This window comes from Phocoena phocoena, chromosome 4 (genome assembly GCF_963924675.1).
Source record: "Phocoena phocoena chromosome 4, mPhoPho1.1, whole genome shotgun sequence".
Classification (NCBI taxonomy): Eukaryota; Metazoa; Chordata; class Mammalia; order Artiodactyla; family Phocoenidae; genus Phocoena; species Phocoena phocoena.
The window spans coordinates 144900229-145008263 of NC_089222.1; the positions used below are offsets into that span (position 1 = coordinate 144900229).

Here is a 108035-nt window from a genome sequence, read left to right on the forward strand (position 1 = left end):
CCCCCGGGTGGCCTTGTGACCTCACCTGGGTAGAGGGGGCTCTGGTGGTGATGGTCTCTGGCTGACCTCGGCCTTGGCCTACTCGCTGAGAACTTGGGGCTGGGTCTTCCTGGAAGTGGCCTGGCCTCAGGCCTGGCCTTATATCCTGGTTCTTTGCTGCTCTGTGTAAGGCCCTCACCCCACCCCGCCCCGGGGTTCCCTGAGCTTCAGTTTCCCCACCTGTTACGTGCAGGTGTCACCCTCTGCCCTGCCCACCTCCTGGGCTGCAATGAGTGAGGCTGAGGGAGGTGTGGGCTCTTCTGGCTGTCTCCCTTCACTGCACCGCCCCCACCTCCTCCAGGCAGCCCTCTGCTCCTGGCTCCCCTGCCCCTCTGTACCCGGGTCTTGCAGGAGCTGCTCCGACCCTATCTTTCTCTCTAAGTCTCTCCGGGTGCTGTGGGGCAAACATCTGAGGCTGGTGGATCAGAGTGAATCCCACAAACATTTGCTGAGGAAATAAATAAACAAAAAGTACTTTCAAATCCCCAAAGAGCTTTGCCTTTGCAACAGTTAAGTGAGGCTAATTCGTCCATCACCAGCTGATGGAGGAAATCTTCCCACAGTCTGGGGAGGGGGAGGGGGAGGAGGAATCCTCCAGTCCCCCAGTCTCTACCCCCAGGAGGGGCAGCGGGGTCCTGGTTCACCCACCTCAGTCCACCCGTCGCCCACATGAGCCCCGCGGCGTGGACCCCGGGGAGGGCTCGCGGCTCACGGCCGCGTCTGGGGCGGTGTCTGCGGGCTGGCGGCTGAGCCCTGCCGTGTCTCTGACCCAGACTCGGAGCCGAGGGTCCCGACTCAACATCATCATCATCGCCGAGGGCGCCATCGACCGCAACGGGAAGCCCATCTCATCCCGCTACGTGAAGGACGTGAGTGGGGGCCCCTGGGTCACGTGGGGTGGGCGGGGCTTTGGGGAGGGGGCTCCCCTTTATCTCCAGTCCCCAAATGCTCTTGCTGGGGCCCCACCCCCAGCTCCTGGAGGGAGCTTTCTTGTCCCTAACGATTGCCAGATGTGGGGTGGGTGCAGCCGGGACCCCTGAGAAGCCCTGGCCCCTCTGAGGCTGAGGTGTGGCTCCCGCCTGCTGGGAACCCCCAACCCTCTGGTTTCCAGTCTTCATTCAGATCATCCCCCATCCTAGGAGCCCTGTCCAGCCCCCCAACAGTGTCCCAGTGACAGGGTCCAGCCCCTGCCAGCCCCCCGTTGACAGGGGAGCCCACTGCCCATCCAGCGCCAGATTCATAACAGAACAACTTTGGGGGGAATCCTTCGTCCCTGTGAGCGGCACCCATCTGCCGGGTTCTGCCCAGGGCCCTGGGCCCCCGTCCCCCAGTGGGGCACAGCCCCTGGGAGCCTCCATGCTCCTCACTTTGGCCGCCCACCCTGTCCTTGAGTTCCCAACCAGGTTCTGCCCGGAGCCAGCCCCTCCGCCGACCCCGTGCGCCCTGCTTCCTGCCACAGTTCCTGGCAAGGCCTGACTCACAGGGGCTGGAGACCATGATGAGCTCCTGCAGCCAGCACGTGTGGGAGCACACGCCCACACACTCACATGGAAACACACACCCACACACACAGGAGCACACGTGCACACGCTCAGGCTATAGGCGTGAACCCTGGGCTGGCTCTGTGGGGCCCCTGGGGAGCTGACACCCTGAAATCCCTGAGGCAGGGTGGGAGGGGGAGGGGAGAGGGCTGGGGGCCACAGGGCGGTGGGACAGTGGGGTAGAGTGGCAAACTCAGGAACCCCCTCTCTGTCCCCACGAGCAGCTAGTGGTCCAGAGGCTGGGCTTCGACACACGTGTGACCGTGCTGGGCCACGTGCAGAGGGGAGGGACCCCCTCGGCGTTCGACCGCATCCTGGTAGGTGGGGCGTCACCCTGGTGCTGGGTGTGCATGCGTGGGTGTGTGTGAGCATTTTTTCACTGCTGCTGGTGCTTGTGGGTGAGACCACGGCCTGGCAGCCTGGGCCACACCCTCTTGGCGATGGCTTTGGCAGGACCTTGGGAAAGGAGGGCGGGGTGAGCGGCAGGTCGACGTCTGGTTGTTCTCAGTCTGGCCCAGGGCCTGGGTGCCCAGCTCCGGGGCCTGGGTGCCGAATCCTGATTACCGCTGGTCCCACCCCACCCTCTACAGGGTGGGAGTCATGCTGCAGCCCCACAGGGCCAGGGCCCAGGGCCAGGGAGGCCCCGAGGTGGTGAAGCGCCCACCTGCGAGGCGCTGGTCACCGGGGCTGGGGGCTGGAGACTGCAGGGCTGGCCGGAGCTGTGCCTGGGCCACCGTGCTGGGTGAGGCCAGGTGGCCAGCGTGGGCCTGGGGGAGCCGCTGGACTGAACCTCTCCCAGGAGGCCTCAGTGCGTCCCCATCCCACACAGAGCAGTGGGGACACTGGCCTCAGAGGGGGTCTGGCCCCAGGGGTGCACTCGGGACGGGGGGTCAAGCACTGGCCCTCCACCAGGCCTGGCGCACAGCAGGGGCTGTCGAGTGCCAGCGTGGGCCCGGGGTCTCACCTGGTGGCAGGAGAATGGGCTCACCTGCTGCTTTTGCAGATGGTGGAGACACCGGAGGCCTGGGTCGGCGGCAGAGGGGCTCCAGAGGCACAGCTTACTGCTGGTCCCCGAGCCCAGGCCCTGCAGGGCGACACCTGCACACAGTGGGTTACGGGAGAGCGGCCGTCACATGGTTCCCGAGGGACACAGGAGCGTTCTCCCGGGCTGCTCCCGACACCCACCTGACCAGTGTGGGAGGCCAGGGGCGCGGTCTGGGGGCACGGCGGAGGCGGGGGACGCCAGAGTCTCACCGAGCTGAGCCGCGGGCCTTGGTCTCTGGCGCGCCTGTCTGTTCCTGTTGGCTGTGGCAGGACCCCTGTTTGTGATTTGTCTCCATGGCGGGCGGTCCTTACCTGACCAGTTTTAGCTGGTCCGGCCCGCCAGCCCATGCCCAAGTTTGCACACACACCAGGACAGCCGTGACAAAGGAGCCCCAAGAGAGAAACCTCGTCATAGTGGAGAGAACTCCGGAAACCCCAGTCCAGCCCCGGCCCTGCCACTGCAACTCCGGGGTGCAGGGGCCACGCCCTCCTAGCAGGGCCGGCTGAGACCCGGTGAAATGGTGCTGGGGGGCTGCTGTGAAACGTGGTCATGCTAAGTCATCATTTCTAGAATAAACAGCGTCGCTTACTCCAGAAGCTTCTAGTGTGTGCGTGTGCGTGTGGCTCTGAGAGCCGAGGGTGTGCGTGGCGTGGGGCCGGCTCCGTGCCGGCTGCGCCTGCCTGAGCCCTGCCTGCCCCTCTCTCCGCTCAGAGCAGCAAGATGGGCATGGAGGCGGTGATGGCCCTGCTGGAGGCCACGCCCGACACGCCGGCCTGCGTGGTCAGCCTCTCCGGGAACCAGTCCGTGCGGCTGCCCCTCATGGAGTGCGTGCAGATGGTGAGCACCCGCCTGCCTGGGCGCCGGCACGGGGGCTTCCCAGGGAGGTGCTTGGGGCTCTCCTGCCCCCTCCCCACCACAGCCCCGGCGCTGCCTGTCCTTCCAGGCCCCTCAGGGCCCAGCCAGCAGGCCGGCTGCAAGCCCCCCGCCCCTGTCCCCCTGGGCGCCCGGCTGCTGCTCCGCGCGTATTACATGGAGCCAGCGGCAGGTGCATCGCGCCTTCTGTTGTGGCCCCCCTTCCGAGTGTGTTGCTGCGCCCCCCAGCGGGCCTCAGGGTATCCGAGGCCTGCAGTCCTCCAGGTGGGGGAGGGAGGTGTGAGCACATCCCCAAGGTGCCCCCAAGGTAAGACAAGCCCGAGACAGGTGTGGGAGCTGCAGGGAGCTGGGGAGCCCATGGGGGGCCTGTGGGGGTAGCTGGGGGGAGCCCAGGACACTTAGCTTCCCAGAGCCAGTGGGACAGACTGGCTTTGCAAACTGGGCAGGGTGGGGCCCTGGGGCTAGGATGGGAGGGGGAGGGGGAGTGGGTGGCCAGAGCCCCCGGGACGTCTCACGTGGTGGGAGCAGGGACCACGGGAGCGGGGAGTGGGGAGCAGAGAGAGGCTGGCTGTCGGGACACTGGGGTACGGGGCTCGGTAGGTTTGGGGGGCCCTGCAGCTGGGGGCAGAGCGAGGCCTGCCCAGGGGAGGTGGGCTGGCGCGGGAGGGGGGCCTCCCTGGCGCTCCTCCTGGAAGATCCTTCTGCGGCGACCTCCCCTGGGCCCCGCTTTCGGGCAGGCTGGTCGCCAGTGGGTGGTGGGTCTGGGGGCCAGAGCAGCCTCACCCTTCGTTCCTAGGCCCCAGCTGCCCCCCACCCCCTTCCCAGGGCTGAGGGGGAGCGAGGCCCGTGTGCCCCTTCCAGGGAGGCAAAGACCTGGCAGACCAGGTGGGGTCCCCTCGCCCCTCAGCCCTCTCGATTCCGGCAGTGACAGCTGCCCGGCGGGTCTGGGACAGGCCCCCCGCGTTGGGCTCAGACGCATGTGCCAGGCCTCCACCTCCAGCCTGTGCATCTTGTTTTCTTTAAGACCAAGGAGGTGCAGAAGGCCATGGATGAGAAGAGGTTTGAAGAGGCCATCCAGCTCCGAGGCAGGTGAGGGCCTGGAGGGCCTGGTGTTGGGCAGCTGTCTGCTCAGTGGGGCCACAGCAGACTCCGAGTGGCTCGCACACGGCCACCCCCCGACACGGGGCGTGCCCACCTGCAGAGGTGGCGCTCTGAGACCCTCCTCCTAGGGCATGCATCATGTGGGAGGGACAGGGCCCGACAGTGTCGGAGAAGTAGGCAGGCTGTGTGGATGTGCCCTCCGGGGCTGGCGGGGCCTGCAGGGCGCTGGGGGGATGGGGGGGACACAGCACAGGGAGGGCACCTGGGAAGGGGGAGGGGGGAACTACAGAAAGCAGCAGCGAGGCAGGCCCGGGGGGGCCGGGTCAACTGGCCCTGCAGGTCTGCTTCCTGTGGTTCCCGTGGCCACGCTTCCTGCCCCGCTGCGGAGCTGCCGAGACCACGCAGGCTGAAAGCAGGCGCTCGCTTTGCAGAGAGGGGCCTTGGGATCGCCTGTCCATGGGGGCCTCTGCCGCCCGGCGATGGCACCCAGCCAGGGTCCGTGGCGACAAGAGTGGGGAGGTGGGCCGCACCCGTGTCCAGCTCCTTTGAGGCTGTGCTGCTGACGCCGTGCTGTGCTGAGCTATTTGGCTGTGAGCTGTGCCACGCATGACCCGCTTTCTTTCCAGGAGCTTTGAGAACAACTGGAACATTTACAAGCTGCTTGCGCACCAGAAGATCTCCAAGGAGAAGGTGAGGGGCGAGCCGCAGAGCCCACACCTGGCTGTGCCCTCGGCCTCCTCCCGCCTGCCCTGCCACCCCGCCCAGGGAGCGGGGAGCTGGCCCCACTGAGCCAGGACCCGCCCTCCTGTCTGGGGTCTGAGCTGTGAGCTGAGAGGACCAGACCTGGCCTCTGCTTGACCAGCAGCTCCCAGACAGGCCTGGGGATTACGCTGGCCTGTTGCTTAGAGGACTTTAAGTCAGGAGAGGAGGTTTAACTCAGGAGACGAGGGATATACAGTGTTATGACACATTCCAAAATAGGTAAAACCCTCAGGAAATGGACTCTCTTCAAAATAAAGATGACAGCAGGCTTCGTTTCTGAAACCACAAGGGCAAGGAAAGGGTCCCACCGAGACAGTCTTGGACGGTGGGGTCCTGGCCCCCCGTTCATCCTGGGAGCTGGTCAGGGCTGGCAAGGCAGGGTGGTCCCCACATCCCCTTCCAGAACCGCCTGGGGCATGACCACCTCGGGCGCGTCAGGCTCGTATTACCGGGACCCACTAGAGCCAGGCTGCCCAGCAGAGCCGGTGGCCACGCGCGGCTGCGGAGTGCTGGCAACATGGCTGTCCTAGTGAGGTGTCCCTGCATGCCACGCGGGCGCAGGTTCTGCGGAGCAGCGAGGGAAACGGCTGTGGAAGTGCCCGATAGCAAAATGTCTTACATTGATTCCGGGTTGAGGTGATGACGTGTTGGTTCTATCAGGTTCCAGCAACCCTAGGATTGAAAGAGCATCGTCTGCTTCTTTGCACCTTCTTACCGCGGCTGCGGTGGCCCCCTTCCCGCCACGCACCCGTGCTGCTCGCCAGGGACTTTCTGGGGTGCTTCTGCCCTGAGCCCTGAGCGTAGAGTGGTTGCCCAGGGCCTCCAGGCAGGCGCTGACTCTGGCCTGAGCCACTGCTGCCCCATGAGCCGCGCTTGGCCGACAGCGGCCCGAGTCCCGCTCCTACCTTCGGCTGAGGACTTTGCGGTAGCGAGCGGGGCCTGCACCGTAGCTCATGTGGTCTCGGGCAGAGCCTTGCGGTGTCAGGAGGACAGGCCTTTGTCATGCCCGGGGGAGTCCCATCTCTGGACCGTGTCCAGGCTGCCACGAGGACTGGGGCCTCTTCTCCGGAAGCGGCTCTCTGCTGACTTCTGTCCGGGTCGGTGGTCCCCCGCCCCGACCCGGGGCTCATGCTCTTGTCTCCCCACCTTCTCTGAAGACCAGCTTCTCCCTGGCCGTCCTGAACGTGGGGGCCCCAGCGGCTGGCATGAACGCGGCCGTGCGCTCGGCGGTGCGTACCGGCATCTCCCAGGGCCACACGGTGTACGTCGTGCACGACGGCTTTGAAGGCCTGGCCAAGGGGCAGGTAGGTGTAGCCGTGCCTGAGGCCGGGCGGGGGACGGGGCCTGCGGTGGTGGGCCTGTGTGTCTTTGGTCAGTTTAGGACGTGTCCCCGGCTTGCTTATGAGCAAACAAGGACCAGCGGGCTCGCCATGTGGGTATAAGGGCCAGGCCAGGTCCTCTCCTTGGGGTGGAGCACCTGGGTCCACTTTAGCCCGGCCCAGGCCCCGAGACCCCGCTCTGACCTGTGGTAGGACGGTCAGTGCCAGGCACGGCCTCTGTCCCCCCTCCCCCGAGGACGTGCGCTCCCCGAGGACAGGTCCATCACCTGAGGAGGGCCTGCCCCCCCTGAAGCCATGCCTCCCCCCTGCAGGTGCAAGAAGTGGGCTGGCATGATGTGGCTGGCTGGCTGGGGCGCGGTGGCTCCATGCTGGGGACCAAGAGGTGAGCACCTGGCTACCGAGGGCAGCAGGGGGGTGGGATGCAAGGGAAACCAGCCCTGTGGCCCCGGGCTAGGTCTCCTCTGGCTGGTGGCCTGTCCAGAGCGGGACACAGACCCTCCTGCCTGGGGCTTCCTGGCCGAGAGCTCACTTGAAGTCACCTGTGTAGAGGAAGGCTGCTCGGGCCGCTCCACACCTACAGAAGGGATTCCCTCAGGCGGGAAGTGAGGCTCACAGCCAGGTTGTCGGGAGGGCAGTGGCCAGTGCCCAGCAAGGGCATTGAATGGGTGCCCCGCCGCCCCCAGGTGCCTCACCTTTGCTCCCACCTCTAATCGGGAATCCCACCGCCACGCCCCAGGCCTGCCTTCTCCCGAGCTCAGCCACGGTGTGGACGTGGGTCCTCCCAGCCCAGCGTTCTGTACAGATGCAGCACGTCCATCTGATTTATCTCCCACTGCAGGACGCTGCCCAAGGGCTACATGGAGAAAATTGTGGAAAACGTCCGCATTCACAACATCCACGCCCTGCTGGTCATCGGAGGCTTCGAGGTGAGGGGGCAGCTGCCGGGGAGCAAGCGGGGGTGGAGGAGACCCCAGGGTGTGGGCCGCCGAGGTGGCCCTTCCGGAAGCCCCATGTGCAGGTTACCTTGAGCCAGCTGGACTGATGGGGCCACCAGGGTGAGTGTGGCGGGGCTGGGGAGGAGGGGGAGGGGGGCGGGAGGGGGGAGGGGGGAGGAGAAGGAGGGGGAGGGGCAGGGACAGCTCTGACGGCAGAGGAGGGACAGTGGGGGTGGGACGGCCCAGGCAGGAGGGTCGAGTGGCCTCAACCTCCCGCTGCTGAGGCGGTGGTCCAGAGCGTCTCTCGGCGGAGTTCTGGGTGGTGGGGGGCACGTCGGTGTGATGCTGGGGCTTGGTCAGCCCCCGTAAATGACAGATACCCACTCTTGCCCTTTCCTGAAGGAGCCCAAGCCCCCGCAGACTGCATGGAGTGGGCTGGGGTCAAGGCAGGGTGGGCGGGCCTCCTTCCTGTCCTCCTTGGAGTCCAGTTTTCCCAGTGAAGGCGGCTCCAGGATGGGGCCCGCCTGGTCTTGGTCCTGGGGTGTGGCAGGTGGGCCCAGAGGCCCATTGCCAGGCACACAGCCGGGAGCAGGACCCAGGGGCCCCTCCTCCTGCCTCGTCCGGCAGCCCGGCCTCTCCGGGGCCGGCCTTGAGCCCCCGCCCCCGATTCCTGCAGGCCTACGAGGGGGTGCTGCAGCTGGTGGAGGCCCGCGAGCGCTACGAGGAGCTATGCATTGTCATGTGTGTCATCCCCGCCACCATCAGCAACAACGTGCCGGGCACCGACTTCAGCCTGGGCTCGGACACCGCCGTCAACGCCGCCATGGAGGTGGGGCCTGGGGCCGCTGCCCCCACTTAGGCCGGCAGCGGGCGGACGGGGCGCCTGGGAGGGGAGAGCGCCCAGAGGCGCTGCCGAGGGGTGGAGTGGGATGGGGTGCGGGGCCCCCACCGAGGCTGGCGGCCTGCATGGGGAGTGGGCAGGACCTGGCTGCCCCCGAGGTCTCAAGGATGGCAGGGAGGTTGTGAGTCTGGGGTCACCAGGGTGTGATGGTGACGGTGGTCAAGGCTGCCGCTGACCTAACTGAGCTACTGTACTGGTGTGGACGTCGGGCCACGGTTCTGTCCGGTGAAGCAGCCACACGTGGCTCTGGGGGAAACCCAGCTGGGACATGGGAGGGTGGGAGGTGGGAGCCCGGTTTCTGGAGGGGTCCCAGCAGGCTGGCGCCACCAGGGGCTCTCTGGGGGCATCCCCACCGCTGTCCCCACTCTCTAGACCTTTCCCACCTTTGACCGTGACCCCACATGAGCCCAGCTTCCCCAGGGGTTCATTATCTCCGTTTTGGGGGGATCTGAAGCTGGAAGGGGGCGTGTTGCTCAATCAAGTGCTGCGTGTTTTTAGATGGAGGAGAAAATACAAGTGAAACAAGAGGCTAAAGGAGATCCCACCCCACCCCCATCTCCTGACCCAGAGTCCCATGATCCTCAGGGGTTTTCTTTGAATTTATCTCCTATCTGAACTGGCTGTGGGTCGCCCACGGCCCCTCTGAATCTTCTGGTGCCCCTGCCCCTTATCAGATGAGGGAGGACAGGGTTCGGTTTTCATTTGCAGCTCTGATTTCTGGTTGAATATTTTCCTATATGTTTATTGCCCATTTGTCAGGGTTTTTTTTTGAAATTTTCTTTTTCCATCATTTGCCTATTTTTCTCTGGGCATGTTTTCTTTTTTATTTGTAAACGTTCTTTACATATGTAGGCTATCGACCCTTTGCCAAACGTTGCAGCCGTTTCCTCCACTTTGCTCTTCATCTGTTATCTGGGGTCTATCCTCATAGTTCAGACGCGAGTAACCTACATATCTGTTTGATCTCTCTCTCCTCAGTTCTTTATTTAATGCTTGGACTTCGTTGAACTGTTCAGTTAGGATCGTCGTCACTTGTCGTGTTATCACTAGCGTCTGCAGAGCACTTACTTCACGTGTCCTCAGGGCCCCTGTTTACGAAGACCCTGCCGTGGCAGAGTGTCTTCCCCCGTTGGCAGATGAGCAGATTAAGGCCCAGTGTGTCCCTGGTCCAAGGTCAGGGAGAGCCTCCTAGAGCGTCCCTGGCCCCTACCCACTAGACGCTAGTGACGCCCACCTTGTCCTGGGGGCACCAACGCCCGGGCTGAGGACCCAGTTCCGTGTGGCTGCGTGGAGGGCGTGTGCTGAGGGCTGCCAGTGCCCTGGGCATGTGGGGCAAGGGCTGTCCCAGCCGCATTGGGAGAGAGACCCGGGTCCCTGCAACGTCGTGGGTCCCCGTGGTCCGAGGGGAGGGCTCTGACCCGCACCCTGGCCCTCAGAGCTGTGACCGCATCAAGCAGTCGGCCTCGGGGACCAAGCGCCGTGTGTTCATCGTGGAGACCATGGGGGGCTACTGTGGCTACCTGGCCACCGTGACCGGCATCGCTGTGGGGGCCGATGCCGCCTACGTCTTCGAGGACCCCTTCAACATCCAGGACTTAAAGGTGAGCCGAGCCCCTACCTTTCTCCCGGCCAGGCTGAAGGGGCCCCTCCTGAGACACAGCGGAGCAGGCCTGCAGAGGAGACGGGGCCCCTGCCAAGCAGCCACAGCCCAGCAGGCTGGGGGCTCGCTGCCTTCGAGGGGACACAGCCCGTGACCCTCTGCACCCCGTCCCCGATCCCGGGCAGTGCCCCTGCCGCCCTGTGGCCTCCGTGGCCGCCCCCGGCCCTCCCCCCACAGCTTCACAGTCCAGCCACAGGCCCACACCTGCACCACCCACACAGCCCTCCAGCAACTGCAACCTGGTGCCCGCCCCGCGCCGGCCCCCAGGCTGATCTGGGTCTTCTCAGCCGCACCTGTTGGCTAGTCCAGAATAGGCCCTCCCAGACAGCCTCAGGCTGTGGGAAGGGGTGTGCGGTGCAGGCTGCTGCCCCCGCTCCACTCAACCCAGGTCTTCACCCCACAGGCCAACGTGGAGCACATGACCGAGAAGATGAAGACGGACATCCAGAGGGGCCTGGTGCTCCGGTGAGGCTGCCGGCGAGCCCGCAGGGTCCAGCTGGGTGGAGCAAGGCTGGGGGGCTTAGGAAGGAGTAGGTGGGGTCGGGCTTTCCTGAGAGCCTGTGGCCCGGCCCGGAGGGGCTCAGCATCCAGGCGAGGCTCAGGCCTCCCCTGCCGCCCCCACCCCTTCTTCTTCCCAGAAACGAGAAGTGCCACGAATACTACACCACGGAGTTTCTGTACAACCTGTACTCCTCCGAGGGGAAGGGCATTTTCGACTGCAGGACTAACGTCCTGGGCCACCTGCAGCAGGTACGGGGTGGGGGAGCACAGATTCCATGGAAGGCTGCTCCCTGGCCCCCGGCCCCCAACTGTGCCCGGGCCGACAGGTCCCAGGAAGCCGTGGCAGGATGAGGACCCCTCTCTGTGCCCCTCCTCATGGGGCATCTGGCTGTAGGTGCCCCTTCGTCCTCACACCCCTGAGGAAGGGGCGGGGCCGGGAGCCACCTCCACCCTGACAAGCCCCTCCCCTTCTGGCCCCCTGGAGGCCCTGCAGGAAGCCCTGCGCCGTGGGTTCCAAGCAGACTGAGGGCCGTGTGCACCCCTAGGGCTCCCTTCTCCCCGGGGTCTTTGCTCACTGGTGGTGGGAGCTGCCTGCCGGATGCAGGGGCCCACGGAGGCCCCCCAGTCAATGAGTAGGCAGCCCACTGCCCGGCCTCTGGAGGTGGCTTTTAGGGGGTTTTAGAGGTGGGATGGAGAAAGGGGCCGGATGCTGCAGGTCGAGGGGACGGGGTGTCAGCCCGGGAGGGCTCACCTGAGGTCACGGCAGGGCCTGGTTGCTGGGCTCGGGCCAGGGCTCGGCTGCCTGAGGCCCAGCTCCTCCCTGAGGGCCAGCACCTGGCCTCACCCACTGTGTTTCCAGGGCGGGGCTCCCACCCCCTTCGACCGGAACTACGGCACCAAGCTGGGGGTGAAGGCTATACTCTGGATGTCGGAGAAGCTGCGGGCAGTCTACCGCAAGGGTGCGTGAGGGAGGTGGTGGCTAGTAAGACCTGTCCCCGCCGAGGGCCCTGGGTGTGGGGCTGCCGGCACGTGCCTGTGTCCACAGGGCGGGTCTTCGCCAACGCCCCCGACTCGGCTTGCGTGATCGGCCTGCAGAAGAAGGCGGTGGCCTTCAGCCCCGTCACCGAGCTCAAGAAGGACACCGACTTTGAGTGAGTCCCTCCGAAGAGAGGGTTGGACCGCCGGGCCCCGACCTGCCTGGACCCCTGGTCCCACAGGGCCGCCCGGTCCCCACGCCCAGGGCTGACCCCGGGTCCCTGTTCCTCCCGACGGGGCAGAGTTGAGGGTGGGGTCAGCCACGGTCGGGTCTGCGGGCGCTCGCGGTCTGCCGACCCGTCCTGGGGGCGGGCCCCGGCACCTCTGAAGCGCAGGGGCCGGAGCTAGCCTCCACATGTCCCGGGTCCCGAGGTCCAGGTGTCCCGAGGGGGCGTGCGGGGCCCAGGTTGGGGCGGCGGCCCGGGAGCTGCCCCGCCCCGCCGCTGGCAGCGCCTGCCCCGCCCCCTGGCCCTGGCCCCGCCCCGCCTCAGGCCCCGCCCCCGCCCCTGACCCTGTCCGGCCCCGCCGCAGGCACCGCATGCCCCTGGAGCAGTGGTGGCTGAACCTGCGACTCATGCTGAAGATGCTGGCGCACTACCGCATCAGCATGGCCGACTACGTGTCCGGGGAGCTGGAGCACGTCACCCGCCGCACCCTCAGCATCGAAACAGGCTTCTGAAGCCGCGTCCCTGCCCCGCCCCCGCCTGCGCCCGCCTCCCGCCGCACCCCCCCCCGCCCCCACTTTGGAGCCTGGGCTGCTGCCGCCTGGAGCCTGCGGGCAGGCGGGCGGGGGGTGCACCCTGGCTCCGGGACTCTCACGGCCCCAGTTTCAGCCTGCTGTCCGCTCGGCTCTTCCCCAGGACAGAGCACCCTGGGCACCCACCTTCCAGCGCAAGGGTATGTGGGGGCGTCCGCGCTTGGACACCGCCGCCCCTCTGCCTCGGTACCCATGTGGCCCGGAGCCTCTGCTCGAGCCGGCCCTGCACCCTCACCAGCCCTGGGGGCGCAGCAGCCTGGGTCTCCGTGCCGGCGGGTGGAGACGTGACCCGGCGCGCCTCACTGTGCCCCTCTCCCTGTGTGCACTGGCCGCCGGGCTGAGTAGCGCTTGTCACCTTTTTTAGAAATAAAATCACCCCGACTGTGGGGTGCTGTCAGTCTCGGGAAAGCAGGGCCTCTGGAACCTTCTAGGGAGGGTGGGCGGGCTGGTGGTTGGTAGCCCCCCACCTGCACACATGGGTCTGGGGGCCTCCTCTGGGCTCTGGGCTGAGCCCGGTCTCAGGGACACGGGCCCTCTGGGGCCGCACCCTCATCCCAGGACCAGCAGCCCCTGTCCATGTGATGAGCTGAGCCCCTCCGTCCTGTGGGGTGACCTGGGCCCCCCAACCGCATCCTAAGGGGTGACAGGCCTGGCTTCCCCCCCTCTTGGGAGGACTTCTGAGCCTGGTTCTTGGGCCCCAAGTCTGACCTGGAACGTTCCCCCCGACTCAGCCTGGGGTCTCAGAAGCACAGCCAAGGATCCCGGGGCAGGTGGCTGAGGGCAGGCGGCCCTCGCTCCGCAGTGGCGCTGGCACCAGGGTCCTCGGGAGGATGAGCTGGATGTCGACCTCGTGGTCTGTGCTTTGCAGGTCCCCGTCACCCCTGCACAGGTTGCCCATCCACGTGTGTTCCCACTGCAGTCACCGGGGCCCTTCATCCAGGGCCGCTCTGCCTGCACCCTGCCTGTGGCACGCCTAGAGGTCAGGACGGGGTTCTGGGCCCCAGGAGGTTTTGTGGGGAGGCCCACAGGCCAAGGTGGGGGTCCCCGGGTGGGCGGGGGTCTCCCCGTCGGGCCCAGGCTGGGGCCCAGCGTCTCAGGCTGCCTTCGTGTGCCCACAGACCCCGGCAGGGAGCCTTGGTGACTCCTGGGCACCGCAGGCCTGGCTGGGCTGACCTGTGCTGGGGGCCCACGCCAGCCTCACTGTGTTGCCGAGAGCCTGGGGGCTCCTGGGTGCCCATTTCTGGAGCTGGGGCCCCTCCGGTCTGCTTTGCCAGCCCTGGGGCAGGCCAAGGCGGGGACGGTCCCCCAGCGGTCTGAGCCTCTGTCTCAAAAGACCAGGGGCAAGTTTCCAGGGCCCAGAAACCTGAGTGTGTGTGTGTGCGCACGTGTGTGTGTGCATATGTGAGCGTGTCTGTGTGTGTGCACACCTATGTGCCTACATGTATGTGCACACGCGCCTAGACACATGAGCGGGAGGCTGGAGCTCAGGGGTGGCGTCTCCCTTGGGGGTGACCCTGGCTGGTGGCAGCCGTGTCCCCTCTGTCCTCACCACACGCCAGCCCTAGCTGGGATGCCACGCTGACCCAGGCACTGCCCGGTGCCAGCCTCGCCCTCGCCTGGCTCCGCTTGACCCCTGTGGTGCTGGGTGCCCAATGCCCAGCCTGGGGAAGGCGGGAGGAGCGCTGGAAGGCTACTTTTCCAGGGTTTTCGGGTTGGTTTGGCTTAAATGTGCATTGTTTGTGGATGCTGGTATAACGAGCACTTGGCGGGACCTGGCCCCGTGCTGGCCTCCGACGCGCCCTCCAGGCCTGCCGCCTGCCTTCCTGGCACTCAGCCCTCCCCAGGGCGTCCCGCGCGGGGCACACAGGAGGCTGCCTGCCAGGCTGGAAGGACGTCCGCGGCGCCACCGGCCGCCTGTCCAGCAGCTGGGAGGCCCAGGCAGAGGCTGCGGCAGCTGCAGAAGGGCCGCGGTGTCCGGGCCCAGTCCCTGCCCTGCTCCTCCCTCCCTGTCGCCCCCCTTCCTCCTCTCAGCCAGCGCCTGGGATCCCCAAGCAAGAGGGGGCTTCCCGTTCGGCCAGGTTTGGTCTCAGCTGGACCTCGGCCCTTCTGAGTTGCCTGTTGGTGGAATCCCAGTGGCAGCAGGAGGGTGTCCACTGCCCCTAGTCTCTGAGCTCAGGGAGGGAAGGCCCACGACCTCCTTATCCCTGATCCAGGGATGCCTGGAGGGGGGTGAGGTGGGGCGCCGAGGTCACCGGATTAGGGCAGGCCCACCAGGACACTCCCTTCTATTAACTCAGAGTCACCTGATTAGGGGCCTTAACTACAGCTGTGCAGCCCCTTCACCTTGGCCATATACGGCCATATATCCATCACGTTCACGGACTGGCCCCCCATTTGGGGGTGAGGATCTGGTAGGGTGTACACGCCAGGGGTCTGGGACCTGGGGCCACCTCAGAATCCTGCCTCCCGCCACAGACAAGAAGAGTGGGCCTCAGCTGCAGGAAAGCATGCGCGTAGCAGTTTCTCAGAACAGGATGGGGGTGGGGTGTGAGGCCAAGGGCGCATTTCAGGGGACATGGCTGGGGAAGGAAGGTGCTGCGGGCCCAGGAACAGGGTGAGCCGGGGACCGGGCATCACTCTCGGGCTCCCTGAGGCCAGGACAGGGCTCTGGGAGGGGCCGGGTGGGGTCTGCTGTGCACTGGGGTGCTGGGCAGGCGTCCACGTGGTCTGGAGAGCAGGGGTGATGACCCACCTGCCTTGGGAAGCAGCCGGATCCCCACGATTCCTGCAACCCCCCCTCAGCCCCACTGGTCTAGGGCCACCCGACTGAGCAGGGTGGGGAGGGCTTGAAACCTGAGCCCCTGTCAACCCTAGCAGCACCCCCGAGGCCCAGGACGGTCCTGGAGGGCAGCTCCCCCGAAGCCATGGCCCCATCCCTGAGCCTGGTGCCCACCGGGGAGGATGCCAGGCAGGCTCTGGGACGCAGGTGACCACAAACGCATAGTTTTTCTGTCTCAGCGTTCTTGCATTCTGTCTCACTAGGCGGAGACTATAATTTTAGGCCCTGGCAAACACTGCAATTCCTGCGAGCTTTCCGGGGAACACAGCCCATGAGTCAGTCTTGCGGAGGTGATGGAACTTTGAGAGCGTCCACCAAAGTAGACGCTTGTGCGGCAGGTTCAGCTAGCGCCCTTCTCCGTAATTCTGCCGGTGGCAGGGCTCGGCAGGTGCTGGAGAGCATCGAAGACCACCCCAGAGGCTCCTGCACAGGTGCACTCACGACAGGACTGTGGGAGGGGCCTCCCCTGAGGGCCTAAATGCAGGGGGGTGGGGGAGGCCCTCGGACACCGTCCCAGACCCTGGACAGCCCGGCCAGGGGACGTCAAGGCAACATGCAGTGTGTTTGTCTCAGTCTGATGGTTGAGTCGGGCCACTCACCTGTCAGTCAGGGTGCTCACCTGTGAGCAGTCCCGCCCATTGGGCACGTGGGGACGGTACAGTGATGCTGTACTGGCTTGCCTGCTTGTCATGGTCCTGAGGAAGGGTTTACGCAGATGCTCCACCCCTGGTCTGGCTAAGGTTCATAGGTTTGTCTCTTCCAACCCTGCCCTGCCCACCAGTCCCTGCAGAGGGGGCAGGGCATGTGTCGGGCTCCTCAGGCGAGCTGTGGCCACCCACCTCCCTCATGTGAGGCTGTGACGGGCAGCTTTGCCCTTTACGTAGAAATAGCAAAAAGTGACAGCCCTGCAAGAGGAGAAAGACGCCGACTTCCCAGGGACCAGGCCCCGCATTGAACAGGGATGAAGACACTCAGGTCGGCGACAGCAGGACACAGACCCAGCTCGGGCTCCTGCGTGCCCACGCCGTCCTGGCTGGCTGAGCGGCCGCAGGAGTGCAGGGCAGGCACAGCTCATACTGGCGGCGCTGCTGGCCTCACTCAGCCAGGCCACCGTCCGCATCCACTCCTAGCCGGGCTAGCGCTCTTCCTCGGCCCGAGAAGATCCGGGGCTCGCCACGGTGGCATCCCGCTCGGCGTCCCCAGGTGCTCCCACACCCTGGCGGGGCCTCTCAGGACAGCAGGCTCCCCGGGAAGACACCGGAGCCCATGTCCATTCACAGCGCCCTGGAGAACCACTGTCCTTGGGATGCTGGCAGCCAGGACCCCTTGTTTCTTGTCTAATTTCCCAACTGGTTTGACGGGGGCCCCGTGAGCATCCCACAAGGGATCCCACAAGCATCCCAGAGGGCCCACGAACGCTTCCCGGAGGATATGACCAACAGAGGGAAGCCCCAGCGTCCTCCTGCAAACAGGGCAGCCCTGGGCTCAGGGACAGGGCGGGTAAGTGGCCCCTGCAAGGCTCCTTTCCACTCCCGCTCCTCCTGAAACTTGCCCCCAGTCGGCACGATCAGAGGGCGCCCCCTCCTGACCCACTGCGGGGTGGGGGGAGCGGGCTGAGGGGGGAGGGTCTGCAGCTCAGCAAACTGGGGGGCGCTCGGGGTCCCCACCCACCCGGTGGCCGGGAGACGGGATGTCGCCTCCACGTGGGAGGCTCTGGCGGCACTGCAGCCTGGCCCAGCGCCCCACGTCAGGTCAGGACCCAGATCTCGGCCTGTCCTGGACGCTGCATGCAGCACAGGGGCTGCTGGCGCAGGTGACCCAGTGGTGGGTCCGAGATGCAGAGTGACCGCCCTCGTTCCTGGGCAGCAGCTCCGTGGGGAGCACACAGTGCGTCTGGCCCACCTCTGGCTGCACTGACCAGCGTTTCAGACGAGCGATGTGTCCTCTTGGGTCTCAGCCCTTTCCTCCTTAAAGGGGGGCCAACAGGACAAACACACAGGCCGTAACGCCAGCACCTGCTTTGCTCCGAAACCCCACCTTCACGGTTACCTGGGGCGAAGTTCAGAGCTGGGACTGTGACGTGCCCATAAAGACCGGCGGCCTGAGATCCAGGCCAGGGGTGGATGCGCTTCGTCCTCGGTCCAGCTTGAGGGCTTCAGACGGGCACCGAGGGAGCAGGTGGCCGGGAGTGGGAGCCGGTGAGCTGACAGGAGGCTCTGACTAGGGGGTGGCGAAGGTGGGATGCGGGGGGAGCTGAAGAGTCAAGGGGCTGAGGCGGGCAGCTCACCCCGACCGGGGTCTGAGTCGAGGGTCCCTGACTTAGGCGAACCAGATCGTGGGGCAGGGGAAGTGGGTGTGAGCCGTGCCTCGTGGGTGGGGAGAGGGAGGGTGTTAATGCAACAGAAGCACACACGGCTTGTTCTAACCAGGACGGGGCTTTATTGAAGACATCCACCGTCCCGTAACACGAGAGAAGGCACACGCACAGGCCACGGCCACCTGTCCTAGACGGCCCCGCGTGGCGAGTCCTCGCTTCCTGCGGCCAGACCTCACCCCCTGCCCTGAGAAGTACAGGGGGGCCCCAAGGTGAACCCCCGCCTTTCCCGGGGCCCCCCATGAGGCCAGTGTGAGACGGTTGCACCATGAGTGCGCCTTCATCTTCCCGGAGCCGGTGATCTTTCGGGCTGGTGTCTTGCACACGCTGTGGTCAGTCCCCCTTGGGTCTGTGCAGCCCTCATGCAACCTGACACACCCTCGGCTCCCACAGGGACGTGGATGTTCCTGCCCCAACAGGACACCAGTCCCTGTCATTTCAAGCCCAGCAAGAAGGGACCTCCCCTAACGGCTCGGAGGGCACCCTCCTCCCCTTGCACTGGGGGCACCAGGAAGGACCCCAGGGCTGTGGAGTCACCGCCCGCATCCCGGCCACCGCAGCAAGGCCTGCGACTCTTCCCAAAGAAAGAGAACATAAGACGCCTTTTCCAGAAGGCTGTCCCTTCCCACGCGGCTGCTTCAGGTCCCCGGACAGAAGCGGCAGGCCTGTTGTCCAGGTCTTCTCACTCGGGCGGCACAGACCCTGTGTCGTGCAGGGCTCTCGAGAAGGGACACAGTGCACTGCAGACAAAACGTCCCTGGAGGCGGCAGGCAGCCCACCCCTAAGGCTGCCACCGTTCTGGAAGTCTCCTGTGGTCAACAGAAATCCATCCCACGACAGCGTCAGACAACTGGCTGAGAAAACATGCGCGAGCGACTGCCCTTACCTTTAACAAGAATGTCAAGGCCGAGCCTGTCATTCAGGAAACATCTGCTTCCAGATCAGACTTTGGAAAAACGTTTATTAGGGAGGACAGCTGCAAAGCCCACCTTCAGGAAGAGGCAAGTCGAGGTGGCCCTGCCATACAGGAGGGCATCTGGCTATGGCCCCTCACAGCAGAGGGCACAGGGGGAGGCCTGCCCAGCCAGCCCCTCCTGCCCTGGCGTGGTGCCCATCCACAGCGAAAGCTCGGCTTTCCTGGGTGGGCGAGGCTTCCTAAGGACGCAGCCCTGTGCGCCGAGGCTCAGCCTGGGGTCGAGCAGAGGCCGCAGCTGTGACCCCCACCCTCCCAGGTGTTCGGGAGTACGCCGGACTTCAGCTCGGGGTCCCCGCTGATGGTCACTCCATGGCCTCCTGCAGCTCCTGCTTCTGCAGGGCCTGGAGCCGGCTGACCACGCGCTGGTGGACGGCCTCCAGCCCCTCGCTGTCTAGTTCCCGCAGCAGCAGGAGGACGGCGGTCAGGACGTTGTTCTGGGGGCACAGAGAGTCACTGGGTGAGCAGCACGCCTGCGAGGCTGGGCGGCCGCCCACACCACGACACACGCGCACATCGCGGGAGCAGAGCCTGCAGGAGGGCGGCCTTGCAGGGAACAGGTGGAGACTCTGGCAGACGGAAGCCACAGTCGTGGCACGGGTGTGGCACTCACCGCCGGCAGGGACTTCCTACGAACTGACTTACCTGTTCACAGCCCTGAGGCCCAGAGAGGCTGGGCGGCAATGGAGCAGAGGCCTGCAGCAGGCTCTCGGCAACACGCACTCAAATGCACACGTGCTTAGTGTGTGACGCACCCGTGTCCACATAGCTACACCGGGTTTCCATCTGCATTTGAGCAGGGAAACAATGCCATTTCTACCAGGAAAATTCTGGAAGGATTTTGCGCAGGCGGCTACTTGAGCCGATCCCTCTTGTTGGATGAGCTGAGGCATAGCCGCAAGCCAGAGCGTGCAGCCCATGTGGACACATGAGGACGTGGCTCAGGGGCTCACGCTTGGGGTGCCAATCCCTGGCTCTGCAACGCCCCCAGACTCCTGCTGCCCTCAAATCTCACCAGCCCTCCCCCGTGTCCCCAGGTCTTCCTGGCCACCGGCACCTCGCACTCAGAGGCTTGCGGGGGGCTTGATGCCCACAGGGACACCCAGCCTGGCCGGGACCCTTGGTGGCAGAGCCAGGGCCCTTCTGTCCTCTGCTTTCAGAGCAGGTGTCCTGTTTGAGCAGTTTGATGGTCTTTCGTTTGCATTTATGGCAGGTGCGGAGTTGAACCAGTGTCTTCAATCTCTGGTCCACCCTGCACTGCAGAGGCCCTGGAGTGGGAGTGAGGGTGCGGGGAGCTTCAGGCCTTAGCCCCGCTGCTGGGCAGACCTGCCACTGGGGACGGTACATGCCTCGGGCTCCTCCCAAAACACGTGGGAAGTGTGTGCAGGGACCCTGAGCTGCCCCACGCGGCCACCTCACTGAGGAGAGCGTTGCCACGAGGGGACAGTGACCTGCCGGGGTGGGGCAGGGCGGGAGAGACTAGCCACAGGCCAAGCGACTGCTGCCTAGATCGGCCTTCAGCCCGCGGTCACATCTGTCCACAGCCCTGGGGGCTGGCACTTCCAAGGATGGGGCCTCAGTCCATCCACTTCTGTACTTCCCGTGAGCTTCGCACGCATTTCAAGTGGTCACCGCATGAATGAGAGAGGCCCAGCCCGTGGCTTCGGGCAGCCCCGCTCAGACTGTGGTGCCCCCCTTCATGATGCCACAGGGAGGTCACAGCACCTGACAGCTCTGGTCAGGCCGAGCCAGGGGCTGGAGCAGGTGCTGGGGGGTCACGGGCCTCCCCACAGACCCTGGTTCAGACAGCTCCCCTTCCCACGTAAGCCGGTGGCGAGGTCCCCTCTGGGCTGAGCTGACTGGTGACCCATTCCCCTGCCAATGACCGGCTCAGGGAACTGACATGGAGCCTGCTGGGGGGCAGGGGGCACGTGGGGAAGACGTTGCACTGGTAAGAGGACACACGGCAAGAAACGGCCCCACCCTTCTGCCGGCCACAAGCCTGGAGCAGGGCATCCCTGTGAGCGCAGGACGAGCCCAGGCACAAGCCGGAGTGACACGAGAGGACTTGGAGGGACCCGGGTCCTCGCTGATGTCACTCAACTGCCCACACGACCTACTTATCGTTCAGCCAACAAGCCGTGGTCCTTACAGGGATGCCTATGGAGCCGTGGGGCCTGCCGCCTGGTCACCGCACGGGGACACCGCCACCGCCCTGGCCAGGAGGGGCCCTGCTTCTAACCGCAGGTGGGAGGCCTCTCCCCAGGCAGCAACCTTCCCGCCCCGAGACCGCCCTCGGCACAGCCCCAGGCGCGGTGGGGGCCCCCACTGCGCACTCAGGCACCCCTCCCCCGTCTGCCGTGCCCCACCAGCTTAGATGTAGACACAGACATTGGACCCAGACGGTCGGCTTCCCACCCTCTAGGGCCTGGCTTCGCGCGTCCCTGTGGTGTCTCCAGCCCCGCCCCCCGCCCCCAGCCCCCAGTCTCCACATTCCGGGGCCTCTTCCGGCCAGAGCAGCCTCCAGTCACACTCACCCTGTTCTTGCGACTGCTTGTGGCCGCCCTCTGCGAGAAGGAAGGAAACTGGTCCCGGGAAGGGCGCTTCAGGCCGAGCTGCCCCTGGATGCTGCTGGCGGGGGCGGGCGGGGGGAGGACAGCGGTACGTGAGGCCCGAGGGGCGCGGAGCCCCGCCCGCACTGTTCACACAACATTTGTGGGTCCGGCGCCTCGGGGAACAGCGAGGAAGAGGCTCCTAAAAGTGGACCCCACCCTGTCCGCAGGGAGGGCCCCACTGCAGGACTCTGCTTCTGGGGGGACAGGAGCAGTGGACGGAGGGGCCGGGGCAGCTCTACTTCTCTGACCCCTGGGGTCACCTCCCTGCTCCTGGCGCTCCCCCCGGGGCCGGGGGTGGGGCACTAGCACAAATGCTGCACGAGCCCCGGCCACGTGCCCTCCCCGTCCCGCCGCGGGATAGCAAGACGCGTGGGCCGCATCTGTAAGCGGACGCCCAGCCTGGGCCCCGCTGTGAACAGTGGTCTCCACCACGTTCCTCAAGTCCAGTTTCTGCCCACAAACGTCTGTGACAATCATTCAATTGAGGTGCCCTGTGGGTCAGGGGGGGAGGGGGGAGGGAGGGGGGGAGGGAGGGAGGCGGGGAGGGCCCTCCCTCAGCCCACACGCCCCGCCGTCCCCGGGGCTCCTGAGGCCACACAGAGGCTCAGCCGGCCACGGCCATGGCCACGAGGCTTCCCTCCTGCCAGGGGGCCCTGCACGCCCACCAGCCCACCGCCCTGAGTCCACCACTCCCTGCGGAGGGCTGGTCCCACACTCGCATGAGCTCCCTGCCCTGGGTCTTCTCCTGGCCACGTGGCTGACCCCAGGCTGGGGGCCCCTGAGAGCCAGCCCAGAAACAAACACCCACACCCCCCATCCAGCCCCAGAGGCGCAGCCGCGCGCGGGAGGACAGGGCAGGCCCGCGGGCCACACCTGGTCTCCTCGCCGAGGCTCAGCGGGTCCCGTGGCATCTCGGCAGCGGCATCCTCGGCGCTCAGGGTGTAGGACAGCTCGGGCGGGCCATTCCCTGAGTGCTGTCTGCTGGGGGCCGTGACCTCCTCTCCCTCCACCAGCGCTCGGGACACCTCCTCCTCCGTCACAGCTTGGGAGGGGGAGGGGGAGGGGGCAAAAGCATCAGTGGCCTCACCGCAAGCGAGCCCCGCGAGCCGTGGCCCCACCGTCCCCTCGGCGCTCAGCACGGTCTGCTTCGGGGATGAGGCGGCTGTCTGTCCACCCCGACGGCGAGCACCCGGGAGCAGGGCTGGGCCCCCCACCATTGCATCCCGCCCTGGAGGTGCTGGAGAAACGACAGATGGCCAATGACTGCTTGTGAATCTGAATTCCAGCATTTGCCAAAAGCAGATAGATACTCATAAAAAACCCTAAACTAAGACCCTAAAACTAAACCCTGAACTAAACCCTAAACTAAGGTTTTTAAAAGGAATAGACCACACCGTATTTCTTCTATTTCACTCACACGTGACAGTTTATCTGAAGCTTATTTATATCAAAGTCATTCACCTAGGAGAAAATCATCGTGCACATAAGGGTCAGGAACCAGCACAGAGAACGCCAGGGGCTTCACAGGAAAAAGGCCTGGCCCTGGACACGAGCTGGAACCCCAGAGGCGGGAGCAGGGAAGGCCCACACACGTCGCCTCGTGCGTGATGGAGGAGAGGCGGCTTGGAACGGCAGGAAGGCGCCCCCCAAACCCCCACCCCACCCCTCCAACAGCAAGGCAACCCGGGGTGGGAGGGGTCAAGGACCGATGGAGCACCCTCACCTGCTGGCATCACCACCTTGGGACCCTGTCGACCAGCAGTGATGCTGCCCGGCCACCCAGACCGTCACGAGCTCCCAGGGCAGGTGGGTGAGCATTTGGAGCAGAGGGTACTTAGCAGGATAAAAAGGAGAAGCAGCAGCTCAGTGCTTCGACGGCGGGACCGAGAAACAACGGTGCGGGTTCAGCCGAGATCCTACACTCCGCGAGGGGCCGTGCCGGGCGGCAGACGGCACAACCTGGGGCACCCCGAGGAGGCCGGCCTCCCCGGCACCTGCGAGAGGGGAGGGGTGGAGCCTGCCCGCGGGCACCTACCCCGGTTGTCCAGCTTCTGCAGGCGAGGCAGGTTGCGCAGGACGGTCATGCGGTAGAGGTGAGGGCAGGCGCCACAGCAGGGGTTCTCCGCCAGCCACAGCACACGCAGGCACGGGAGGCCCTTCAGGTAGAAGAGCTCCGCCAGACTGGAGATGCAGTTCTTGCGCAGGTAGAGCTCGCTCAGCTGCCGGCAGCGGCTCACGGGCTCCAGGGTGGAGATGCTGTTGACGCTGCAGGGAGATGGCCGTCAGTGCCTGCCGGGGCACCCCCGCCCCGCGGAGACGAGAGCACTGCGGGGCCGGTGCCCACCTGCCCCCGCCTTAGAAGTAGGTCAGACCCGGCCGTGGCTAGTCAAGTGCGAGGGAGGGCCCGGGCCCAGGAGAAAGCCCTGGGGGCGGGGGAAGCTCCTCCAACTGAAGGTGGGAGCGGCAGCCCCGGCTCTGTTGAGGCCGCGAGGAGTCAACCTTAGGGGTAGGAGGTCTCAGCCCCCTTACAGGACAAGAGACTGCGGCCTCCCCGGGACACACCAAGCCCAGAGCTGGCAGCGGCCAGGAACACCCATGTGGCCAAGAACCGAGCACTGAACTTCCAAACCCAGGTTCACCGAAGAAACAGCCACGGGTTTAAATGATGAGTGACCCAGAGACGGGACAGCAGCCAGGCGCCCGGCAGAGAGCTACAGGCTTGAGCTGACGGGACGGGATCACCCCCCGCACACCCAGTCGGACCAGCCGGCTGAGCTCGAGGGGGCAGCCGAGCATCCTCACGCCCTGAGCCCCAGGCCGCAGGGGACCCTGCCCGACGTGCCGGACCGGTCTAGACCACCCTGTGCTGGACGCTGCGCTTGTGCTGGGCAGGCTGTCCCAACTCCTGCCTTAGGGCCGCTGCTGCCCCACCCGACACTCACTTGTCAACGTGGTTGCTGGTGTGCTCGGCACCACCTCGCCCGGCAGCCGGGATGAGGCTGACGCCACCTCACCACGAGCAAACCCAGGCTCTGGAATCCTCACCACCAGGGAAGCTGCGCAGGCCATGGGGTGAAGCGAGAAGTTCAACCTGCGGCGGCCTGGAGTCCCCTCCTCGCCCACTAAGGCTGCCGCTGCTACGTACCGAACGCAACCTCAGATCCAGATGCTGGGATCCTGACCCCCAGGGCAGTGGTGTTAGGGGGTGGGGCCCCCATGAGCGGGGTCAGTGCCCTTATAAGAGGGACCCCACAGAGCTCTCCGCCCTTCTGCCGGGTGAGGACACAGGGCGAAGATGCCGTCTGTGAGCCAAGAGGCAGCCCCTCACTAGACCCTGATCTCGGGCTTGTGGCCTCAGAACTGTGAGGAATCAATGTCTGTAAAATCCCACTAGAGCAGCCAGAATGGACTAAGCCTTCCTGCCCATGGGCACCAAGACCAAAGCCAAACTAACTCATCTCACAGGACGGCCAACCCGCATCCAAGCAGCAGTCCCCACACTGCGGGGGTCCCACCAGTTCAAGCGGCCAGATAGCCCGGCGACAGCCCTGGGCACTGTCCTCCCCCCGCTGCGGCGGTGAGAACCCCTGCTGCACGACGAGCGGGCCTTCGGCTCGGAGGCCCGGCAACTTGCCCCAGATTCCTCAGACAGCGCTCAGCAGCGATGGGGTTAAGTCCGCAGCCCGCTGCAAGTTTCCTGCTACTTTTGGGTAACCAAAGTGTAAACACTTGTTTGTCAGGTAAGGCCTTCTGGGGCGTGGGCTCAAATCCCAGCTTCACTGATAATCGTACCAGGTGAGTGACGGTGGACGGCTGGTGCCCCACCTGCCCCACTGCCGTGCTCCTCCTGCCTCCACCCCACCCCACCCTGGGGCCGCTGCTGCCTTCACCCCCGTCCCACAGGCCTTGCAGCCAGGGAAGCCAAGGTACACAGGGCCGAGCTGGGCCCTGGGCAGGAGACCGGTCCTGGGCCCACTCCTTCATTCATTCCTTCGTCCCGCAAGAAGGTGCTGGCCTGAGCCTGTCGGGTCGGGACTGGGGGTGCGTGAGCACAAGGTGGGCGGCACGGCACCCACCAGGTGACCTCGGAAGGCGCAAAGGAGGCCGAGCAGAGGGCTAGGGAGGGACAAACAGGATGGCCGGCTGTGTGACGGGGAAGGTGAGTGACGGGATCTGCACGGGACCAAGGGCCTAGGACCCACATGCAGGGCGAGTCCTGCAACCTTCTGAGCTGCCAAACAGGGAGTCTGCCTTCCTTACAGGGCTTAAATCTCCCTGAGGTTTTAGGTGTGGGGACCCGCAGAAAGCACCCACCCCGGCATCTGGCAGGGTCAGCTCCCTCCCGGGCCCAGAGCAGACAGGACAGGGCTCAGGGCTGGAGGGCGTTCCTCCCTCCGCCTGACCCTGCAAACTCCCCAGGCGCCTGAAGCCCCAAAGACAGTATTTGGTTCTTTCAAGGTTTCCTTTGTTAAACCGCTAATGATTCTGGAAGAGGTCAACTATTACCAAGGACAGATTGTGTGATGCAGGGAAGCTGGCAGAGCTCCAGGCAGTGATGGAACCAGGAGGGCAGGAAAGGCTGGCGCGCTGGGGCAGACGTGGTCACCCTGGGGCGGCTGCTCACCATTAGGAGGGCGGCACCCACGGACCCCCAGGATGGGCAGGGCGAGCTCGGGGGAAGCCCGGGTGCCCTCCAGGCAGGGGCGGAGCTGCAGAGCGGCCAGGGCCTCGTGCTGCCTGGGCCTGGCCTGTAGCAGCGGCCCTCCCACACCTTGGTTGGGAATTTTCAGGTTATCTGAGGGCCTGCGGGAGGGATCTGAACATTCTCCTCCTCTTCCAGCCCCAGTGACTTAAGAGTGGAGCGGGCCGGCATTTACTACCTGAGGGTGATCACTTCCAGGCTGGGCATTTCCCGGCATATGGAGATCTAGGAAGGAAAAGAATGTGATTTTGCAAAAGTTGCTGGGCACTGGCCCTGTGACGTCACGCCCCTCCAGCAGCCAAGAGAACCAAGTTGGAGCTGCAGTCCGCCCCACGCCAAGGGCCTAAGCAGAGGAGCCGCCCTCGCCCCAGGAGCACGCAGGGCTCTGCATCCCGCTCCCCTCTGCAGCCCAGACGTCCCCTCTACCCGATGGAGAAACGGGCACCCTCTCCACGACTTTAAACAGCATCTTTACTACCAAATGCTACCAGTCCTCGAGACGGAGCATTCCTCATTTTAGATGCCCTCAGAGGACATCCGTAAGGGGAGCTGAATGGACAGAGGACCTTTCTTCTTGCTGCCCCTGACATCCAGGGAAAGGACAGAAGCCGCTTCTGGCCAACAGAGCTGTGCCAATAGGGAGACAGGCTTGAAACTGGATCTCAGACCATCTTAACACTGAGTCAGTGGAAGAGCGCAGCGGGGCTCAGGATGGACCACGCGGGCTCCCTGACCTGTGAGGCTGATGAACGGCGAAGCCCCAAATATCTGTGTGCCTGCCAGACCCCACGCACGGGGCCAGATGGGGTCCCCGCCATCAACAAGCGCACAGTCTGGCCAGAATGCTTCACACCTGCGGTGGGTCTGTTCTCCGTGACAGTGGTGTCTTGCTTTGTTTGTTTTTGCTGCTGGGCAGACAGCACTTCAGCTACAGAATGAGGCAGAACTGGCTCTTCTGGGCAGCCCTGACAGCATCTCCAACTTTGTTTCTCAGAAAAAGTACGGTTCAAGGTACGAAACAGAAGTCAGTAAGAACCCGCTGACTAGCACCCACACTCTGTGCGAGCTGGAGACGTTCATTCCAGAAACGGGCGGGCGGGGGCAGAAATCTATTCACGGACATACAGCTCAGCCCAGCGGCCCAGCTCCGTGCTCTGCCCCCACCCAGGCCCCATCTCGTCCTGCCCTGGGAGTCAGGGTGAAGCTGGATCTGACCAAGGGGAGGAGCTGAAGTGAAGAAACTCCTCGGGGACGTGAAGTCCAGGAACCTATACAAGGAACCCTCCGGCTGAGTGCACTGCTTTTAAAGCCAACCAACCAAGCCACTGGGGCTCTTCCCCGGGTGGGAGCAGGTCTGTGCCTTGGACCTGCCCGCTCCTCCGTGAGGCCTGCCTTTCACCTGCAGGAGGATGTGTGCGGGAACGTCACAGCGCACTTGGGTCCTGTAGAACTTTTTCTTCATGAGTGGTTCTGCCTTACAAAAACCGCTCAAGGAGCAAAGTACTGGTCGGCCGCCTGGATCGCGTGGGAGCGGCCTGTCAATTTAACCAGCCTCCCGGGGACCAGGGATTGTCTGGAGACGATCAGCACGATACTTACATCAGTGAGGTGGCTGCCCCTGGAGACGGAAAAAGACACACGCACTTTTATTTTGTTGAAGTTGAATTTAAAACATTAAAACCAAAAATTAATGACAAACATCTACAGACTTGAAGAGTCTGTGATTTTAACGACAAAGTAAAAGAAAGCTTTCCCAGATAACGGACAAAGGTGCCAAAAATCGTCTCCTGGTTGATTTTGGACGAAACTATTTGATACTGGCGGCCTCCTTCGCAGACTCAGGCACAGCAGACGACGCCCCATTTGAAGGACACCAAGATTTCCTCATTCTCAAGGCTGCTGCACTGAGGGATAATTCCCTCACTAATGTGCATAACAAGGGAGTCTTTGTAAGGGCCAAGTTCATGAGACTTATGAAACACACTTCAGAAAGCCTGGAATAGGGCCGTTGTGCCTCCCTGCTTAGGGGAAGAATGACCGCCCCATGCAGAACAAAGGCACGCATTATTGAAAACGATGACAGGGATGCCGTGGCCAAGATACCAGATGTGCAGAGCAAAGAGAGAGGCTTTTAATGAACAGCCAGAGCTCACTGCAGCCAGTCTGCCCGACACCAGTGGGAGGACGCTCCACTTCTGGCTGAGCGCCACCTGAACTGTCCAGTGTACAGGGCGCGTGGAGCCGTGCTCTGAACCCCCCGTGAACGTGTGCGGACCTTTCCGGAGTTTCAGAAGTACTTCTGATCCTTCCTCGGCTCAGCTAGGCCTGGCCGCCCTGCCTTTGAGCCTGCACCTGTATCTCTTCCTGTCACCTCCCGGACAGTAAGTCCCCTGGGGACAACCCCTCTCCGTACCCGCCCCCCCAGAGCTCAATTACAAAAATGTTTACCGAAGCATCACTTTAGAGTCTCAGTTTCCTTTCTTTCCCCAAGCAAGGGTGTCAATCACCTTGATCTCCCACCTTATCAGCAGGCCTGGCTCCCAGGGACTGCTGGCAATGTCAGAAATGAGACCTGTCCACAGAGGGAAACGTCTGCCCACTAAAACTACCGAGAAGTCCAAGAACAGTCTTCAAGGTAATTCCAACCGTTTCCAGCAAGGAGGGCTGCTTTGGAGCTGTGTGTGAAATACCACTGCTCAGGGGTGAAAATTCTGAAACGACCTTTCCCCAAAGGCCCCCTGAGCTTATGGCATCACCTCCCAGAGGCTGTGAGCCCCTGGCACCGGGCACACCAGCCTGGACAGGGGCCAGGAAGGTGAGGCCAGAGGTGCCCCCCCCTCCATCCTGAACCCCTCTGCATCCTCCGCAGGCCCTTCTCGGTCCCGCCCCAGAGCAGAGGGGGCGGGCTGGGGTCCCCGCTCCAGGGCCGAGGTGCTGGGCAGGGGTCTCCATTCCTAGACGGCTCTTCCCAGCCCTGTCCCAGGGAGGGGGTCCCGGGAAGGGGGTGCGGGCAGCGGGCAGGACACGCGGGGACGGCCCCCGGCCTCTGGGCCTCACCAGCAGTTGAGCTTCCGCACGCTGTGCAGCTCCGAGGCCTTGGCCCGGGACAGGACCATCTTCCGCGTCAGCTTCATGACGGCGGGCAGCCCGAAGGCCTCAACCCGACCCAGCTCTCAAACCGCCAGCTACCACTGAGGCCGTCCGCCAGGCCGCGGCGCTTCTCCAAGGGGCGGGGCCCGCGTCGTCAGGGGCGGGCTCTGAGAGCCCATTGGCCGGCAGCGAGGGGGCGGGCCGGCGCGAGCGCAGTGGGGCCGCCAGGGCTTCTGCTCCGCGCATTGGTTCCGCCGCGCATTGGTTCCCCCGCACATTGGCTCCGCCTCGCCGGCTCCGCTCTGCCCCTGGCGCCGCGCGCCCGGTTCTGCGCATGCACATTGTGGGGGACACCTCTAACCCCCCCCAACCCCGGCTCTGACGCGATTCTGGCGCGACTCTGGCGCGATTCTGAGACGACAAGGTTGGAGACTGCAGCCAGATGCGGGTCGGGTCCCGAATCCCAACCCCCGACCCCCAGCCCCCTCCCCGATTCCCGAACCATGGACACTAACCCCGGGCCCCAGTCCCCGCCCCGAGTCCCAAATCCCGAACCTCAACCCCGGCCCCAGTCCCCGCCCCGAGTCCCAAATCCCAAACCCCATCCCCTGGCCACAGCCCCCGCCCCCGCCCAGAACCCCAACCCCGGGCCCCAGTCCCCGCCCCGAGCCCCGTGCATTAGAAGTGATGGTCTCGTAACTGCCCTGAATTAGAAAGATTTAAAATGTTGAGAGAACTCCAGGACAGTCCCAGGGCTGCGTTGATCCTCTCCCTCTCAGCATTTAAGGAAAGGCGGCAGGTGCCAAAGGTACGGGCCAGCCCTAACAGAGACCTCGCAAGTACTTACACATTTTAGAAATCAAAGGTTACTTGGGCTGCAAAGTACATTAAGACAGGTACCGGGGATCTCAGACCCGTTAGAATTGACAAGACCAAGCTCAGCCTCCTCTGGGACCTCTTTCCCATTAGGCCCTGGTCCAGTCTTTGGCCTGTCCAGCCCAATCTCAGCAAAGATCCTGCTAGGTGACCCCCACCCTTGATCTCTGATCGCCCTCATTATCTGCTTAAGCGCCTCATCCCTCCCTCACAACTGGTAGCTAATCTTCTTGGCCTGTAGTTTGCAAGATCCCCTGCCCTTGAAGTCTCTTGGTAACTTTCCATCCGCTGGCCCCTCACTGCTCCTTGGCTGCAAATCCCCCTTTTCCTTGTTGAACTTGGAGTTGAGCACAATCTCTCTCCTCTAATTGCAATATTCTTGAATAAAGTCTTCCTTACTCTTTTAACAAGTGTCAGAATGATTTTTTCTTTCACAGGGGTCAGAGCTTGCTTTCCCAGGGTGTCACAGCCACATCCCAAGCCCAGGGCCCTGGAGAGTGGTGAAGGACCTGCATGTACGAGGGACCCCCGGCAGGACCAGGGGTTGCAATTCAGTGGGGGAGAGTGGAATTTTGCTATAGGATCTCCCATCCCATCCAAGCCCACCATTTTTATTGTAAAGACAATACAGAGAATTCTAAAAAAAGAAAAGCATCTCCACAGTAGTTTAACAACTGGTGCGTTTTCTGTATTTCATCCTGTGTGCTGTGTTTTGCTGGAACACACCGTGTTGTGAGGGGTCTACCAGTCAGTTCTTGCCCTGAGCCCCCTCATCCATGCCTGGGTCCTACCGTATGGTGGATGGGCCCAGAAACAATCTTGAGTGAGTGGAACCGGGTGCGAGGGGCGTGGGGCCGAGGGCACAGCTAGCTGGAGCACAGGTGGCCCAGACCCCCAGGCCACCTCCACCGTTGTCCCAGTGCCTGTGGCCCCACAGGGGCTCCTCTGATCAGCCGGTGAGGGATGGCCAGCTCAGTGTGGGGCTGGAAACTGCAGGGAGCTGCAGGATGTCACCCTCGGGTGGCCCTGAAAGACTGGTGAAGGCTGATGCCTGCAACAGGCAGAGTTTCGAGCAGGGTGTCAGCCTGGGCTTTGGTTTGATCCCACTTGCAGGCTGGTAAGTCAGCCTCTTACTCCTTCGCGGGTGCCGGCAGGAGACTGCGGCTCCTGAGTCAGAGACAAAGGACGGTTTATTCCTCGTGGCGCTGGCATGTTTGCGTCAGCGACACGACCCGAGTTCCACGGGAGCGACGTGAGGGGCTCAGTGGATGCTCACTGCCCACGCTGTGGGTTCATGCGGTAGGTACCAGGAGGGATCAGGGAGCTCTGGATCCACCGCTTTTCCAGCCACCAGTGAGCAAGCCTCATCTTGGTCCAGGGGCGACATCCCTCACGTCTCACGGTTACCAGCTGTAGGAACAACCCAAGGAAACGGCCTTGCAGCCTTAGCACACCAGCGAGACCTGTAGGTGAGCACGAGGTCCCGGGAGTGCAGGCCCACCACGTGGAGCGCCTGTTCCTCCACTCTGGGGTGGGAAGGACACTGACTTTGGGTTACGCGTGGACTCACAGGTGGGCAGGAATGGCCTGACCCTCTGGGTGGTGGTGGGACTGAAAGGAGAGAGACGGGAGAATCGGGGACCGGGAGGTCTGGCAGAGACACTGGGGGTGGGCCGCGGTGCAGAGATCCTCATACCCAGCAGTGAGGCCACCGGGCACCGCCCACGGACGAGGCGCTGGACGGCCAGAGAGGGCAATGCCTCGGCCAGTTGATGGCCATCAGCCTCTGTCCTCAGCCAGCCCGGTGCTGGCTGGTGAGTCAGACAGGGCAAGGCCATGGTGGCCCAGACGGAGGCCACACACGGTACCATCCCTCGGAGAGACGGGACGGTGACGCACTTGGGCAGGATGGACACGTTCTGGGGCTGGCCTCGGCTTTCCCACCCGCAGGGCCTCAGGCAGCAAGCACCGTGGTCTGAAGGCTCGCTGTGGTTTGATCCACCAGCACAGGGTCCCACAACATCCCGTCAGATCAGGGGACCCACATCAGGGGCACGAAAACCCTGCGTGATCTGGCCCCGGGCCCCTCCCCTCATCACGGCCACTATGGCCTTCCTGGTGGTCCTCAAACACACGACTTGAGTTCACCTCGGGGCCTTTGCACCTACTCTTCCCTGGGTCCAAATGGCTTTCATCGGATTGTTCTGGTTCGATCCATCACACTTCCTTAGAAAGTGGATCACTTCCTCAATGCACCCTGCTGAGAAAGGCCGTCCCAGCTTGCCTGACACCCTGTGACCTCCAGCTCCTGCCGCGCTGAACTCCTCGATGTTTTCCACGCCCTGAGGTGGTTTATGTCATCTTCGCCGGGACTGCGGGTCTGGGCTCCTCTTTTCCCCGGAGCCCCAGCCCCTAGACAGGGTCTGCCCATGGTGAGGCTGGCTGACCAACGTGCATGCGGGGTCTGCAGGGGCCTTCGAATGCCAGCTCTGGCAGGTCCCCGAGTCACCGCTCCCTCCCCACCCACTGGGGGTGAGAAGGTTTCCTTCCACACTGCGTTGTGAGGACTGCCAACGGACGTGGGAGCTTAGCGTGGTGCTTGGCAAGCGGACGGGAGCTGGGGGGTGGGGGTACCGGCCGAGCGATCAAGCCTCTCTGCCCTCATCCACTGACGGTGATGCCGGCCGCTGCAGAGAGCAGTCCGGACGGACAGACTCGGCTGCAGACCACAGAATGGACTTGTGGAAGAGAAGTGAGGCCTGTGTTTATTCATTTTATTCTGTGTCCTGACTGTCCGGGGCATTTCCATCTCCGTTCTCATCCTTGTCGCTGCAGAATGAATGGGCCACCTGGTAGAGCTTTCTGGGCGGGCACACGGCCACGAGGGTGCCCACGGTCTCTACCCTCCTGGGCAGCACCACTGTGCCCACTTACTTCCATGGGCAGTCCCTTTGGATTAGACGTTTCTGGAATGCAGTTCATCCTTTGACCTCAGAAATGAAGTGATGTAGGAAGACAAGGTTGTCCCCCAGCATGAAGCCCACTCCTCTTGGTCCGCTCTCTAGACGAGGGTCAGCAACCCCCAGCCAACAGGCCAGATCCAGCCACTGCCTGTTCTTGTAAATAAAGTTTTATTGGCACACAGCCAGACCCATCCGCTTATGTTTTGCCATCGGCTGCTCTCTCGCTGCGAGGGCAGAGTTGAGTAGTTCCAACCGAGACCATCGCCTGCAAAACCTGAACCATTAACCACCTGGCCCGGTATGGAAAAAGTCTGCCGCAGCTGCCCTAGGCTCTGGCCGTGTTGGCTCCCAGCCCCCAGACCCTCCCCTCCTTCCTCTGCTCTTCTCCAAGGAGCCTGCAGCCTGGCCTCTCCTTGCTCCTGTGTATTATTCATGAGCAGGGCTCGCCATGCTAATCGCTTAGATCACTATCTTTTCAGTGATTGTGGTTTTTCTCTTGCTGCCAGACCAGGGGGCTTCATATCTCGGGCATGACGTCTGCGCGGTAACAAAGTCTTCTGCGCCGCATTTCCTTTATCTGAACTGGAAACAACCGTCGGTCAAGATCAGTACTCGCTGCTCTTGCACTTTGCGGTTCCTGCTTTTTATTTTTATGGAAACGACGTTTCATAATTGCTCTTGCAGCAGTGTGAAACATGGTGAGACACGCTGGTCTCTAGGAGGGAAAGAGCCCCACAGGGAACGATGAGGGCACATATGTTTCGTCAGAAGCCTGATTCATGAGATACTTCACCTTAAGCAATGTTCCCACAGAGGCCCTGGGGTACCTGGAAACGAGAGCCAGCCCGTCCCCACCTGTCCATCGGATGGTCCTGCAGTTACTTCTGTCTCATGAAATATTAACTTCCCCTCACTGTGCTTTTAGTCATGATGGCTCTTGGGCCAGAGGGCATCAAGGAAGGAGCCCTGGGTGAGAGTGTGGGCACAGCTGCTGACGAGCAGCTGCAGACGCGGGTGGGTCTCCTCTTCTTTTGCCTGTTAACTAGGGTCTGAGATGCCTGTCTGGGGTTGTGGCCATCCTCATAGCAGGATACGTCCCGTAGCGGCCACTCACTAAGCGCTTGCTACTTGCGGGCTCTGGGGATGCAGCAGTGATGTCTGGAAGGCTGTGCCCCCTGCAGCGTGCAGTCCTGCAGGCCAGAGCCATCGGGTAACACCCACTGTTGCTGTTCTTTAACTCCGTGGTGCCAACCACCTTGGAGGAGTGGCTCCAGCTGCCTTTAAAGTGTCTGGAAAAAACGATCAAGTGCCGTACAAGGGGCTCTGATGGGTTCCGACACGTTCCCCAAGCTGCTTAGAAACCTCCTGATGACGGGAGAGTGAGACAGGGGCCAGCCTTTGGCCGCTGGACCCGTGGCACTGCCGGCTGGCTGCTTCGTGGAGAGGCAGGGGCGGGTGGGGGTGAAGGGCCTTCCAGAGGAGGGTGCTCCGGGCAGGAGTCTGCACACTAGGTCAGCACGCCCAGGGGAGGAAATGAGGGTCAGCAGGCAGACCCCGGGCCCCAGGATCAGAGAGGCACAGGACCCTGTTCACTTCCCTGGACCCTGAGCAAGGGCCCGGGAGTGGCCGTGGGGCCTTGTGGGGTGGCAGCTGGGAGGGAGAGGGCAGAGGGCCTCTGTTGGGTAAGAGACTTGTGGCTGGGGAGTTTGGACCTTTAGGGAAAGTTGGGATCAGTCTTTCAGAATCCAGTCCCCTCTGCCCTCCAGCCAGGAGGACTGAGCGGGGCAGGGCAGCCAGGGTGGAAATCAGGCACCTGAGGGCCCACGGCCAGCACGTGGCAGGGTGGGTACTGTGCGGTTTTGCATCTTTCCGGCTCCCTCTGTTCCTGCCTTCCCCGGAACGGTCTCCTGGCTTTGGGGCCCCCAGGAAGACAGGTGACGGCAGGGATAGGCCGGCAGGCGAAGTGGTTCACCCGGTGCGGTGCCGGGGCCCCCTGGGTCTCCAGCTCCGCTGACACAATCCCCACCCAGCCCTGCGCGCCCCCCCTCCCAGTGCTCTTTGGACTTGGCCAGAATCGCTGCCTCCGGGTTTACACGTGCCGCCAGCCTCTCGGGAGGGGGTCTGGGGAGGCTGACCTCCCAGCTCGTGCGTCTGGGAGACCCCGCTCCTGCGGCTCTTCTCTCCTCTTCGGCTCTGGCCTCGGGCGCGGGACGGGGCGGGCTGCGCTCTCCGGAGCCGTGACGCAGAGCGCGCTGCGGGGCCCGAGATGCGGGCGGCCCCGCGGGGCCAGGGCTGCAGTCCTGCGCAGCGGCGCGAGTGACGCGGGGGCGCGGGCCTCCCCGAGCAGGTAGACGCGCCGGCCGGGGTGGAGGACACTGGGGTGCGGCGAAGGCGCCGGTCGCGGGGAGGATGCGCAGGGGTCCAGGGGCGCCGGTCGGGCCGGCAGAAGCGGAGCACAGGCTGGGGTGCGTGCGCCGCGGGGTGCGGGGACCCAGGCACCCGCCTGGGTGCAGGCGCGGCGGCGGGAGCTGGGGCGCGGCTGGGGTTCGGGGACGACTGCAGGCTCTGGGGTCTGAGTGAGCCGGGGCGCAGAGGGCTGGGCGCGGGCCCGGGCTGGGGTGCTGGTGCGGGGCTGCGGCGGGCGTGTGGGGACGGAGGCAGGGACCCAGGCAGCGCGGGTGCGGGCGTCCGCTGGGCTGCGGCGCGGGACGCAGGCGCTGCGACAGGGCTGGGCGCGGTCTGTCCGGGGGCGTCGTGTCCCAAATTGGGGAGAACAGGGACTTGGCCATCTCAGGCTCTTGCTCCGACATCCGCGCCCCCCGCCCCCGCCCAAGACCTCCCGGCCCAGTTCTGTGGCTGGTACTTCCTTTGCCCCTCACCCCGCGTGTGGCTATTTATAGCCTGGAAAGTGCTTTCACAGCCAGCATTTCAAAGGATGCTGGAGCGGAGCCGCTGGGAGCAGCTGCAGGGTTTAGAGAAGTGCAGAGGGGGGTGCACATAGGGCCGCAGCCAGTGTGCCCAGGCCCGCTTGCGGTTCTGTTTCCTGGTGAGTCTTCCGGGCTGGGGAGGGTGGAGTGCCAGCAGGAGCCCTGTCTTGGTCCCCGTGGTCTTGACCCGCGGTCTTGAGTGGGACATTCACCCCCCCTCAGTCCCCTCTACGGCAACAGCTTCACATTCTTGTCAGTGTCCTGTGCCAGGTGACGTTTGCGGTGTGCGTGCTGTGTGGCCGTATATTCAGGCCCATGCAGTCAGATACTCTCTCTCTCTTCTTGGAAGTCATTTACTTTTAGCGTTTTCTCAACACGCCTGTGCTAATTGCTTATGAAGAATTTTAGCTATAAAACAGGGTGGCCAAATTTGCTTTTAGGTGATATGTGAAGAAAGCAACTGATGATAAGATTCTGGGGAGAAGAACCCCAGAGAAGGTTGGATGGGGGGCTCTGTAAGGTCACTGTCAGCCCTGGGTTTCCGGACTCTCCCAGGGCCTAGGCTGGTGGACGGGGAACTGGGCATGGCGGGGCTGGGTTGGGGGGAGGGACGGGGGTGGAGGGAGGAGAGGGTCAGGCCAGCATCCCCCCTGCAGCTGGGCATGGGGATGCTTACACATGGCCGGCTCTGTCCCGTGAAGTCTGATGGGGTGGTGGGTGGGAGGAGTGGCGTTTGACACGTTTCCCAGGGACCTGTTGGCAGCTGGGATTGGAGAAAATCCGCACAAGCCCCTGTGGGTGAGCTGAGATGGGCAGCTGTCTGAGAAATGTGAATCTGAGCACACGCACTTGAGTTTCTTAAGACCAAGTCCTTTACTGCTCATCCTTTAGCTCCTTGTCCTGTACAGGACCGAGCCTTGGAGGGGGGCGGGAACCGCCTCTAGTCCAGGACCGAGCCTTGGAGGGGGACGGGGGCCGCCTCTAGTCCAGGACCGAGCCTTGGAGGGGGCGCGGGGGCCGCCTCTAGTCCAGGACCGAGCCTTGGAGGGGGGGGCGGGGGCCGCCTCTAGTCCAGGACCGAGCCTTGGAGGGGGGACGGGGGCCGCCTCTAGTCCAGGACCGAGCCTTGGAGGGGGACGGGGGCCGCCTCTAGTCCAGGTCCCCTTACAGACTAGCTGCCCGGCTGTACGCTTTTCAGAGCCTCGTTTTCCTCTTTGGTCACCTGGAACATTTCCTGCTCATCTGCTTCCCTGAGAAGCTGGTCGTGAGGCCAGGTGAGCTGCCACATAGGACTGCAGATGGCCCTGTAAGGGCCACACAGGTATAAGGCCCCCTCCGCCGTGAGTGCTGTGCCAGGAAACCCTGGAGGGGCTGCAGAGCCAGTGCTGCTTACTGCCGTGTCTCAGTCCGTCCAGGCCACTATAACAAAATTCCACGTTCGGTGGTTTATAAACGGCAGGCATTTATTCCTCACAGCTCTGCAGGCTGGAAGTGCAAGATCAAGGTGCCCGCAGGGTTGGTGAGGGCCCCCTTTGGGTTGCAGGGAGCTCTTGGGGGTTTCTTTTATAAGTAGCCTGATCCCATCCACGAGGGCTCCACCCTCCTGACCTAACCACCACTCAAATGCCCCATCTCCAAATGCCATCGCATTTCGGGGGCCGGTTTCAACGTAGGAATTTTAGGGGAACACAGTCAGACCATAGCATTCTGACCCCCCAGATTTATGTCCTTCCCACATGCAAAATACATTCACTGCATCCCAACAGCCCCCAAACCTTAACTCATTCCGGCGTCCACTCCAAAGTCTGAGTCCAAAGTCTCCTCTAAATACTACCTAAGTCAGGTGTGGGGGGACTTGAGGTAGATTCATCCCGAGGCAGAGTCCTCTCCGGCTGTGAACGTGGGAAACCAGACAGTGTTACCCAGTGCAAGTTCGTGTGCCCGACGGACGCGCAGTGAGGCCAAAACAAACTGAAACGTCAGAGTCTGGAGCAGAGAAAGGTTTATTGCAGGGCTGAGCAAGGAGATGGGTGGCCTGTGCCTCCCCAAACCCCAAACTCCCCAATGGCCTTCAGCAAAGCATTGTTAAAGGCAAGTGATGGGGGGAGTCACAGGGTCTGTGATCAGCTCGTGCACAGCTCTCTGATTGGCTGATGACAAGGTAACGGGCGGGGTCACAGGGGCTCACATCATCAATGCTCAGGCTCCAGTGGGTCTGGGGGCTACATGCTCACAGTCATCAAGTAGTTAGCATCTTCCACTTGGTTGGGGAGGGGGCCGGGTGGTTTCACAGCTGTGAAGCGATGCAGGAAATGTACAGCACAGGATGTGGGTAAGGGGCCTGCCCCCGGAAGGCGCCATAGGGTCCTGCATGCTTACCACAAGCTGTGTGCTTCCAGAACACAGCGGACGGACAGGCGTAGGGAGGACATTCCCATTCCAAAAGGGAGAGGTTGAAAAAAAAGGCAGGGTGACAGGTCCTGAGCAGGTCTAAAGCCTCGAGGCCCACTGGGGGGTGGTCCCGCCCCTCTGCTTTGCTGGGTACCGTCCGCCGTGCACGTTCCTGGCCCGGAATCACAGGCAGGGGCTCCACCCGTCTGGGGCTGCCCTGCCCCACACACTGCCCTCGAGGCAGCCCTCTGCCGGGGCGCGTGCCCTGGGCTCTGGGCGCCTCCATCCTTCAAATCCGGGGGCAGGTAGCCGCGCCAACCCTGGCCCCCCAGGGCCGCGCACACTCCCCATCGGCAGAGACAGCATCCTGCAGGCGCTGCCACACCAGACTGGCTGGGGCCACACTCCTGCTGAGGAGTCCAGGATGGGAGGGGTGCAGGGCAGCTGGGCCCCCCTTTGAGATCATTCTGCCCCTCACGCCCTCCCACTCGGGGCCTGTGCTGGGAGGGCAGCCCCGTGAGCTCCAAAATGCCTTGGGGGTCAATCTTCCATTGTCGTGGACGTGGGTCCCGGCTTCTGATGAGATGGCTGACCAGTCTCCCCAGCTTGATGAAGACAAACAGGCCACCTACATCCTTATCAGACCTGGCCACACCCTCCGTCTTCTGTCCTGATCAAGCTTCCTCATTCCTTTCCTTGTCTATAAGCTGAGAATCTCCCAGCTCTCTAAACTCTGAGTCCTTTTTGATTAGAAGTCCACCTTTAGGTCATTTCTCTCTCCTCACAATTTGCTATAAGCATTCAGGAGAAGCCTTAGGGCTTCCCTGGTGGCGCAGTGGTTGAGAGTCCGCCTGCGATGCAGGGGACGCGGGTTCGTGCCCCGGTCTGGGAAGATCCCACATGCCGCGGAGCGGCTGGGCCCGTGAGCCATGGCCGCTGAGCCTGTGCGTCCGGAGCCTGTGCTCCGCAACGGGAGAGGCCACAACAGTGAGAGGCCCGCGTACCGCAGGAAAAAAAAAAAAAAAAAAAAAAGAGAAGCCTTAGCTGTACTTTCAACACTTTGCCTCAATGCTTCCTCAGCCAAATTTCCAGTTTCATCACTTACAAGTTCTGTCTTCCACAAAACACCAGGAGAGAAGCGGTTCAGCCAAGCTCTTTGCCTCTTTATAACATGATCCCCTCTCCTCCAGTTTCCAATAACGTGGTCCTCGTTTCCGTCTGAGACCTCGTCGGAATGGCCTTTACCATCCACGTTTCTACCAGCACCTGCCCATGAGCACTCAGGCTTCTCTAAGGAGGCTGAGGCCCTCTCTCCGGCTCTCCTCTCCTCTGAGCTCCCCTCGCCAAACACGCTCTGTCTGTCCGCAGCGATGGAGGCTTTTTCTAGCGCCCCTCCGAACTCTTCTGTTCTGCGCGTTGCTCCGTTCCGGAGCTGCTTTTCCATTTGCAGGTGTTTGTACCAGCAGCCCCTACTCCTGGTACCAATGTTCTGTGTTATCCCGGTGCTTTCACGTGAGGGAGGTTTGACTCCTTCTTCTGAGAAGGTGTGGGCGCCTCTGGGAGTGACCCCGGCCCAGGAGCAAGGGGGACGGGAGCCGCCCGGAGGAGGGAATGAGAAATGCAGAGGTGAGGGTGGCCTGAGCCCTGCGCGCCAGCGACTGGGTGGCTGAACCCCAAGTGCCCAGTGCTGAGCTGAGCGGCCCCGAAGAGGGTGGGCCGGATGAGGGCTGGATGGATGCCTCACTCCCCGAAAATCCCCGCCCCTCCCCAGAGCACAGTGACCGCATGCTGACGCTGGATGAAGGGTGTCAGCGAGGGGAAACTCCCTCCGCCGCCCCTCTAGGGTTCTTGTGGCTGGACCAACAGTAAAATTTACACAAGACAGATTAGCAGGAGAGAAAGAAATTAATTTTAATTCCTAGAAATGGCACCTAAGAAGTGACCAAAGCAGGCAGCTTTTATACTTTTTAGTATAAATTTGTAAAGGATTGACAGGACAAAGAAACTCAGGTTCTGGGTGCCCAACGAGTGAAGGATCTGAGCAGAGTTTGGGCGTTAGTCAATGAGAGAAGTCATGAGGTTGCTTTAGACAGGCTTCTCGGCCCCGAATTCCCCATCTTTGATGGTAAGGGTGTCCTTCGACCTCCAGGTGCAGGGGTGCACCTTTCACATGAGAGACTTATTTCCTGCTCTCAGGGAGACAGAAAGGAGGGTCAGAGTGTCTCTCTTGCATTGGTCGTTTCTTAAGAAACTCTAATTCAAAATAATCAATATGCCTTTGAGGCATATTTGGGGCCACCTACACTGGGCCCCAACAATGGGCAGAGAAAGGCCTGTCCATCAGTGACCGTGATGTGTGGGGGAAGGTGATGTGGCCAGAAAGGGCTTCAGGGCAGGAGACGGAGGGAGACCTTGTGACCTGCTCTCTGCCCCAGATGGCCCCCGTTCACACCCTTGGAGCAGCTGGGTGGGGGGTGCCTCCCTGGATGACACCCTGGGGTGATAGGGGGTGACATGATGGGATATCACCATGGGTGTCATGGCTCCAGGGAAGGCCTGTGGGGTTCACACACGTTTGTTTTTCCTGTTTGTAAACTGAGGGAAATGATCGGGCTGCTTACGGAGGTCTCAGTGATGGAGACCAGGTCAGAGCTGGAGCAAAGGATTTGAGGAAATGAGATCTGTTCTCTTTGGAGGACCTGTGTGATGGAGTGCAGAGCCGTGCCACTCCCTGAAACCAGCTCTGTGGGCAGTGGGGGCTTTTTTCCTTTTTGGAAAACAAAAGAAGTGGATCCTGGGACTTCCCTGGTGGTGCAGTGGTTAAGACTCTGCACTCCCAGTGCAGGGGACCCAGGTTCGATCCCTGGTCGGGGAACTAGATCCCGCATGCATGCTGAAACTAACGAGCCAGCGAGCCACAACTAAGACCTTGCACAACCAACACAACAACAAAAAAAGTGACCCATGTCTGGAAACAGGAGGATGGGACCCCAGCGTGAGCACCACGTGTGATGACTGGGGGGTTTCCTGGGCACCACCGGGCACACGAGGAGTGGTGGCGGGGGGATGGCGCTCTTTCTCTGGCCCTTCCCAGTGACCTGAGGTTATGAGTGGGCGGCTGGGCCCCAGGGGTGCGCATGTGCCTCCAGACTGCCCAGGGCCCGATGGGGCTAGAGCTTGGGCGGCCAGGAAAACGTACAGACCGGCGAGCAGATGGGGCCCTGCATGAGGACACATCTGACTCGTTTCCCCCGATCCACTGCAGCAGCCCCCATGGCCTGCTTCTGACCTCGGGTGGCCGTGGGGTGTGGCAGCTTGAAGTGGGATCTCAGTTCCTTGACTGGGAATTGAACCTGGGCCAAGGTGGTGAGTGGGCCGAATCCTAACTGCCAGACCACCAGGGACTAGTGGCTAGTGTCAGAACCCTGGTTCCTGTCTGCTTTGAAGAAGGAAATCAGCAGGCAGAAAGTAGTGAGCAAGTAAAGAGTTTGTGAAGAACAGAATGCCTGCAGAGAGTCACGTGCAATGGGGTGGCTTACATCACTTCCATGGGGGCCGTTTTCCAGGTCTTTGTTTTCCTCTGGCCGATCAACTTGCTTTGCTCCCATATCTGGTCTGACTCGGGGCCCTTCCCTGTGTGCGCACGTATCTTCTAGCCAAGATGGCTTCCAGTGCGAGGGTCTCTGGGAGGCTGACAGGACATATTAGGGGCTAATGCCCTCTCCCTTTCTGACCCCTGAGGAACTTCTCTGTGCACGTGCGGTTGGGGAGGTCTCCTTGATCTCAAGAACGAAAAATATGGTCGTCTTATCTTCTTACTGCACCAGCGCTTAGCTCCCCTCTGCTTCTGCTGTTAAGTTTTCCTTGAAACGTCTAATGGCTCAGACTGGTAAGCTCCAGCTGCTCAGCCTGGGTCCCATCTACCTCCTACCTCACTTCCAGGCCCCTCAGCCTCGCAGGCTAGCGGAAAGCCCATTCTGAGGGAGCAGGACAGAGCCTGCTGTGCGGAGCCAAGGTGGGGCTGTCGGGATGGAGCCGGCGATGCTGAGGCGTCGGGATGGAGCCGGCTCCAGGCAGGAGGACGGCTTCGGGGTGCAACCCAGGAGGGTGGCTGACCTGGGCATGGTCCCCAACCTCCGGCAGAGCAACAGCAGCCTCTGCAGGAGCAGGAGGTCGCAGTACCCCTTCGGCAACTGTGAAAAGGTAGGTCTGCGGCCGCCGGGTCTGCCAGGGCCCTGGTGGGGTACAGTGAACACCCAGGGAGGGCAGAGACCCGGCTGAGCTGGGGGCTCCGGCCCAGAAAGGCCCTTTGGCGGAGGGGACTTGGAGAGAGCGCTGGGTGGCTGGGTCTGTGCCCGGGGACTGTTCCTGTCCTTGGTCTCCTTGGGAAAGTGCCGGGTAGGCAGCAGGGTCCCGGGCCGCCCTCACAGAAAGCCCTCCACCCACATCACTGTGCAGTGACTGCATGTCCTCTCCCAACAGGGAAGGTCCCGGGCTGGCTTCACGGAAAGCCCCGGCAGGCCTGTGTTGGAGACACTTGAATGTCACAGCCCCTGGTCAGGTGGGAGGAGGGTGTCTCACGTCTCAGCCCGCAGTCCCACGACACATAGGCAGGTGTCCTGACACTCGCTGGCCGCCTTTGCACCACATCACGCTGTTCCTGAGGAAGGGCACAACCTGGAAGCACAGTGCTTCCCAGTTTATAGGCAACATCGACCTATAAACTGTAGAGGGCTGTGCACATTCCCTGGGGCCCAGGAGGAAGCGATTCCTCAGGCTCACTCTTCCCTCCCCGATCTGCTCCTGAGGGCCTCCAGCAGGTGATGGGGAGAACTCGGTCCCCCATCTCTGAAGAAAGACCCCTGAAGTGTGCCAGGGCGCACAGGCGGGTCTGAGTGAGCTGTGGGATGGGGTCTTCGGAAGAGCGTTGATTTGACTGTCTCAGGATCTCAGAGTGCCCTTTTTACCCTCAGCAAGGAAACCTTAGTTCATGGATTCCTGAGAATATCAAGAAGAAAGAATGCATGTACTTTGTGGAAAGCTCCAGACTGTCCGATGCTGGGTGAGTGGCTTGTTCTGTGTTTACGGCCCCTTCCCTGTTGCCACGTGGAATGGCTGATCAGAGCAGGGCCGACCGGGGGGCCTCAGTGGGGGACAGTCCCTGTGTCTGTACCGGCCTGGGATGCTCGGAGTGTTTCCACGTACCCCACAAGCAGGGTTGATTCGTGCTTGCGTTTCCCCTCCGGACACACCCTCGTCTGCGCTATGCCACAAATGGGCCTCGCTCTTTCTTACTTCCACTCCTTTGTCACCTGCTGACGCTGCCTCTGCCACGGAGCCCTCCCTGACCACACCCTGGGATGTAACCTCTCTCCCCCACTACACTCCATGTTTCTCTTTTATGCCAGTTGCCGACGGCACTGCAATCGGGTGGCTTTGTGGTCCTCTCTGAGCTCTGACCGTGTCTGAGTTACTTTATTACTTCCCTGCTGGACAGATGGCCAGCATCCAGCTCAGACTGTGAACAGTACAGGGAGGAAGGGTGTCCTCTGCGGGGATGATAGAAGAGGACGATGATCTGGAACCAGACGTGAATGATCACCGACGGTGACGCTGTTCCTGGGGGTCCTGGGATGTGCCCAGGGTGTGATCACAAAAAGTGCCCCGTGTGGGAGTTCACGCTCCAGCTCGGCTCTGTTTCAGACGAGAGCCCTCCTTTCTCCCCGGGGGGCTGGTAGGGGAGGACCCTCGCGTCAGAGAAAGTGGCCACCGTGCTCCAGATGACGGTCTCAAGGCTGGCAACCTCTAACGTACTTGGTGGTAATCAGAGTTCAAGTTCACACCGGTTATCCCGACAGTAATGTAGAGAGTGCTTTGCACTGAGGTCTCCAGTTTTAGTTTTTAAAAATAGGTTTCGGGCTTCCCTGGTGGCGCGGTGGTTGAGAGTCCGCCTGCCGATGCGGGGGACACGGGTTCGTGCCCCGGTCCGGGAGGATCCCACGTGCCGCGGAGCGGCTGGGCCCGTGAGCCGTGGCCGCTGAGCCTGTGCGTCCGGAGCCTGTGCTCCAGAACGGGAGAGGCCACAGCAGTGAGAGGCCTGTGTACCGCAAAAAAAAAAAAAAAAAAAAGAGGAGGGAAAGGGTCTGTTCTAGGCTAACTGTTAGAACCTATGAGAAAGTTTTGGGTAGCCTTGGGCCGAGCTGGAGCATGAACTCCCACACGGGGCACTTTTTGTGATCACACCCTGGGCACATCCCAGGACCCCAGGAACAGCGTCACCGTCGGTGATCATTCACGTCTGGTTCCAGATCATCGTAAAAGTGGTCCTCGTCCTGACCCTCTTTCCCGCCTCGGACCCAGCTCTCTCCTCCGTAAATGGAGGAGCTTACACGAGGTGCTCAGAGAGAGCCCTGTGAGTCTGCGAGTGACTTGAGTCCCTAGGGGTCGTAGAGGAAGGTGTACGGGCGTGCCGGGAGTTCCTTATGGCTGGCCCTGTGCTCCCAGCCCTGGGGGCCCCGGCCTAAGCAGTGGGACCAGGGGTAGCCAGGGACATGCCTTGTGGGTGGAGAAAGGGCACCCAAGTGAGCCCAGGAGACTGAGGTACAGGGTGGGCCATGGCCGCCTTGACCCGTCCTTGGTTCTCTGCATGGTTAGTTAACCTACACGAATTTTATAAATTATTTCCCATCTAGAACCTCATTTGGCCCTCACAAGTTTTGCAAGCTCGAGGTCATCAGACAGTGTATTATTTTTCCCATTTAACGATTGAGAAGTTGAGAGTCAGAAGCCCCTACGGACAGGCACTCCGTAAGCAGCAGGGAAACTTGTTTTCTCTCTCTGAGGCCAGTTGTGTTTCCCCCATGTCATCGGCTCAGGTTTCACCTGCTTTGGGACTTTTTTGGTTTGGTCTCATCTATATCTAGTCTTCTAGGTCACTTGTTACTAGCAAAAAGCAGGACTCTAAAAAAATGTGTAGATTTCCGATTAAACAAGCCGTAAAGAACACGGTTGCTGTCTTCTTTCTCTCCTGCAACCCCAAAGAATAGCTGTAAAGGAATAAAACGATTTCAACCCACGAAGACAAGGCAAGAGAGGAGGTGACAGTTGAAAAGGGGTAGCCGGGCGTTCTCTTTGGGGGACCACGTGTATCGTGCTAGCCCTGTGTCCAGAAGTTTCTGCTTGGAGCCTGCACTGTGTGCTTTTTAAACGTTTTTATTTTGAAATAACTATATATTTATAGGAAGTTGCAAAGATACTACAGGTAGATCCCATGGTTCCACCAGTGGTTACACGGTCACCTCCTCTTCCCCACCATCTGTAACCCCTGGCAACCACTCATCTGCTCTCATCCCTATAACTGCTTCCTTTCCAGAATGTCATATAAATGGAGCCATACACAGTGTGATCTGTTGAGATTGGCTTTTTTCACTCGGCGGAATGCCTTTGACATCCATTCGAGTGGTGTGTGTTGATAGTTGCCTCCTGTCTGCTGCCGAGGAGCAAAGTGGCCACCGTCACAATATTTGTAGTGAGGTTTTAGTGGACAGCAAATGTTGGGTCTTATTATTTTTTTTAACCTGCTCTGCCAGTCTGTTTTTTTTTGATCAGTGTATTTAGAATGTTACATTTAATGTGACTGTTGATATATTAGGACTTAAGTCTGCCACTGTATTTTCTTGTTTACATTTCTCTCTGTTTTTCTTTTCCTGCCTTTCTGTGAGTTACTTGAATCATTCTTAGAGTTCCATTTTGATTTATCTATGCTGTTTTTGACCGTATCTCTTTGCATAGCTGGTTTTTTTTTAGTGGTTGTTCCAGGTATTACGTTATACATCCACAACTCATCGCGTGTTACTGACATCTACTTACCTACTGATGTATCCAAGACTCATCAGAGTGTCCTGGTGTTGACATTTACCAAGGTGAATGAAGTGTAGAAACAGTCCCACCTTGTACAACACGTTGCCCTTCCCCGTTTATAATATAATTATTTACAAAACTTCGTCCGCAGGCACTGAGAATTATGTTAGATCATGGAGCAATTTTTCTTCAACCATCACACATACTTCAGAAAGTTCAAGAGGAGGAAAATGTGCTATATTCACCCATACCTTTATTCTTTCCATTGCTCTTCCTTCCTTTTTAATATTCCAAAATTCCTTCTTGTAACGTTTTGTTTCTGTTTAGAGACCCTCCTCTAGCCAGCCTTTTTGGGGTAGTTCCCTGGTTTCCTCTCATCTGAGAATGTCCTGACGCCCCTTTCATAGGTGAAGGATAGTTGTGCTGGGTGTAGAATTCTGGGTTGGTAGCTTTTGTCTTTTGAAAAATGTCGTGTCATTTCTTTCTGGCACTTGTTTCTGGCTCTGATTCAAAGTCGGTTGTTGGAATTATTTTCCCCTAATAGGTAAGGTGTCATTTCCGACTTTCAAGATTTTTGTCTTTGTCTTTAGTTTTTAGAAGTTTGACGATTGTGTGTCTCCACCGGCTCTCGGCTGGGGCGCCTCGTTCGCCCTGCTGGGCCGCCAGTCCTGACCCCTCTGGGCCTCCTCTGACACCCGCAGTGGGGCGGGGGCAGGCGCTGGTCACCCCTGGTGACCGAGTGGCTTTGCAGGAAGGTGGTGTGTGAGTGCGGCTACACGCGTGAACAGCACTTGGAGGAGGCCACCAGGCCCCACGCCTTCCAGGGCAAGGAGTGGGACCCGAAAAAGCACGTCCAGGAGATGCCAACAGACGCCTTTGGTGACATCGTCTTCACGGGCTTGGGCCAGAAGGTGGGAAAGGTTGGTTTCCATGGTGACTCCGTTGCTCTTACTGTGGACCAGAGCCCACTGTGGGTGACCGAGGTGGCTGGGACTCCCTGGGGTAGGAGTGGGAGGCTGGCAGAAACCTGGGGCAGAGCCCACCTGCCCAGCACTGAGGGCGGAGTGGGTGGGGCTCGCATGGCGAACGGGAGACACGCGGTGCCCTCCGGGAGCAGGCAGGGCCACTGCTGGTGCTCTGCAGGGTGTGGGCAGGGTGGCCCGGATGGCTTTTGTCACTGCCAGGAGGGAGTGGGCGGGGGGGGGAGGGAGGGCAGTGGGGAGGACCTCGAGGATGGGGTGAGACCCAGGAGCAGAGGCGAGAGTCCTGCCAGCGGGGGGCGGGGTCCCAGGCCTGCCTGGGAGCACGAGGGCAGGGAGGGCGGCAGCAGCTGGAGGCCCAGGCCCCGCTGAGCTCCCAGCTGCTGCAGACTCAGAGGGATCGCTGGAGCAGCAGTACCTCCAAGCAGAGTTTTGGACCCCACCCCAGACCTGCTGAATCGGAGGCCCAGCCACCCTGGTCTTAAGCAGCCTTCCGGAGGATTCCGTGGCAGCTCTTGGGCCACACTGTCCTGGAGGGTCTGGTGTAGCCACTTATTTCTGTGCTGGGGTTCTGGGACCTTGAGCTTCTTGTTAACTGGGTGTGACCTTTTCCCTCGACGACTCTGAGTCGCTGACACTGCCCACTTGGCCCAAGAGGCTGAACAAAGAGGGTCGGGCTGGGGTGGGCACCGGCCCCAAGTCCTGCCTCTCGTGAGCCAGTGTCGGTGCAATGCCAGGCCCCCCCAGGCGCAGCTGGCTTAATCTGAGAGGGGCGTCCTCTGCGGAGCATTGGTGGGAGCGGGGAGGGGGGAGGTGGTCTTCTGCAGCATGGGGGTGGGGCAGGTGGGCAGCAGCCGGTCAGACCCTGTGGAGGTGATGGCGGGCGTGGCCTTCCAGGGAGACTGGACTCGGGCATGGGGCTCAGGGGGGTGCTCCCAAAACAGGGGCCAGGGGCTGGTCTCCTCTGGGCAGCCTCCCCCTTCCCTCAATCAGTGTCCTGCTCGGGTGCGGCCATTTTTACTCGCTGGGTCTGGACCCGGGTGTGAGCACCCACCCGCCCAGCTGGGACTCTCCAGACGCTGCTGGTGCAGGACGGCTGGGCTCTGGGGCGGGGGTGGCCACTCACTGACCCTCTGGGGTCTTCTGACCTCCCCACAGTACGTCCGCCTGTCCCAGGACACGCCCTCCAGCCTGATTTACCACCTCATGACCCAGCACTGGGGCCTGGACGTCCCCAACCTTCTCATCTCCGTGACGGGCGGGGCCAAGGACTTCAACATGAAGCCCAGGCTGAAGAGCGTCTTCCGAAGAGGCCTGGTCAAGGTGGCCCAGACCACAGGTAGCACCGGGGCTGGAGGGCCCAGGGCCCAGACCACAGGAGGGGCTCAGGCCTGGGAGTGATGGGCGGGAGGGAGCGTCCCTGGGAGGCCAAGTCGGGGCCTCGGGGGTCACCGAGGCCAGGCCCGGGCCGGGGGGTGTGTCCGGTCAGACTCACCCCGCCCTGTCCGCTGCTGTGCTTGGCTTGCGTGGTGGCCGATGCAGCTCCGGTTGGCTCTCCACTAGTGATGCTTTGAAATAGACACATTCAGGGGCAGTTCTGAGATGCCGTGCTCCCAAGAGCAGGACAGAGGGACGCAGCAGGGAGGTGGGGAGAGAGGGCAAGGCCTGCAGTCAGCGACGGGGGTCCCGTCCTGTCCCCGCCCCCGCCTGAGCAACGCGGGGAACCGCGGCTCCCAGCTGCCACAGGAGGACGTGATCGTGGCGGGGCTTCCCTGAGGCCCTGGTCTGGGGTAGAGGGTCTGCAGATGTGGGGCAGTAAGCACCGGAGATGCACAGGGCGTAGGCGTCGGACGTGTGCGTGGCAGGGCCCTCTGCTCCTTCCCAGGGGCCTGGATTATCACCGGGGGGTCCCACACGGGCGTGATGAAGCAGGTGGGAGAGGCGGTGCGGGTCTTCAACCTGAGCAGCAGCTACAGCGAAGGGGAAGTGGTCACCATCGGAATCGCCACGTGGGGCACCTTGCACAAGCGGGAGAGCCTTATCCACCCCGCGGTGAGCTGGTGGCTGCTCCCGGGGCGGGCGGGGGCGGGGCGCAGCAGGGAGGCCGAGGGGCGTGTAGGACCCCAGCGGGTGCTCAGCGAACAGGCCACCACCTGGGCAGCAGGGTGAACGCAGTGTGGAGGGGAGTGGCTGGACAGGGACACCGGAGACCCAGGCTCAAGCCCCCACGCCATGGACCCTGGTGACCCCAGGCGAGTAGCTACCTTGGTTGGATTCTGGTTTCCTCCCTTGAGATCACGGGATGGGTCCACACAAGAGTCTCTGGAGCCGCCACTGGTCGGGGGCTCCTCCCGACGCCTCCCTGATGAGAAATGGACTTTGCAGAAGGCGGTAGCTTGGCCGGGAGCACACAGCCAGTGAGCATCTGGGTTGTCAGATCCCAGGGCCTGGCCTTCTAGCCCAAAGATCGACAACACTCTGGTTCCCCTGCTGAAGACAGAGCCTTCCTGCGTCCGTTCGCCTGGGTGCAGCCCTGAGAAGCGGTTGCTTAAACGTGGGGATGTGAGTGGAAAAGATCATTCAATTAATTCAGTAAGATTTTGGAGGACGGCAGATGTGACATAATGAGCACATGTCCACCTAATTCATGGAGTCAGGAAAGTTTGGGGGAAACACTGGCCCCAAAGACAAGTCTCCTTGACTTGCTGAGGAGACGTTGTTATAACAGCCCGGTGAGGGGTGATTTATGAACAAGCCCTTGCCCTTCCCGGCCGGTGGCAGCATGCCTTCCCTTCCTGGGGAAAGCATCCTCTGGAAGGTGATTCCTTGTGTCTGTCACAGACGCTTGTCGTCAGGCCAGTCTGCCCCTCGGCGCTTGTCCTTTTGTGTCAGCGTCACAGATGTGCTTAGTGGAAGGGACCGGTTCTGTCTTGAATGCTTGCCATACGGAGTGGAAATCTGAGGCTGCGGGAGACGGGCTGACTTCCCAGATCGCTCTGCACTTGTCTCCCCATTTCGAGTTCAGAAGACTTCCTGCGATACCACCTGCCATCCTCTGTGGACACGAGGGGCCGTGTGCGCGGGTCCGGCAGCCACCCCTCCTGGATCTGGGTCCTGGGGCTGCTGGGACAAATGACCACAGAGCTGGTGGCTGAAAGCAACAGAAATGTGCTCTCTGACATTTCTGGACACCAGAACTCCACGACCAGTACCACCCGGCCAAAATCGGGATGTCGGCAGGGCCAGGCTCCCCCAGAGACTGTGGGGGAGGAGCTGTTCCCTGCCTCTTCCAGCTGTTGGTTTGTGGCCGCATCACTCCAGTCTCTGCCTCTTGGTCACATGGCCCCCTCCTCCTCCTCTGCACCCTCTTCTAAGGACACCTGTCATGGCATTTAGGACCCACCTGGATGATCCAGGTTAATCTTCCCAGGCTAAGACCCTTAGCCTCATCACATCCCCAAAGACCCTTTCTCCAAATGAGGGAACATTCACAGGTTCCAGGCATTAGAGCCTGATATCTTGCGGGGGTGGGGGGGTCACTTATCCAGCCTGATGGAGCTCCTGTTCTTGGTGGGAAGGATGTAGAGCTTTCCGTCTGTCCGTGCCCACCTCTCCATCCCCAGGGCGGCTTCCCAGCTGAGTACATCATGGATGAGGACGGCCAAGGGCACTTGACCTGTCTGGACAGCAACCATTCCCACTTCATCCTTGTGGACGACGGGACCCATGGCCGCTACGGTGTCGAGATTCCCCTGAGGACGAAGCTAGAGAAGTTCATATCGGAGCAGACCAAGGAAAGGGGAGGTGAGCGAGGCACGCTTTCCAGGGTGCTCGGGGGGAGAGGGGAGCAGGCTGGTCCAGGTGTCTGGGGCTCCGCTGGCCGTGACCAGGACATTCGGCAGGTGGGGTGCTGGGGGGGGCGTGGTCAGAACACACCTGGATGTCCGTACACTTGTTCAGGGGTTCATCTTCTTGCGTCCCTTTTAACCAGCAGAAGGAAAGTTCGGGCAGGCATTGAGGTCATAGCATCCTACAGTCACTTTACATCACAAACACGTCTCAGTTCAGAAGTCAGAGCGTGCAGTAGTCAAAGCTTGGACCTTGACATCTCTTCCCCTGTGGGTGGGATGGGATGGATTCTGGGGTGTTGGGAGGTCAAATACACAGGATTTTGCACACGACTTGCAGGTTGGTTGGACACCTTTGAGCCGAGGTTTTCAAGCTTCTTTGCACATCAGGGGTCCCCAGGGTGTGGGTTCACCCCCAGGGTCTCTGATTCACAGGTCTGGGTAGTGAGGACTTGCATCTCCCAGTACCCGGGGGACACGGATGCTGCTGGCCTGGGGACCACACCTGGAGAACTTGTTTTGACCAAGAGAAGCTGGGTGGGGAGTGTTGGGGGTGTGTGAGTGTGTGGGGACGGCGAGGCCACGTGGGATCTTGGAAAGAATGTTTGCTTCCCAGGGAAAGATGTTTCTAGAATCTTCACAAGCCCTCCTGGTTGCCAGGCTGGATGAAAGGCTGAGGGTGGGGCTGGCTGGCCAGAGGACGGAGTTGTGACGCCGTACTCCCGCGCCATGCGTGGTGCCCGCTGGCTTGACATGTCCCCAGCCCTGCCCAGATTCGAGGCGCCACGAAAGGGCTGCAGGGAAAAACAGGCTGGTTGCGGTGGCCAGCCGGGCAGAGCAGACCAGCTGGGGGAGCCTTGGGTGCTGAGGATGGTCTACAGCCCTCGCCTTCCCTCCACCCCAGAAAGGGACAGGAGTGTACTCGGTTAGGCTGCAGCTGGCAGGGGTGGGGGGCCCACGATCCTAAACTGGGCTCTGTGCGTCGTCCTAGGTGTGGCCATCAAAATCCCCATCGTCTGCGTGGTGCTGGAGGGGGGACCCGGCACACTGCACGTGAGTCCTGGCCCGGGGGGGCGGGGGTGTGCTCTTGGGGGTCAAGTCCTGCTGCGGGTGGGACGACTGCCCCAAGTGCTGTCACCAGCCCCGCAGGGGCGTCATCAGCAAGAGGGGACAGGGATCCTGTCTGCTGGGTGGGGGGGGTCGGAGCCCCTTGAGTGGCCCTGCCGCAGGAGGGGTGCTCTGGCTTTGGCCCTGGGGCTTGACCTGCACAGAAGAAAGAGGGGCTCCAGAGGGGACTGGGGCAAGGGTGGAGCCCATGCCCCACCCCGGGACCCCCAGGCAGCCCATGGGGGGTTTCTGCAGCTCTGCACCCAGACTCCCGGGCGGGGTTCTCAAAGTACAGCCCTCGGCTGCCCCTCAGCCCCGTGGGACCAGCAGCTAGATGTAAAGCAGGATCCTCAGTGGCTTTGACAGGCTGCTGTGGACCTTTGTTCAGAACCCACTCTCCGGCGTGGGATGGGCCTCCCTTGTGGAACGCGGGCCAACTTGACCTCTGCTGTAGTAACACACGACATTACAGCCTGCAGATTTGGGGCGAGAGCATGACGTTCTGTTCATGGGATCATCGAAAGTGTCTGTTTATGTTTAGTAACCGCTGGAGGTCAGCACAGGATCCTGGGGTCCCTGGGAGGACGGGATGCGTCTGGCCCCCACTCCCACCGTGGCTCTCCTGCAGCATGGCCCAGACAGGGCGTCCTTCCCGCTGGGGTAGAGCCCCTTCCTCAGGTTGCTCACCCGGGGTCTCCCTCGATGTCCTGGTTAACGAGGGGGTGGAACTCTGGCAGTGCCCCTCCTTCTGGAGACGGTGCTTCCGTCCACACGTCAAAGGGTGGAAACGTCCAAACCTTCCGTGGCAGTGGTATTGAGTGGTAGGCCTGAAGGAGGCGGTGTGTCGGGTGTGTTTCCCACATACATCAGCCCCTTTCCCCTCCGAGCGTGGGATGCTACAAGCAAATGCCTTCTGTAAACTTCGCAGTAGCCAGACATCCACTCTGTTCGAGCATCTCTGTATAAGAAGGTGTCCGTGCGGGTGTGGAGTCAGGTCCCGGGCTCACGGTCAGCCCCTGTGTTGCAGACCATCTACAATGCCATCACCAACGGCACCCCGTGCGTGATCGTGGAGGGTTCGGGACGAGTGGCTGACGTCATTGCCCAGGTGGCCAGCCTGCCCATCTCCGAGATCACCATCTCCCTAATTCAGCAGAAGCTGGGCCTGTTCTTCCAGGAGATGTTCGAGACCTTCACCGAAAGCAGGATTGTAGAGTGGACCAAAAAGGTGAGGCACACGGGTACATCAGTCACCAGGCGTGGACCTGCAGCCGGTAGGTTAGATGCTGTCAGCCTGGTAAGCGGGACCAGGGCACGCCAAAACCAGACACGGAGACCCCAGCGGGCCTGGGGCAGGCACGGGAGTGATCTGCAGAAGGTGGGGGGCTGTGAGCCCGGAAGGCAGTGGGCCCAGGGCAGGTGGGAAGCCCTCGGCCGAGGCAGCAGGCTGTCCTCAAGGGAGGACTTGCTCGGCCTCTAGCCTGCAGAACTCCGGGCCTGGGCTGGTACCGCAGGGCACGAGGACCCTGCTGCACTGGGCGGGCAGGAGGCTGGTGCTGAGGCCCCGGGGGAGGCAGAGGGGTGGGGAGCCCAGATTCCGGCAGACGGGCGCTGCCAGGTGACGGCAGTGGCTGGCAGGGTCCGGCCCGGCCTCCAGGCCTGGTGACCTCGATGCCACTGGGGAGATTAATGGAGACCTTCTGGGGTCGGCAAGGTGGGCGGACGTGCCAGATGGGGGCCCATGTGTGGTTCCAGGAACCGTGTGGTGATCTGGGGGCTGCTTCACGTGCACCCTTAGATAGAGGCATCGGTGGCCGGACCCATCCTGGGACCAGTGTTCTGGGGGACCCCCCCCCACCTCCAGGGGTCTGGAGACTTGAGACCTGGGAGGGACCTAGTTACGCCCAAAATGGGCATCCTTTCTGCCCCGTGGGCAGGAGGTACTGAGTGGAAGCACAGGGAGTTGGGGACATGACCCTGTGGTGACGAGTCCAGAGAGAGACCATCGGAAGGGCGGCCTCAGCTTTACTTCACGTGCCGGCCTGTCCTCTCTCTGTCTTTGTTTTGTAATACTTTTAGATTTGTAGAAAAGCAGCACAGGTAGTGGAGGGTTTCTGTCCGCCCTTCACCCAACTCTACTGCTGTCAACATCCGATATAAGCCCGGTGCGTTTATCAGAACCTAGAAGTGAACTCTGGTTCATCCCTGTTGACCAAACTCAGGCAGTTCGGATGTCATGTTGATCTACTAGTGGCCTTTTGCTGGGCCGGAATCCGAACCATTAGCTTGGTCTCTTCATTGTCTTTTTTCTTTCTTTTGTTTTTTTTTAAGTAAGTGTGACATTTTCTAACTAGCCCACCGGATTCCAAAGATTTTCTGGAACATCATCACATGAACTGGATGAAAGTGGGCTGCTCTGGTTGTGGGCTGGGCTGGGGGCTCAGGGGCCTCGCTTTCTGCCCATCCCGTCAGCTCCTGAGCCGTGAGCCTCGTGGGTGCTACCACCCCCAAGAGCTCTGGTTTGGTCCTTTCTCCTGACCCAGGGAGACCATGGCTGTTACGGCCCAGGACCATAATTGCCCTGCATTTCAGTATTTCTGCTTTAAAGCGCATTGGTATTTGCTCTTTCGTAGCTACAGTGGGAGATAACGCTGGTTACAGATGGGTGTAGGCTTGGCTAGCATCCCTTATAGACGGGGTCCTCGGTGGACCAGAGGTGAGAAATAGTGCAGGAATGTGCATAGGGAAGTCTCTCCAGGTCCTGAAAAGAAGGAATTTCTCTCTCACATACTCCGAGGCTGTTTGGCTCAGTTAGGTGACCTGGGGCACTCGGAATGGACCTCAGAATTGGTCATCTCCCCAGTCCGGATTTCAGGGGCCCTGGTGAGCTCTGCAGAGGGACCCTAACCCATGGCCATGGCCCCAGCCTCCAAGGGGGGTAGGTGTGAAGGAGAGCGCTGGCTGAGCCCTGATCACCCACGAAGCCCTTGGCCGGCGGAGAACCCCCGCACCTGAGGCCCCTGTGGTCCTGCCGACCCTGCTGTCCGGCCACACTCTGGGCCCCAGGGGCAGGGGCTCACCCGTCCCGAGGTCACCTGACCTCTGTTTCCTGGCAGGATCCTTTGTGGGATGGGGGCAGTCAGTGCCCCTCTGACCCTCAGTTTCCCCAACAAGTTGGGGCTGACAAAGCAGTCAGGGTTTGTGACTTTCATCCAGCTCCGTGGATGCTAAAGCCAGGCTATAAAAACTCATGGAAATTCACGTGCTTTTCAGGGCACGTCTGTGGAGCAGCTTAGCTCCCACCGCATCCAATTTCAGGCCATGTGGACGGTCTGTGCTCAGCAGCCAAAGACCACGGGGAGGGCTGGGACCCTGGATGGGGGCTGGGGAGGGGGAGGGCAGCGGGCCTGCTCCGAGGGGAGCCAGGCGGTTTTTGTGGGCGGCACAGTGACCCTGCTCTTGTCTTAGTGTGGCCTCAGAGGACCTCTTCAGAAGCCGATGTTCTGTGAGATTGTTCTTGCTGTTGGCGTCAGCCCGGCTGCCAGTGGACCTGGCGGGGATTGGCTGGCCGGCCCTGTGGCTCTCCTCAGTTAGTCTGTAAATTACTCAGACAATTCTCAGAAGTGGACCTAACCTGCCAAGGTTTAAAGGGGCCTGTGTTTTCAATCCCTTGCCAAGTAGAGGCCTTCAAGTGGTGTTTCATACACACCAGTCTCAAGCCAGGCGGTTGCCCTCAGTGGTTGTTCTCGTTCAGTGGGGAGAGGACCCCCAGAGCCGTGTTTGCTGATGCATTCCACAAACCTCAGGGCTGGTCTGCTCCATGGCAGGTACTTGGGTGTGGCCCTTGGCGGATGTGGACATCTGCCGTGGGGGTCTCATTGCCAGCCCGTGGCCAGCGCCACGTAGCTGGGGTCGGAGGAGTTGCTGGCCCTCTCTCAGCAATCCCGTTTTCTTATCTGCAAAATAGGGGTAAGTGGTACTTAAACTCAGAGGATGGAGCAAGGTCACCTGGGAGAGTGCTAAGTGGTTGGTCAGCACACACTGACAGTAGCTACTTCATCCTGTAAATCAAAGCAAGGGTTAAATCCCGGAGCGATTTCAGCTGGAAGATGGAATGGGGGTTGGGGGAGAGAGACCAGGGGTATTTTGGAGTTGACATGAAAGCTGGACCCCGAGGGGTTAGGGAGGTTGGGGTCTTAGAGGTGGAGGTGGGGTGTGCAAGGGGCCCTCTAGGTGGGAGCGGTCTGTACAGAGGCGGGAGCTGCACGGCCAGGCTGCGAAAGGAGGTGGGAAGGCAGGCGGGGCGGCCGGGAGCTGGGGTAAGAGCCTGAAGCTTTGGGGGTGTGGGGAACGAGTGGATGGCTCCCCCTGGTCTCAGGGTGAAGGGTTCAAGGCAGGGCAGCTACTGGTGGCAGACACGGCAGCTGAGAGATGATAGATATGATAGGTGATAGCTAGATAGACAGGTGATAGGCAACAGATGGTAGGTAGATAGATAACATAGACAGATAATAGATAATAGACAGATAATAGATACATAATAGATAGATAGATTGGAAGGGTGGGTAGGTGTCTAGGTGTATAGATAAGTAGGTAGATAGATACATAGGTAGGTGGGGTGACTAGCTAAATAGATACACAGGGTGGGTAGGTAGATATATAGAAGGGTAGGTAGGTAGGTAGGGTAGGTGAGTAGGTAGACAAGTGGGTAGGATGAACAGATAGGTACATAGATACATACACACACATACCTACCTACGTACATGCATACACACACAGACTGATGGACAGCTAGGTAGGTAGGTAGATGATTGGATGGACGAGTGGATGGACGCAAGGACGGACAGGTAGGTGGGTAGGTCCCCGAGGCAGGAGGACCCGGGGAGAAGTCTTCAGTTAAGTGACGCTGAGTGTTGATCAGTGACCAATCAGTGAGGTGAAGATTCTCTACCCTTGGGCTGTGTTTTCCACCCCACAGGCCACTCGCAAACACTGTGTGTTTGGTCCTCATGCATCTTTCATCTTCACCGTCTGGGGTCGGGGGGGCGGGGGGCCCTGACTACACAAGCAGTTAGGACTCCTGCCTGGGGCTCTGGCTCCGCGTCCAGGGCCTTGGTTCTGAGGGTGCCTTTGGGGAGGCAGGAGGCCCCTCACGTGAGGATCGTCTTTTGCAGATCCAAGACATCGTCCGGAGGCGGCAGCTGCTCACCGTGTTCCGGGAAGGCAAGGATGGCCAGCAGGACGTGGATGTGGCCATCCTGCAGGCCTTGTTGAAGGGTGAGGGGCAGGCAAAGTGGGGACAAGGGGGAGGAGCCAGCTGAGGGTTCAGGACCCTGAGTCCTGGCCTAGAGGAGCCAGAAATGCCACCCGTGGGCAGATGCGCTGGTCAGAGGGCAGCTGGTGGTGGACCTCATCAGGCCTACCTCGTGCTCCCCCTGGGCAGGTGGGTGCCCACCACCGGTGTTGGGGAACAGGCTCCTTTCTCAGCTTACCTTCTCCCCTGAAATCTGAGTGCAGCCTGCACTGATATACCCCTTAGTGGTCATCAGTTTCTCATAAAATTCTAGCATAGAAAGAAAGAACCTTGGAAGTCTGCTCCTGTCTCCCCACCGTCTGCCTCATGGTTAACGCCTCTGCCCCCAGCGCAGGGCAGAGTCCAAACGCAGGGGTCCTCAGGACCAATAGAGCTCTCGACCGACTTCTGCTCCATAGTCTGACCTCTGCCCTCCAGCCCGTCCTCCCCGGGCCCACACTTCACTCTTCCCTCTTCTCCCACTTCTTGTGGGGGAGGGAAGCCAGTGCTACCCTGCCCTTCCCGCCGGTGTTGACATGGCTGAGACATCCCTGGTGCCCAGAAGCCTTTGCTCTGCACTGAGCAACCCCTCAGCCCTCACCCTGGAGGGACAACCTGATGGCAGAACAGGGGCTGTCGTAGCAGAGGATCGGCTTTCACTTTTCTGTGCATCCGTCCACATGCCATGGATGCAGGGCTGGGCTCTTCTGCATCCTTGCCAACACTTGGTACTGTCAGTCTTTGAAGCTATAGCCCTCCTGGTGGCCATGAAGGGAGATCTCGGTGTGGTTTGGTTTTGCGTCTCCCTGGGCTTCTTGGCCATTTGTATTTCATCTTGGGGAAATGCCTGTCAGATCTTTTGTCTGTGTTTATTTGGTTATTTGTCTTCTTATTTTTGAGGTATATGAGTTCTTGATATATTCTCATACAAATCCTGTGTCGGATATATGTGTTGGGTATATTTTCTCTTGGTTCATGGTCTGATTTTTTTTTTTTTTTGTGGTATGCAGGCCACTGTTGTGGCCTCTCCCATTGCGGAGCACAGGCTCCGGACGCGCAGGCTCAGCGGCCATGGCTCACGGGCCCAGCCGCTCCGCGGCATGTGGGATCTTCCCAGACCGGGGCATGAACCCGTGTCCCCTGCATCAGCAGGCGGACTCTCAACCACTGCGCCACCAGGGAAGCCCTGCTTTTTTTTTTTTTTCAATAAATTTATTTATTTTATTATTTTTGGCTGCGTTGGATCTTTGTTGCTGCGTGCCGGCTTTCTCTAGTTGCGGCGAGCGGAGGCGAGCGGAGACTACTCTTTCTTGCAGTGCACGGGCTTCTCATTGTGGTGGCTTCTCTTGTGGTGGAGCATGGGCTCTAGGTACGTGGGCTTCAGTAGTTGCGGCATGCGGGCTCGGTAGTTGTGGCTCTCGGGCTCTAGAGCACAGGCTCAGTAGTTGTGGCGCACGGTCTTAGTTGTTCCGCGGCATGTGGGATCTTCCCGGACCAGGGCTCGAACCCTTGTCTCCTGCACTGGCAGGCGGATTCTTAACCACTGCGCCACCAGGGAAGCCCCTCATGGTCTGCTTTTATACGTCCTTTGAGGTGTCTTTGGAGAGCAGAAGGCTTATATTTTAACACATTTTAGTTTACTAATTTTTTTCTTTATGATTCATGTTCTTTGCATCCCAAGAAATCTTTTCCTTTCCCCCAGTTGCACATATTTTCATCTGTTTCACTGTGGAAGCTCTATAGCCACAGCTTTTATATTTAGGTTTATGATCTGCCTCAGGTTACTTTTTCTGTGTGGTGTGAGGTGAGGGTCAAAGTTCTTTTTTCTTTTTCCCCAAATAACAACCCATGTTTTAAAATGTTAACCCAGCAAGAGCAGAAACTAGTTGGGCAAAATACTTGCGCTGAGAGCCTGGATGAGGTGGTGGTTTTGCAAACAGGGCAAAGGAAGGAAATGTGATGGTCTTTGTGGTCCAACTTTTGAGTGTGGATCTGAAATGCCTGCCTTTCAGAGACCCGTGTCTAGTTTAAACTTAGGGTGGGGGCTTGGCCAGGAGCTGGGGACAGAGTGGAGGGCTGGGGTGAGTGGGAGTGGTGACAGAAACCCAGAGATTCTCTGATTCTACCACTGAAAGGAAAAGGGATTTTATAAGGGTGCGTGCAGGGGAAGGGTGGGGGATGGCAGTGATTTTGTGACCTTATCTATTCAATTAAAATGATGGAGACGGGTTGGTGACACACCCCTCCCTCTCTGACTTTGTTAGGTGGGGCGTGGCTTGGAGGCCCAGATCAAAGCCCCTGATGCGTGTGCTTTTACCCGCAGCCTCTCGGAGCCACGACCACTTTGGACACGAGAACTGGGACCACCAGCTGAAGTTAGCAGTGGCGTGGAACCGCGTGGACATCGCCCGGAGCGAGATCTTCACAGATGAGCGTCAGTGGAAGGTGAGGCTGCGGGGGGTGCCCTGGGGAGGGGCTTGCTGGGCCTCGGAGCAAGGGCAGGCCCTGAGGTGGCCTCGTCCAGACCCCAGCTCTGCCCTCAATGAGGGCGGCTGGCACGTCTCCTCCTCCCGAATCGGGAGACGCCGGCATCCCCGTCTCGGGGGCACTGGGATAAGGGTTATGCGGGGCGATGACCACATGCACGGCCCCCCACGGCCCGCTCTCAGCCCTCAGAGCTGTACCCCATGATGACGGCCGCCCTCATTGCCAACAAGCCCGAGTTCGTGAAGCTCTTCCTGGAGAACGGGGTGCGGCTGAAGGAGTTCGTCACGTGGGACACGCTGCTCTACCTGTACGAGAACCTGGAGCCCACCTGCCTGTTCCACTACAAGCTGCAAAAGGTGCTGGCCGAGGAGCCCGAGCGCCCGGCGCCCCGTGTGCAGCTGCACCACGTGGCCCAGGTGCTGCGGGAGCTCCTGGGGGACTCCACGCAGCCGCTGTACCCCCGGCCCCGCTCCAGCGACCGCCCGCGCCTCCTGCTCGCGGTGCCCAACATCAAGGTCAGTGTGAGTGCTGGCCGTGTGCCGCGCGCACCGCTGTGTCCTCGGACCTTTGAAACACGGGCTTTATTTTCACTGGGAAAGTCAGCTTGGGCTGCCGTAACACAGACGAGGTGGCTTACACAGCAGGCGTCTTTTTCTCCTTGCCCTGGAGCCTGGAGTCAAGGTCATTGTGTCGGCAGTGGCCTTCTGGTGAGGTCTCTCCTCCTGGCCTGCAGGGGGCCAACCATGTTCTTACCCTGTCCTCACACGGCCTGTCCTCAGTGTGTCTGGTATTGTTGCCTCTTCTCCAAGAAACATCGGTCCTGTTGGATGAGCACCCCACTCTCATGACCTCATTTAACCTTGATCACATGCTTGAAAGCCCATCTCCAAATACAGTCACATTAGGGGATGGGGCTTCAACATATGAAATTTGGGGGACACAGTTCAGTCCATAACTCTCCCTTTCTGAAGACCTCCAACGGTACCAAAAGTTATGTGGGGAAAATCCTCTCCCCTGTGCCCTGTACCCCGAGCCCTGCTCACAGGTGTAATCGGTGTCTGTGTAGCCAGGTCAGCATGTCCCACGCATATCTGTGTGAGATGCATGTGTGTTGCAACAATAGGACGGGGGCTTTTCTAGTCTGCATCCTTATTTGATGGGAATCCCGCAGCCTCTCAACATGAAGTACAACGCTGGCGTTTGTGTGTGTATTTATGTGAGGGAGCCTCTTCTTCCAACTTACTAAGTTTTTACAAACGAAGCCTCAGTGCCGATCTTTGTCAGATGCCTTTTGAGGAGTTGAACTGCTCTTCTTTGACCTATGAATTTGGTGAATTATAGGTCGTTATTGTTTTTTGATTCCTGTTTTGAATCTCAACTCGACTGCAGAGTAACACGTATTCAATGTGGTGTTGGATTCCCAGTATTTTCAGGGTTTTGCATCAGAATGTTTAAGTCTTTAATTGTAGTTTTATTTCGGGGGGGTTATATTTGTCAGGTTCTGGCATCAATTTTATGTTAGCTTTGTAAAAACATTGGGAAGCCTTGCTTCTTTCTCTGCCCTGGAACAGTTTATGTGGCCGGAGTTCACTGCTTCTTACAAGCTTGGCAGACTCCCCTAGGAGTCCATCAGGGCCCGGTGCCTTTTTGGGTAGTAACTGATAACTTTCTCATTTTCTTTCCTGATGGTCCCGATGTTTAGGTTTTCTTTCTGTTCTAAGATCATATTTGATTTTGTTTTTTTCTTGCTAGAAAATTATCCACTTCCTTCAGGTTTGCAAATCTGTCCATTGTCCTGTGTGAGCTATTCCTGACCCCTGAGAATGACGTGACTGTGGCTTGGTTTTATATATTTACAGTTCTGCTTTTCTTGATTCCACTGTGTTTAAGATGCCCAGTTGGAATGTGCTCAAGGGGAAGCTCACACAGACCCATGACTGTCGTTTAAGAAGATGAACTGATTTTTCTTTTTTTATAAAGATGAGTCTTCAGGCGATTTCTAAAATCACTTAAGGAAAGTGCAGTTTTGTGTGTGATGTGGGAAGTGTGTTGTTTGCTTCTGGGAATTGTTTCCAGACTGTCTGAGGACGTGTTTATTTACTGATGGGCCAGGAAGCCTGGGTTCTCATTATCACTTGGGGTCAGGGCCTTTCCACTCACACATAGCTTTGTCTGTCTGGTGCTTTTTGCTGACCTTCTCTGCAGGAGACATGGTATAGGTTCCCTTGAGGAACTCACAGCATGAATCTATTAACAGACTCTGTGTTAGAATTTAAGTTCATAGAAAAAGGCTTTGATGCCAGCAGATAAGAGTAGGAAACATTGGGGTGCCTGGCTAGCAACAAGGGTCTACAAATATTGGTGTGGGAGGTAACTGGGTATTGCACTTTTTGGGTGTGTCTTCACGTCTCCAGAATGATGCTTTAAGAACCCCAGTGTGCATGAGAAAGATTTGGGTGTTGTTGGAAATGCAGTTTGAAGGGCTCATCCTCCAGGGACGGTGAGGCTGAGCTCAGGACCCTCAATAGGCCCCGGGGTTCTGATGCTCGTGGGGCCCTAGGTGAGGGCTCTAACTGTCCGCTGCTCACCAGGTGCAGGGAGTGAGTCTCCGGTCCCTGTACAAGCGTTCATCGGGCCACGTTGCCTTCACCGTGGACCCTGTCCGTGATCTTCTCATTTGGGCCATCATCCAGAACCGCCGGGAGCTGGCAGAAATCATCTGGGCTCAGGTACCCAGACCCGCTTCCTGGCATGCACAGCTATGGGTGGACCAGTGACAGGGCTCTAGCTGGGGCTCCTGGCCAGAGAGCCAACCGCAAGGGGTTGGTCAGTAGCACAGGGCCATGCAGGGAGGGCAGTGGGTGTCCACAACACCAGAAGGAACTCAGGGTGTCCAGGGTTGGAGGGCAGAGAGCTTGGCCCTAGGCCCTAGGCAAGAAGAGAATTTTTAGAAAGGAGTGCCACACAGTCTCCCCCTGTGGTCTGTCTGGACCAAGGCCCACCTGGCACACACACCAAGCAGGCCACCCTCTGTGACCCACACGTTCTGGTGGTCAGCGCACGTGCTGTGCCCCCCACCTTACCCCCCCGGTCTGTAGACTCTGCAGGCAAATTCCATCCCCGGAGGGGCAGCCTCTCTTTCCATTGATGGTTGGGGGTCTCAGACACAATCTGTTACTGAGAGGGGCGCTTCCCAGGTGCCGCTGCCCTGAGCTGTTGGCGGGCCGTCTGGGAACGCCTGCCGGCTGGCCTGCCAAGCCCTAGTCCCTGGGCCTGTGTGTGGCCTCGTCACCCGCTGCGGGGGACTTGCCGGGGAGCTCCCTGAGAAACAGGGCACCGTAGGCCCAAGTCTTCCTGTGTGGCTTTCCTTTAGTTCGAGCTGACTCTCCTCGTAACGGGAAAGTAAAGTTCTGTCATTTTTTCTCAGAGAGGCCCCGCTTCTAGGTGCTGGCATTTCCAGGCTGCTCTCAAGAGCCCGCTCCCCCCAGGGTCCCAGCAGAGGCTCTGGTGGCTCCCCGCTTGTCCGTAGTTCTGGGAGGTTTGCCCTCGCGCAAGGTGCTTGGGGGAGCGGTCGGCGACAGAGCCGGGCCTGACTGTGGCCTCACGTGTGCCCCTTGGGGCTCAGGGGACAGAAAAGCCAAACCCGGGTTTCCAGGCTCTGACACCAACCCCTCGCCTGGGCTGACACTGCCCTCAGACCCAGTGCCTCCGGGCTGAGCTTTGAGACCCTCCATGAGATCTTCCTGGCCCCCACTCTGGTGCCTGGGACTGGCAGTGCCACCGAGGCAGGGCACCCTGGCTTTGGACAGGGACGTGCGAGGGCCTGGTCCCCGCCTCTCCCCTTCAGGGTGCTCCACGCATGAGGTTAGCCGGACCCCCGGGGAGCTGTGGGTCTCGTGCCAGCAGGGCTGTGCTAGCACCAGTGTCCAGTCCACGTTCTGGGGAGGCACCCGGGCTGCCTGGTAAGCGGACCACTCCCACCGGCCCGTGCAGGAAACTGGCCACCAGCAGGGCTTACCTGTGATCTGGGTGAGCCCAGTGGTTTATATGGAAGGAGCCACAAGTACTTGCTCCACAGCCTGTGCTGTCTCGGGGCCTCTGCTCTCATCACCCTGGGCGGTGTGTTGGGGGCTCCCGGGGCTGGGCCGTCCGGGTCCTCACGGTGGCTTCCCCTGGTGCCCAGAGCCAGGACTGCATCGCTGCGGCCTTGGCCTGCAGCAAGATCCTGAAGGAGCTGTCCAAGGAGGAGGACACGGACAGCTTGGAGGAGATGCTGCTGCTTGCTGACGAGTTTGAGCAGAGAGCCATCGGTGAGTCCCTGGGGCCGCGGCCTAGGGCCTGGGCTCAGCTCCTCACGGGTCCCCCTGGGGCCCTCGCCCCGAGTCTCAGCGCCATCCGTGTTCAGGCTGTGTCACCTGGAGAGGCCCTGCTCTGACACTGTCCTCGGCTGTCACTGCTGGGGACCCGGCTGCTGTGACGCGGGCTTCCTCCCATCCAGGGGTCTTCACTGAGTGCTACCGCAAAGATGAGGAGAGAGCTCAGAAGCTGCTGGTCCGCGTGTCGGAGGCCTGGGGCAAGACCACCTGCCTGCAGCTGGCCCTGGAGGCCAAGGACATGAAGTTCGTGTCTCACGGGGGCATCCAGGTGACCTTCCAGAAACACCTGCCGCGCCGCTGCGGGGCAGACGCGGCCTCCCACTCACACAGACGGCACAGGAGGGCCCTATGTGGGAGCCCCCAGCAGGCCCCCAGGAGGTCCCAGGGACGGGACTCGGACGCCCACCCCCTCTACCTGGGGCCTCGCGAGGGGTACGTGGGGGGCGGGGCATCCTGCTGGAGCACCGAGTACAGAGTACTCTGGCGTTTCCTTGGTGACGTGACGCGCGTGGCACACAGTGGGTGTCCCTCGGAACCCGGGCGCTTCCTTGGAGCGCAGCCTCCTGCTGTCACCACGTCCACAGCACTGTCGTGTGCCGGCCGTGCTGGATCCCAGGGACGTGGCGGGGAGGGGGTCCTGTCCACACCCCCCGACCCCCAGAGAGAGCTCAGAGGGGCCAGCTGGTGGGAGACGGGGGGACGGAAGTCCTGGGCTTGAGCCCTGCTCTCCGCCCCTTCTGTCTGGGAGAGCTGGCCCCGCCCTGCCCACAGGGAGCCTCTTCCTCGGCCTCAGGGAGCACGGGGTCGGGGGTGGGGGCCGCCCGTCGCGCTGACACCGGCACCCGTGTCCGCAGGCCTTCCTGACCAAGGTGTGGTGGGGTCAGCTCTGCGTGGACAACGGGCTCTGGCAGCTGGCCCTGTGTATGCTGGCCTTCCCGCTGCTCTACACGGGCCTCATCTCCTTCAGGTGCCGGCCTGGCTGCGGTGGGGGCCGGGGGCTGGGGGCCCGGGGGTCCGGACCTTCCATCCCAAGCACCCTCTCTCGGGGGTCCTCACCGCTGCCACTGATTCCAGGACGGAGGGGAATCACCCTTGGGGGAGGGGCCCCCCCGGGCTGAGACCTGCTGTCCCCCAGTACCCACGGGGGGCCGAGCGCCGCCCTGCCCGCACCATCCACCGTGGCCTGAGTGTTTTGTTACAGCCCGGAAGGAACCCGAGGGCCATTTGGGAGCCCCTCCGCGGGGCCGTCTGGCTGAGCCCCCGCTGAAGCCATGCGTGCACGGGCAGCAGCCGCATGCGGGTCCCGGGCCTCCCTTCTCTGCGCTGTGGCCTGTGTCGCCGTCAGGCGCCTCACGGCCGCGGCCCCACCCCGTGTCTGCCCCCAGGGACAGGCGGCTGCAGGCAGAGGGGGGCCTGGCCCGCATCCGCGCCTTCTTCAGCGCGCCCGTGGTCGTTTTCCACCTGAACATCCTGTCCTACTTCGCCTTCCTCTGCCTCTTCGCCTACGTGCTCATGGTGGACTTCCAGCCCAGGCCCTCGGGCTGTGAGTGCCTCATCTACCTCTGGCTCTGCTCCCTGGTGTGCGAGGAGCTGCGGCAGGTAGGGCCCTGCCCAGCCCCAGCCCCACCCACTGACCCTCCCGCTCCCGGGCAGCTCCCTGGGCTCGGGCACTTTCTCCCGGTGGCCCTTGGCCCAGTGCCATCCCCGGCGAGACTCCCGGGGCCTCTGAGAGTGGGCAGTGCCCCTTGGAAAGGGCGGCCTGCGGTCCAGCAGCCACGCCGGCCCTTGCCCCTCCCCCACCTGGCCGCCCCTCCCCCGCCTGGCCGCCCCTCCCCCACCTGGCCGCCCCTCCCCAGGCGCTGCTTTTTGCTTGAAACCCTCCCTGATCCCCCCGAACGGGGTGCCCTCACCACGTGGCCTCCTGGACTTGGGGGGCACGTGAGACCCCGGCCGCGCTGTGAAGGGCACTGCAAACTGTGGGGTCCCGAGACTACTCTTGGGTTTGGGAATTCTCCAGAAGCGCCCCCAGCGCCCTGAGCCAGCACACGAGGCCACAGCTTAACATCGGCCGAGGGTCGAGGTGCACGGCAGCGTCCGTCCAAGGATTCTAGACACAGAGCTCCTGTTGCCCCTCCCCTCGGTGGGCAGTGTGTTTCCCGGGGGTCGGTCAGGTGCTGAGGGGTGGCCCACCACAGTGTCCAGCCCCCCTGGAGGCCAAGCTGGCCCTGCGTGGTCCAGGCCCCATCCTGAGTCCCGCTGTGAGACGACCTGGTGAACAAAGACCCCTTCCGGGCTTGGAGGCCTCCTCGGGGGCCCGGGGCAGAGGGAAAGGCTGATCCTCACGGCTTGTCCGCCCCCCCAACCCCGTTCCCACACTGTCCCCACCTGCCAGTACCTGGAGGCAGCCAGTGAACATGACCCTCAGCTGGTGTGGGGAGGGGCCGGCCCGCTGAGAGACGCCCGCTCAGACTCGCCCCTGCTCTCTGAACTTGGCAGCCACGAGCCCCAAGATAAAGCCAGCTTAGCTCACATGCGTCAACACCACCGCCTGCGGGGGACCCTAAGGCACCATCAGGGTCCCCAGGGAGGAGGTGCAGGGTGGGCAGCCAGGCCTGGGGCCGCGCTGGCTCTGCGGGCCTCGCCTCGTCCCGCACGGCCTCCTGCAGCAGAAGCCCCCGGTCCCTGGGCCCCGGCCTCACCGCGGGCAGCCCCAGGACAGAGGGCAGGCCCTTCTCCCGGAGTCTGCCCAGCGGTGCCGGGGAGGGGACCCGGTTGCTCCTATGGGGCCGCCTGCCCCGTGCACCCAGCTGCTGGGGTCCGGGGTGGGGACTCCCGCGGGGCAGGCCAAGCAGGGCCGCGGTCCCTCTGCCGTCTCTCCCTCCTCTGGGGGCCGCTGCAGGGGGCGGGGAGCACGCCCCGTGGGAGGGGAGCTGGCCCCTGACGCCTTCGCTTGAGGCTGGGGCGAGCGGAGGCCACGTGTCCTGCCCGCGGCCCCTCCCCAGGAAGCCGTGGTTTGCTGGTTGCCGGGGCCATGAGCGGGATAAGGCACCGGGCCCGCTGTGTTCCCTCCCAGCTCTTCTACAACCCGGACGAGTGCGGGCTGATGAAGATGGCGCTCCTGTACTTCAGCGATTTCTGGAACAAGCTGGACATCTGTGCTATCCTGCTCTTCATGGCAGGGCTGACCTGCCGGTGAGCAGCCTCCCCGTGTGGCGCCCGGTCCGTCCATCCCGTCTGAGGCAGCCGCCCCAGGCCAGGGCCCCCCGCGGGGCTCAGCTCCTCTCTGGATGCATCTGTCCCGAGGGTGCCCTGCCCCGCCTGGGGATGGTGAGGGAACCAGGGCAGAGACTCGGGGCTCTGTCACTGCGGGTGGCTGCCGCGTGTGTGCCCCTGCATCCCAGCCTGGGGCTCTGACCTCTCCACTGCCCGTCAAGGCTGCGCGTGTCTGCCCTGCCATGACCCGCTTTCTCCACCAGGCGAGACTGCCCGGCGCAGCCTCTGGTTCCCGGGACGCCCACACGGCCTGTGGCTTCCCTGCCCGTGGCTGGGCTTCTAGACCCTCCTGGAGGCGCTGCCCCTGAGCTCACACCCAGCTTTAGTGCTTTGGGGTCCCGGGGTTGCCCCTGGACTGGGGCAGGTGAGCAGGAGGCCGGGGCCAGGCCCTGGGGGCGGCCGGCTGAGGCCCTGCTTCTGCCCGGCCAGGCTCATCCCCTCGCTGCTGTACCCCGGGCGCATCGTCCTCTCCCTGGACTTCATCATGTTCTGCTTGCGTCTGATGCACATCTTCACCATCAGCAAGACGCTGGGGCCCAAGATCATCATCGTGAAGCGGATGGTAAGGGGACGAGGGGCCCCTGACGCCAGTTCCAAGTGAGGCGCCCCAGGGCTTCGGCACACCCCGTAAGATCCCCAGTCCCAGCCTTGCCCCTTGGGCTCCCACCCCCGGGCACGCCCGTCTCGGGTCTTTGCCTGTATGTTGCCTCCTCCAGGCAGCCTTGCCTGATCTCCACAGCTCATTCCTGATCCCGGTTACAGCTCCTATCACTCCCCTCCTGGGTCATGGTCACGTGGGACCCTTCCTGCACTTCAGGGGGTACCCAGCGCACCTTTGAGGTGTTGGGGAAGCCCCAGGGCTGTTCCCCCGGAGCTCCTGGCTCTAGACGTCCATGCCGTGGGCGTCGATGGAGTCCCCCTCCACTGCAGGGCACACAGGAGCCCACCTGTGGGCAGTGAGGGTGTGGGGCTGCAGCCTGGTGTCTCCCTGTCCCCGCAGATGAAGGATGTCTTCTTTTTCCTCTTCCTGTTGGCCGTGTGGGTCGTGTCCTTCGGGGTGGCCAAGCAGGCCATCCTCATCCACAATGAGAGGCGTGTGGAGTGGATCTTCCGGGGGGTCGTCTACCACTCGTATCTCACCATCTTCGGGCAGATCCCGGCCTACATCGACGGTACGATGGGCCCTGACAGCCTTGGGAAAGGAGGGGCCCGCCCAGCGGGGGTCCTGCAAGCTCACGGAAGTGGGGCAGGGAGGGCCCGGGGGCCGTGGCTCCTGCAGTGCCTGTGGCCGAAAGAGACAGGTGCACGCTGGGTCCAGCTGAGCAGGGAGGGCGCCAGCTGGCGGAGCCTGAGCCGTACCTCGCAGCTTCGGGGAGATGGGGCCCTGGGGCATCGGCTGACCCCCACCCCCCAGCATTAGGTGCTGTCCTATTCCTTCTGTTCCTCCCACTGCAGGCAGAGATAAGTCCTCCTCCTCTGGACGCAGAGAACTCGCTCTGCGTACTGAGCTTGTTCTCCTGAAGAGCCTCATTGAGATTTAATTCACATTACCGTAAAGCTCAGCGGCATAAAGTGTCCGCTGCGCTTCTGTATATTTACAGAATCTAATTTAGAACATTTGCATCACCCCAAAGAGACACCCAGTGCCCGTTAGTAGTCACTCCCCTTCCCCCTTCCCCTCAACCATAGGTGACCTCTAATCGACTTTCTGTCTCTATAGAACTTGCCTTTTCTGGACATTTCATATAAAGTGGCTCATGTAATCCATAGTCTTTTGTGTCTTGCTTTTTTTACCTAGCATAATGTTTTCAAGAGTCGTCCGTATCAGCATTTAATTCCTTTTTGTTGCCAAATAATATTCCATTGGTTGGATTTGCCATGTTCTGTTTATCCATCTATAGGCTGGTGAACATTTGAGCGGTTTCTACTTTTGGGCTCTTATGACTAATGTGACGATGTTTTCTATAACTTTTTGTGTGGACACGTTGTCATTTCTTTTGGATGTATACCTGGGAGTGGAATGGCTGGGTCACGTGGTAATTCTGTGTTTCACTTTTTGAGAAGCTGCCAGACTGTTTCCCACAGCAGCTGTACCAGCAATGTATGAGGTTCCAATCTCTCCACCTCCTCGCCAACACTTGTTATTATCTGTCTTTTTTGATTCTAGCCACCCTACTGGGCGGGAAGTGTATCTCACTGTGGTTTGATTTGCACTTCCCTGATGGCCAATGATGTCGAGCATCTCCTCATGTGATTACTGAGCCATCTTCTTTGGAAAAATATCTGTTTCTATCCTTTGCCCATTTTTCAAGTGGGTATTGGTCTTAAGAGTCATTCTTTTACAGGAAGTATTCAGTTGTTCCAGCACCCTTTGTTGAAAAGACTATTCTTTCCCCGTTGAATTGTCTGGGCACCCTTGTCAAAAATCAATTGACCATGAATGAAAGCGTTTATCTCTAGGCTTTAAGTTCTATTCCGTTGATCTATGTGTCTACCCTTGTACCAATACCACAGTCCTGGCTAGTATAGCTTTGTAGTAAGTTTTAAAATCAGGAAGCATGAGTCTTTCAACTTTGTTCTTCTTTTCAAGATTGTCTTGGCCTCTGGGTCCTTGGGTCCACATGAACTTTTGGGTCATCTTATCAATTTTTCCAAAAAGAGCATCTAGGATTCTGATTGTAAACATGTGACGTCTTCCACTTATTTAAATCTTTCATTTCTTTCCATAATATTTTTTTGTTTTTCAGTGTGTAAGTTGCACTTCTTCTGTTAAATTTATTCCTAAGTGTTTTATTCTTTTTCATGCTGCTGTAAGTAGAATTGTTTTATTAATTGGATTGTTTACTGCTTGTGTATAGAAATACACTATATTTTGTGTATTGAACTTGTATCCTGAAACCTTGCTGAACTTCTTTATTAGTTCTAATAGCTTTTAAGTGCATTTTTTGGAGATTTGCTGTGATCGTGTCATCTGCAAATAGAGATGCTTTTACTTGTTCCTTTCCAGTCTGGATGTCTTTTATTTCTTTTTCCCGCCTAATTGTCCTGGTTAGAACCTCTGGTACAGTGTTGAAACGTATCAAGAAGCAATGTCTTTACCCTGTCCGTGATCGTAGGGGAAAGCTTTCAGTCCTTCACTACTAAGTGCAATGTGAGCTGTGGGTTTTTGTAAATATCCTTCATCAGGTTGACGAAGTTCCCCTCTATTCCTAGTTTCTTGAGTGTGTGTATTGTGAAAGGATGTTAGATTTGTCAGATGCTTTTCCTGCGTCAATTGAAATGTTCATATGGTTTATTTTCTTTATATTATTAATATGGTGTATTATATGAATTGATCTTCAGATGTTAAACCAACTTTGCATTCCTGGGATATATTTCACTTAGTCATGGTGTGTAAATCTTTTTATATGTTGCAGGATTCAGTTTGCTGGCATTTTGTTGAGGATTTTTGCATCTATATTCGTAAAGGGTGTTGGTCTGTAGTTTTCTTTTCTTGTAATGTTTTTGTCTGGTTCTGGTATGAGAGTAATACTGGCCTCATAGAATCACTTAGAAAGTAGTCCCTCCTCTTTTATATTTTGGAAAAGCTTATGAAGGATTGGTCTTCATTATTCTTTAAATATTTGGTAGAATTCACCAGAGAAGCCACCTAGGCCTGGACTTTTCTTTGTGTGAAGTCTTAAAATTACACATTCAATATCTTTACTTGTTATAGGTCTATTTATATTTTCTACTTCTTTTTCAGTCACTTTTGGTAGTTTGTGTCTCTCTAGGAATTTTTCCATTTTTTATAAGTTATCTAATTTGTTAGCATACAATGTTTTGGTAATATTTCCTTATAGTTTTTTCTGTTTTTGTAAGGTTGGTTGCAATGTCCTGTCTTTCAGCTATGATTTAGTCATTTGAGTCTTTATTTTTTTCTGCGTCAGTCTAGCTAAAAGGTGGTAATTCTGTTACCCTTTTCCAAGAACCAGATGTTGGTTGTGTTGACTTTCTTTATTGTTTTCGTCTCTATTTCATTTATTTGCATTCTGCTCTTTACTATTCCCTTCCTTCTGCTTGCTCTGGGTTTACTTTACTAAAATGGAAGGTTATTTTCTTGATGTGATCTCTTTTTTAAAAAATTATAGGTATTTCTAGCTATTATAATGAGTTTCTATCTTAGAAAATTCGTAGCACTGTCAAAAATATATTTGATTACAGAACAGTGCATACTCATTGCTAAAAAAATTTTAAATTCAAGTTAAGTATAAAGAAGAATGTTCAGAATCCCACCTCCCAGAGCTAACCACTATTAACTGAGTATATTTTCTCAGATATTTTTAAATGCACAAACAGAATATATATTTATGTTTTGTAATATTATATTACAAATATTATAATAAAGGATAAATATTATTCTTTACTTGTCTGCAATTGTGTGGCTATATCTTGTTTTGTAATCGCTCGTTCCACATATAGGAATGCTGCCTCTGCAGCGTTTTCCCTTCTCTTTTTGATGGTTGTTAATTTCCTCTTTGAATTCTTTCCCACCGCAATTTGCTCCCCAGGGTTGGGACCTGTGTCTTACGATGACACGGCCCCTCCTGGTGCTGCCCCCGCCTGGGGCCCAGAAAGTGCCCCGGTGGGATGGCTGGATCCGGACAGGGGCACGTGCCCACATGGAGTACAGGTCTGGCTCCTGGGCTTCCCTTGGCAGCCGCACTTCCTGCCCGCGAGGATGCTTGGGTGTAGATGGACGCCCCTCTTTGGGCTGCCCTCACGCCTGAGCTGACAGCTGAGGTCACCCAGATGTGGGGGTGTCCAGGTCTGCGGGGTCATCGCCCGAGGACCCTTGTGCTTCCACTCGGCTTTCCTGGCTCACCTGCCCCCTCGCTCCCGACGCAGGCGTGAACTTCAACTTGGACCAGTGCAGCCCCAATGGCACCGACCCCTACAAGCCCAAATGCCCCGAGATCGACGCAGCGCAGCGGGAGCCCGCCTTCCCCGAGTGGCTGACGGTCACCCTGCTGTGCCTCTATCTTCTCTTCACCAACATCTTGCTGCTTAACCTCCTCATCGCCATGTTCAAGTAAGCGCCCTGTGCCAGCCTGGCCGGGTGCACGCCCCTCGCCCTCCCCCCATCCCCCTGGGGCGCGGGCGGGGCGGAGCCCGGGACCCGGGACCTGGCTCAGCCCAGGTGGACCGTGTGCGGCCACGCTCTCTGGTCACCGCCGAGTCCGTCAAGGCACTGCTGCTGCGGGACCAGTGCACGGGCCACGTGCCCGGAGGCCGCGGGCTGGGGCACGTGGACGTCTCGCTCCTCCCACCCTGGAGGGAGGGGGTGCGGGGCAGCGACCTGGCCGAGCCCGACTCTAGATGTGGAGGTGCGTGTCACACTTATTGAAAATCGGACGATGCAGGATGACCTGTATTTGCTTTCCATGGCTCAGGGCATCGCCAGCCCCTCAGCGCCCCTCCCGGCCTCTGCAGAAGGGCCCCTGGGACCCGTGGTGACCCTGGTGAAAATCCCTTAATTCCTGGTTTGGGCACCGTTTCTCTTCCCTTTCATCAGCTAGCGTGATGAGGTCGCCACTTTCTGATTTACCACGTGTTCTGAACAGTGAGAGACCCTGACCTGTGCTGGGCTGTGATAGAGACAGAGAGGTCAGAAGGCCGGCGGGCAGGGGCTGCATCGTGGCCCTGCCTGGCCTCCCTCCGTCCCTCCGAGGGCCTCTCTCTGGCAAGGATTCGAGTCAGTTGACGTCCATCCACAAGACACACACGTTGCAGAGAATAAATGTGTCAGCCTGTTGAAGACACCGTCCCTTCTGTTTGTCAGATCCAAGGGACGAGCCCCTCTTAGAGTCCAGTGCAGGACACTGTCCCTCTCCCAACACGTTCAGCTCTGTTTTACTCTCTAACGAGGTTTGTAGAACCTAAACTCTAGGTCTTCTTTCTTCCTTCTCCCCTTGGCTCCCAGGAAGCTCAGAATTCTGGGGCTGGCCGTTCAGCTGCCTTCCCCTGCATCTGGAGTTGCGCCCCTGGGTGATGTGTGTGCTCTTCATGGGCCGTCACGGCAGACACGCCGGGCAGGGACACGGGTGTTTTCGTAACCGTGTTTGGGTGGCCCGTGCTCCCCTGTAACCAGTGCTTCCTGCCCCTGCAGCTACACGTTCCAGCAGGTCCAGGAGCGCACGGACCAGATCTGGAAGTTCCAGCGCCACGACCTGATCGAGGAGTACCAGGGCAGGCCCCCTGCGCCGCCCCCCTTCATCCTTCTCAACCACCTGCATCTCTTCATCAAGAGGGCCATCCTGAAGATCCCCGCCAAGCGACACAAGCAGCTCAGTAAGCTGCCGTCTCCCTCATCCCAGAGCTGCGTCTGCGGCGGAGCCGGGGTGGGGTGGGGGCAGCAGCTCCTTGGAGAGTTCCGGAAGCTCGGTGGGCGCGCAGACCGCTCAGGCCACCGACTTCCCACCCTGCCCGCTGGGGGCGGGTGCAGACTGGCTCCTCCAGCCCCTCAGGGTCCCGGCCCCTCCCTGCGGGGCCCCGAGTGGGTCAGAGGCTCCCCTCCCCCGACAGAGAACAAGCTAGAGAAGAACGAGGAGGCGGCCCTCCTGTCCTGGGAGATCTACCTGAAGGAGAACTACCTGCAGGACCAGCAGATCCAGCAGAAGCAGAGGCCGGAGCAGAAGATCCAGGACATCAGCGACAAGTACGGGACCAGGGCGGTCCCCTCGGGGTTCCTGAAACGTTTGCTCTTTGTCACACAGCACACACGGCACCGGGCAGGGGGCGGGGGGGAAGACAGCTCAGGAACCCCCCGCGCAAAAGGCAAGAGCGTTTGGAAGTATTCTTCGTATAAAAACAGAGGCCGCCTTGGGTGCAATTCCTATGTTGTAGCAAAAGAAGACAGAGACCAAACAATTATTCCCCAGACAACGGTGCTGCGTCCTCCTCCTTCCAAAGTCCCCAGTGGTGCCCAGCGGTAGCTTTCCCCATTGTGACTCGGCTGTGGAACTCGTGGCAAATCGAGGCAAGGAGCCAGGCGTGTACGCCTCTGCACACCTGCGCCTCTCGCCCAGCCATGCTCCCCGCAAAGCCCGGGGCTGTTGGGGCAGCCCTGTGAGCCGGGGGCATCCGTTGGCTGCGAGATCTTCCCCTTGGGCCACTAGGCGGTGCTCATTCTATACGGAAACGTATGGTATAAATACTTTCAAATTAAGAGGAAGATGCGTGAAATTAAGGCCAACAGAGCCTGGGCTGCTGGATCTGACAGGTCACCCACCTGCAAATAGGCACCAGGCTTCCTTCGCATCCCGCCCCTAGCTGGCCTGCGGGGCTCAGCTGTGTCCTCTTGCAGGGTGGACACCATGGTGGACCTGCTGGAAATGGCACATCTGAAGCAGTCGAGCTCCATGGAGCAGAGACTGGCCTCTCTAGAGGAGCAGGTGGGTTCCGGGCTGGGACCTCTGTTTCTGGGCACAGCTCCGAAGGACCTGGAAGGTCGCTCCGTGGTGTGGTGGCTTTGAGAGTGCACATACTGGGAAACCACCCAGGAGAAGGGGGCGGTGACATCAGGGCCCTTGCTCCCAACTGGCAGGGGCACCTTCTCCATCCTCTAGAGAATTCCACCAAACGCTCCCCTGCCTGAGCTCTGCCACACCGCACTGTGTGGCGGCCACATCAGGGGCTGGTCTGAGGGAACAAACTCTTGACCTTCCCCTGGCCTCCTTGGAACTGTCCTCTGAGATGCCGCTGTCTCCAGACTCTGCACCTGGAACCTGGGAGGGGGCCGTGGAAATTACTAACAGCCCTTGGCTGCTGTCTCAGGCTGCCAGCTATGCTGGGAGGGAGGGAGGCCATGGGGCCAGCAAGGATGCGTATGGATGTCCGTGTGGACAACTGGACTGAGGGGCAGCATCAGAAAGCAGCATGTGGGTGTCTCAGAGCAGCTCCACATGAGAGAGCGGTGGCCGGTGGGCAACAGGAGAGCAGCCTCCACCCCCCCATCAGCTGGGCAGCCCTGAGTGGCCTCACATCCAAGAGTCATTGCCTCATAGGCCAGCTGGGCTCAGGTGCCTGAGTGATGCTGAGGGACAGTAATGTGTATTAGTTCATCCATCCGTCCATCCACCCAACCATCCATCTGCCCCTCCATCCACCCAACCATCCATTGATCCATCTGCCCGTCCATCTATCCATCCATCCATCCATCCATCCATCCATCCAGTCATTCATCCATTCATCTATCCATTTAACTGCCCATCCATCCATCCCTCCCTCTATCCATCTGTGTGTCCATCCATCATTTATCCATCCATCCACCCTCCATCCATCCATCCATCCATCCCACGTTTCCTGTGTGCCTCTCCGTGCCTGTCCAAAGCTGGCCTTGAGAATGTCAGGGTGGCAGGCATTATCTCATCCTTGAGGATTCCCAGTCAGGGGGAGGCACAGACATAAAGGTTCGTTGTCACAATGTACTTCAATAGGCACAGTGAAGGAGGTGGATGCAGGGGCTTTGGTCAGGGAGGCCTTGGGACTCCAGGACAAGGAGGGGTGGACAGGCAGAGGCCAGGTCCCCGCCCCTCCGTGCCCCTCCTGCTGTGCCTTGACCCTGTGCCCCCCAACCCCGTGGGCCTGCCCTGGGTTCCCCTCCTCACTCTGGGTGCTCTGGCCCCAGGGCCTGTGCCTTGCGACACAGTGGAACAGGGTGGGTGGGAGCTGGGCATTCCGTGTGGGGGCAGGTGTTGACCAAATCTTGTTTGGGACGTGCCTTCCAGGTGGCCCAGACGGCCAGAGCGCTGCACTGGATCGTGAAAGCCCTGAGGGACAGCGGCTTTGGCTTGGAGGAGGGCGTCCCCACCCTGGGTGAGTGGGTGGCTGTACCAGCTGCTGGTCTCTACCACCTGTGCTCTTTTGCGTCCGGGGGTCCGTGGGGAGGAGATGCAGCAGGCCCAGTGCCTCGGGGAGCATGGCCCACCCCACAGATACATGTGCAGAGTGTGGCCAAGCCCCCTGCTTGACCAGGCTGGGGACTTCCAGAGGTCGCCTGGCCCACAGCCCCATCTTCCTGTGCATCAAGCTACAAAGTGGGGGCAGCTCCAGCAGATACCCGAGACCCAGTCACGTTGATTGGGTGACAGAAAGCAAGTCTTTGTTCCTACATGTGCAGTCGGCCAAGAAATGGGCATGAGTAACCGTCCTGGGGTGTTGCTGGCCCGGAAGGAGCAGTTGCTCTTCTCAGCTGGACAAGCCTCTGTAAGGGCCTGTGCGTCCAGCTAATTACTGAGAGCTCTGCTGGGAGCTGTCCAAGGTGGTGGTTGCCTGACCCCAGGTCTCTGTCCTCCTGGGCCGCAGTGCTGGGGGCCCTGGGGAGGGTACCCTCTTTGGGGCTGGCATTCAATCCGGGCTGGGGGAGGTAGAGGCAGCCCAGAAGTTTGGGGGAAAGGACCATAGAGGATGGCCCTGTCCTGCGCGCCTGGAACCCAAGTCCGGGCCCAGCTTTGCCCACAGCTCCGTGGGGCTGTTCCCATTCCCAGCACCCCAGAAGGCCTCGATGGGGCGGGACCCTGAGCTGGACGGCGGGCTGAAGGTGGAGGACCCGGGCGACGCCTACCACGTGGATGCCAGGCACCTCCTCTACCCCAACTGCCCCGTCCAGCGTTTCCCAGTGCCCAACGAGAAGGTGCCCTGGGAGGTGAGTGCCTGTTCTGCCGCGTCCACCAGGCTGCAGGGGCCCGGTGTCCTAGGGGCGAGCAGTCCAGCCCCCTGGGCTGGATGAGCCCGCTGCGGCCTCACAGGGACATGACAACAGATGAGAAAACGGAGGCACGCGGTCCACGTGGCCAGAGGGGATGGAGCTGGGGTTTGAGCCAGGATGCTGGTGGGCCTCCATCCACACACAGCCGACTGCCCTGCTTTTCCGACCCCCTGTCCCCAGTGAACGGTCCTTGCCCTGTTTCTGAGTGCCAGGGAGGCTGGAGGTGGAGAGAGAGAGGGAGAGATGGTTGAGGCATGTGGGTGACCCCCCCCGGTCTTCTCTCTAGTTTTCCTTGGAACATTCCAGGCTGTTACTCTTCCCCAGCCTGCCAGTGGGACCCCTTCTCCCCTCTAGAGCCCAGCCTAGCCCCTCACCCCCATCCTGGGGGCTGGGCCGGGTGTGTGCGTCCTCGGGTCTGCTGAGCTCGGGCTCCCAGGCCCTTTGGGCCGTCCCAGGGTCTTGGGCTCTGAGGTCAGCCGTCCGGGATGCCAGCTGACCTGGGGTGGTGACCGACTGAGGGGAGCCCCCGTGTCGTGCAGACGGAGTTCCTTATCTACAGCCCGCCCTTCTACACGGCCGACAGGAAAAACAAGGACCTGGTGGACCCTGTGGGGGAGTGAGTGCCCTGCTTCCCGCCTGGACGGGTGGCCCATCCTCCCTGGGGGCTGGGCCATGCTGGGAGGGCTGCGGCCGGGGAGGGGCCCTCGTGGTGGACCCCCTGAGGAGTCACCGCGGCCGCTCTGCATCCCGCCATCTTTGTTGGGCACGCGACCTCTCCTCTCTCTCCCAGCGCCCTGGAGCCTCTGTCCAGGATCAGCTACAACGCGGTGGATGGATGCCTGGACCGGCGCAGCTTCCACGGGGTCTACGCTGTGCAGGAGGGGCTCCCTCTGTGAGTGCAGCCTGGCCCTTCTCCGCGGCCTCTGGGGGTTTCCTTCTGGGGTCGGGTTTCCTTCTGGGGTCAGGTTTCCTCTCCGGCAATGTGGGCGCTTTTCTGATAAAAACAAACAAAATACGGAAGAAAAGAAACACCCACATAAGGCGTTTCCTTCGTGGGGAGGCGGGGGCCGTGGGCCGGTCCCGCTGGCCTGGGCGCTGCGCCCTCGTCCCCCGATGTAACCTTAACGGCTTCCGTTCCTGTGGTGTGGAAATGGGGTAAGACGTGGACCGCCCGGCTGCCAGCTGCACCGATCGCGAGAATGAAGCGGGGGAGCTGTTAAAGGGCCCCTGGGGTTACGTGTAGGGGACGGAGATGTTTCCAGGTCTGTTCTCTGTAGGGACGGGCACTGAGCCCCACTGTACAGGTGAAGAATCAACATAAAGATGTCAGGTGACCCATGGCGTCAGGCCCAGCAAGCACTTAGTGGACGCCTACTGTGTGCCAGCCTGGGGTTTGGAGGTCAGAGGGCCTCCTCCGAGGGGGTCTGCTGGGGAAGCAGCACCACAGGGCGCAGGCCGAGGAAGGGGCAGTCAGCAGCTGTGGAGGGACCACAGATGGCCAGGACGTGTGGGCTCCATGGAGCAGGTGGTCGTTGAGGGCACCGGGGGAGGAGGTGTGCGGCGGGCCTCCGGGGAAGGTTCTGGAACAGGGAGCAGAGGCTGTGGAAGGAGGTGGTGGGAGACAGGTGGGGCAGGAGAACAGACGTGACCAGGAGCGTCTCCAGCCCTAGACAGGGGAGGGGACTAGGGGGACGTGGTGTTCAGGACGAGAGCAGGACGGAGTGTCATGGCGGGGCGGGGGGACCGTCGGGTGCCAGGTCACAGGCCGGCCGAGGCCCTCGGACGCAGCACGATGGTCAGCCAGGCGCTCTCTGGGGGGGGTCTGCAATGGGGCTGGGCTTCTGCTCCCAAGGAGACCCCTTTCCTTTCCAACTCACGCCAAGGTGACCTGAAGCCTTGGAGTCCCCCAGGGACAGGATTCGGGGTGGACAGCCCCAGTGGGTGATGCGGAGTCGGCCAGACCGGTCAAGGGGCCCGTGGGTGTCGGGGGTCCTCTCCAGGGCTCCATACGGTGGCCTCCTCCCTGCTCCCGCCCATCCTGGGCCGGGGCAGGTGTGGGCAGAACCAGCACGTGCCCCGTCAGAGGCCCCTCCTGCTGCCCCGGCCTGGCTCTCCAGCTGCAGGCGGCAGGCTGAGCAGACCCTTGTCCTCCCAGGAACCCCATGGGCCGCACAGGGCTGCGCGGGCGCGGGGACCTCAGCTGCTTTGGCCCCAACCACACCCTGCAGCCCGTGGTCACCCGGTGAGTAGCCCCGGATGAGCACATGGTGTGCGCCACACGCCCTGCCCCGTAGCGGCCTGGGTAAGCGCGGGTGCGCCCCAAAACACAGGACAGGAGCGTCTGTGCCCCTAGGAAAGCCCAGGCCCTTCCTGCCCCCAGGCTACCCTCATTTCCCTGTGGGTCCCCATCCCTCAGAGGCCCCTTGGGGGAGGGACAAAGCCAGGGCCAGGGCTCACTACGCAGACAAAATGAAAATCCATATCCCTCTACCCGTCATTTCCAAAGAGTCCCAGAGGTGGAAGGGCTGGGTCCAGGGCACGTGCTTCGTGAAGGCTTTTGATAGAAAAATACTCTCCCATTCTAGTCAGACCAGCAGTCATGGGAGCGGTGGTTACTATCTCTGTGCCCCTGGAGCAGGTGCTCAGGAGTGGGGCGGGGGGGGGGGGGGGGGCGCGGGCTTGGCCTCCCCCGCAGCGGGGGAGGGGCTGACATCAGACCATCCCTCCTGCAGCTGGAGGCGGAGCCAGGACGGTGCCATCTGCAGGAAGGGCATAAAGAAGGTGCTGGAGGTGCTGGTGGTGAAGCGCTCCCTCTCAGAGCACTGGGTTCTGCCCGGGGTGAGCCCGCGCCCGCCGTCCCGGGGCCCTGCGCGCCTTTGTGCATTCCACCCAGCGAAGGAGCACCACCCGCCTGTGGTGGCTGCCCTGCACAGCTCAGACTCTATCCTTGGTTCTGAACGACAGAGGCCGGTCCTTGCCTTTTAGAGGGAATTCTCCCTCCTAGTACCTTGTTTTGCGGTTGTGAAAACGGGTTCAGGGGCTCTTCGGAGCGTAAGCGCTAACTGAGCACGTACTGCATCCCGGGGGGCACCAGGCTCAGGGCTGGGGCTGCCTCGGAGGCTAGACTGGGTCTCCCTGCAGAGCTCAGGGGTTGGGGTCAGACGCGGCTCCCAGGTGGGTGTCTCAGGCGCGCACCTGCCCCTAGCCCTGGGGCCCGAGCTGAGCCTGGGGCTGGGGACGGGAGCGCACAGGACCTCAGCTCAAGGGCGCAGCTCCTTGCAGGACTGAAGGCCGGCGTGCACCCCAGAGGCCTTGTGGTGACAGAATTGGGGTGTGGAAGGCCCTGGGCCTGTCCTAGCCAAGCGGGCCCAACCGCTCAGATTCTGACCCGTCAATCTGCCCTCTGCCCCCCACGACCCTGTCACTGCTCTGGGGTTGGAGTAGGCTGACCCTGGCAGGAGGACCGTGTCGCCCACCAGGCCCCCAGCTGGTGTCTGGGTGCATCTCTGTCCGGGGTCCCCTCCTCTGAGCCTGTACCTGGGAGTCCGTGATTCGCCCAGCTCAGCAAGAGGCCGTCGGGTTTCCCCACCACCCACCCGGTGGCCCAGCAGCGGCTCTGCTGTGACAGCAAGTTAAGGGGTGTGTGGGGGGCAGTGGTGCCACTGAGGGTCTTCAGACCCCAACCAGGATTCCAGGGCCCTGGGCGGCTCTCGTTCCTGCAGCCATAGCCCCTGTGCCCTCTAGCTGAGGGAGCGCGGCTCTGAGCCCAGGCCCGGCCCTCTCCTCCCGTGGGTTCTCTGGCACCATTCAGCCTCCCTCTCTGGCACTTCGGTCTCTCCTGCCGACGGGCATCTTCTGAGCTGTGTCCCTGAGAGCCAGCCCCCCCGCACAGCGAGGGGCTAGGGTGTCTCCAGGGCCTACGTGGATGGACGTGATGTGGACTGAGAGAGTCCCCTAGATGGATGGAGAGGGGAGTGCGGATACAGGCCCGTGTCTGGGGCGTCGGGAGTGGCCGGGAGCCTGGTGTGCGAGAGCAGAGGCTGGACACGGGGACAGGGATGCACACAGACAGGACACAGCCCGGCTGGTGCTCAGGGTGGTGGAGGTCAGGGGGCTGCCTCCCCATAGTGCCCTGCGCGCCTCAAGGCTGGGCCACCCTCCTGCCCCGCGGGCTGACGTGGACTCTGGGCTCTGGGCAATGTCACTCCAGCCCCGAGGCAGCTGTTGCCAGACACTTGTCCGCCTGTGGCTCCAGGGGGCTGGCCCGCTGCCCACGCTGGGCAGGTGGCCAGAGGAAGCAGGTCCCCAGACAGCCGTGCTGACCTGCCCCTTCCTCCCTCTCTGCTCAGGGCTCCCGGGAACCAGGAGAGACGCTGCCCCGGAAGCTGAAGCAGGTCCTCCGGAGAGAGTTTTGGCCTTCCTTCGAGAGCCTGCTGGCGCAGGGCATGGAGGTGAGGTCATCTTTCTGCTCTGCTCACACCTGTGCATCTGGGGCCCCAAGGTGCGGGTCGTGACAGCTGCAGGGCGGGCCGCGTGGAGCTGGGGAGCCTCCTGGAGGGACCCACGTGGCCGCGGCTCTGGGCCCCTCGCCTTCTCTGTCTGGGTTTGCTCCTCCCGAGATCAAGTGGGGGGCCACGGCCTCTGCCACCCTGGGGCCGGGGCACGCCTGGTGTCCGGCCCACACTCCCTCTTGCCCTGAGCACAGCTGGGCACAAAGACGTAACTCGCTTTTCAGTGAATTTGCAAAGGCCATATTTTTAGGTCCACATTTCCGAATCCACCTCGCTCTTTTTCAGGACCACATAATATTTTGTGCCATGATTTCTTTAAACAGTCCTCCAAGTGGGCGTCCGAGTCGTTGCTGGTTCTGTCTCTGCGGCGTCTCAGGATGAAATAGGCAATGGCTGATGCTTACGGTTTTGCCCTACAAACCAAGCAGTTTCACACGGCTTATCCCCTGCAGGCCCACAGGGAGATAAAAATAAACTTTTTTTCTCTGCTTTGTAAAAATAAACTTCTTTATTTGTTGAGGTAAAATCCAAACAACATAAAAGGAACCACTTTGAAGTGAGCAGTTCAGTGGTATTTTAGTACACAGACGGCGTGGGTGGTCACCACCTCTGTCTGGTTCCAGAACATCCCATCACCCCGAGAGGAAGCCCATACCCATTGGCAGCCACTCCCTTCCCTCCCCCAGCCCCGGGCACCCACGAGGCTGCTTTCGGTCTCTGTGGACTTGTCTGCTCTGGACGGTTATTATAGGTGGAATCACACAGCGTGCGGCCTCTGGTGTCTGGCTTCTTTCACTTTGCGTGATGTTTTGAGGTCCACTGGCTCTTTTTAATCCTCCCAAGGACAGTCGAGGCAGGTCTGGGTAACAGGCCAGAGGCCAGAAGGGAGATGAGTGAGGCTGTGGGTCCCCACGATGTGTCAGTCAAGCTGAAGGTGGTGTTGGGGGCAGGTGGACGGGGTGGGGGAGAGCCAGGAGGGGCTTGGGTGCAGTGGACAGCTGTGTTGAGCATCCCAGACCCGGACCGGTTGCAGAGAAAGCATGGGGCCCCTTCCTCTGGGAGAAAGCCGGGAGGCTCAGGGGTCCATCAGGCGAAACAGCTCACACCTGTGCTGCCTCCCAGGTGTACAAAGGGTACGTGGATGACCCAAGGAACACGGACAATGCCTGGATCGAGACGGTGGCCGTGAGCGTCCACTTTCCAGACCAGAGCGACGTGGAGCTGAAGAGGCTGAACTCTGTATGTGGCCTGGGTCTCAGGCTCTTAGGAATGGGGGGACCGGGGGCATCAGTGCTCCAGAGAGCCTCGGGGTCTATAGGGAGGGGTCTGAGGGGTTCCGGGGCCTGGGGCCAGAGCTGGCCAGGACCAGAGAGTGGGAGCTGCGTGGGTCAGAGTTGTGCCCGGAGGGTACCAAGGGGGCATCCGGGAGAGGCCAGAGGGCAGCAGAAGGAGGCTGGGGCGCAGTCGGGGCTGGCCAGGAACCCTGGGGGCCTCCAGGCTCGCACCCAGGGGAGGCTGGTTCCAGCACTTATGTGGGGTTGCCGTCCCCTGTACTTAGATCAGTCCCACGTATCCTTAATCCAGAACTGGGGCCAGGGAGTCCCAGGGAACAAAACCCAGGCTGTGTCTGCAGACAGGAAACCCCAGAACAAGGCTGCACCTCCTCCCTCTCCTCCTTCAAGGGTTTTTAAGGCTTTGTGGGCATTTTCTGACTCGCGCCTGTGCAGAAGAGAAAAGCAAGCGGCCATTGGCCAGGCCTGTGGCAGGGCCAGGAGCCAGGTCGTGGGGTCCCCGTCACCCCCTGACGTCTGTAGTCTCGGGGTGTCTGGGTGGGGGCAGGGCCGGCTCAGGAGGGAGTCAGGATCTTACCCCTGTCCTCGCAGCACCTATACTCCTGCGATGCGGGGGTGTCCATCCGGTGGCAGGTGGTGGACGAGCGCATCCCGCTGTACGCCAACCACAAGGCCATCCTCCAGAAGGTGGCCGCCTTGTTCGGGGCCTACTACTAACCTGGGGACGCAGCCCGGGCAGCTCTGCAGGGGCCGGCAGAGCTGCTCCATCCACGGCCCGCCCGGATCAGCAGCCCCTCTTGCCCAGCTGTTGAACTGGGAGGCTTCGGGGTGCCCTGGGAGGAGAGCTGAGCAGGAAGCAGGTGGGCTCCGGCCACGAGGCAGGGCCTCAGGGTTGAGGTGGCCACGGGGACTCCATCAGCCAACACTGCTTCTCCCGAGCCTGCTGGCGGCCAGTGGACACCCTCCTGGCCACATCCTGTGAGCAGCATGTCCACCATCAGAGGCGTCTCCACCCAAGGCTGGCACTTCCTGGAGAGTTGGGGTTCCCCTGTGGCCTCCTCCTCAGGCCCACACCCCCGAGAGGGCCTCCACCGTGACCTAACTCAGCCCCTTGCCTGGCCTGGGGCGGGGCACCATGGGATCCATTTCCCTTGGCTGTCAGGGCTGAGCCCCTTAGCAGGGCAGGAGGCGCGGGCAAGCTCCGGCCTCCTCCCGAAATGCACAGGTCTCTACCTGTGTGCTGCCCCGGGACCCAGGCGGGGAGGACGCAGACGCCCCGTGAGGGCGGGGGCTCTCCTGCACATGGTGCCCCCAACCGTCACCCTGAGAGCCTGGGAGGAGCGGGCGGTAGGTGTGGACTGAGGGGCTACCCAGTTCAGCATCAGCGACTCATAGGCCATCAGGAGCCATGGAATGTTGTGAAAAACCCACATTAAATCCGCTTTCCTACACCAGCCTCACCCGCCTCTTCTGTGCTTTCCTCAAATAAAGTTATAGACACAAGCAGTGGTCAAGGGGCTGTGTCTGGGTCACCAAGACCTCATCCAGCCCACAACCAAGCTTCCTGGGGCCTGAGGGGGTCTCCTGCGGACAGCCTGCAGCCCCTCCGGTCCAAACTCATGATTTCTCCTCCAATCAACACCCCCCAACACACACACACACACACACACACACACACAACCTCTTCCTCATTTCCTAGACCCCTGCTCTGGCCCCCAGCTTGGGACTCAGCCCCTTGCGCCTCCCCCCTGGCCCCCTACCCTGCAGGCGCTCAGCCACTGTGGGGGCCTTGGTTTTTTATCTAGAATCTCATACCCAGCCAAACTAGTGTTCACGTGGCAGCACCAAACAAAGACCTTTTAGAAGCATAAGGACCCAGAAAGTATGTTCCTCATGCACCCTTTCTGAAAGAATTTCACAAAGATGAATTACAGAAAAGCAAAACACACTGTCTTAGTCAGCTTGGGCTGCAGAACGAGGCACCACAGATGGAACATTCACTTTCTCACAGTTCTGGAGGCTGGGAGTGGGGGGTCAAGGTGTGGGCAGGGTGGTTCCTGGTGAGGGCTCTCCCCTGCTTGGCCACAGCCACCTTGAACTCTGTCCTCAGGTGACCTTTCCTTAGAGTGTGCAGGAGAGAGGTGGGGAGCTCTGGTTCTTCTCTTATAGGGGCACTAATTCTATCAAGTCAGGGCCCCACCCTTATGACCTCATTTAACCCTACTTCCTTAGAGGTCCTCCCTCCAAATACAGTCACACTGGGGATTATGGCTTCAACGTAGGAATTTTGGGGAGGGACACAAACATTTAGTCCAACACACACACACACACACACGTGCGTGCACAGACTGAGCTCTGTGGAAGCAAAGGAACCAGTAAATGTAGGGCCAAGTCCTGCCATTGTTGAGGCATAATATAAAAAGAAAATTTAATGATAGCTTCTTGTTGAAACCCCAGCTGGTCTCCCTGGGAGCCGGCAGAAGAACAAACGCAGAGAATCCAAGTGCAACGCAGGTCTCCTCTTGCTCATGAGGAAGAAATAGATGCTGACCGGGCATAGCGCTGGGAGAGAAACGCAGGCGGTGGGACCTGTAAGTGTATCTATCACAGGCCCAGGGTGACCTCCAGAGGATAGAAAGAGAGGAATAATGTCAAACCACCGGAGGAAACAAAAGGAACAACCAAATCAAGGAAAGAAAAAATATCAATAGAAGATGGTTCACATGAAATAAAATGGCAGGGAGCAATTATGGCACACACAAATTGTGAGTCACATTGGGATAAAAAAGAAATTAACAAAAAATTTCTCTTCTTTTCTATATGTTTTTCTCTATCACCCCAAAGAGACATGTACTAGATGACAACACAAGGGATTCATCCTAGCAAACACTCTCAAAAGGAAAACTGGGGAGACAGGTCCAGCAGAGGACAGAACCCAAGGCTCGAGTTTGTCCTTTTAAGGACAAAGGGGAATATTTGAGTGGGAAAAGGTATAAGTCCTTTAAGAAGGTAGCACTTTTGTGAACTGCTATCCACCTAGAACAATACCTTTTTAAATATATAATGCAAAATTGATAGAAATTCATGGAGAAAAGGGCAAATTCACAGTAATGTTTGAGACTTTTCTCTCAGAAATCAAGGAATCAAGGAGCAAAAGAAAAATAGGGCAGAATTTGAATAACGCAGTCAACAGGATTGAGGTCATTCCGTGTGGTGTGTGTATGCATGTTTACCTACATATTATGCGTGTGTGTATTTCTCTATAAATACATATTATATATTATACATATATATTATGCATAACTTACACATACATGTGTTTATGTGTAACTCGTGCAGTATGTTTCTTTAGGTACAATATGTGTAACATACATGTATATTGGTAGAGTAAATGATGTGTAATGTGTGCATATATGTACGCACAGTCGATGGCGTGTGTGTGATTCTGTACCCACCACCACAACAACATGGCCCGGAAGAGACACATGGTTCTTAGACACGGAACATTCACAGAAGTGGGCGTGCATCACGCCCAGCAAACGTGTGGATCTCAGCAAGTCTCCAAGGGAGCTCCATCACTGAGGCCATGCTCAGCTCACAGCTTCCGGAGCGTAATGTTAGAACGCAGCTGTGCCCCAGAAGAGGACAGAAGATACATCAGTGGTTCCACGTGGTTCCAGGTGCCTTCACGGGACGTGAGTGACCAGTCCCCTGACCACTGGAAGGGAGCTGGGGCGGCGTCGGGCATGGGCCACTGCGGCGCCCCACCCTCTGCCCTCCCAGGTGGGGTGCTTCCGTCCTCACTCTGGAGCCTCTAGTTTCAGGGCAGGAGGACCGATGGGGAGCGGCAGTGTCTCTGTGGGGAGAGCGGTTGCTGTCCCCGACCTCTGGTCGGCAGTAGGTCCAGGGCCACCCCTGCTGCTCTGGATTTGGGGCAAGTAAGGCCTGCGGGCTGGGTGCTGCATGTGCCTCCACGCCCTCCACCTCCCGCCCGAGCTCTGCACCCTTCTGGGGAGCGGCCAGAGCCAGACAGTGAGAGTCCCAGGTCCCAGCCCAGGGCTGGGGCTGAACGTCTCGGGAGGGAACAGCTAGGACCCTAAATGCACTTATCTGAAAATGAAAAGAGGGAAAGTAGGGCTTCCCCGGTGGCGCAGTGGTTGAGAGTCCGCCTGCTGATGCAGGGAACACGGGTTCGTGCCCCGGTCCGGGAGGATCCCACATGCCGCGGAGCGGCTGGGCCCGTGAGCCATGGCCGCTGAGCCTGCGCGTCCGGAGCCTGTGCTCCGCAACGGGAGGGGCCACAACAGTGAGAGGCCCGCATACCGCAAAAAAAAAAATAAAAGAGTGAAAGTAAATTATCTGAGGTTATGACTCAAGAAGCTCAAAAAACAGCTACAGCATCAACCGAGGGGCTCAGGCAGGGACCAAGTCAGTATTTAATGAGCGGGAAAAAGTAAGAGCTGGCATGTGGTGAATATATTCAGAACTCGGCTCTTGAAAAAGGGCAACAAAGTGGACAAAACTTGGAGAAGAGGAAGAGTGAGAGACCTGGGAGGTGGGCTGTGTGCTGGGGTGGGGCGCGAGGGAGACTGCCCTGGAAAACCCAGATCTACTAGATAAGGTGCAGGTGGCCTCCACTTCCCTGGGAAATGGGCCGCCCTCTGCTCCCACACTGAATCCTGGCGGCGGCCCAGAGCCTGAGGCCCTTTGGTTCCGAGGGGCTTCGGGAAGGGCGCGGGGGGCTGGGCCCTAGCTGCTCAGGCCCAGTGCTCGGGAAGCCCTCGAGGGAAACCAACGTCAGGGCATTTTGATCCAGGAATTCCGGGAGATCCGGGGATTCAGGGAGTGTAGGAGGAGGCCGAGTCTGTCCCAAGCTGCTGAGGGTGACGTTGCCCAAGGCAATCCATCCATCGAGGCTCTTTGGCGAGCTCAGGCCCTGCTTTTGTGGCGCTGGGCAGCGGGCGGGCTCTGTCAGGGGCTCTGGGTCCAGCCCCTACCCACGAGCTGGCTGCAGTCAGCAGAGCCTGGCCGGCCTGGGATTCTGTCTGAGGGTCCCCGCGGCTGCACGAGGGCAGGAGGTGGGGCGGCTGAGGGCCACGCTGCTGACTGTGGACGGGCAGGTGGGGGAGCAGGGCGGTGAGCACACAGCTAGACGGCTGGCCACGCCGCAAGGAGGGGCCGGTCCCAGGCTTCTCTGAGGTGTCTTTGTGGGCAGGCAAGGTTTCGGCCTTGCCAGGATGTTTTATTCATCCCACCACAGTGGCTGCAGCAGGCTCTGCTCCCTCCCACCCCCTCCCCAGGGAGGTGCATGCAGACCTTGCTACCAAAACAGCCTGCCTGACGGGAAGCAATTAACCAGCTGGAGCACCGTGCTTTCTCCCTGGAGTCAGAAGGCCTGGATTCTAGGTGGATAAATGGGTGATGTAATCAGCGTGGAGCCCAGACACATCTATAAGGGCAGCTACAGTGGGCAGACCACGTGGCCAGGATGGCACTAGGAGGTTTCTGGTATTTCTGAGAGCAGGCTCGTGGTCTGGAGTAGACAGTGAGCCAGGCTCTTGCGTGGCCCTGCGGCCTGGACCCGGCCGGCTGCCAGCACCTTCTGTGGAGACTCCGACGTCATCACCTAGTGAGGCCATGGACCAGTGAGGTGCAGGAGGGCGACACTGCACCCTGAACGGACCCATCCGTCATTCTATTCGTCACCTACACGCGTAAACACCTGTGAACGCACACGTGGCCAGCACACCATTGTTTTCTTCTATTGAGGAGTTACACGCCCTCAGTCGCCCGCCCACATCTGAAGTGTGAGCAGCTTGGTGGGTTTTTTACTTATGTTGACGACCAGCACCCAGATCAAGACGCAGAACGTGCGGCCCCAGAAGCCCCCTCGCACCTCCTCCCCGTCCCTGCCTCCACCACCTGATCTTGAACTTTCCGTAAAGGGAAGCCGCAGCGTGAGCTCTGAGTGTCTGGTCCCTCCCCCACTGCATAATGTCTGGACGCGCCTGCATCCACACTGTGCTTTTGGGTGGTGACCACATTCATGTGTTTAACTTAAATATTAAAAATATTCCATAATTTGGGGCTCCCCTCTTCAATCTACTCTACAATAACATAGCGGCAGCTGCACGGCTCATCTTATTTACATCCCTTTAAAAGACTGTTGATGGTAAGACTGGAGGGGCTCCTACCCACGTGGATGTCCACTGCACGGCTGGGGACGGGCACACCCTGCAGGGCTCCCACCCTACGCGGCAGGTGGTCTGATGTGACCCGACGCAGTCTGTGATGAGAAGTGACAGCTGACACCACCCCCTAAAGTGGCCACTGACATCGCAGTGAAGAGTCCCAGCTAGGAGTCAACTAGAGGGAGAAAATGGGCTCAAAAAGGACTCAGTCCGGAAGAAGGCAGGAAAAGAGGAAAAGGAAACAGAGCAGAGGGACAAATGGGGCAGAAACAGAGGACAGACGGGAGCTCACGGTTCCCGTCACCCTGTGGATGTGGGTTACCAAGCCATCACCTGCACCACCAGCCTTATCGTGCGCCCTTTTCCGCACTGTGCCCGGGGATATTCCAGGATCCCACATCCCATTTAGTTGCCATTTCTTGTCTTTTATGATCTCTCCATTTTGGAAGCGTACTGATCAGTCCCTTTGTAAAAAGTGCCTCAATGTGGGTATGTCTGACGTGTTCCCACGACTGGAAAGAGATTGTGCGTTTTTGGCAAGAATACCATGGCAGTGATGCCGTGTCTTTCTCAGTCCGTGGTGTCAAGGGCTACATGATGTCAGTCTGTCTTATTACTGATGATATTAACCTTGGTCACATACGTAAGGTAGTTTCTGCTGGGTTTCTTCACTGTAAAGCTATTATTTTTCCCTTTGCAGTTAATATATGGACGATGAAACTTTGATGCTATGGAAATCCTGAAGGAAACTAAATATAAAGACACAGGAGTGGGGAGGGGTAAACTGGGAGATTGGGACTGACATACACACACTACTATATATAAAACAGGTAACTAATCACTAATAAGAACCTGCTCTGGGCTTCCCTAGTGGCACAGTGGTTGAGAATCTGCCTGCTAATGCAGGGGACACGGGTTCGAGCCCTGGTCTGGGAAGATCCCATATGCCACGGAGCAACTAGGCCCGCGAGCCACAACTACTGAGCCTGCGCGTCTGGAGCCTGTGCTCCGCAACAAGAGAGTCCGAGACAGTGAGAGGCCCGCGCACCGCGATGAAGAGTGGCCCCCTCTTGCCACAACTAGAGAAATCCCTAGCACAGAAACGAAGACCCAACACAGCCAAAAATAAATAAATAAACAAACGTGGGGTTTAAAAAAAAGAAAAGAAAAAGAAAGAAAAAAGAATATTATTAGAAAAAAAGAACAAAAGAACCTGCTCTGTAGCACAGGGAACTCTACTCAATACTCTGTAATGCCCTATATGGGAAAAGATTTGATATGTGTATATGTATAACTGATTCACTTTGCTGTACACCTGAAACTAACACAACATTGTAAATCAACTATACTCCAATAAAAATATTTTTTAGAAAGACATAGGAGGTTAAAAGCAAAAGGATGGAGGAAGATACCCCATATCTTATCCCATATGCTAACCCATCAGAACAGAGAGCTGGAGTGGCTGTTAGTGTCAGAAAAGTAGAATTCAAGGCAAAGAATCTGGGGATAAGGAGGCTCTTTTCATAATGATAAAGTGGTTGATTAATCAAGAGGACATACTAATTTGAATATAAGCCTTCAAAATGCGTGAAACAAAAAACGATAGAACTGCAAGGAGTAACAGACAGATCTCAGGAACCTCAACACACCTCTGTCGATAATTAAGAAGCAAGTAGATGGAAAATCAGTAATCATACCATCAGCAGACTTGACTTCACCAATATTTATAGAAGATTCCTCTGAGCAATAGAACACATATTTAAGTACCCACATAACAATTTTTAACATGGGCCACATTCTGGTCCTTAAAATGAGTCTAAATAAGTTTAAAAGGATCTGATACATACAGTGTATGTTCTCTAACAACAATGGATCTAAATTAATAATCAAATGCAGAATAATCTCTGCAACATCCTCAAATATCTGGAAATGAAATAACGTACTTCCAAACCCATGGGTCAAAAAGAAATCAAAAGGTGTATTTGCAAATATTTCAAAATTAATGAATATGAAAATACAGCATAGAGTTTTGGGGACACAGCTAGAGCAAGACTTGGAAATTTATATGCCTACGCAGGCATATCTTGTCTTATCGCGCTTTGCCTTATTGCACTTTGCAGATACTGTGTCTCTTACAAATTGAAGGTTTGTGGCAACCCTGAGTCGAGCAAGTCTATTGGCACCATTTTTTCCAACAGCATTTGTTCACTTCGTATCTCTCTGTACCATTTTGGTAATTCTTTTGATATTTCAAACTTTTTCATTGCTATTACATCTGTTATGGTGATCAGCGATCAGTAATCTTTGGTGCTACTACTAGATGATGGTTAACTTTTTTTTAGCAATAAAACATTTTAAAATTAAGTTATATAAATTTTTTTAGACATAATACTATTGCACACTTCATAGACTACAGTATAGTGTAAACATAAGTTTTATATGTACTGGGAAACCAAAAATTTAAGCGAGTCGTTTTACCTTGATATTCACTTTATTGCAGTAGTCTGGACCTGAACCTGCAATATCTCCAAGATATGCCTATACTAGAGAATAAGAAAGGTCTCAAATCAGTGAGCTCATCTTCCTCCTTAAGATACTAGAAAAAGGAAAGAAAATTAATGTAAGTAAAAGATTAGAGTAGAAGTCAATGGGAAAAAGAAAAGGAAAAAGAGAAATCTATGAAACTAAGAACTGGTTCTTTGAGATTATCAATAAAATTGACACACTTCCATACTGACTGGTCAGTAAAAGGAAAGAGAGAAGACACAAAGCACCAACATCAGGAATGAAAGAGGTGACATCACTTCATACTCTATATTGAAAGGATGAACAATTTTATGCTGATAAATTCAACAGATTTGATGAAATGGGCAATTCCTTGAGAGATGCAAGCTATAACATTCAGTCAAAGAAAAAAATAACCTCAGCAACTCTGTATCTATTAAATAATTCCACAGGATGTAAAAATAATAATACATCATGAGCCAGTGAGATTTACTTCAAGGACACAAGGTTGATTTAACACTTGAAAGTCAATCAGTATAATCCGTCATATTAATAGACTAATAAAAATATTCTTCATAGATGTAGAAAAAAAGTTTGACAAAATCCAACATCCATTCCTGTTAAAAACTCTCAGCAAACTAGTAATCGAAGGAAGCTTTCTTATACTGATAAGGACAGCTACAAAACCCTACAGTCGACATTATTCTTAATGTGAAAGACTGAATGTTTCCCCTTAAGGTCAAGAGGAACAAGGTTATCTGCTCTCACTCCTCCTATTCGGTATTGAACTAGGGCTCTAGCCAGCACAGTTAGGTATGAAAATGAAGTAAAAGACATTCAGACTGGAAGAAAGCAGTAATACTCTTTTTATTTGCAGATAACGTGATTGTATATGTAGAAAATCCTAAGGCTTCTATTAAAAAGTTACTAGAACTAATAAGTGAGTTTAGCAAAGTTCAGATCAGTATATAAAAATCTATTTTATTTCTATATATTAGCATTTAACAAAGATAAATTGAACTTAAAACACCATTTACAATAGCATTAAAAAATCAGAGATATGGGCTTCCCTGGTGGCGCAGTGGTTGAGAGTCCGCCTGCCGATGCAGGGGACACGGGTTCGTGCCCCGGTCCGGGAAGATCCCACGTGCCGCGGAGCGGCTGGGCCCATGAGCCATGGCCGCTGAGCCCTCGCGTCTGGAGCCTGTGCTCCGCAACGGGAGAGGCCACAGCAGTGAGAGGCCCGCATACTGCAAAAAAGAAAAAAAAAAAAAAAAAAAAAAATCAGAGATAAATCTGACAAAAGATGTGTGAGATCTGTAAACCAAAAACTACAAAACACAAATGAAAGAAATAAAAGAAGCTCTAAATAAATGAGAAGATATACCATGTTCATGGATTGGAATACTCAATATTGTCAAGATGTTAATTCTCTTAAACTGATCTGTAGATTCAATGCAATCCCACACAAAAGCCCACTAGGCTTTTTTGTTTTTGTTTTTAATTTTTGACTGCACCCCGAGCCATGTGGGATCTTAGCTCCCCGACCAGGTATTGAACCCACGCACCCTGCATTGGAAGGCATAGTCTGAAACATTGGACTGCTGGGGAAGTCCCCACTAGGCTTTTTGGGTAGAAGTTGTCAAGCTGATTCTAAAATTCATGAGGAAATACAAAGAATCTTGGATGACCAGAAGAACTTTATAGAAAAACAAAGTTGGAAGAATCGTACCTCACACTGTACACCAAAACTAACTCAAAATGGATAATAGACCCAAATGCAAAATATAAGTGCAATATGTAAGATTTCTTACATATGACACCAGAAGAATGATCCATAAAATATAAAACACTGATAAATTGGACTTCATCAAAATTTAAAATTTCTCTTTGAAAAACTTTAAAGAGAATGAAAAGACAATCCACAGAATCAGAGAAAATATATACATATCACATATCTGATACAAATGCCAAGGAATTCTCAAAACTCAAAATAAGAAAACAACTCAATTAAAAGCGGGTAAAAGATTTGAACAGAACACTTCCTTAAAGATAGACAGACAGCAAATAAACAGATGAAAAGACACTTAAGTCATGAGTGAAGTACAAATTAAAACCACAATGAGATATACCCTTACACACCTATTAGAATATGTCAAATTAAAAAGAGTGACCATACCAAGTGCTGGTGAAGATGTGCCGCATACACGGCACAGGAATGTAAAATCGAACAATCACTTGGGCAGTTTCTTAGAAGTCAAAAATAAGCTACTGTATGATCCAGTCATTCCACTCCTCGATATTTACCTAAGAGAAATGAGTATTTCTCCAAACAAAGATTGTACACAATTTTCATATCAGCTCTATTTGTAATAGCCAACAACTGGAAACAACCCAAATCTCCATGAGCGGGTGAGTGGATATACAAATGGTGGAACATTCCTGCAATGTCTCATTACTCAGCCCCAAAAGGAATAACCATTGATAAACGCATCAGCACCTGGTGAACCAAAATGAATTATGCTGAGTGAGAAGCGAGACAAAACGTACACACCCACGATTCCATTCATATAAATTACAGGAAATGCAAACTGATCTAGTGATAGAGCAGGTGAGTGCTTGCCCGGTGATGGGGATCAGAGGGGATGGATTGCAAACGGGAAACTCTGGGGTATTTACTATCAATACTTTGAGGTGGTGATGGTTTCACGGCTGTATACAAATGGCAAAATGTATCAAATTTGAATATGTGGTTTACTGTATATCAATTACACCACAGTAAAGCTGTTATAAAAACCCTAAGGATGGCTCAATCCCCACATTGCCTACGCGCCTTGGACGCCAGTCCATGGACCCTAAGACGCGAGGTGGAGGAGTTGGGGGGGGAATATGGGGGGTGGGCAGGAAGAGACCCAGGTGGGCGGAGACCTAACTCCATTAACGCTTTGGCAGCCACTGGCACCATACCTGAGACAGACGCTCTGGGGCTTCGCGCTGACCCGAGGGTCTCCAACTTCCCCGCCCCCGCCCCCGCCCCCGCCCCCGTCTCCCACATCCTGGAGCCAGAGCCAGGGGCGGGGCTGGACACGGGAAGGGGCGGGGCTCTGGGGGGGTCCCCCCCACGACCCCGCCCACAGCCCATGAGACACACTCCTGTCTAAAATCCTGATCCCAGGCCCGACCCACGCCTTCCCACAAGCTAGGCTCCCAGGCCCCGCCCCGTGTAGCCTGTACGGCCCCGCCCAGGGCCACACCCTTCGTCCTCAGGACCCCCTCCCCCCATCGTCCAGGCCCCGCCCCACTCAAGACTCCGGCCAGACCTCGCCCTGGCCCCATCGCCCATCTTTAGGCCCCGCGATGTCCTGGACGCGTCCTGCCACACAAGCTCCGCCCATGCCCCGCCCCTAATTCTCAGGTCCTGCTGTCGTTCAGGCCCCGTCCCGCACCGGACTCCGCCCCGCCCCACAGCTCCGCCCCAGACTCCGCCCAGGCCCCGCCCCGGGAGCGCAGGCCGAGCCGCGTGTGTACCCAGCGGCCGCGGACTTGGGCGTAGGCCTTCGGGTCGCCGCCGCCCTCCAGGCGTGGCGCCGGCTCGGACTCCGAGCGGCAGAGAGCCTCATGCACAGCAGTCTCCGGACGCGGCCGCGCAGGTAAAGCTCCCGTCTCATCCCGGAGCGTGGACACCCCCGCCCCCGTCCATCCCCCAGCCGGGAGTCCCGGGGGTCCTTAGGGTCCGGAGCCTGGGGATCCCGAGGTCCGAGGTCTGGGGTCCCCCCGGGGCCCGAGCCCCGCCCGCCCAGGCCCCGCGCGGCCCCGCCACTCCACGCCCAGCGCGGGCCGCGCGCCCAGGGCTTGGCTTTTCTCTTTTCTCGTTTCCCTTTTTCAAACATAATTGAAATAAAAGGCGCCGACCGCGATGCCGGTGCGGGTGGCTGTTCCCATTAGGGCCGACAGAGAAGAGCTTTAATGTTATAATTGTCAAAGGGATTGTCACAATTAGCAAAGCGCTGAGCTTCTGACAGCAGCCTAGCCCCGCGGGGATGAGGGTGCCGGCTCGGTTCCCAGCGGTGGCCGGCGGTCGCCCTTGCATTCCAGTTTCTTATGAAAACCCTGCAGCCCAGTCTTCCTGCTTTCCAGCCCTGAGTAGCTAGGAGGGGTGGACTCCCATCACCCCGTGCTGTCCAAGCCCCTGACCCCCAAGGTATGCAGTGGGTGTGTCCAGGGCAGGGTGGCAGTGTTCTCGGTCGGCTTGGCTGGGCACAACCCCCAGCCAGCAGTCAGCACAGCCTTACTCTTCCGGGTGGCAGTGGGAATATCCAGGAGTAAGTCACAGAGACACCCCCCCCCCCGGTCAAGTGTGTCCGTTTGGCTGTGACATCTCCCCCAAAGTCAAAGTGTGCCCCCGGGTCCCCAGCCAGGCCACGGCCAGCGACGCTGACTGCTCCTCTCTTTTAGGACCGAAAGAGAACACCGTTCTTCCTGGCACGCGAGGAAGCAGAGTTTCTGTCTGTGTGGGATGGTCCCTTCCGCAGCGGCACCGGGGAGCGGGGAAGGGTGTAGACCGCAGCACTGAGAGCAGCGTGCCACCTGTCTGCAGGTGGTCAGGATGGGCCCCATGGGCAAACAGGGCCCGTCCTCCCTGCCGGTCCCCACGGGAGGCTCCTGCCTCCTGCTTCTCTTCTGCCTGCGGTTGGGCGCCTCTTGCCCGCAGAGCTGCCAGTGCCCTGACCATGCCGGGGCCGTGGCCGTCCATTGCAGCGGGAGGGGCCTGCAGGAGATCCCCAAGGACATCCCCACTGACGCTGTGCTCCTGAAGCTTGATGCCAACAAGATCGCCCGCATCCCCAACGGAGCCTTCCAGCACCTGAACCAGCTGAGAGAGCTGGACTTGTCTCAGAACGCCATCGAGACCATCGGCCCCGCCGCCTTCTCGGGCCTGGCCGGGGGCCTGCGGCTGCTGGACCTGTCTCACAATCACATCCGCAGGATTCCTAAGGACGCGCTGGGCAAGCTCAGCGCCAAGATACGCCTGTCCCACAACCCCCTGCACTGCGAGTGCGCCCTGCAGGAGGCCCTGTGGGAGCTGAAGCTGGACCCTGACTCGGTGGACGAGATCGCCTGCCACACCTCGGTGCAGGAGGAATACGTGGGGAAGCCGCTGATCCAGGCTCTCGACTCTGGCGCCAGCTTCTGCAGCGTCCACCACAAGACCACCGATGTGGCCATGCTGCTCACCATGTTCGGCTGGTTCGCCATGGTGATCACCTACGTCGTGTACTACGTGCGCCAGAACCAGGAGGACGCCAGGAGGCACCTGGAGTACCTGAAGTCCCTGCCCAGCACTCCTGTGTCCAAGGACCCCATCAGCCCTGCGCCCTAGTGCCCAATGGCTCGAGCAGGCCGAGGCCCACCTGTCTCCTGTCACTCTTGTAGTAGATGGTGACTGAGTCCCGCCTTCGATGTTCCCCCAGGGAGGGTGACACGGCTACTTCTGTCCAGTGTTTCACTCTGACAGAGCACTTTCCACAGGACACCTTCAGGTCAGGCAATTCTACCATCAGACCCAATGACAGATGGGGACACGGGCTCAGAGAAATGGAAGGTCGCGGACAGGAAGAGATCCAGCTGGGATGTAAAACCAGGCCATCCGTCCTGAGACGTCCCTTCCGCGCTGGGAGCCTGCCCCACGGGGCGCCCGCCTCTGAGCCCCCAGCATTCAGAGAAGAAAGGGTGCGTGCCCATGAGTGAGGCTCCCCGAGGAGGTTGGGTGCATTTTGTTGGTTGTAGGCACAGGTCGTCCTGCCCCGTGGAACTGGTTTGCCTTTGCTTCCCCAGTATTTCCTGAACACCTCTAACCACCGGGCTCTTTCCACAGCCAAGTGGTAGAGACCGGATTTTTCTCGGGAGATAAGTGGAACATGTAACCCTTGAACAACTCTGTCAACTTTGTTTATTCTCAGAATGTTTGTTAAGAGTAACACTTGTACCAAAATTTCAGTCCAGTGAGAAGGGGAAAAAAAAAAATAACAACCCAAAACCAAAAAAATTAAACCATGGAGAGAAACCTGAGGAAGGTCCATAGTAGCTCCTCAGGGGGCCGTGTTAGCAGCCAGAAAAGTGTGGCCATTCCCCGATTCCTGCTCCCGCGGCTGTGGCCCGCCCCAGGGAGCCTGTCATCTTGGGTGGCTCCATGCCTTGCTTTTCTACTCACTAAGCAGCTCCTTTGCAATGGATGGGAGGACCGACCTCTGTTTCAGGGCCGTTCAACTGGTTGCTTCGTTTCCTCCAGCGACAGGGACTCTCTCTCCATTTCAGCTTTGCTGACAGGACTCTCAGTGCTACTTTACTCCTCAGTTTTCTTACCTAATTCATGTTCAGGGTAGACTTTCCCTCCACCTGTGTAACCCTGATCTGTCTTTCCAGTTTTATTTTTCACGGTCTTTTTGTATGAGTGTTTATATTTTAAACTACTTCAAGTATTTTGGGGGGAAGCAAGTTAGGGGTACATTGCTCATGGATCTAAGGTGTAAAGGACAGATGCTTAGAAAGGGTAAAAGTCGAGGGAGGTTTGTACTCGGAAAGTGTCATGGGACAGGCAGTGGGACGCGTTGATGCCATGCGTCATGATTTTTCAGTTGTGGTGCGTTAAAAAACAACCGACAGATGCCGCTACCCTCCCACACCCCAGCGCCGTGCCTGCGGTCACCGGGGGCACAGCACGCACAGTGTGAACCGGGGGCTCTGTGCTCTGAGTGTGGGGTGGGCCCTTTTCTGCCCACCGCCCAGACCAGGGTGCAGGAGTGGGGGGCAGGGCTCAGACGAGGCTGCGAATGGTGCCGGGGTCCTCACCCTTCCAGTGGGAACTAAAAAAGCCAGGCAGCCAGCCTGGGTGCCAGTCCACTCATGGGACAAACGGCATGGGAGCAGGTACGTGTGGCCGCCGGCTGACCAGCGGGACACGGGCTCTGTGGGTGAATTGGGTCCCCCTTCCCCGTGCACCCCGGGGAGCACACAGTGGGGAGAGGGGTCCCGCCGCACAAGGAGCTGTCACCTGGCGGGTTTGCCCGATGGACGTGACCCTGAGTCCCTGGGTCAGGGGAAGAGAGCAGACTGAGGCCTGGACGGAGGTGGGGGCAGATGTCAGGGTCTTGCTGTTGCGGCTCGTGTCCCATAGGTGCCAGCCAGCCTGGGCACTTTGGGGGACCCTTTCCTTGCTGCCAGGGAACTCTTCATTTGCTCTTACACAGAACCAGCCCAGAGCCTGATGCCAGCCAGATGCTCTTCTGGGGGCGCACGGGGAGTGAGTGGGGCTTCTTTCCCCCCAGCCTTTGCTGGTACCCAGCGCCCAGCCAGCCTTCCCTCTGGTGTGGGCCTGCCGGGCTCCTGTTCTGCCCTGCTGGGAAGAGGAAGTGGGCCCAGGAGCCCAGAGCACACCCGAGGGCCCACCCCCTCTCATCCCGGGTCCAGAGTCAGGGCGCTGCCGGGCTCCCTGGCCTTTCTGGCCTCCTTGCCCCTCGTGGGGTCTCCCCGGAGAGCATACCTCCCTCCCAAGACCAGCAGGACCCGGAAGCTCCTTCCTGCTCATGGCAGCTCCCAGCCCTGGTGTCTGGGAGCCCAGCCCTCCCCTTGCCCTTTTCCCCCTCCTCCTTTTCTCTGTCTTCCTCTCCCCTCCCCTAAGGGACTGCTGAAGGCAACGCCCTGCCTGGGCCCACCCGGTTCCTTGCTGCCCTGTGGGAGTGCAGATGCCCATCCCCAGCCCCGTGAGCCCTCGGGCTGACCCTCCACCTCCAGCTCAGCACCGATGGGCCGGCATGAGCCGGCATCTGTTGTCTTCTGGTTATGTGGAGGCCGGGGTCAAGCCGGGCCCATAGAGGGGACCCTTGTTGACAGTGGTGGGGACACAGCACAGGGGGTGCCTCAGTCGGGGGGCAGTGGGTGGCGCCTTTGTGGGACATGGGTGGCCCCTGGCTGTCATTGCAGTCCAGGTGAGAGGCCTCAAAGAGCTTCATGCACACAGCCCCGCTTCTGCAAAGCCCCTCCTGCCTGTGGGGGTAGCACTTCACAGGGTCTGGGGGTCAGGGTGGGATGACTTTGGGGCTCCTTATGGGGCAGAGGGGCGGAGTGAGTGCACCGTCCTGACAGCCACCCAGCTGGGCCTCTCATCCTTCCCATGGGGGCCAGAGGGGAGGGGAGGGGCAGTGAGGGGCTCATGGGCCACTCGGGAGCCCGGTCCCCCTGCCCAGCCGCTCTGGGCCGGCGTGAGACTGCTTGCTCTCTTGGTTCCTGGCCTCACCATGGACAGTCCCCTTGGAAACCAGAGCCCCACCCCCGATCCTGACCCTAGGAGTGGACATCCCACATTCACAGCCTCCTGACACCCCACCTCCCTTCCTCTTTGGACTTTGGGGCCCCCAGACACCCACAGTTGCTCCCTTGGGTGGCCCAGCATTGGGAGATGAGCAGGCATACTGCTGAACCCCCAGCAGAGCCATCCTGACACACAGAGGCTGTCCCCGGTGGGCTGGGCTCCCAGCTCTGCTCCAGAAGCACCCCAGGCCCCTCCTCGAGGTCGGCTGCAAGGCTGTAGGAGGGCCTCGAGGCTGGGGCTGGGAGGATGCCTGAAATGGTTCCTCTCCGGGAAGGACCCCGGTACTGGAACCAGGGCCTGCCCCCCACCTCGGGGACCCAGTCCCTCAGTCCCCCTGCAGGGAGGGTGGACGACAGTTTTAAATTGGACGCGGGACTGGCGTTAAACCTGGTTGCGTTTTTCTTAAAGGAAAGTTGCTCCAGGGAGGAGGTGGGGCGGAGGGGAGGGGATAAAGGCGGGGGGCTGGACAGCCCTGTGCCGGCTGCTTCTCAGCCTCCCTTGCGGCCCGCTGTCCAAGATGCGTTTGCCCGAGACTTGGGTCCTGGACTAAGTTCCCTGGGGAGGAGGCACTGCAGACTGTGGAGGAGATGGAATGTTCTGGACTCGTGGCAGCTCCTCCCCACCCCATGGCAGGAGCCTGGGGCGGTTTCTGGAGTCGCCTTTCCTGGAGGCTTGGCCCCAAACCCCATTCTACTGTCCTCCCCACCTACCGACTGCGAATCCTCAATAAACGTTTGTGCTTAAGTCCACCGCGGAGGGGCTCTGTTATCTGTGACTCTGCGACCCGACCCGGGCCGGACCTGCTCTCGCTACCTACCCTGCCATGTTGTGGAGCCGCCAGCACTGCAAACCCACGGCTAGAAGAGCCGGGCCAGGGCTGGGGTGCAGGGGGTGCTGGGCCTGCCTGGAGTGGCTCCAACAGGCTCGTGATGGCCGACTGTCAGGTTTTGAGGAATTTTGTGAGTCAGTCGACACCGTGATGACAGCTTGAGGTTGTCCATGGGAGAGTCTTTACTTCAAGGCCATTGACAGCAGCTACAATCGAGACGCCCTCTCCTGCCCCGAGAAGGCTGTTGGCCGTTTGGAGGTTGTTAGCACTGCTGCTGGGGTCCCTCAGGGGCACCGCCTGGCACCCGGTGAGTCAGTTCTGCTTTCACATCACCTCGCCCTTCAGGTCAGTTCTGGGGGCAGAGCAGTGCCCCGCCCCCCCCAGGATGTCCAGGTGCTAATCCTGGGAGGCTGTGAAGATCGGAAATGGGCCACCAGCAAAGGAACGCAGGAAGGAACGCAGGAAGCCCCTAGAAGCTGGAAGAGGCAGGGAATGGATTCTCTTTTGGAGCCTCTGGAAGGAAACAGCCCTGCACACCTTGGTTTTAGCCCAGTGAGACCCGTTTTGGACTTCTGACCTCTAGCATTTTAAGAAAATAAATTGGGGGCTTCCCTGGTGGCGCAGTGGTTGAGATCTGCCTACCGATGCAGGGGACGCAGGTTCGTGCCCCGGTCCGGGAGGATCTCACATGCCGCGGAGCGGCTGGGCCCGTGAGCCATGGCCGCCGAGCCTGCGCGTCCGGAGCCAGTGCTCCGCAACGGGAGAGGCCACAACAGTGAGAGGCCCGCGTACCGCAAAAAAAATTGAAAATAAATAAATAAATTGGTATTGTTTAGGCCACTAAGTGTGTGGTCCTTTGTTACAGCAGCTTCAGGGGACTAAGAGTCTCCCCACTTTGAGAGCGGCTGCTGTGCTAGGAGCAGATGGCCATCTGAGCTCCATGGCTGCCCTGCTTGTTCTCACTGAGTCCCAGTTCTGGGGTCAGTACGTGTTTAATGCCTTGGCTGAATGACCAAGAGTGACCTCGGGAGCTCACTTCACCTGTTCGCCTTACTCCCTTCCCTGCAAGGTGGGAGCTACCCTCCCAGGCGAAGGGCCATAGTGCGGGGGCCACAGCAGGGCCGGAACTCCGAGCCCGCCAGCTTCCACGGTCCCCCCACACACGCATACTACACACCTACAGTGTGCACACACGTGCAGGCACACACTCATACACATGTACGCACGTGATCACCCAGACACACACACCCACGCTCACCACACGTGCACGCACACCCACCAGGCAAGCCCACAGGCGCACACATTCACGCTCACACAGGGCCATACACTGGCCACTTGCCCCTGCCAGCAGACGTGCCCACAAAGTGTGTACGCACACACACGCACACACGCGCACACACGCGCTCATTCCTCCTTTGCCCAGGGGACGTCTGGGGGCCCCGCTCAGCCTCGCCCCCCACAGGCTAGGGAGAGATGCGAGGCCTTGCCGACCCCTAACCGGGGGCCCTGAGGGCAGATGTTGGGGGACCCCCGAGTGCCAGGCTGGGCGCAGCATCTTGAGGAGGCCGCGCGTCAGGAGGGACAGCTCTTCAGGGGCAGCAGCTTGGACCCGGCCTGGAGGAAGGGCCTCTGGGTGGGTGCCCGGGCCCGGAGTTGGTGAGGGTGGGCCGGGGGACGGGCTGCACACAGGGGACCCCACGGAGGCCGTGCCGACTGATGGGGATGAGGTCGGTCTCAGCGGCGGCCAAGCTGCACGGCCTTGTAGGAAGCGGACGTGGAAATGAGCGCTCAGGCCCCTGGTGAGCCCAGGGCAGGCTGCCTGCTGGGAAAGAGCAGCGGCCACGAGGGCACGTGGACGGCACGTGGCGCCGGGCAGGGCACCTCAGCGGGCTCTCACGGGGGCCTGGCTCGGTCGGGAATGTTTTTATTTTCAGACAAGAAACCCAAGATTCCGAGGTCCAGGGGGAGAAATGGCGGATGCAGGAGTTGGCTTGTTGTGGGCAGAGTGGGGCTGGAATCCGGGCCTTCTGACACCCAGGCCTGGAAGTCCTCATCTGGGCCCTGGAGTGTTGTCAAAACAAAGAGGCAAGTCCCGGGCTTAGCCCCAGATTGAAGAATGGCCAGAGCTGGAGGCAGAGCAGAGCCCGGCCTCCCGGGTCCCGCCCTGCATGCGGCCGTGCCGGCCAGGAGCGGGGATGACCTCACTGGGACCCAGGTGTGCCAGGGTCTGCATCTGTAACCACGGCAACAACACTGGCCAGAAAGAGGGCAGGCGCGTGGTTGACTCAGCTGTCAGAAGCAGCCACACACCTGCCTGAGTTCTGTGCAAAGCGAGACGGAGAGACAAGCCCACCGGCTGACCTTCCCTCTGTGCCCAACTGCTCTTGGGGAGGAGGGGGCCTTTGAAGGACGGGCTACAGAAGCAGCAGAGACAGAAGCAGCCTGGGAGTAGATGGAGAGTGGCCACCAGGCTAGGACGCTGACCCCAGAGCCCATGTTGACAGCTGACCCTTACTTATGAACGGGGAAACTGAGGCACCGAGTGCTGAGAGCACTTGCCCAAGGTCGTGCGAGACGCCGCGCTCCCAGCTGGGGCGTGCCCAGGCTGCCGGGCAGTGGTGGGCGGCAGAGAGACGTCCGGCAGCGGCCCATGAAGCCTCCACAGCCGGGCAGTGACATCAGGGCAGTTAAGATACGGAGAAAATCCCAAAAGAGCACATTTATGTAAGCATATGACCACAGTCACTGGATTTGTAGCTGTGGCAGGTGTGGCTCTCAGAGCAATCAGGACACTGAGCTGTCACCTGTTCAAAGTCCCTTATCTCATCAAGTCGCACCCGACTCCCAGCGCCCAGCCAGCCCGGGGCAGGGACCCCACAGGAACGTTCACCATGGCTCTGCACCCTCCTCCCCCTGCCACCTGCCCTGCCGCACACACGCACATGCAGACCTTTGGAAGGGCGGCGATGAGGGCCTGGAGGCCTCTCTGGGCGGGGTCACCTCTACGCTGGAATTCTCTGAGGGGCCTGTTGTCTGAGGCGGTGTGCAGAGTGGGCACCCGGGCCCTGACCCAGGCGCCCCGGCACAGCTCTGAGCGGCTGCCCCTGCCAGGCCCCACCAGGGCGGCTCCTCCACCCGCACAGGTGAGCTGGAAGCGGCCCCCTTGGGCCGTCCTGCTCCCCAGAGCCCTCGGCACCCCACTGTCTTGGCTCACCTGGCATTTCCCCTGTGCCCACCGCAGGGCAGCAGCCAGGGCGAGCCTTGCTTGGCCAGAAGGACCGGGTCCTGCTGTCTCTCTGGGGGGTGGTTATCACTGGGGTTAGTGGTGTTGCCAGCGGATAGCCCAGCTTATGTTCAGCAGGACCTAGTTCCCCTCCAGGCTCCCCTGGGCTTAGCGGTCTCGCAGGGGTCACTGGATGAAGGGCGCAGAGTGGACGCCAACCTCCCGTCCTTGTCCTGGGCTGAGAAGTCGCCTTGGAGTCAGAGCCTGGCAGTCTGGGCGTCACAGTAATGGGGACACCAAGACTGAGGTTTTCCAAGCCAGTAACTTACAAACAGAAGAGCTGCTTTGCTCAGTTTTCAACTGTAGAGCAGCCCCAAGAGAAGGACCCGGGCAGGTCCTGGTCACCGCGCCGACCCCGGAGCACCTGGGGTTGTGACGTTCGCTCCATGACCTGTGGGCGTAGCTCACCAATTTGGTCTGTTTTGCACCGTTTGGGTTTCTCCTGCTGGCAATGTTTGCTCTTGTCCGTGTGGGGCGTCGGGTTTGTACTGGTTTGTAAAGCCTCCTCACACGTTCAAAGTACTGACCGTCTGAGTGACTCCAGTCCTGGTGTTTCCTCAGTTTGTGGTGGCATTTCTACTTATTTATATTTTTAAAAGACACGACGTCATGTGTTTGACAAAGATATAAACTGTATCTCTTTACCTCTATCTTCCCTTTTCACTGGCTTCATTTACTCCCATTGTTTTTACCTTTAGAAAATTTCCCTCCAAAGAGCAAAAGAAATTCTATTCCAGACTCTTTATTTCCAACATCTATAACTTTAACTTTTCCATATTATGCTAAGACCAGGTTGAATTGTTTAATTTGAGTATAATTCATACTGGACTCCAAGCTTTCCCTCACTTTTTCAAAATATTTTTGCCTATTGATTCTTTGAGATGTTCGGTGGAGCTTCATTAATTAAAAAGGGCAGCTTTGGGATTTTGATTGGCATCGCATAAAAACTGCATTGGAACTTGGGAAATTGTGACAATGTTAGGATAGCAATTTGAAGATTTGTCCAAATCTTCATCTACCTCCCACAGTCTGATTTTTTTGGGGGGGTGGGGGGTGGGCCACGCCATGCGGCTTGCGGGATCTTAGTTCCCTGACCAGGGACTGAACCGGTGCCCCCTGCAGTGGAAGCACGGAGTTCTAACCATTGGACCGCCAGGGAATTCCATCCTGTGGTCTGATTTTTATGGTTTCCTTAGAGTTTGTTTCTTTTTATAAACGAGATGATTTTGCCAGCAACACGGCACTGACACACCTGGCAGATGGGGAAGTAGGGGGCATAGCTGGTGGAAGAGGTGCGATTCGCACATCTGGTCATCCTTCCCCTGGATCGGGTTTCAGGGAGGGGAGCCCCGGAGGTAAGGAAACGCAAACACTGCCACAGACGCTATTTCTCCAGGAAACCATGACCCTGAAGAAACGCAGTTCGTGCAAAGATGTTCTTGAAGTGTTGTTTATCACAGTAAAGGCCGTTGCATCTCTGTGGATTAACAAAGGATGACCAGCCCAGCAATTCCCAGGACGTGGCTGTGAAGAAATATGACATGGGTGTCAAAGGGACAAGAATGTGATCACGTCACACTGCGTGCAAACTTCTGGGAGCCGCACGCGCCTTGGGAATGTTTATCAACAGGACAGAAGCCCGAAAGCTGACTTGGAAAGATGTAAATAGCGCCATGCTTTCTGCGTTGTTCCCCCTCTGATTTGCATTCATAACTTACACAGATCTGGATTTATGGTTTTTTGTTTCCACCCAGTGGAGCAGAGATCGGACATTGTGCAGGGGTGCGGTGGCACCAAGTGGTCAGGACGAAGCCCCGGGCAGGGACAGGAGGCCGTCGCTCCCTCTGTCACTACTGCACTGGCGGCACTGGTGTCCGTCGTCTGCCTCCTACCTCCCTGGGCACCAGCTGGACAACCGGGTCACCCGAGGCAGAGAGAAGCCGCGTAGGATGGGTGCTTGGGGAGCACAGACAGCGCCCAGCTGACCCCTCCCTCATGGGTACGTGGGGGCACTGAGGCTTGGCCACGGGACTAGACGCAGCCGTCCTGACTCCCGGGCGCCTTTGCCCGTTTGAGCACTGTGTCCTCGGGGGCTGGGGCTGGAGGACTCCCCAGGAAAACAGTGTGTGGAGAGGAGACATTATCAGAATTGGCTCGGGGGATTGTGGAGCCTGCGAGCCCCAAACCTGCAGGGAGGTGGGCCTGGGGGAGAGCCAGGGGGGCCGACGCATGGTGCCGGGCCCAGGGCGGTCTGCTGGGGAACCCCTCCCACTGATTGCGCGAGGCCCCACACATCACAGAGGGCGATCTCTCTACCCAGAGTCCACTGATGTAAGTGTTCATCTCGTCCAGACACACAAAAGGCAACCATCCCAGGCGTGGAGACGGGTCTCGGAGGCCCTGCTGTATTCCTGGCCCGGAAGGCTGCCCCTCTCCTGTGTGGGTGCCCTGCCTCTGGGGGCCCTTCCGGGGGTCCACCTGTGCAAGGAGCCCCGAGGTGACGTGGCACCCCAGCCCCCAGCCAACCCTGACTGAGGCCGCCTCCCTGCAGGCCCCCTGGCCAGTGACCCTCCTTCTGTCCCTCTCACGGGCTGCTCAGGCCCTGCCTCAAATCCCGGTTAAAATCAGAGCCCCCAGCCGACCAAACATCCCTCTCAGGGAGGGTGGGCAGTTGAGCAAATCAAAGTCGAAACGGGAAGCCTGCTTGAATCTGAACCTCAGATAAACACCAAGAACTCCTTTAGTATATATTCTATGCAACACTGGGGCTATGTATTTTTTTAAAAAAGCATTAATTGTTTATCTGTACTTCAAGTTTAACTAGGGATCCTGCATTTTTCTCTAGCACCCTCGGCCCACCCTCCCTGCACCAGCAGATCCATAACCCTCCGGGCCAGGCCCACTGGGACCCCCTGCTGCCCAGGGCAGGGACTCAGCCAGGCCTAGGGACGATGACAGCAAGGATGTGGGTCCAGGAGGGATGCGGGACTGCAGCAGCAGAACCTGACTTGGAGGGAGGGGCACATCCTCTTTCCCCAAAGTGCGCAGGGTGTACAAGGGCAGGGAATCGCCCCGGGGGCGTCCTAGCCCCGGGCCGCCTCTCTCACACAGGTGCCCTGGCCTGGTGGCCCCAGAGCCCCCCTCCCCACCCCCCATTCTTTGCCTGAAGGAGGCAAAGCTACTGGCCTGAAGGAGGCTCTAGAAAAATCTCCACTTTGGGAATTCAAGAGGGCCCTGGTCACAGTGCTTGAGATCCCAAGTCTGGTCAGGATGGCCAGGGAGCAGGCTCACATAGCTTTCCTTCCTGAGCAGTTGGGCCTCCCCAGTTCTCACGTGGAGCCGACACGGAGAGCCAGGACTGTGGCTGCAGCCTCTGCTGTGCCCCTGGCTGTGTGATCCTGGGCAAAAGTCAGCCAGAATTTCGAGATGGAAGGAGCAGAACATTAGACCAAGCATGGGGCCTTCCTGCCGCTGAGGTCCTGGCTCCTATATCCCATCCTAGAGCAGGCGGGGTCTGGGTAGTGGAATAGGCCTGGCTTGGCTACTGCCCCGTGGTCTCCTGGCTGGATGTGGACCCCACAGGGTCTTCCCAGCAAAGCTCCTGGCGTGGAGAATTCCCCTTCCACCGAGGAGGCTTCCCGGTGGTGATGGCACCTCCCCTAGGCTCCTGGGGTGGTGTCACGTCACACCTGGTAGCCATCCCAGGGAGGCAGAAGGCCCAGGCGTGGTGTAGGCTCAGGGCATTGGACATGAGAGGAGCTGGGCGAGCGCTGGCCCTGCAAGTCCGACCGGTGCATCCACAAGGCCAGCCACGATGACCGGGGATACCAGCCTGGGTGCAGAG

At 59.4% G+C, this 108035-nt stretch overlaps 4 protein-coding genes and 2 non-coding genes across 10 annotated transcripts in view; 5 read left to right on the plus strand and 1 right to left on the minus strand.

Moving 5' to 3' along the window:
* The window catches only part of PFKL (phosphofructokinase, liver type), a 34109-nt gene extending 21697 nt beyond the window's left edge, over positions 1 to 12412 (plus strand). Inside the window, exons 8-23 of one of the 3 annotated variants that reach the window (XM_065877058.1) lie at positions 813 to 908; positions 1805 to 1897; positions 3337 to 3462; positions 4523 to 4587; positions 5226 to 5289; positions 5737 to 5744; positions 6524 to 6665; positions 7013 to 7083; positions 7540 to 7627; positions 8313 to 8465; positions 9974 to 10138; positions 10601 to 10662; positions 10836 to 10947; positions 11558 to 11657; positions 11744 to 11849; positions 12265 to 12412. In XM_065877058.1, the coding sequence (XP_065733130.1) occupies positions 813 to 908; positions 1805 to 1897; positions 3337 to 3462; positions 4523 to 4587; positions 5226 to 5289; positions 5737 to 5744; positions 6524 to 6665; positions 7013 to 7083; positions 7540 to 7627; positions 8313 to 8465; positions 9974 to 10138; positions 10601 to 10662; positions 10836 to 10947; positions 11558 to 11657; positions 11744 to 11849; positions 12265 to 12412 (1599 nt within the window). Of the gene's footprint in view, positions 1 to 812; positions 909 to 1804; positions 1898 to 3336; positions 3463 to 4522; positions 4588 to 5225; positions 5290 to 5736; positions 5745 to 6496; positions 6666 to 7012; positions 7084 to 7539; positions 7628 to 8312; positions 8466 to 9973; positions 10139 to 10600; positions 10663 to 10835; positions 10948 to 11557; positions 11658 to 11743; positions 11850 to 12264 lie in introns of all 3 variants that reach the window. The other 2 variants (XM_065877056.1, XM_065877059.1) reach the window with 2 other exon arrangements.
* Positions 12413 to 18981: 6569 nt separating this feature from the next.
* On the minus strand, positions 18982 to 29230 carry CFAP410 (cilia and flagella associated protein 410). Of its 2 annotated transcripts, XM_065877060.1 has the most exons (7): positions 29051 to 29230; positions 27593 to 27611; positions 26172 to 26218; positions 23327 to 23556; positions 22165 to 22333; positions 21214 to 21307; positions 18982 to 19113 (listed from the first exon to the last, which is right to left on the minus strand). In XM_065877060.1, the coding sequence occupies exons 1-7, from the start codon at positions 29125 to 29127 to the stop codon at positions 18982 to 18984; spliced, it is 768 nt and encodes a 255-aa protein (XP_065733132.1). In that variant the 5' UTR covers positions 29128 to 29230. The 2 variants fall into 2 exon arrangements, with proteins under 2 accessions (XP_065733132.1, XP_065733133.1); XM_065877061.1 differs by lacking the exons at positions 27593 to 27611; positions 29051 to 29230 and having other exon boundaries at positions 23327 to 23547; positions 26172 to 26200.
* Positions 29231 to 42269: 13039 nt separating this feature from the next.
* TRPM2 (transient receptor potential cation channel subfamily M member 2) lies at positions 42270 to 83732 on the plus strand. Of its 2 annotated transcripts, XM_065877054.1 has the most exons (32): positions 42270 to 42443; positions 43214 to 43302; positions 46852 to 47020; positions 48239 to 48419; positions 48966 to 49132; positions 50704 to 50884; positions 51920 to 51981; positions 53063 to 53263; positions 57210 to 57312; positions 59652 to 59773; positions 59998 to 60336; positions 62407 to 62544; positions 63999 to 64125; positions 64314 to 64459; positions 65046 to 65158; positions 65577 to 65790; positions 67265 to 67383; positions 67894 to 68026; positions 68465 to 68636; positions 72352 to 72535; positions 73613 to 73794; positions 74029 to 74161; positions 74810 to 74897; positions 76233 to 76320; positions 76992 to 77149; positions 77752 to 77828; positions 78003 to 78104; positions 79368 to 79454; positions 79945 to 80050; positions 81562 to 81663; positions 82846 to 82962; positions 83607 to 83732. In XM_065877054.1, the coding sequence occupies exons 1-32, from the start codon at positions 42270 to 42272 to the stop codon at positions 83730 to 83732; spliced, it is 4500 nt and encodes a 1499-aa protein (XP_065733126.1). The 2 variants fall into 2 exon arrangements, with proteins under 2 accessions (XP_065733126.1, XP_065733127.1); XM_065877055.1 differs by lacking the exon at positions 78003 to 78104.
* On the plus strand, positions 80004 to 80115 carry LOC136122969 (Z6 small nucleolar RNA). Its single transcript, XR_010655859.1, has one exon. It is a non-coding gene; the product is annotated as a Z6 small nucleolar RNA (small nucleolar RNA).
* On the plus strand, positions 81529 to 81605 carry LOC136122968 (Z6 small nucleolar RNA). Its single transcript, XR_010655858.1, has one exon. It is a non-coding gene; the product is annotated as a Z6 small nucleolar RNA (small nucleolar RNA).
* A 12585-nt stretch (positions 83733 to 96317) lies between the features above and the next one.
* On the plus strand, positions 96318 to 97091 carry LRRC3 (leucine rich repeat containing 3). Its single transcript, XM_065876944.1, has one exon. The coding sequence runs from the start codon at positions 96318 to 96320 to the stop codon at positions 97089 to 97091; it is 774 nt and encodes a 257-aa protein (XP_065733016.1).
* The last annotated feature ends 10944 nt before the right edge of the window (positions 97092 to 108035 follow it).

What these genes read in the sequence shown, in the direction of transcription:
- CFAP410 (XM_065877060.1), bottom strand. Translation starts at nt 29,127, where the DNA reads ATGAAGCTGACGCGGAAGATGGTCCTGTCCCGGGCCAAGGCCTCGGAG. An exon ending in GCAGAAGCTGGACAACCGGG is followed by an intron (nt 22,334 to 23,326) that starts GTAGGTGCCCGC and finishes CCCCCTCCCAAG; the next exon opens with CTGTGACGGAGGAGGAGGTG. An exon ending in AGCCTCGGCGAGGAGACCAG is followed by an intron (nt 21,308 to 22,164) that starts GTGTGGCCCGCG and finishes CGCCCCCGCCAG; the next exon opens with CAGCATCCAGGGGCAGCTCG.
- TRPM2 (XM_065877054.1), top strand. Translation starts at nt 42,270, where the DNA reads ATGGAGCCGGCGATGCTGAGGCGTCGGGATGGAGCCGGCTCCAGGCAG. An exon ending in AGAGCCTTATCCACCCCGCG is followed by an intron (nt 49,133 to 50,703) that starts GTGAGCTGGTGG and finishes CTCCATCCCCAG; the next exon opens with GGCGGCTTCCCAGCTGAGTA. An exon ending in CTGGTGGACCCTGTGGGGGA is followed by an intron (nt 77,829 to 78,002) that starts GTGAGTGCCCTG and finishes TCTCTCTCCCAG; the next exon opens with CGCCCTGGAGCCTCTGTCCA.
- LRRC3 (XM_065876944.1), top strand. Translation starts at nt 96,318, where the DNA reads ATGGGCCCCATGGGCAAACAGGGCCCGTCCTCCCTGCCGGTCCCCACG.